This window comes from Leiobunum rupestre, chromosome 5 (assembly GCF_980474605.1).
Source record: "Leiobunum rupestre chromosome 5, qqLeiRupe1.1.hap1, whole genome shotgun sequence".
NCBI lineage: Eukaryota > Metazoa > Arthropoda > Arachnida > Opiliones > Sclerosomatidae > Leiobunum > Leiobunum rupestre.
The window spans coordinates 70,177,640-70,321,818 of record NC_143388.1 but is presented as its reverse complement, the minus strand read 5'-3'; the positions used below and the strand labels follow the sequence as shown (position 1 = coordinate 70,321,818).

At 36.4% G+C, this 144,179-nt stretch overlaps 6 protein-coding genes across 9 annotated transcripts; 4 read left to right on the top strand and 2 right to left on the bottom strand.

Annotated features, from left to right (window-relative positions):
• Positions 1-37,513: 37,513 nt before the first annotated feature.
• Positions 37,514-64,249, bottom strand: v (Tryptophan 2,3-dioxygenase vermilion). Its single transcript, XM_090174579.1, has 13 exons — positions 64,122-64,249; positions 59,959-60,055; positions 58,548-58,641; positions 55,766-55,833; positions 54,670-54,735; positions 54,536-54,597; positions 50,654-50,729; positions 49,427-49,540; positions 48,985-49,092; positions 41,255-41,366; positions 39,983-40,120; positions 39,110-39,200; positions 37,514-38,197 (listed from the first exon to the last, which is right to left on the bottom strand). The coding sequence occupies exons 1-13, from the start codon at positions 64,139-64,141 to the stop codon at positions 38,005-38,007; spliced, it is 1,239 nt and encodes a 412-aa protein (XP_090030705.1). The 5' UTR covers positions 64,142-64,249; the 3' UTR covers positions 37,514-38,004.
• Positions 41,406-42,138, top strand: LOC149945771 (uncharacterized). The gene is made up of 3 exons (XM_090175592.1): positions 41,406-41,815; positions 41,877-41,963; positions 42,023-42,138. Exons 1-3 carry the CDS (start codon positions 41,698-41,700, stop codon positions 42,136-42,138), a joined length of 321 nt encoding a protein of 106 aa, XP_090031718.1. The 5' UTR covers positions 41,406-41,697.
• On the top strand, positions 42,214-44,527 carry LOC149945770 (uncharacterized). Its single transcript, XM_090174580.1, has 3 exons — positions 42,214-42,279; positions 42,349-42,614; positions 42,679-44,527. Exons 1-3 carry the CDS (start codon positions 42,270-42,272, stop codon positions 43,198-43,200), a joined length of 798 nt encoding a protein of 265 aa, XP_090030706.1. The 5' UTR covers positions 42,214-42,269; the 3' UTR covers positions 43,201-44,527.
• Positions 64,250-67,325: 3,076 nt separating the features above from the next.
• Rad17 (Rad17 checkpoint clamp loader component) lies at positions 67,326-69,848 on the top strand. 3 transcript variants are annotated; one of them, XM_090174629.1, is made up of 2 exons: positions 67,326-67,347; positions 68,147-69,848. In XM_090174629.1, exon 2 carries the CDS (start codon positions 68,172-68,174, stop codon positions 69,828-69,830), a length of 1,659 nt encoding a protein of 552 aa, XP_090030755.1. In that variant the 5' UTR covers positions 67,326-67,347; positions 68,147-68,171; the 3' UTR covers positions 69,831-69,848. The 3 variants fall into 3 exon arrangements, with proteins under 3 accessions (XP_090030755.1, XP_090030753.1, XP_090030754.1); XM_090174627.1 differs by lacking the exon at positions 67,326-67,347 and adding an exon at positions 67,379-67,449; XM_090174628.1 differs by lacking the exon at positions 67,326-67,347 and adding an exon at positions 67,594-67,632.
• A 6,656-nt stretch (positions 69,849-76,504) lies between these two features.
• Positions 76,505-80,270, bottom strand: LOC149945767 (uncharacterized). Of its 2 annotated transcripts, XM_090174967.1 has the most exons (4): positions 80,192-80,270; positions 79,962-80,108; positions 78,149-78,391; positions 76,505-78,022 (listed from the first exon to the last, which is right to left on the bottom strand). In XM_090174967.1, the coding sequence occupies exons 3-4, from the start codon at positions 78,375-78,377 to the stop codon at positions 76,563-76,565; spliced, it is 1,689 nt and encodes a 562-aa protein (XP_090031093.1). In that variant the 5' UTR covers positions 78,378-78,391; positions 79,962-80,108; positions 80,192-80,270; the 3' UTR covers positions 76,505-76,562. The 2 variants fall into 2 exon arrangements, with proteins under 2 accessions (XP_090031093.1, XP_090031092.1); XM_090174966.1 differs by having other exon boundaries at positions 76,506-78,391; positions 80,192-80,268.
• A 2,016-nt stretch (positions 80,271-82,286) lies between these two features.
• LOC149945766 (N-acetylated-alpha-linked acidic dipeptidase 2-like) lies at positions 82,287-125,579 on the top strand. Its single transcript, XM_090174965.1, has 20 exons — positions 82,287-82,474; positions 83,883-84,176; positions 85,249-85,449; positions 86,774-87,068; positions 91,176-91,301; positions 91,379-91,568; positions 97,775-97,868; positions 100,036-100,214; positions 104,219-104,338; positions 105,735-105,817; positions 107,108-107,171; positions 109,515-109,582; positions 110,023-110,188; positions 111,571-111,688; positions 113,972-114,065; positions 114,119-114,202; positions 122,059-122,230; positions 122,676-122,757; positions 122,956-123,048; positions 123,133-125,579. Exons 2-20 carry the CDS (start codon positions 84,025-84,027, stop codon positions 123,332-123,334), a joined length of 2,583 nt encoding a protein of 860 aa, XP_090031091.1. The 5' UTR covers positions 82,287-82,474; positions 83,883-84,024; the 3' UTR covers positions 123,335-125,579.
• Positions 125,580-144,179: the final 18,600 nt, after the last annotated feature.

The following is a 144,179-nucleotide window of genomic DNA, read 5'->3' as shown; positions in this document are numbered from 1 at the left end:
TTGGTTCCCATATTGTCCAACTTGCACATGCACGATTTCTCTCATTTTGAAACAAAGTTCTGCAAATAAAAAACACCAAGAAAATGCTGTAATTAACGGTTCCTCAAGCGCTTCATTGAAAGTAGAATGTAACGAATCGATAACGCGAACACCTTTTATACCGTCCATAAAAAAAACTTAGGTGAACTCGATGAAATGGCGGGGTGTTATTTTTTGCTGATAGTCAAATAAAAAGTAGAGACTGGAAAGTTTCATTAGACATCATTGAGAGGCAAAAAAAAAAGGTTACAGTCGCCGTTGACCCATTGGTCAAATCAGTAAGGGTCAAATTTAACGAGATCCATTATTTATCATTTTTACGTGCGTCCTTGTTTAGTTTTCACACTTCAATCTCCATTAGCTGATTATTATAATTAATTTTAAAACGTAAAACTGACTCTCCGCTGAGGGTCGAAGGTCATGGTGGACGAACGAGAGCAAATAAAGGGCATAAAAAGATCGTTTTTCTTCGGCCATTTAATTTTTTTAAATATTTTTTTTTAATTTAACCCTTGAATTCGTTGTGAAAGTCATCTAAATGATCTAATCAAAATATTAGAATACTTTGGTAGCCTTTGCTCTTACAAGGGGAGAACCCGAGGTGTTTATTGCCGATATTTTTTCAAAGTCGGGCGTAGTTTAGACCTATATGAGATATGAAATTTCCCATTGAAGGGAGATGTTCCACTACCTATTCGATTTGCCATGGTAACCGAAAATGTTTTTGACCACTTTAAACAAAAAATCTAAATTTAAAAAAGCAAGGGATTTCACGGTTTCACCTATGAAAATGTTTTTGGACCACAATTATGTAAATTTCATCAAGTTTTGGTAAATTGGAACATTTTGGGGGTTAAATTGTATCACGTTTTGGGAAAAATAAGGAAAAAATCTTATTTTGATAAAAGGGGTAATTTAATTAAAATCTGATAAAGTAATGTTTTAAATTTTAGTAAAAGAGCAAAATTGGGTAAAACGAACGAAATAGGTGAAACTGAAAAAAAGGGTAAATGCGAGCAAAATTTGGTGAAAACTACCCCATCTCGCCTAAAATGATTAAAAGGCATAAAATAGATTGAAATTGGGTAAATTCGAACAAAATTGGATGAACCGTTCGAAATTATAAAACGCTTTTGAAATTGGGTAAAATCGGCTAAAATTGGGTAAATTCAACGAAAATTAAAACTGTTGAAATTGAGTATTGTTTTGTTGGTTAGATATTTCGCGTTTTTGTTTGAGATTTCGTAGCCAAATTAAATAAAACGACTCGATTAAATTTTTGTTTTTACGCGAAATATTTCAACCATTTCAATGAATTGGCTTTGTGATGTGACTATTTTTTAAAATAATTTTTGATTAAATCTAGAAAGCACATTTATAAACTGAAGAATATTTCAAATTTATTCAAAATCACCAAATGGTTTTTTTTTTCAGTTATACTCGAGTAGACATAAATTATAATATTATTTTTTTTGGTTGGGATTGGAAATACAATTAGCGAAAGATTGTATAATAATTTAAATGCAATTATTTATTTAATTATTTCTTATTGATAATTATATTTAAATAAAACTGATTCAACGACCAACGAACTAACAATTTTAAATATTCATATAAAAGATTACGTTTTTCAATTTTTATAATTTTTGGATGAAGTTCAAATGAAATTCGATATGAATTATTGTATTAGATTATTTAATAATTTATTCGTTATTCGTGGTTAAATGAGTAATTTATAATTTTTTCATCTTTCGTAGTTAAAAGCCTAATTTACTTTGTGGCAAACTAATATTTTATTAGATATCAGTCATATTACACTTTTTAAGCCATTTTAAAGAATAATTAATTTAATTCCCTTTGGAATCATGTCTTAGTGAAAATTTTGTTTATCGTGAGTTCCAAGTGACCCTTAATTCAATTAAGTACAGCAGGGTTTGTTATGTTGATATGAAATGAAATTAAAGTTGATATGAGATTAAAAGTTGAGTGTTTAATAACTGTAAACTTATTTTGCAACTTATACACTTTACACACGAGGCCTAAAAACCGCATTAACCAAGGTTTAGTTTAGATTTTTAAACCAGAGTTGGTACCTCTAGCTATTTAACGTTAAAATGTAAAACTAATAGATAAGCCTCTGGACCTTTCAATATCATCTCCTTTGATTCCATCTAATATAGAAATGCCGGGCCATCAAATGCAATACCATTGAAAAACAAATAAAACTTGTATTCCACCAAAAACTATAGTGGTAATGGTGAGGTGGTTCCCTAATAACGAATTATAATTATAAATCTGGGGCCTCTATATGTTGTATAGTAAACCTTAATTAAACACTAACAATTTTGAAGTTATTAAAAACCCAAATTTATAATTTCTATTTCAATGTAGAGTTATTACGAACTCACATGAAAGAGTTAATTGAAAGATCTTCAAAATGCATGGAAACATGTAAATTGGCTGAGCCAGGGGAAGATGTGCGGGAAGTAATTAAAGCAATTATCACTCAACCAAACGAAATAAGGATAAATATTTATGTAATAAACATTTTTACAGTTTTAAATAATCACGTACGTGAAAAATATTCTTTCATAGTTTGCTTACAAGAGCTACGTCAACGAATGGAATTAAATGATGCAACTTAAAACTCATTCGAACTAGTGAAGGGTTTCAGAAAAGTAGCCATTGAAAAACAATACCTTATACTCAACCTTGGGCTAAGAGGGTTTTTTGTTGTGTTACATGTTAAATGGGTTGAGCTTAAACCAGTCAAGGACCTTGAACCAGCACGTAACGAGCCAGAAAATCAGCGAGCCAAGGAGCCACAACTTCTATCCGATAAACAGGTGAAAGAAAAAAAGGAAAGAGTACTGCATCATATCGGGGGATACGTTTTTACAAAAAAATTCTTACAAATACGATGAAGCTCCTTTTTTTATAGCTGCATAAGTAATATTCCTAAAAAGGTATTTAATTATTCGAGCTGGAGTGAACGGTTAACTCGAGGTGGGTTAATCATATTAAAACCGAAAGCTTTTGGGTTTTGAAAAATTTTAAATGAATTAACACCCCCAATTTTTGAACAATCTATATTCCCCCGAGATCTTCCGTTTCCCCTTCCATAAATACTTGTTGCCTCGCGTGGCTTTAAGGGCTTGCCACCACCGTGCACCCTCCTACGCACTGTAACCCGGCCACCTGAAGTAATGGCTTCAAAAGTTGCTTGATGACTTAGGACTAAGGTGGTGCCTTGGGTATTAGCCTAGCTGATTATTATTATTATAACAAAAAGAGAAATAAAAAATAAAAAAAAGTTTTAAATACAAATTTAGTTAGAGATAGCTGGATTGTTTTATGGGGAGAAAGGAATTCGTCAGACAGAGACAAAAGTAGCAAACTAGTCATTGATACTTTTTGCAACTGTAGAGGAAAGCGATGAAGGACTTTTGTAAGAGGAAACTTAACAAATCCCACTCTGATATGCTTATTAAAAAGAAAGGTGTAAGACAAACGCTTAAAGAAAATGATCCGAAACAAAAGTGATTCTGTGATTTTCAAAATATTTTAAAATATTCTAAAACTGACTATGAAATAGTGATAATGGAACAACTAAAGTACAAAAGAATTTTTAATGAGCAAGTTAATTGCGGTTTTCTTACTTTTTCACAAGTTTAATTTTTTTCTTACGAACACTACTATTTCCGTTATTTGGTTTACTCACAACCACCCGCATAATTTTAAATTTTCTTTCACCATAACCAAAGGTCAATAAAGTAGGATTTTCTAGGCAGCCAACAGATCTGCGATGCTTTCCATAAGGACGCTCCAATGGATCTTGGTTGAATTTGTCTGTCAGAATAAACTTAGCTCCTTTTCGTAGCAAAATTTTTCATCTATAATAATTGAGTACCCTGAGTTGTGAATTCCATCAATAGTCTCGCTACTTATTTTAATCATGGCCTTTCCTTCCTCTCACGCACCAGATTTATTTCTTTCTTTTTCCCACTCATGAAGGTATGCCAAAAATGTCTCTTCAAGACACTATTTTAGAAAATAAATTTTTTTAGACTGCGGATTACAATAAAAATATTTGAAACAAGTTTACGGAAAACCTCCAATCATTAACATCTTTAAAATGCTCTAAATCAGGATTTGTGGATAATATTCCTTGGCTTATATTTCTCGAGTTGAGATAAATTTCAACGTTTCGGATGCTTCTTTACCGACTTCACGGTTTATATATTTACACAGGTTAGACTACTTCGGCTCAGAGATGGACGCTTATGAGCTACTCCCTCGTTTAGAGAATTTGAAAAATTCTACTTCACGCCTACAGCGCCGGCTTGTGTAAAGTTTCTGAACTATAATCAACCATTGTTAAAATAATATTTATATTTAAAAATGGAGTGCCACATATATTTTAAATTTAAATGTATCGTAGATAATTAATAAATTTTAAAATACATATCAAATTATAAATACGGTAGCTCATTATTGTATTTATAATTAAAATTTATAATAAATTAATTAGTACTGTTTATATAAATTAGAGGGCGTACCAGTAAAATAGTAGAAAACAGGGTTACCTGTCAGAAGAACTTAAGAGGCTCAAAACGCTAGCACGTATGAAGGTACAAGTAGTAGTTGGTTCTGATTTAAGGGTTGGGTTGGTTGTGGTTTAAGGGTAATTAGGTTTGTTTGGCTTGGTTATGATTGAAGAATTCAGTTGGTTCGGATTTAAAGTTTGGGTTGGTTCTGATTTGATTAGAGTAGGGATCGTTTTAGAGCTGTATTCATATGAGTTATACATTCCCCGAAGAGTTTCCAACTTTAAAAACATTTGGTTAACAGCCGTTCCAAATATAAAACGACTATATAATTAGTTTGTTAGTTTCAGTTTCGTTTTTAGCTCTCGATATGAATGTAGGACACCCCATAACGTAATCACAGCCCGAAATTTGAAAGCAGTCCGCGCTAGGCGTCTACCGGGAGATAAAAAAAATCTAGTGCCATCTGCTACGCTGTCGCAGCACAACACGACTACTATTAACTACATTTCAGACATATATTTATATAAATGTACATAAATATATATATATATCCATATAGATGTATATAATATATAACCTTCAAAATCGTTAACATTCGTAACTTGGATCATTTCCCCCGGTGTTTATTTTTTTGGGTAGAAACGTTTCCTTTTTAGGAGGTAAAACTATGAAATGTATTCTCAATTTTATCAGAGCATTTTTTGGTTTACCCTCTACAATAATATATTAATTTCTATTTAAGGAAAATGACTTTATTGAAAGACTTCCGTTTTAGGAAACCAATGAGATATCGGCCTGATTTGGTTTTTAAGGTTAAGGACCTTACTCTTAGAGAGTGAGAGGTATTAGGAGCCCTCTTAGAGCGAAGCCTATACAAAGCGATTCCTTTGAAGTCCTTACCCCATCCTTGTGGCAGAAAACGTTCTTAAACATTCACAACGTTTCCCGTTAAACCATAATTAGAGAAGTGAAAACATCAACCACCAACAGCATCATAATTAAGGGGTTATTGGGTGAAATGGGGAACCGAAACAGGTTCGTGAGATATTACCTTATGGAATATATCAAGATAAAAATTCCTAGGTTGAGGTATGGATTTCTGATAATAGAAATAAGTAAGTTTTACAAAAAATAATGATATTGGAAATGTACACTGGAGACACCACGACCGAGGGGGCTAGCATGGACACTGTATCTCTAACCGGACGGGAAAAGCTGTAGCTTCCACCATACAAAATCACCTGCCACCGCCACCGTCTCTCTGTAAAGGGGGGAGGTTCAAGAATTTTGAAAGATTCGGGCTGTCAAGGCCATATAATTCGTCACGTGGTTAACATTCTTTCGAATGACCTTGACGGCCCGGCTGACTATTTCAGCTAATACGAAGTAGGACGCAAACGGATAGTGAGGGGTACCTCTTTTAGGCTGCCTTTCCCGTCTGGTTAGAGATACAGTGTCCATGGGGCTAGTCACTTCACGTAATCGGTGTACAAGCCCGTACCTTGACTGTACTTATGAGAGTACTCTTTAAAGTCTGTACCTTTAACAGCATTGAGTACACGTAATCGGTGTACAGTCTATCTGACCTTGGTTAGCCCTTGACCACGACAGATATCTTGTGTAGCAGTAGCAAGAAAGACGGCTACCATCGTAGAATGCATAAAATGCGGTAGCTTTCGGATCGCTTTCTTAGAACACAAAAACATGGATGAAATAAATTGAATGCACCAGAACTACAAGTTTTCACTAATAAAATTTTGGTTTTAATTGTTTAAATATTATTTTTTGCATGATTTTATACTCATTATAGTTCTACATATAACTATTAGCTGCATACTCCATACAAGTGAGTTTATAGGGACGTTGTAAATCAATTCAAAATACGACATTCGGTCGGGACTCATTTGTAGTGTCAAAACTTAATAATTTTTTAAACATAATAAAGTTATTTAGTGTTAGAAAAACCATATTTTACACAATGTTTATGATGTAATAAACCGAAGAAACGGGACCTTCTTTGCTTATTTACACCCACAACAAAAAAGTGTAAAAACATTTTATTTGTAAATGTTATTTAAACAAATATAACATATTGCTTTTCTTTTTGATTGGTAAGCTTGGTTCCAATGACACGATCGAAGGCCGTACCCGTTTACAATAAATAATGGTACCGTGAGTTGTACATTTTTACTCATACATACTCATACATTAGTATGCCCATGTAGCTCTGTTCTTTACAAAACTTTCCACTAAAAGTGTTTTTCAGTACTAACTAGACATTATTTTTGCCAAAATGGTATAGAAATTGACAACGAAGCAAGAGATTAGTGGTAATGACGCTTAGAATAAATTTGTCCAAATAATAAAGGTAGATCTGTGCCTTTTTTGTGCCTCTTTCAGCTATTTAATCAAACTATTAGCTTCGCTATTACGTTTCAGAGTTTTGATAAAATATCGCGGTGGTTCTAATGAGATTCTTCTTTAACCCAACGACGGTTCGGTTCTGAGCCTTATCCTTTGGATCGCCACAGTGGAAAACCCAGATGAAAGTTGACACCAATTTGTATGCAAATCGGATAATTAGTTGTGGCTCTAGATAGGTTTGCAAGAAGAAGAAAGATGAAGAAGAAGGTGAAAGATTTTCTGGGTATTTGGGCTCTCTTTGTCTACTTCCCATTATAAGTAGAAGAGTGATAGTTCCCATTATAAGTCGGCCAAATGAGTTGCTCATTTGGCCTACCCGAATTTCGGCTAAAAGGGTAGTCGGCCATATGGTCTGCTCATTGGCCAACTGAAAAGTCGACCAAATGGGCATTCGGACATATGAGAAGTCGGTCAAATGAGGAATCGGCCAAATTCACCCCACCCGTCGTCATAGACGTAAGACTGGGGCGTCATAGTTTGTTTGAAAGTTGTCATTTCGCGCTTATCGTTTCTTGTAGGACATCAATCCTATGACACTCCACACATCAGTAAATATTACTATTACGCGATGCAGCTATGAAACATGAATATGGACTTATGGTATTTTTGATAAGGTCAGGCGAGGGTTATTAACATTTACATTTAGACAGGACGATTAATTGGAAGATTAGTTTATTTAAAATATAATCTTTATTCTTACATTCCTTTCTGAGAAAGCAATGTCTACCCGTTCCTGGCCCATACCGCAGTCGTTATTTTTTCGATCTTTCCGCGTGTTGTACGACATTAATTTCGATGAATAGTGTAGCGTAAGTCCTTGTAGGTCCTCTATAAGTTGTCTCATTGATCTATCTAGCGGTGTTTAGTATGTTCCTCTACCAGGCCAAAACAGATCTATCATAATGAAGCGCGCTAACAAGTTGTTACTCGTGTTTCCCACCAAGTTTACTTTACTGTACGTGTTGGATACATATTTAATATAAGATAATATGTTTTATCTCGAATGACACAATGCAGATAGCATCGTAAATGCCATAACCCGAAGAACCCGAAAACGCGGTATAGAGTGGCAATTCTACTTAAGCAAAAACGGCTTTGCCTTTTTTTAAATATAAGTGTACGGAAAATAAAAACTAACAGTAGTTCTACCCGAAGTAACATAATAACAATAACTATGACACTTCCTATTGTTTTAATGCCAATTTACCGACCGAACCTTTTTCGACACTGCCAAGCTCCCACTTGGACTTGCACTCGAACTGAGTAGCAATTATTGTCCTTAGTAGTAGCTTATTTTACTTTAGGCATATTTCGACGCTACGTGGTTCTGTGCTGAGAACTAATCCTAGATTGCGCAATAGCTCTGAAAATCAGATCTGTAATAATTTTTATAATTGACTAACTTATTGTTATTATGTTATTTATGGTTCTACCCAATTTTACTTTTTCTCATTTTAAAATTTCAGCAATCCGAGAGAAAACGCCAGCGCTCAATTACTGTCCTAAAATGGGAACGCTAACGCCATCTATCTATAAATATGCCGATTACAATTTGACGACTACATTAGGGCGTTCAGAAATTACGTAAACTATACTATTTTTTCAATTATAGTATAACCTTAAATTTAAAAATATATAATAACATTTAAAATTAAATATATTTTTATAATTTTACACTTAAAACAAGCCACTGGAAAAGCCACTTTAAGGGAAGAAACAACAATTATTACAGGGTTCGAATTTATAAAACCCACCCAAAAAAACCCACGGGTTATTTTGGGTTGGACCCACCTTAAAAAACCCACAATAAAGCCCACTTAAAAAAACCCACCTTAAATAGTTTCAAAAATGACGAAAAAAGTTTAAATTTATTGTTTAATAATTAAACTATATTAAACTATATTAAAGAATTTAAAAAATTAAACTTTAATTCTTTAAATTCTATAATAATACAAAAATATTGCTTTTTTATAAAACGTATTTACACAAAATACATTACCAGTGTTTTGGTAAACACTAATCTAACAGTAGCAAGTTAACAGTGTTAACTAAACAGTAAGTTGTAAACTTCTGCAACTTTCACATAGACATAATAAAGAAATAGACCCAAGATTCTACGGGGGTTAAATACGGGAGCGATAACGAGCAGACAACCGGTATTTGTTCCATATTCCTGTGGTACCACGTTTAAGCGACGCCTGTCGATTAGGCGAGAAAATACAAAATCATCACGTGACACGTCACACATGTTCGTGTTTGTAATCTTTTAGGTACTCTGACGTGATTCGCGAATATTTTGGCTGTGATAATTTAAAATATGGTAAAATTTTTTTATAATTTTTAAATAAGTCAATTAATTCTTTCAAAACCCAAATAAAAAGCAGCAGATGATCTTATAATTAAAAACAAAAAATTATATTTGCGAAATGATATTTTGTCAAAGGCTTAAATAACTATCCGGTTTGTTGTGGAACTTGTGGTTATGGCTTGTTATGGGAATATTCTGAGATTCTAAATTGTAAACAAAAGTAAATGGAATTTCGATGAAAAGGATGATTCTACTAAAGGTATGTAGCTATTGTCCTTGAAAAAAAAATTAGCTTTGATAATTTAAGTCTGATGGCTTGACCCTTCATTTCTAGATTTTTGTCCTTCGCTAATTTGTGGAGTCTGAGCGTGATGATTTTGTATTTTCTCGCCTAATCGACAGGCGTCGCTTAAACGTGGTACCACAGGAATACGGAACAAATACCGGTTGTCTGCTAGTTATCGCTCCCGTATATTTTTGGCAAATCAAACTCCGCGTAAGGTGTCTATTTCTTTATTATGTCTATGAACTTTCAATAAATATTTAGCAGAACATGGAGCAGACGATACTTTACGTCTACGAAAGATAAGAATAAGAGCGATAAATAAGTAGTGCTAAATTGAAAATAAAAAATAAAAATGAAGTAAATCATCGATTTAGGGTATCATTTTAGGAAAAAAACCCTAAAAAACCCAAAAAAACCCAATAAAACCCAAAAAAGCCCAATGGGCTGGGTGTTTTTAAAAAAACCCGGGTTTTTTTAAACCCTGAATTATTATGATATTTTTTGCTTAGAATCAGGGCCGTCTTTACCTAATTGGAGGCCCCTGGGTAAAGCTATGGGCGATCCCCTGTAACTCCACCCAAGTTTCGATGCGAGTGAGGATGAGTCATCTTCGTCTTCCCTAGCAGCGTTGGCCCAAAGCAACGAGAGAACTTTCTGAAGTAAAGGGAAAGGCTGCGAATGCAAATTCGGGCTTTACCCCCATTAGCTGGAGAAAGATAAAAGGCGTTATTATTCTTGGATAAATGACGCCCATCTCATATTCTCAGTAATTGTTAATTCATTCTTGGTTTCACCTTAGACCAAAGGTATAACAATGCAATGGCCCAAGAAGATGAGTCATCCCCCTCCATATTGTACCCCCGCAGACACCCTGGTACCCTGAAACCTCATAAAAACGTTTATATTGAAGACCTTTTAAGCTTTGCTACTGAGTTGCCCTATTGTTTATTAAATAGACTGACAACGGCAGATCTCCGAGGAAAGCTACAATTCTTACGCTGTACCGATGAGCCCCAAAAGAGTGAAACCGGTCTAGTGTTGGAATTTCGGGCTACAATTTTGACTTTGGTGTATCAAGTGCGGTGCTAAATTATTAAAATGTTATAGAGTAATATCGGCGTGACGTAGGTCGACGTCACCCATGCTTTTTCCTATGGATAAAAAACTGCCCTCAAAATGGCGGCCATAGCCCAAAGCTACAGAGCGATACTACTCTATAGTCAAATAATCGTAGCCCTACGTGTCACGAATTTTTAATTTAATTTATGAGTGTTTGTTGTTGTAATAATAATTAAATTATTTATTTCAGATTTTAGTTAATAAGCTTGGGAATAAAGTTAAGCTGGAAATTAATGAGATCATAAGTAATATAATACCTCTAAGTATAACATTAGAATTTTTTTTACTACATCTTTTGTTCACAGTGACTAAATTGCGGCCCTCGGTAACGCGCCATGAACGAATCTAACCTAACTTACGTCTTGGATTAATTAACGCACAGGGCTATTACGGTTTAGCAAAAACGTGGAAACCTGCGCAAAGGGCGCTCTAGCGGTGATAAAATGCAAAACCTTGTCAGCGCCATCGCGAAAAACGGGACACAGAATAGATTCAGAAAGGAGAGTCATCTGGTGTTAATTTTTCGAACTAATTTTCACGTTCAATTTGAAAGTAGGTTTTCGGTGGTCGGTGGCGTTTTCAGAAGATAATGCAGGTAATTTTTATCTCTCCGAGGGGACTTTGTACCCTAGGAGGGGTTATACAACCACCGTGTCTGTCTGTCTGTCTGTGGGTCTGTCTGTCAGGCCTGCGAACGCGTTCGCATTTTCGGGGCAAAGGGTAATCACTGCGTACCCAGTTTCTTAGAAGGTTTTTACAAAAGCGCCCTCTTTTTGTCATTGGGTGTAGTATAATTTTTTAATCGGCCGGGGTTCGAACCCGAGCCCTCTTGCACCGCAGAACCATGGATACAGTTACGCTTCACTGAAAATTAAAAACTCTTCCGAGGAGAGGTATATTTTGGCTTGCCAACTTGTTATATCTTAATTAAATTATTACAAAAATTAATTAGTAGAATAATTCAGATTTAGATTTGTGTTCAGTTGTAAATGATGAAATTTTCACTATACTAGTAGAAGTGAAACATTTGTGTTTTAATTAAGCGAACACTGAGATTGTATTATTATTTCTGAAGAATTAAATGACAATGCACCAACTAATTCCGCAGCATTGCCATCAACATCAGACCTCACTGAAAAAAGAAACACCGCGTTAATTGAACAGGGAAACCATAAAAGGGATAAATCAAAACAATGCCACAAGCATAATATTGTTGAAGGTTGCATAATTTTTGGTTTTTGTTAAATAATTACTTTCAGAATATGATTATCCAGCCATGTTCCATTTAATTTGGAAACTTTCATATCCAAGATATTAGATCTAAAAAGTTTCCCTCTAACTGAAAAGTCAATCTCCATTTAGACCTATGTAGAAAAGTTTAATTAAAATTCCGATTTTTTTGAAGAAGCTAAAGAAAGCATGAAAATATTATTTACGAAAACAACAGATAACTTTATTTATGGAAAAAAGTTGGATTGTGTCCAGCTTCACACACTTGCCTATGCTGGCTAAATAATTGCTCTAAATGGTCTTGATTTATATGCGAAGTTAATACAAAATTCGCTCCCTTTATTAAAAGGAATGGCATCATCTCCAACATAGCACTTGTGGTTTGGCGTTAGCCATGCAATGTTTCCTCTTTCTTATGAGACTTTTCACATATTCTTCCCAATTATCGAAATATATGAGGAAATCGTCTTTAAGCCATTAAAAAATTACATGATAATTTATATATTTAAAAATTTTATTCATTTTGTGTAACTACTTACAGTTAATCGGATGTCGTCAGGTTTACGGAAGGGTGCTATGTTTGCATTCGCTTTTTGAAAGCTGTTGAATGGATGGCCAACGTTTAGTATGTCGAACCATTTGTTGAATATTTCTAAAAAATTAACAGTTTCGGGAAAGCAGCCAGGGAACTCTGTCTTCAGAGCGTTTGCCACTGATTGACTAACTACTTGAGTGACGAACCGAGCGTTCATTCGGTTTTGCAAGTTTCCATTCATTGTTGCATCTTTCTTGTATAGCGCACGAATGGTGTTCCACACTAAGAATTCTCCGTTATTTTTTATGAGGCGATATTTACATGTGGATATTCTATTTCCCAACAGTTTTCAGTAAGTGCGGAACGTGAAAATTAGTTCGAAAAAAAAACACGGCAGATGTCTCTCCTTTCTGAATCTATTCTGTGTCCCGTTTTTTAGCGATGGCGCTGAAAAGGTTTTGCATTTTATCACCGCTAGAGCGCCCTTTGCACAGGTTTCCACGTTTTTGCTAAACCGTAATAGCCCTGTGCGTTAATTAATCCAAGACGGAAGTTAGGTTAGATTCGTTCATGGCGCGCTACCGAGAGCCGCAATTTAGAAAAATAATTGGCGTCACTGTGAACAAAAGATTTAGTAAAAGAATTCTAATGTTATACTTAGAGGTGAAACCAAGAATGAATTAACAATTACTGAGAATATGAGATGGGCGTCATTTATCCAAGAATAATAACGCCTTTTATCTTTCTGCAGCTAATGGGTGTAAAGCCCGAATTTGCAGCCTTTCCCTTTACTTCAGAAAGTTCTCTCGTTGTTTTGGGCCAACGCTGCTAGGGAAGACCAAAGATAATTTAAACTCGTACCCTAGATTCGAAATCACTCTCTCGCGCGTTGTCGATAGCGTTTACCCACTTTCCGCCGGAACTCAGAAAAAATTCGCTCCATGGTTTGCGCCTTACCGCAACCACGCGCTGCCACCCTATATCGCCTGATCGAAGTTGGCCGTGCCACAACCGATAGAGCCCGATTTTTCTTAGGTCACGTGCCGGAAACGGGTACACGCTTCGTAACAAAACCGTCAATGGGAAAGCTCTCAGTATTCGAATCTAGGGTACGAGTTTAAATTATCTTTGGGAAGACGAAATGACTCATCCTCTCTCCCTCTCTCTCTTTTCAACTTTCGGGTCGGTTTCGGTGCAGCCGAACTCCCGACGGTCCGAAATGTCAACAAACATTTCAGACGCAACTCAGGTTGATGACTTTCCGTCGCTTCCGAGTTTGATCTCAAACCAAAATGCCTCTACAATACCAACATGCACGCACAACGCTGCTTTATCCGCTCCTGGCACGCACAACGCTGTCATTTCTCAAACTGGCCAACATAACGCTGCCATCATCTCTTCTAACACGTACGCTACTTAAATGGCGGATCTACAAGATTCTCCAATCCCGCAACCGCTAATCGTCCGCCTTTAATTACCACTGGGCCCAACGGTAAGAAAAAGATTTCGTTGAGCTACACTGTCCCTCCGGATGCTGGGCTTGCTCAGATGGACTGTGGCGTTTCTATTTTGGCCCACGCTAAGAACGTCACGGTTCGCGACTACTTGAACGCCATCGTCGCTGCCTGTGTCCCTGCTGCTTCCATCACTGACGCCTCGCGCCTCGGAGAGGCGGTTCAAGTTTATTTCGCTTCCCCGGGATGGTCGCTCAGCCTTATCGCTGACGGTCTGATGTTCCGCGGCCAACGCCTCGACGTTCTACCTGTCGGTATAGCGCCAAAGAAGATTACCCTTTCCGAAGTCCCCACCTTTACGCCGGATTCCGTTGTTTCGGATATTTTCTCGACTTACTTTTGGGTCTATACATGGACGAGTCCACTCCCTACCCGCTACCGTCTCCAATATTGCACCTTTCGGCAAGGTGCGCAGTTGCCGTCGAGTAGCGTATGTCTCTTTCGCTGCTCCCGCCGAATACGACGTTCTTCCCGAAGAGGTAGATATTGAGATGAATGGCGTTCCCTACGTTTTCAAGGTGAACGCTCCTCTTCAATGCTTTAAATGTGAGGCTCCGGGCCATAGTGTCCAGGGTTGCCCCACCATCCAACGCTCTAAATCCACCGCTGCCAAGAAACAGTCGAAGCCTCCGCTCAAGGCTTCCGTGAATTTATCCTCCGCGCCTGCCCCAAGTAACAGCCAGCTAACACGCGCGCAATCTCTCTCCGCTTTGCCGACCATGGTCTCTCCACTACACCCGGAGTTGCAGCCTCCGGAGTCTTCCTGCCCAACCGATTCCGAGCAGCCCATGGAAGCTGACGGGACTGATGATGGTTTTCGAGTGCCCAGGTCTAAGCTAAGTCTCAAGAGACGTGGTGAAGCGCCGTCACAGCCGCAACGACGTGCTCTAAAGGCGGCCGCTAACTCATACGGTTTTAACTCCGACACTAACGAATGGGCCGATAAATTTGGCCCTTTCCAGCCAGCATTTGATGTTTGTACCGTCCAAGATTTCCTCGCTAAAGTGGACGGTGTCGACGCGCCCACCGCCGATCTCGCTTTTACGCTGACTCGTCAGATCATGGTTTTCGTTTATACGGATCCCTCTTATGAAGACACGCCCCCTGGTCAGGGGCGTACCGAAGAGAGTACGTTTGGGGGGGGGGAGGTAAGTGAAATCTGCCAAGTAAAAAACAAAGTTTGTCAAGTCGTCTAAGTTTGGATTGTTACGGTAGATTTCAATTTAAATGTTTCATTTAAATTATAATCGGTGGCGCCATCAGCTGTTAGCGGCAGGAACTATATACTATACAATTGATTTAATAGTACTAATGTACCTTGAAAGTTATAGATGGCGCCACCCATATAATGATAGAGTTGACGGCTGAGTGCACCGACTGGAAATTTCAGAATATATAATATCACTACCGAAAGCGCCTATGCCATTCTAGCGGTACTATTCCCAATTCAATGGCGAAAACGGCTCGGCGTCTAGAAATAGTGAGTCATGAGTGAGTGAAACATTTGCGTACTCTCTTTATATATAAAGCGAGATACACGAAGAAGAAAAAAGAGATTGAACGATGCTACAGCAATTTAAAAATCCCATCAAACCCGGTTACTATTTTCTCGTCGTGAATCCCGCTGTAGTAAAAAATAGATACATTTCATCCTGACGAATACTAGTTGTTGTTTAACTGAATTGCTTTGACCGAGCGGCTTTGACTAACTGGAATTATTCATACCCAAATATAACATAAACAATTCAAACACTTATTACTGAAATATTAACGTAAGAACAACCGACACTGTATCACACCATATGATGATCACACGTTATCTTTACACAACGTAACTTTAGGAATATTGGCTTGTGAAATTTTCACTTTTTTAAAGAATATCACTATATTATTCACGGCTTACATAATTTACTCTAAGTAAACAAAACTGTAACATCTCCTATAGAAATTAAAACTATTTTTATAAATTTTATACAGATTGCCAAATTTAACGTAGAAAATGAACACTGAAATAATAACGAACAACTGATATTCTCTATCACGCGTCTATCTGCCTTACAATTTTATAAGGTGCTGTAGGAAAAATGACTATTTAAAAAACTTTTACCACGAGGCTGAACTAAAGTTCCGACACACTAGCTGCCTAGCATAGAAATCAGGTCTTATAAGTTATACATAAGGAGAAGCAACTACATAGAAATCTCAAACATAGTTAATGATTTTAGGGAAGTAAATTGCTGGGAAATTCTAAATAATTTGTTGCAATATCGTTTACCATCGATTTAGTAGTTTTTTAATTAACTAACATGTTTCATAATTTCCATTTTGCCAAGTTCACCTCGATTTGTCAACTCTACAAAGCTTTTGGGGGGAGCCTCCCCCTGTCCCCCCCAAAGGTACGTCCCTGCCCCTGGTGACGCGAAACAGGCTGTCAGGCGTCGTTACTTTCACTTAACTTAATCTTTAATGAGAGCCCTCCCGGATTTTCAGTCTCCGATTCTCTCAAACTCCCAATCTTAGGTACTTATGGTTAATTTATTTCCCTTTACTTTAACTTATTTTATAATGTTTTCTGTTTTGTCCCTTAACGTACGTGGAATTGGAACCGGCGTCACGAACGCTCGTGCTCGGGATTTTGTCACCCGTTTTAATCCTACCTTACTATGTCTGCAAGAAACGAATCTTTCGCACTCTTTCTCGAAGTCTTTTTTGTGGACTACCTGGCCGTTTAAATTCTTTCACAGCTGCGCGGATTCCCATCGCGGCGCTGGCGTCTCTATGGGACTTTCTCCGTCCCTAGCCCAACATGTAGTTTTAAGTGATATTTTACCCGGCCATTGCGTGTACGTCCGTCTGTCTATGGGTACCCCTGACAACCCGCGTCACGATCACCTCCTTGGCATTTACGTGCCATCGTCCGACGACTCATTCGCTGTCGAAACTCTGTCGTTCGTCCGCTCTCACCTCGATGCGGTTGAAGACGCCGACAACGTTTACTTTGTCGGTGATTTCAACTGCACTCTTGAGCCGGCTATCGACCGGTCGCGTTGTAATGAAAGCCGAACTCACGTCGCTCAGACTCTGGGGGACCTGGTTCTTGAATTCGGTCTAACCGATGCTTTCAGGCGTTTACATCCCACAGTACGCTCCTACACGTGGCGTTCCCGGGCTGCTGGCGTTATCCGCTCCGCTCGTCTGGATCGTCTCTATTTTAATTCCGCGGCGGTCCTTACCTCTTGCACTCATGTGCCTTCCATCTTCTCCGACCATGACGCGGTCCTCTGCGTTTTTAAGGAAAATGCCGCTGTTCCTCGCCGTCCCCCGTTCTGGCGCTTACAACCTGAACTGCTACTCGTTACTTCTTTCGCGACTGCGGTGCGAACTGAAATTCTGTCTCTCATTCGAACGCGTCCCAAGCGCGTCACCTGGAGTTACTGGTGGTTCCGCATTTTTAAGCCCTCCATTAAGTCCTTCCTCATCAAGCTCGCTCACGAATCTAAGGTCCAAGAGAACGTTCTCCGAACTTCGCTCGAATCCGAGTTATCCGCCCACCCACCAGACTCGCTGGCTTACGTTCAATGTAAAGAGAGGCTAAAATCTCTCTTTCTCCGGAAGGCGCGAGACAGTTTAGTTCACTCCCGCACAGAATTCTATCATGCGATTGATACGCCTTCCAAGCAGTTCTACGGGTTGGAAAAGACGGTTCGCGCTTCTTCCGTGGTTCAAGGACTATACGATCCCTCGGGTGTCCTTATTCGTGACGCCGGTTCTATGCGCGACATTGTCGTGGATTTTTACTCGACTTTATACACCCCACCCAATTCCTCACCCACTGCCGAGAGCTCGGAGATTGATCTTTTCCGCGATCTTCCCACTCTCGACGCCACTGACATCGCCCGTCTTAACTTTCAAATTACGGCCTCTGAAATCGCCGATGCGGCATCATCCCTGCCGCGGAGCAAGGCTGCTGGCATCGATGACCTACCTGTAGAATTTTACAATCTATATCAAGACATTCTTGCACCGATACTACTGCACGTTTATAGTGACTTACAAGACAATCCAAATTTTGGCCCCGCCTTCGCGGAATCAGTTGTGTCGCTTCTCCCAAAAAAGGGCGACGTTTACAATCTCCTCAACTGGCGTCCCATTTCCATCTCGAACGCCGACTACAAGATTTATGCGAAAGTTTTAACTGTTCGTTTGAAGCCTGCCGCTACATCCGTCATTCACGCTTCCCAAACCTACGCGCTACCCAAGCGTTCAATATACGACACGTTATCTGTTCTTCGAGATCTCATCACTTTCGCCAATTGCCTAGATGAGCCGCTCGCCATCGTCAACATTGACTTCGAGAAGGCTTTTGATCGGGTCGGCCACGAATACCTTTTTCGTATGCTCTCTCGTTTCGGCTTTCCGGAGTCCTTCGTCGACTCTTTACGCGTGATCTACACCAACGCGGTTTTCCGCGTTCGTTTTAATAACGCTCTCACGGATTTAATCCCTTTTCGTCGAGGCATTCGCCAGGGATGTCCGCTCTCGGGAGTGCTTTTCGCTCTTGCACTCGAACCACTCATGTGCCTCCTTCGTCAACGAATCGGGCACCGCATCGGACCCGCGCACCATCGCATCACTAACGGTACCTTCGCCGACGATTTCAACTCATTTCTGCGTAATAACTCTGAATTCGACATTCTCCAACGGTGCCTTAACCAATACAGTGACGCTTCGGGAGCCGTCGTTAGCCCCACGAAGTCTTTCACACTTTGGTCTGGATCGAGGAAAGGCCGCGCCGACACGCCACTCGGCATCCCTTCTCGTTCGGACGGAGGTCTTTTTCTTGGCACTTTCTTGGGTAACTCCAAGACTTTTGACGCCCAGAACTGGCCCGACCTCCTTGTTCGCCTACGGAACGTCTTAGGACGCTGGATCAAACATCGCCACTTGTGTTCCCTTGAAGGGAGGACTCTAATCGCCAACTCTCTAGCTGCGAGCGTCTTGTGGCATAGACTCAAAGTGCTACAGCCACCCGCCGATTTCATCAATGCTGCTCAAAGGTTGCTGGTCAATTTCCTTTGGGACGGCACTCACTGGGTCCCCAACACTACGCTCTATCTTGGTAAACGTGACGGTGGCCTCGGCCTCGTTGACGTTGCTGCAAAGATTAAGGCTTTCCGCGTCGTCGAGGCGTTCTCTCTCGCTAACGGTCCGAATGCTACGATGCCGCTGGCGCTGACAGCCGCTGCCGTTCTCCGCGAGTGCATTCCGGCCTTTGGGTCCCTCAATGATCAACTACTTCGGCGTCCGGTTTTTTCGCTGGCGAACGGTTTTTATAACTCGGTTTACCTCGGCTGGCACTCCTCCGCTGCCATCTGAGGTCACTTGAGACACTCTCAAGTCCCTTCCGCTTTTCGACTCTCCATTCGTTAAATCGGTCCATGGAACGTCACTCTCTAGCGCATCCCATGGCTTTTTTTTCCGTGCGGGTCGTGTTCGTCTCTCGGATTTTCTGCACCAACGCGATGGTTCTTGGGTTACGCCCCACACCGTGTTTCTCGACTCTTGGCCCTCTCGCGGAACGCTGTTAGCCTTTCGGGGCATCCACGCTGCCGCCACTCGTTCGTTTCCGGGTGTGTTCGACTCAACCGGCTTGACTCGTACTTTCCAGTTCGGTACATCCCCGACTCACAAATTCTTTCTTGAAAGCTCCTCGTGTCGGGGTATCTCTCGATTTTCCCTCGACGACGACGTCACTACAAGGACAATCTACCAAGGTCTGGTGTCGAAAACCTACTCAGTTTTACGTCCCGTCACTGTCGGCCCCTTATCTACTCCGGAAGTGAGGGCTTCGTGGCGTGTCTCAAAACTATCGCCTTTCACGACAAAATTAGAGAACGGTGTGCAGTGGCGTGCGCTTCACGGTGCACTCGCCCACCCTTCACGCCTGTTTCATTTCGTATCGGAAGTCCTCACGCCGCACTGTCCTTTTTGCCCTGCCATCGGCAGTTTTATTCACATATACTTTGATTGCCCCATTGTCTCTCTAGTCCTCGCAGGTCTCTTTGACTGGATTCAGTGTCATAATGGTCACTCGCACACTCGCGTTGAAGCGTTTTACCTGGTCAGCACCCCTGGTAATCATTGCTTCTGTAACCTGGTTTTCGTCATCTTTAAATGTATTCTCCAAGATCGCTACTATAATCTAGCCAAAATAAACTTCTCCGCCCTAAACTGTAATTTTTTCACACGTTGGTTGCAGAATCGAGTAAAAATCCGGGTTCTTGCCAGGTATAATATATAATTTTTATATATTTCCGGTCCGTGAAAGTTCGATCGTCATTTTGGTATAGTTTCTTACCCTAATAAACCGATATTTGCGGTTTTACGACCGTTTTGGCCTTTTTAGGCTTATCGGCTTTTGACTTTTTAATTTCGGGGGCGCGCGAGCGCGCGCCGTATTTTCCTTTCAAATCTCGCGCTTTGGCTCTATGCCTAACATCGAGATGAATCATGCTAACTCGAATCAACGGAATCCTTCCCATACAACCAAGTCGAACCGTTTGACGTATTCTGGAGCAACCTCCAGATACGGAAACCATCAACCTAACTCGAATCATCAGGCCCAATACAAGAAAACCTCCTTCCGATCGAAACCATCCGAAGCTACCCAATCTGGCAAGAAAATAACATAATCAAATGGTATCTTAATTGATGCTTCAACTTTCCGGTTTTTCCGCCAAAAAGTCGATTTTCGGCTTTTTAGGCTTCGTAGCTTTTGAAAGTTTTTAATTTCGCTGGCGCACGCGGAATTTCTTATTTTCAAATCTCGCGCTTCGGCTCAAACCTAACGTTGAGATGTCTTCCAACTCGCAACTTTATAACCCTACTCGTCCAAATAAATCAACCAGACCATTGTATTCCGGTGTAACTACCACAAATTTCAACCAACAACCCAACTTGAACCACGCTCGCCAGACCCAATCCAAGAAATCCTACCGATCCAGACCACACGATCCCGGCCAACTCAATAAGAAAATCACCGCCTCGCACGGGATTCTTATTAACTCGTCGATATATCCGTACTCGAACAAAGAATTCATGGATGCTTTAAAAATCGCTACTAATCCGGCCCAAATCCATTCGATTGGAAGGGTACAAGGTACTTTTCAATTATTCTTCTCAAACCCGTCCTGGGCCACTGATCTGATCACCAATGGCCTTCCTATGCATGATAAAACACCTAATGTCGGCTTATGGTACCGTTGTAGGCCCAATAAAAACTCTCCGGGCCTCTTTCGCCGATCCGGATTTTCCCGCCTTGCAAAGTTTTCGCAGGCAGGTTATGATGAAATTTCCAACCTCTAAAGCCCGAGAAAATCTACCCGAAAGAGTTTTTACGGACCTTGATGACGTTCCCTATACGTTTTTGTTTCTACCAAAATAAAATGCCACAACTGCCAGGAACCGCGTCACACATGCGACCAGTATCCGTGACGCATCCGTAACCCGGAAACAGAAGGAACCGTTCCTAAAACTGTGGAAATCGTAAAAGAGTCATCGAAGGATGTTCCGATGACTGACCCAAGTGATTTGGAATCTCCCTTTCCTGAACTCGATATGACCCCTATCATACCGGTCTCCGAAAATAACGAAGATAACATGAGCGTCTTCAAAACTCCTATCAGCTCTCCAGCTAAAACACACCCTCCAGGTTTTACCGTGCTTAATAAGAATAAACGTCAATTGCCTCAACCGGAATTGACCGGTCCTCCGAACAAAGTTTCCGTAGTACAGCGCGATCCCCCGAAAGCGATGTCGCAAAAATCGGCGTCGTCTTACTCCAGCGTGGCCTCCCAGAATGACTTAGAAGACTTCCTCGACTCTGACTCCAATCAAATTAATCAAGACTCTGCTCCACTATCCGACTCATCCCTCGTTAGCCTGTTTGACAGCATGTACCGATCAAAAATTCCAATTCTTGAACACGTAAGACAGCATACCAACTCTCAAGCTGCTCTCCTAAAACAACTAAATGACATCAGGAAGAATCACGCAACCTTTCGAAAAAGTCCCCTATCCCGAATGTCAAAACAAGCTGTGTATCAGTGGGAAAGACGAATTCTCAGGGAGCTCCAGAACGAATCGGGATCGTCGAAGTAATTTCTTGGACTTTTTATGTCTTTTTGGTTAAATCTTTGTTTCCTTGCCCTCTCTAAATTTAATTTCGGTTCTCGATTTGTTACGTGCTTTTTATTTTCATTTTTATTATAATGTTTTCCATTTATTCTTTAAATGTGAGGGGTATAGGCACCCCCGAGACCAATACCCGCGCCCGCCTTTTTATACAAAATTCTTCCCCCGATATAGTCTGTTTCCAAGAAACTAACGTTACGAGCGGTTTTGGTGCGTCTTACCTCTGGAAACACTGGCCGTATTCTTTCGACCACGCTTTCGCTTCTAAATCTGGGTCAGGTGGTTCCATCGGTATTAAGCCTCATTATCGCTCTTTCGTTCGTGACGTCAAAATTTATTTGAGTAATTTAGTATATATTCGATTTGAATTTGCCCCTCAAAATTTTACTCATTTAGTTTCTGTATATATTCCGTCTAACGACGATCAAGCCGCGTTAGACGTTTTAAAACATTTATCCAATCTAATAGAATCTCTACCTGCCGGTGAATCCTTTATTTTGAACGGCGATTTTAATTGTACCCTCGATGAAGCCCTCGATCGTCGAGATTGCGTTAATCGTCGCGTAAACGTCTCGCAGTCCCTCCGTTCTCTAGTCAATGGCCAGGATTTGCAAGATGCCTTTCGAATTTTCCAACCTTATACCCGTTCTTATACTTGGTCTTCCGTCCCTCAGCGTGGTCGTATCTTTCGGGCACGCTTGGACCGTGTTAACGTTGATAGCGCTACTGTAGTCAAAGCCTGTACTCATGGGGTTTGTCCCTTTTCGGATCACTGACCGGTAGTTCTGCGTCTCGCGAGTCCCTTTGCGAAAGTCCGCCCAAAACCGGCTTATTGGAAATTAGACGTCAAAGCTCTTGACGACCCTGACTTCGTTAGCGACGTGAAACAGTTTATACGTTAATCTATCAGTGAACAAGTCTTGAACTCCACCGACCGCTCGTGGTCGTGTTGGTGGTTCAATGTATTTAAACCTTAAGCCCGTGCAATTTGCCGTGACTTCTGTAACTATCAATCTAACCTAGAACGCTGTCGCCTCCGCGACTTACAGCGTGAAGTTCACGCTTTAAATGACCCTGAAAGCCCTGACGCTCAAGAACTTAGATCCCAATTAAATGATAGTCTAAATAAACGCGCGAAGGATGCTCTTTTGAAGTCTTGTATGGCTTACGTAGCCAATGTTGATAGTCCCTCCGCCGAATTTTTCCGTTGGACGTCTCGCGTTTCTGCCGTGAAACCAATGGAAAACGTTTTTGATTCAAACGGTGACTTAATATCCGACCCTATGCGAGTTCGCGATACCGTTATTAACTTCTATTCTGACCTTTATTCTAATCCAAATTCTGAAACGACTCCTTCCGCTCTACCCCCTTTTCTTCAAAATTTGCCTCAGCTTTCTACAGACTCCTCCAACAAGCTTAAAAATTCTTACTTTTTTTCTGAATTTACCGCGGCGCTCAAATCCATGTCTCGGGGTCGCTCCCCGGGTCTGGATGGCCTTCCAGTTGAATTCTACATTACCTTCTGGGATGACTTAGGTCACGCTCTTTTCCAAGTTTACCGCGAGTTACTTCTTGACTTGAATAATTCTTCTTTCTCCTCCGCCTTCTCAAAGTCCGTCATGTGTCTGTTACCAAAGAAAGGTGACCCTCGAGATCTTCGAAACTGGCGCCCCCTTTCTTTGACTAACGTTGATTACAAATTTTTGCCAAAGTTCTCGCTCTTCGTCTTAATCCTGTTCTCTCCGATATCATTTCTCCATCTCAATCCTATTCGGTCCCTTCTCGTACTATTTTTGACAATTTAAGCGTTGGAAATTGCTGGGGGTACTTAAACGCTGTCCAAAAAACCTTACTTAGAATTAAAATTAAGCAACGAAATTGCAATTCTAGGTTATACGGAAACCACAGCTATTCAAAAATATAACTTTCATGAAAATCGGACTTAAATTAAGGAACGTTATGTCGACTTTCAGGCGGAAATATAAAACCACGAACATTGGGGTCCGGTAAATAACCCCGAAAACTATACTTAAATTTAATATTTATTGATATAACCGAAGTTGTAGTTCAACTTAATCCTAACCTATCCAATAATATTTTTTTAACGTTATCGGACTTAATTTTAAAGAAAATATCTACCACATAAAGGAAATCACCGAAAATAGTAAATTGGGCAAATGCCCAACTTCTCGGGCTCCGATTTGAAAACTTTATGAAAGGCTATCAATGGCGATGTTTGTACATTCGAACGAGATATCATTGACTCTTCTAGCCCTAACCGTTGAAGAGGTATGCGTGACACGGCGGCATCGGCGGCATCGGCAACGGCTACACTGTACGTGAGACTAATACACACAAATCCTTAGGATTGTGTGTAAAAAGGGATGATTACCGCGCATATCCCCCTTGATAGCCCTACAGAACAATTATACATTTTTATCAAGTTCACCATTTTCAATTGGTTTTAAGGGTTTCAAATATTTGACCTTTGTACTCCTCATTAGAAGAATTGTTTGTACTTTTTTTCGCATTCACTGCCCATTTTGTTTTGCAAAACCCAAAACATTTGACGATATAATGTTCAACTAATAAGAAATAATATTTATTCTTCAAACGTTCCAATTTTTTAGAAGTAACGCATTGTTAATCATATAATGAGGGTTTAGCTTTCTGTCTAAGGCATTAGTAGTTAGATCAATTATCTCTGAAGGTGACAAACATTTCAATAACCCGCGAAACAGGGGCAGAGTCAGGAGAGCTGATGGGGGGGGGGGCAGGATAGGGATAGTGGGTTAATAATAATAATAATCAGCTAGGCTAATACCCAAGGCACCACCTTAGGCCTAAGTCGTCAAGCGACTTTTGAAGCCATTAATTCAGGTGGCCGGGTTACAATGCGTAGGAGGGTGGTGGCAAGCCCTGCATGCCACGCGTTCGAGCCAACAGCTCCCTACACTAACTATTGCCGTTAACCTCAACAAGTTTTTGTGGAAGGGGAAACCGAAGATCTCGGGGGAAAACCCCTTAAACCAGTTAGAAATGTGAATACCGAAAAAAGAACCATAGCCAATGGTTCCGTATTCCCTTTCAATCGCCAGTCCAAATTTAAAGAACTGACTTCAAATTTCCCTTTTCTCAGTTCGAGATCGAATTGTTTACTTTTTTTTAAATAAATTTATCTATTTCTATAGAATGTGAATCAGACTTCGATTGTGATATCTTTGTAAGATTCTGTACTCCTGGAACAGTATGCCAAAATTACATAACTACAGAAGCTGGAGAGATTGGCAGTTGCGCTTGCCGAGAATTTTGTTTATGAATGATTATTAGTGATCATACAAAACCACGGCAAGAATTTCCATCCTCTAATTTAATTTTCGGGAATTTTATTCAAAATTGTATTTGTGGAAATCTGATTCAATACTGCATTAAATAAAACAAATATTTAAACAAAACAGAAGTGTATCCCCCTTTCAACGCCCCGAAATGTACCACTTTCGAATGTTTTTAATTCCTCAGTAAATAACTGTCGTGATTTCATTTCAATATTTATGTTTTTTTAAATAGATAAAACATCAGATTGTTAAAACACATTTACTCTGAAGCAAAGAATATATTAAGTCACGTTTTGAGACAAATATCTTAATTTGATATAACATAGAGTTATAGCAGTTTATATTGATATGACTCAACTTTATTAAATTTGGGAACAATGCATTTCCTTAATCGGTTTTGCAAATTAGTCTTTAATGTTCCGCGAACTGTAATAAAATATAACACTTATGAAAACTAACTCTAATGACTATTTTTATCTTTTTCATTTTAAAAACCGCACCCCAGAAAACATTTCGTCTTAGATAGCTTTAACCATAGCCTACTAGCAATAAGTAAGCCAATTAGGAAAAACTATCACCTACATTATTTTCCAAGCTATAACGCAATCTAGAATTAGTTCTCAGCACATAGCCCACTAAGGTGAAATCTACTACCAGAAGTTAATAAAACGAGTTATCGGATAGGTTTAAATTTAAGAGTCATTTTCCCTCACGCGGGGGGGGGGGTCCGGCTTTCGCTGCTGCAGCGATTGGCATCCCCTCTTTTACTCCTTCCCCCGGAAAGCGCCGAGAAGGTTTTACAGACCTTGCAAAGGGGCTTCCATTAAACGCTTTCAAAGTGGATAAAAGCTGTGAACCGTTATGATTGGCACCCAACCAACAATGACTTTGTTTGTAGTCATTTTTTGGACGAAAATATTCAGATTTTAAATGGCTAACACAAACTTTTGCAAGACATCATTGCAACACAAATCTTTCGTGTAGGGTGTAGCGACCAATTTTAGTAATGTTTTAATGTGAGTTAATTCAGCAACCCGATTTAATTTTGATTCTGTAATAATGTTTTCTTTCCCACGTTAGTCAGAATTTGACCTTGTCGTTTCCAGGAAAGTTTACGGGCTGGGGTAATTTTGGGCCACCTGATGGGGATGCTGGTCGTCACCACCAGGGGGACCCGTGAGAAGTTATCCTTAGCCTTGACTGTTCTCATTGAAGTGACCGCGCCGCGCTTCGGACGGTCACTATGTGAGGGGGGTTGTCAAAGGTGACCTTGTGGCCAGAGGTAGCCTAAATTCCCCCTTCGTTATTTTATCTCTTACCGTACATCTATCTTCGGGATTAGCGAGTCGCCCTATTATACGTACAATTCACCGCGAACCCCCTAAAACCCTTTCTCTTTTTCCCTGCAGTTTCCTTTACAACAAGTCCGAATTGAAGGTTGCCAATTATCTTATTCGGAGTATTTCTACTTTTTGTGTTATATTTTTTTTTAATAGCGTTAAGTGATGCGTGATACATGCCTGGCGTCATGATGGCGCCAGGCTTGACATAATTGCAAACCATGATTTATTGGGAACGCTACGGCTGACCCTTTGAGGTGTCCCGCTCGTGGGAACAGAAAAATTAAAAGTAGCGTGAAAATGCTTTTTTTGGCGATTGGTTGGGTCCGGCCACGGCTTAAGGTCCAGCTCCTCTGATTGGAGTGAAAGTGCGCGCCTCGTGAGACACGTGACTTTGGCCACGAACAAAACCAGGGTGTTCGCGCCCTTTTGATCAGAACTGGCTTGGGTCTCACCTTTATTCCATAAGTTGTTGCGGTGGCGGGAATCAGTGAAGCCGCGAGATTCTCGACCGCGAAGTGCGGGTAACGTTACGGTCTCGCGTAACTAGAGAAGTTCTCGGTCAGCAATGACAAAAAAAAATTCGATTAGTTGTTCCCAATTACGGGGAAGCTACCGCGTATGTGTGCGTGATCATGAACAGCAAGAGGTTCGGTTAAGGACTTCGACCAACATGGACCGTCAATCCGGACCGTAAAAATAAGTATTGTGAAATAAGGAGTGTGGCTGTGGCCATCAGGTGTTATGTTAATTGAATTCTTTCATAAGTGTCATATTGTTAAAAGTGTTTTATTTAGTTTGGTTACCTTGGTAACCTGTAGCGCTCAGTATGTGTTTAGTTATTGTTATTATTTTCTTGTTTTTATTTGGCTTACCTTCTTTAATTAAATGCTAATTATTGATTTTGAATTTCGTGTAATTGCAACTCTCAATTTAATGTTTAAGCAAAAATCCCCTAGACATCCCTTTTCAAACTCGCTAACCCCGAAAGTTACGCGGGAGGGAGGATCAAACTCAAAATTGTAGGCTTGATCGCTGGGTCTCCTTTAGGCTAGGAGGGCGACGCAAGGTTTAGAGTATAAATCCCCTACAGGGGTTAGGCGTGAAAACTAATTACTATGGAGCAGAAATAATAACATTGTTTTTCGCGTATCCTATAGTTAAAACATTATTTGTTGCAGAAATGTTACGGTAGAAGTGGTAGTGTAGTATAGAAAGACAAGTCGGGTTCAGAAGCGAGCGGTATTTATAAAGTCTGGTCTCCTGATGAACGCGAAGCAGCGGGTGTTAGTTTGAGCAACCAATCAGTTGAGGAAACTTTAGATTTTGACTAACAAGGAGACTACCCGAGGTGGTTATCACCGATTTTGTTGAAACTCGGGGGTTTAGTAGACCTTATGGTAGTATGAAAATATCCAAATCGAAAAGTTGCTATGGGCTTTTGCTTCCATATGGCAACCGAAAATATTTGGACCTCTCCATTTAAAAAAGCATGGGATTTTCTCGGTTACCCAAATTTTGTTAAAATTTAATCAAAATTGATCAATTTTACCCAAAATCCTTGATCAATTTTACCCACAATAGGTCCAATTTATCTTTTTGGGTAAGTTTTGAAAATACAATTTTTTTAATTTTTTTAATTAAGTACCCTGTGAAACCGAGAAAATACCCTGCTTTTTTAAATGGAGTTTTGGTTTGAGAGATCAAAAACATTTTCGGTTGCCATGGGAAAACTAAAGCCCATTGCAACTTTTCCCTTTGGCAATTTTCATACTACCATATGGTCTACCTAACCCCCGAGTTTCAACAAAATCGGTGATAACCACCTCGGGTAGTCTCCTTGTCAGTTGTTGAAAAGAATACAATACCGGTATATTTCGTATATATTGTTTATTTAAGCAAACAATCGAAGAAAACAATTTAACTTCTGTTATTTTCTGTCCAAAATGACAATATTTTCTTAAAATGAATTATTTGAAACCAAAGATATTAATATATATAATTAAACCTTTACATACCTTTTGTAGAAGTTTTCATTAAGTCAATCTAGAATCTACTTATTCATGACTTGAAATTAACATTTTAGAGTTGAAATATCTTTACGTAAGAACATATCATTCTCGACGCTGCCTGGCCATAAGCTACTAGTTGGGGGAAGACAATGGAATATTCCATATGCATGATGAAAAAGCTGGGCTCAGCCTCAATACACGCCGCTATCCACATCTAGGAGCTTCTCCAGGTGGTTTTGTGCCATGTAATTGTTGTGAAAAAGGAATAATAATCGCTAATACCCAAGGCACCACCTTAGGCCTAAGTCATCAAGCGACTTTTGAAGCCTTTTAATTCAGGTGGCCGGGTTACAATACGTAGGAGGGTGGTGGCAAGCCCTGCATACCACGCGATCGAGCCAACAGCTCCCTACACTAACTATTACCGTTAACCTCAACAAGTTTTTATGGAAGGGGAAACCGAAGAGCTCGGGTCGGGGGAAAACCCATTTAACCAATGGGGAGATAACTTGCAAACTCAACGCAGAAGGAGTTGTTCTGAGTTTTCACCCAGTGCCACAAGTTGGGATCGAACCCGGCTCCTCTTGCTGCGAGCCGAAAGTGCTAACCACTCCACAACCCCACCTTTTAACCTTAATCTTTCAAAGGAGGAGTGACCAGTCCACAATGTTGTTTGGAATATCATAATTTTGAATATACTTTGCAAAGAAATCATGTGTATTTACTGTTGCAAGTCGGAAATTTTTCGTATTTTTCCGAAAAAATTAAAAAAAAGTTTTCATTCCATCCCAGCAAACACAAAAGACCCTATAGATGTACCAAAAAGATCCAAAACTCCCAGGTTAATCCCGCCCAGAATGGTTATTCGAGAAGTATATCTGGAACATCCAAAAACCCTGATCAAATTCCCATATACCAAGGACATCAATAATACATCCAAAAATATCCCTGAGATATCCAAATAAACAATTTTAGTTCAACGCCCAATAAGGCGTTGCGGCAACGGCAAAAACGGTGAAACAAATTTATAATAATTATAAAAATATATTTTCATATGAAATAATTTTTATTAAGTTTCTTAAATTTAAAAAAAAATGTATTCCTTAAATATAAAAAATTATTAATTAAATATAAAGAACTATTAATATCTAATTTATATATTCCAAAGGATCCTCTTGGGAAATAAATCGCGTGTGTTCATGCACAAGAGTTTTATTTTTATTTCCGAAAGCACGAAGTCGTCTTCCCATTATTGGATGCCATTATTATCAGTATATTTTAGATATTCATTTAAACATTTTTATCTTACTGTTGTGTGTGGAATTCAACGCTCGTACACTTTATGACACTGTTTAAAGGATTTTAGTGCACATTTTCGTGAATTCTGAAAATACCTTGGAAAGAAATCACGTGTATTTAGTGTTGTAATTCTGAAAAGTGTCCGTATTTTTCCGAAAAAAATGAAAAAGTTTTCATTCCGTGATTAGACTAATATATTGTTTGCAAATTTAACTGATTAACAATGTAACACTATTAATGTTTTGTAGTATGTTTACTGTTATTAGACATTTTATATAGATAAAAAGATAAAAACATTTAAAACCCTTAAAAGTAATTTATGTTTCAATTTTTTATTTTTCCAATTTGCGGAAGATTTTATGTGATTTTTTTACAAAATAGCTTACTTAACTTCAGTATCGGTTAGCTAGAAGAGACAAGCTAGTTGTAGCAATTTGTACTTTCATTATAAATTCAGAATAATATTATAGAAACGGCTAAGCCTGTATTTGGATTTTGAAATAATTATACCTACTATAAATAACAAAACATTCACTTAAAGGGAATAGAACACAGGTATTTGGTGTGGAACACCAATCCTTCCAATATTGGCCGCTCCATTATATGGCTTTAGATATTTCTGGCGCTAGTTAGTGATTTCTTGGTCAAATTGTTAGGGATCTTCCATAAAGTATTCGTTGAGATTATATTCCCTTAAAATAAAAATATTTGGTGAGTGTAAATAGTGGAAAGTTAAATGATAAAACTTAAAGCCCCTTTTTTCGATTTGAGGCTTCGTTGATTGAAATTCCCTAAGCAATAAATCCAGAACATGTGCAAAACGTCTCAAATGACATAAGTTGGATCTGGACAATCAAAGCGTGGACGCAATGCTTGCTGCGTCCACACGTACCGAAGCAAGTGGAGTAAATCTAAAGACCGAATAGCGTACGCAGGTGGCTGGCCAGGCATTTCCAAAATTTCCTTATATCGGATTCTGACGCCCTTATTTTTGCGCCATAATTTTCTGGAATTTCGCGACCCTCAGAAGAATTTCAGAGCCTGGCCATGAAGCCTTAACAGCTCCAATGATCAGCTGTCAGTGAGTGAATGAACAAAGATAAATTTACAAATTATTTAGAATAACAATTAATGAGAGTAGAAGTACGCGCTAAAGAAGTGTTACAGTCCTATATGATCTTTTAGAGAGAAACAAAATGTACAGGAGATTTCTAATTTCCAAATATTTCCGACATTTCTTCTTAAATATTTCCGACATTTCTTAAATATTTCCGATAACTTTTTAATATTTTCGATATTTCTGAAATATTTCCAATATTTCTTAAATATTTTCGATATTTCTTAAATATTTCCGACATTTCTTAAATATTTCCGATAACTTTTTAATATTTCCGATATTTCTTAAATATTTCCTATATTTCTTAAATATTTCCTATATTTCTTTCGATTTCTCGAGATTTCCAATATTTATTTGGATTTCCCGATTTCCAGAAATATCGACACTATTTCCGTGTGTTTCTCTAGATTTCAACGGTAATAGTAAGTGTAGGGAGCTGTTGGCTCGCGTGGCATGAAGGGCTTGCCACCACCCTCCTACACATTGTAACCCGGCCACCTGAATTAATGGTTTTAAAAGTCGCTTTAAAAGGTGGTGCCTTGGGTATTAGCCTAGCTGATTATTATTATTTATAATAATTATTCGTTGGATTTCTCTAGATTTCTAATATTTGTAATGTTTTTCTAGATTTCCAGAAATATCGAAAATATTTCTGTTTATTTCTCTAGATTTTCAATATTTCTTTGGATTTCTCTAGATTTCTAATACTAATCCTCACTTTTTGTGCACCATATTTCTTAAGTGACTACCCCCTCGGAAAACTCTCCCAGGAAATGCATTTCAAAATGGAATGACCCTTCTACAACTTGACTCAAGCATAATGTTCAGCTTGAATTGATTAAGAAATAATTTTTAAAGCCAAAGGCCAGAGTGGCCAGAGCTGCAAAAGTTGGTGTTCCACACCAAATACCTTAGGTTATATTCCCTTTAAGATTGACCACGTTTACCGTTCTCATTAGTTGAAAATTGAAAATAATACGGTTTACTTTTTAGGACGTTGTCGTCCAGACCCTTTAAATTAATTGAACTTCTCTAGCAAACACGCAATTAACATAAAGACATTTCCAACGGAAATATAAATTTTCTACTGTTATCGGTGTGGTTGAACTTCAAACACCAGATTTATTTCAAGCTGTACAAACTTTACAAATTATTTTTAATACAAATCCTATTTATTTCAAATTCTAAGAGTTTGCAATCATTGATGCATGCGTGGGTTGGACAGGCTCTGTATATGATGTTAGGCTTTGAAGCATTACAAATATCAAGTACATTTTCGGAAAATGAGCTTATCCAAATATTACTTTTATTCTGTCACGTTATAAAAGGTCACCATATAACAGTCACACAAAATACTTGTTATATAACTCAAATCATAGCTCATCTACACACCTAAAAGTCAGATAAAGGCGCTTAAGAAGAATCTGTTCCATTGCGCCGAATCCCATTCGACCGAAAAAGCCGCACAGCCCACACTTTGGCGGATTTAGGATTCGGTTTATCCGTTTCAGCATCTGTCAGAACAGCATGCAGTGTTACCTAACCTAACCTAACCTAACCTAACCTAACCTAACCTAACCTAACCTAACCTAACCTAACCTAACCTAACCTAACCTAACCTAACCTAACCTAACCTAACCTACCCAGGCAATTTTTAATGTGGTCAACTCATTTGCCCACTACCACCATAATTTCCTTTCCTTTCCTAAGCCGAACTATTTCCACTAAATTTTTTAAAGCAGACGAAAACTAAAAATTGTTATTATTTAGACACCCAGTTTTTAGTTCCACATCGATATATATCGAAGTGGAACTATTGCTATGGACGGATTGTAGTTAAGTGTTGTTTGTTTGGTGTCGGCGTGGAAAGCGACTATATGGCAGATGGCGCTGCGAAAATAATTTATTATAAAAACGACATCGGGGTTCGAACTCACATACGGCCAATCTAAAACTCAAAATCACGACGCTTTTGTGCTCGCGGCCACTGGAACCTTACAACGGTTTGTTCGGAACTTCTACTGTATCCTCGTCAGTTTTAGCGACGCGGGGGGATTTGGCTAGTTAAGTTGTCGAAATCCTCGTCCCTTTTCCGCCTTATTTTAGGTATATTTTCGCCGTTTAAGGTCAAGTGAACCTCAAACTTCGCGTCGGGTGGTGAGCAGTGGTTAGTGGGCACACTCGCTTAAGATGCCTCGCTCGAAAGTGAGTACTCGAATAAACGAGCTCGAAAATTTTAAATGTTCAGGTGGTGAGCAGTGGTAGGTGGGCACACTCGCTTAAGATGCCTCGCTCGAAAGTGAGTACTCGAATAAACGAGCTCGAAAATTTTAAATGCCCTCTTCCCCATATGTACTTATAAATGCTCTAAATTTAAATAAATAAATAAATAAATAAATAAATAAACCATAAAGTTCTTTCAGTTTGTAGCTCACGACGTCGCCAATGTTATATGTCTATTGAAGGAAAACGATAAACTTAACAAATGAAAATCTATATTTTATTCATCGTAAACATTAAAAAGGTTATAAAAAATATCAGACAAGGGTAGCAATAACCGCAAACATCAGGTTTAATTATTTAAAAAATTTAACATTTGAAACATCAGGTTTGTTTTCGCCTTAGTGTCCTGGCTATGACAACCCCCGTCGTTATGATCTGGACGGTTGCGACCTTCTCCACAATTTAGGTTTGTCCTTGCACGCCCCCCATTGTACTGGGTTTGATGATGGTGACGCCTCTTAGCCTTTTTGTGATGAGCTTTCAATTTACCCTTTTCTAAATTGCAAACCTTAATTAAGTGGTTTGAACTCTTGCAATTAAAGCATTTTTTTCTTTGGAGAAAAATACGATAATTTTAAAGGTGAAGGTAATATCGATATTCGCGTGGCGCGAAAATAGGCTCGTTGTAATGCTACAGTTGTACATTCATGGGTTAACTCAGTTCATATTTACATGATAATACACAATAACCTATTGTTGCAAAGATCAAATAACTACGTGTAACCCTAGGTGTAAGTTTGACTGGTGTATTTAACCGCAACTTAATTCCAATTATACAAAACTCACCATTTTTGGCCTTTCCAGTATTTGTCGGTTTTTTATCTTCTTTCCTTACCCAGTGGATTTCCACGAAGGGTGACACGGACGTGGCGGGAAGTTTGAATTACAGTGTGGGGCTACACAACGTTTCCCGATGGCCAGTTTCAGGTCTGCCAGGTAAACAGGGGGCACAATTTAGACCCCCTTATCGAAACCGTGTATGGTCAGAAGTAATAAATAAGTGGGACACTTTCTTATCGAAACCGTGTATGGTCAGAAGTAATAAATAAGTGTGGCACTTTCTTATCGAAACCGTGTATGGTCAGAAGTAATAAATAAGTGTGGCACTTTCTTATCGAAGTCGTTTATGTGAGGCACAAAATAATATTATCGCCTTCTAAGCGAACTTGTATAGTTTGTATAGTTGGTCCAGAGATTTGGTCTCATTCGATAGAACTCTTTGACGCGCACGCAGTGCCGTTAATTTCCGCCCCCTCCGAACAACCCTTTTAACGGGAAAGTGACCGAAAAAAACAAGTTGATCTCATTCGATAGAGCTCTTTGATGCGCGTCTACTTGAAAGAGTGACACCAAAAAATCCAAAGCAGTCGATCTTAGGGCGTGTTGCAAAAGTCTACTTTGCCAGAATCAAACATGTTAAATTCAATGGGCTAGCACTTTGGCTAGCACTTTGGCAACAGGCCTTTAAGCTGATAAGTATGCGACCATGGGGACAGAATCTCCGTCTTGCCATATTTGTAGTACATAAATACATTCTTGCAATAATATGATTTATGCAGTTGTTAATAATCCATATTAAATATCTGCTCTAAGAAAATACCAATTTAATCACCGAGATAATATAAAATTCTAGAATGACATATTCTATTAATTTATGTTCTACAAAATTACATTCATGGGTATTTTTTTATGAATTTGTCATATTTCGCTTACCTATTATCCCTTTGATACTTTCCGTCTATCTAACGATAGGAAATCACATGGCCTCAACGGCTTTTGTATTGCTTTGCCCACCCGCGTATCCAGAGGGTGGGCGGTGCGCACTCTTTAACATAGATTGGTAAATTATATATCAAACAATAGGAAATCACATGGGCTCAACAGCTTTTATATCAGTTTTCCCACCCGGGTCTCCTGATATGGTGGGTGGCATTCACTCTTTAACTTAGGATGGCAATTCTTATATCAAACGATAAGAAATCACGTAGCCTCAACAGTTTTTGTATTAGTTTGCCTACCTATGTCTACTAAGGGTGTATGGGTTTCCCCACACGAATACACGGATGTGGAACTAATATTAAGGCCTGGGCCGGCTTGTTTTAAATGGTGCCTATAATAAAATGTTGATTGTCGGAGTGCAAACCAAGCACGTGGTGTCGCTGATATCGTTACTCGTCGGTTGTACGGCGATGCGAGCCTATATTTAAGCAGTTCTCTGATAACCTAACTACGAGTTATGCAATTACACCATTTACTCGAAGATCGCGGGGAGGCTGAATTAGAATTTGAAATTACAGACAAGTCAACTCAACCGAAATATTAAATAAATAAAGGCTTGTCCCATACAAAAATTACAACTTTTCAGAAATGGTTATTTAACTTATAAAAAAACCAGCTTAACCTTAGCAAAGAAAAAATGCAGGTCAGAAAAATAAGCAGGCAACTCACCTTATTTACAAAATCTCAATGCGATATCTGAAACCGGAATAGAAAAAGTTTGAAAATATATAAGCGTTTACAAAGCGTAAAAGTTTAATCTGAACTACAAATGCGTCTCAACCTATTTGCAACAATCAACGCGATATTTCAAATAAAAAAAAGTTGAAAATAAGCTAAATCTTTGCCATCATGGGGTGAAGGGTTAATCAGAACGACAGACATAAGCTTCTCAACCGAAAAAAAATGGTTTCGGAGATATTTAGTGGACAATTCTGTAAAACTCCAACAAGAACGTGCATTGAGGGTCTCCGGGGATAAACTCAATGGGACTTTTTGGGAAAGAGTCCATCACGGCGCCCTTCGCCAGCAATTGACCAAATTCATATTGTGATTGCGAAATATTTTCATTTTCTATTCGACATCTCAGGGGAAACACCGTACAAGCAAGAGCGTGACTAGCAGCAAACTTTGAATTTTCTTTTAATCAGAAAATATTTTGGAAATGATAGGTTGTTCTGACCACTAATTATTCAAGGTTTGCAAATTATGACAACAACAATATTTCGGTAAAACAATAGTTCCACTTGAAATGTATTTCCTTATGAATGATTTTTCAAATTTGGACGATAGGCAAAATTTTCATAAATTTTAATATTATTGATATTTTTTACCTACTTCCCCAAAGCTTCGAACTCTTAATAGATTAAAATTGGTTTTAGATTTCGGAATAATTTTGTACTTTAAATTAGCAAGTTCGATCGTTCTCGAATATGTTTGGCATATATTTAAACTTAAAATTCGTATGTTATAGCAAACAATTGTGTTGAACACCAATAAAAACCCCACCCCAAAATCTTTGCCATTTACTTCGAAGCTTTAATCGGCTCTAGTGTAGTACCACGATGGCTCACTAGATATCGCTATGAAATGTTCAATTAGACCAATACTTATTTTACAAGAGAGAAGATCCTTTCACAGGGGTAACAGCTGCATTCGAGGCCTAATTTTAATTACCCAAAGCCTTAATAGATGGCTCCAAGGTAGACATTTCAAATTGTCTAAAAACCGCAAGAAATTTATTTTTGGATTTCTTTTTATTCCGAAATTTATGCAAGTTGAACTTTTGTTAATAGTACGTGAAACATTGCTTAACAATGTGTTAGAAGTTGCTTTTTTGTAATAAGTCAAGCGAGTCTATATTCCCTTCCCGCCAAAACATTTTAATAAGCGCCATCTGATACAAATAAAAACAATAAAGTCGAACCTTTATATGTTTGTTTCCCTTTAAACAACTTTTAAATCGCTCTTTAAGTTCTACAATTAAAAAATAGTACTCCCCTTAACAATTATTTTATTGTTGATCTACGACCACGATACAATGATTCTTTGATTGGAAACAATCGTGGTATTACAATATTTTCATGGATATGATTCACTGGCCGACAACGATCGAGGCTACACCTTAAGTTTATAATTATTTTCCATAAGTGTGTCACTTATTCTTAAAAAATATTGATAGCTATGTGCCATATCCGAAAAGATAAGTGTCTCTAGGGAGAATATCGCGCGTCTTAACAGCTCCCCCGCACGCGCTCATGATGACCACGAGGTCAAGGGCGCGTATTAGGTCAAATGACTTAACACACAGATGATAGGGAACTGACACACTTATGTGGAGGTGCCAAAGAAGCCCTGCAACCGATTACGATATGTTCAAGTTTGACGAATAAGAATAATAATCAAAACCTTTCGGATAATTATAAAGATTTAAGGCAAACAGAGTCCAATTAAAATAATTTTATATGTAATCTTACTGTATATCAAAATCTTAATTAAACAATATTAAATTAATTCGGGCACCGAAATTGTTTTAGCACCTGTTCTGGTCGACCAACAACCCTGGAACGGCCTTGAAAATGAATATAAACTTATGCTAACACGGACAGTGAATGTAACCAGGAATCCCTCTGATTTCGCATTGTCATTCTTGCGAGTCCAACTGCAAACGGCTCAGGAAAGCTTCGTATTCGTCGGCTTCAGTTTGGCTCGGTTCATCCATATCGTCCATCGTCGACAGACGGCGCTTCATTTGCGGCGTCAGCGGAGGAATGTATTGTCGCGGAATCAAGAAGGTTGACAGATTAAACAGGTCGACGAAAACCTTGTAGCGATCGCTGCAATTTACAAAAACTCATTTCAATACGAAATCCCATATCGATTAATACTACAAGGTAAATATGCATTCTCACAGAAACAAAATATAACAATAGATCTGTAAAATGCCCGAAACACTGGAAGTAGTAATATTTGAAAAAATAATAAGCCTATTTCGATGTAATTTTCAGGATTGATAGCTTTTTCAACCTTGAATATTTTCAAGGAAATCGGTTTAGTAGTTTTGCAGATATTGAACCTTCCATTACCGCTGCTAGTACTTTTGCTAGGAGTCTAGGACAAATTTAGTGCCTTTCTTGGTTCAAAAATTGATGTGTTTAAATCATTAAGGAGAGATTTTCGTAGATTAAGGCAGAGTGTAACCTAAATTTTCTGACCAATAATTCGCGAAAGTGTTATGTTGCACAAGCCGATCAGGGCCGTGCTTAGGGGGTGGCGAGCCGGGCGGTCACCCAGGGCCTCTAAAATTTTACCATAGGGATGTATAAACCGGAGGGCCGCTACAATCAGTTTCGCCCATGCATTTCGCCCGGGGCCGCGAGACCTCTAAGCACGGCCCTGTAGCCGATCCTATTTAAACAGCGGATGACTGCAATTTAGACCAATCAGAATCATTCCTTTCTTAATTACACCCATTGCTCCGACTTTCGATTGGGAGCAAAATTTTACACTAAATAGCGCTAATGTACCGGTGTAGTTTGCTTTGTAGAGTAGGTATTGGGTTAATGTTTAAAGAAAATAACAAGAAAAAATAGGTAAAAGTTTACTCTTTCCGCTTATTGATAAAAAATAATTATAGCATAAATCAAAGTCCCTCGGCCAAAAGCAGAATTTCACTAAAATACATTTCGACTTCTATTGAGTATCGGTATTGAAAAACGTTTCGTGATATCATTGAAATGGCTTTTTACCTGAGCGTGGTACGCAGATATTGATAGCCAGACGAGCCTCCAGTTCCAGGATGAGATCCTATCATCCTTTGAACCATTTGAACGTGATTATCTGTAATTGAAGTAGTTATCTTACTAAGAAATTAGACACTTTATAATTTCTAATATGCCTATCGAAATATCTATAGGATATTCCAAAAGTCACGTAAAGTCTTTGTAGACTAAAATATTCTTTAGAATTTTTATAGAATATTTATCTACCATATACAGTATAGGTAGAAGTAATTTACTACAAATATGGAGCTATTAACAAAATGTTGTCAAGTAGAATCATTAGCTAAGACGAATGGTCAGTGGCGGCGCCAGGAATTTTCGCGAGGGTAGGCAAACCAATAAATGGGCCCCCGACCTGGGACCCCCCTTTTCTCAACGAAATGCTTCAATAAAGTAAAGTAGTGATGTACATGACGAACAAAAAAGTTCTAACAACAGTAAAACGAGTCCAAATATAACAGAACTGGTTTTATTTACTAGGAGATACCTTAAAAAATTATCGAAAATTTACCTCAAAAATACATTATCGACAATTGTTTCATTGTTATTTATAAATAATTTTATCTCTTGGGACAATTTTGAGACCCTTTCTAGATCAATTTGGGGCCCTTATAGGATGATTTTGGGGCTCCTCAAAATTTTAAGGTAGGCAGTGGCTTACCTGGCCTACCCCGTAGCGCCGCCACTGCGAATGGTATGAAGAAAAACCGTGCTAACGTGAGCTTAAAGTTGAGATGTCAAAACGATGATCACATTTCAGCGTTAATGAACCCAAACCCACCCGCGATCTGCGATTGTAAAATTATCTGGAAGCGATTGATGGTAAAAAACGTGACTTACATCTCCATTTGGTGATAAGCGAGTCTATGTCCATGAGCAATGTTAGTAAGTGATGTGGCTGGTTGAATCTCGGTTCGTCTCGGTAGAGCGAAATCATCAAAGCTCCCTGCATGGCTTTGCTCGAAAAACGACGTTCTCCTAATTCAGAAATGAGAAATATACACCTTCAATGATAAACAGTAGCGTAGCCCGGATTTTTTTTGGGGATACAAGATTGAAAAAAATAAACCAAACAATTGCACATACAACCATACGTTTCGGAGGTGGCCGCACTTATGAATATTTCTTAGCGTGGCGTCTGACCATGCTGGTAAACTTTTACACCAAAGTTGGTTTGTTATTCATTAGATACTTACATCGAGGGGGCAACCACTCTCTGAAAATCTGTACACCGATTACATAAATAAGAAAATGAGTACAGCCTTTGGTAGTGCTAAATCAGTACTCACTTACGTAATCATTTTAGTGCCGTCAAAGCTACAGGCTTGTACACCGATTACGTGGAGTGATCAGCCCCTCGACTTACATTGTTAGTTAATAGAGAGGGTAATCCAGCACTAGAAAAGCGTGTAAGAGGTGCAGGCTGCATACACAAAGGTATGTTTACCCTCTTACAAGTTGCGCTTACACGTTTTAGAGCGCTGGCTTAACCTGTCTATTATTAGTTTGTTTAGACGGATTTAAGCGTTATTTCTTCGACGCAACTCCGGCCAAGCGGGAACCTTCCATCGTTAACTACGAGCCCATATCTTACTTAAGGTCTTTTCACACGAGCCAACTTTTTGACCCAACTAGAGTTGAGTCAACTAGTTGGTTCGTGTGAATAAAAGTTCGATGAGTTGATCCACCAAAAAAGTACGCGAGAAAAAAATGGATCAGTGATCCATTTTTGCTGACTCAGAATTTTGATTTGAAAAGTTGGCTCGTGTGAAAAGGTCTTTAGAATGTATACTAGAGTTGTAAGTCGGAAAATGACCCAGGCCTTTTTCCGGAAACGTTTACGCATTTTTCCGAAAAATTTATAAAAAAAAAGTTTTAATTCCATGATTAGTCTAATATTGTTTGCAATTTTAATTAAAGCGGAATTTTCGCCTCATTTTTTCGAATCTAAAAGTAAAACTAAACCTCTAGACTAGTCTTATCATAAAAACATTAAAAACCCTTAAAAAGTAATTTATGTTTCAATTTTTTATTTTTCCGATTTGAGGAAAATTTTCTGGAAATTTTTCCGCATTTTTATTTTCCCGGAAAATTAAGAAGTCTAATGTATACCTCTGGAGACGAGCGACGCGTGTTTGCTTTCGTCGAATATGGTCTCGAAGGTTTCTTTCTTCGTGTTGCAGCTGGTCATCATTTGGCTCCGACGAGATTCATCCTTTTCAGTCTGCAAAATTCATTTCAAACGGTCAGATACATCTTGGATAAAGGAATATACTACTGGATATATTACTATAGAAATTTAGCGTCACTCAAAGTTCGCAGCGCGACCCCCGCGACATCTAGCGATAAAAATTTCAAAATTTCAGTTTACTGGGACAAGCTTTTACAGCTGACCGGTGTCGGTAGTCGGTACACGTGTTCCCGCAGGTTTTTTTTAGGCCTAAAAATTGCAAGTTGGTTAAGTTATCATTGTTTGGTTTTTGGTAAGTTAAACTAAAATTTTCATGAATATAATTTGTCTTAACTAACATATATTATCTAGTAATTATACCGTTATGAGTTTTTGGAATACTTATGAAGAATTGGGCATTCCAAGTAGAAAACATAAAGGTAATTTTTCAGACTCATCTTCTGAATTGACTGAGTCAAGTAGCGATGGTGTTTTTACTTCTGGTACAGTACCCACATTTTACTTATTTTTATTTTTGTCACTCAGTAACCTATCACTTTTTAGATGAGAATGAAGAGGCAGATAAATCATTCGACGAAACTAAAAAGAGTAATCACTCTAAAGAGATATGCTACAGTGACTTGTCAACAGGTCTGTAAGGTTATTTTATTTATGCAAAAATTAGTTTGACCTTTTCTGTATTGATTTAGATGAAAACAATAATACTTCGAGTGAAGATGAAGTTTTATTAAATGATGAGGAGATAGAGAGGATTTTTGGTGGTGCAAAAATAATTGCAAATCCTCTGAAGGATATCTCGAAGTAAGTTCAAATTTAATTTTTACTTGTTTTGAAATTGAGTGTTTAATATCGAATTTCATTTCCAGCATTAAAAAACTTCAAGGAAATAATGTAAAAGTGCCGAGGAAAAGAGCTAAAAACATTATACGAAGTCACATGATTGATTGTTAGTTTAGTTTAACAGTTTTGTACTGACATTCATTAAGATATTTATTAATTAAATTTATTGTTATAGGTAATGATTATGATGCAGCATTTGGTGGCATTATAATGGAAGTACAAAACTGTATGAAAAATTCAAAATTAAACTTCTGTCCAGAAGCTAAAAAGGGTTGTGAATGGCTCACGAAGCTTGACATTCAAGATCTCAATGAATTGAAACGGGTAATTCAGCCCATACTCACTGAAACTGCCGGTGATAAGGTTACAATCAAATTAAACACGCTTATTAAAAATAAGAAAAGGGTTCAAAAAGTTTTAAATTCCTTAAAGCACACTGCTGTAAGTGAAATATTGCAATACTATACAAATATTTTGGTCATTCATTCTGATATTCTTCACATAGGGTTTTCAAGATATGGAAATGCAGGGGAGTGTTTGGGCCATTAACTCATTAATAAGGAAGGCTGTTGAAGTTGGATCAGCACCCAAAACAAACCGACCAATTGATCTCAATGTTCCTGTTGAATATGCGAATGACATATTAATGTATGTCATAGGCGCAGTCTTAAGGTCAATTTCAAGGAAATCTGATTGTGGTTTGAAACTAGTCAAGAGTCTATGGACCTCTAAAGACAATACGCCTAAAGAATTGCGTTCATGGATAGAAGCTCAAGACAGGGGTGGGTTATTTTACCCAACTTCCGAAGCTTTTAATTTTTTTGGCATGATGTATAAAATTGTTGTAAAATATTTTGGAAAAATGGAGTTCAAAAACAGGATGGAATGTGCCAAATCTGACATTTTATCAGATGAAGTTCTACTACTGAAGTGGAGCGAATTTTTTGAAAACAATGTACCTGAGGAAGATAAACTAAAACTACTGAATCACTGTATGCAATATTTTATAAACACAATAGCAAACTGACATCTTAAAAAGTTGAAAGATGATTTTAAAACCAAAGGCAAAGCAAAAGCTTCACAAGCGAAAGCCAATTCAAAAGCTAGGCAACGTAAGCAGTTACAACAAATGTCTTCAGGAATTAATATCTAGTCAGTAAAAAAATGTTTCTAATAACTTGTGCATGAATAAATTTATTTGGTTTTTAAAGTGCATCCTCAGAGTCTTTTGATGTGTTTCCCAAATCACTGTGACATGGGATCTTGAAGTTTTTCAACATCCATAAGCTTTCGCGATTGTTACCAAATGTTTCTACAGTGGGGTTATCATTTGAACCATTTGCTGCCCGTTGCCTTGAAAACTCTAGCTCAAGAGGATCTTGGTTGAAATTAGCGGTTAAGACAAACTTTGCACCTTTACTAAGCAGTAATTTTATTATTCCTACCATTGCCTTAGCTGTGGAAAACAAAATATTATCAATCAAATTGTCTGTATGTATAAATTGGTAAAAATACATACTAGTTTGCCTTAATCCCGATAGAGTTTCTTGTGATAACAGCATTTTCTTTCTCTCCTCTTGGCTATAGTCTCCAGGGCGTTCGTCAACCTCCACCTCCCATTCGTCTAAATACCCTAAAAAGTCATTTTCAAGCCACTGGAAAGTAAAGTGGGTAAATATAACTATAAAAGTTAGAATAATTTATTATTCACACCTTGAGCCTGCAGTCATTAATTGTACAAAATGGCCTCTTATTGACTTTTCTCTTGTGATACGACTCGTTAAAGTTGGTAGTATTGAAAATGTCAAACCATTTATCAAATAAGCGTATAAATTTCACTGTTTCACTATGCTTTTCATCAGTTTCAAACACTGCGCTTATAGCATTGGCCACCGAGGAGCTCAAAACTTGAGTCGCAAATCGAACCTTCATCTTACTGTAGGAATTCAAATTAACATGTTCAAATGTCAACTTATGAGCTCTTCTCAACACTCCAGACTGTAACATTTCTGTTTTGTAAACTTCTCTTACTGGATACCAAGTGATATATTTGCCGTTTTTATACATCAAGCGAACCTTGGAGCCCTCGAAGCTTGAAAATAAACAGTTTATCGTAGTTTTTAATAGATGAGGTGGGTCGAATAAGAAAAATATTGGTCTATCCTCATCTAAGCTGTATGGATTTGAGCAGCAATGGGAAATTTCATCCTTGCAGTCAATGTTCATATTAAAAAACTTACGATTGGTGGCGGCTCCATCTCCAATTACAGAAATTATTTTAAAACCGAGAGACTCTAATTTCTCTACCGCTTCCCAGATAATTGAGTTAAGATCATCTGCCGTTAAACTGTTAGTAGCAAAATGCGCAAACGGATATTTAACGCGACTGGTTGCACCTCTTAAAATTAACATCAATATATGTGTTGCAACTTTTTTATCTGTATATGCAGAACTTTGCATATTGTTGATATTATTTCTTGCATCATTAAGGTGGATGTACCCTATGATATCTTTATTTGTTTTCTTGACAATCAGTTCTTCCTTTATTTTTATTTCGTCTAAAAGGATGCTGAAATATTCATATTTTGCTAGAGTTTCTGGTTTTAAATCTTCTTTCATTTGATTTAGTACTTCATCGGAAAAACCCAGAGTTCGCTTGTCTTTCGGAGTGTGTCGAAACAGAGTACTATATGAAGGAAGCTGAAGTATTTGTGAGTCAGCCAAACTTCTGTAAGCGCTAGGTGACTTATGATATTGGTAGAGACACCATTTTATGACAAGAGGGTGCCATCTCCTACCACGTTTGTCCAATTTCTTGCTTACTTTAAGTTGCGTTCGGAGGAAAAGTCCTGCAAAAGAATCTTCTTTATTTTTAGACAATGATTGCTCTAAAATTGATTGGATGCAGGAATCATCATCATCCTCTAGTCTTTTCCCTTCATTCGCTATATATTTTTTTATTTTTTTCCGAAGTCGTTTGGTCTTCCTCCTTGAAAGCATTTCTTTGGTTTTTGAAGCTTTTATTAATTCAATCAGTTCTTGTTTAGTTAAAGACTTGTACTTCTTATTTATTGCCTTCTCGGCCAATTTCTTTGTTTTTAAAGCATAGCTTCTTAGCTTTAGACAGAAAATGCATGTCTTTTTATTAGATAGCCCTGTACACATTACATCATGTACAGCTCCAGATTGCAAGCAGAATTTGCCACGAGATCTTTCTTTCAGCAAATGCACCAAATCTTCCTCCGAAACTCCTCCACACACCTTTAATTGGTTAAGATTTTTTAATACATTTAGAAGTTCAGTTTCATCGTATACCCACTGCGGCACACTAATCAAATTGTGATTGTTAACATTTTGCCCCCTTACTGATACCTCAATTTGAAAGTCTGTATTTATGGTCGCATCAATCTCAACTTTTTTTGTTTCTTTATTAATTTTGTAAAGTTGAAGTTTAGTGGTATCTATTGATGAAAACCAACAGTATTCTATTTGAATTTTGAACCATTCTTCAGAATTGAAAAACTGTCTGAAACTTCTGACAAGTGACGCATCTCCAATTGTTCTTCCTAAGTCAATGTTGCTTCCTCTTAACGTGTTTTCCTCATTATTGGTCTCGTTCATTGGAGTGTCTGACATTCCATCTTGAGTAGAAACTAAATCATAAACATAAGTTGACGTTGAAGGTAATTCGAAAAACGATGCTGAAGAGTTCATTCCAGGTTGAGGGGAAGTGTTAGACATATTTTCTATTTCTTCAGCACTGTCATGATGAGGAATACTAGATATGTTGAGATCTTCCTCAAGAAAACCAGCCGGCGTTGAATGTAATTCCGAGAATGATGACACTGCAGGGTTGATTTCAGTCTGAGAAGACAAAATAGAAACATTTCCCAGCTCTTCTGAAAATGATATATCCTGTTAAGGAAAAATATTTTAATTGGTTTTGATCATTATTGGCCAAAGAGATTTCGCTAAACTAACTTCAGTGGTATTTGAATTCTCTTTATCTGTGGATGCAGAACTGGTTTGAAATGGGAATTGCAATAACTCGCGTGAAGTTATCCCTTCATGAGAATTAACTTCTACATTTAGCTCTTTGAAATCATTAGACGCTGATGTAGTTTCCAACGTTGATAATAAACTCTAAGATAACCATCATTAGATAATAAACAAAGCATAATAGGAACTCTTTCATACTTACTGGACAATGAACGGGATTTGAAAAATGGGTAATTGAACCATTTTGCCCAACAAAATGTTTGGAGCACCGGTATGTGTCTATTGTTATGTTCTGCAGATTAAAGTCAGGTCTTACTTCTTTTAACCATGTTAACCATCTTTTACAAATGTCTGGTTTCCTCTTTGGTTTAGGAAATGGAACGAATGATATTCCTAACATATGCGATTTATGTGCATACCTGGAATCACTATTGCACTTAGGATATGTACAATGCTTTACTCTTCCCATTTTTGATAAATTATATATACTTAATAGCAAAATAACAATTAAAGTTGAATTTTCTATGAGTAACGAGCGAAAATCAAGATAAATTTGTAAACTTACAACTGTTTTCCCGTGATGTTTTTCAAATTCTCGCGACTGCGCAGTTGCGCTTCATCGCTTGAAAGCAAATACCACGTAACTGTGTATAGTTACAGTTACGTGGTTTTAGCTTTCAGGCGACAACTTGTCCCAGTAAAATTTCATCCCGCCCGCTATTTACCCACCGACATTTTTCGATTTCGGCCGACGCCTCCAATGCCTTGACGAAAGCTATAGTAATATATCCAGTAGTATATTCCTTTATCCAAGGATACATCAAGGATTCTATATTTTCAGAAGGACAGGAAGTGACGGCGCTTTCGCGCCGGGGAAAAAACGCGCGACTGCGCAGTAGCTCCTTCCAAAAATTACCCAGCCAAGGTCAAATATCGCTACCGTGAAGGCGCCAAAGCCCATTTCTTCGTTGAACGATTTGGCCTTGGGGGTGAGTAAAAGGGGTAAAAGTGACGTAACTCTTTTGTAAAACTCCACGCTCTTCCCGCCACGCCGTTTATACAGGGGAACCTAGTAACTTCCTATCCTTCTAAAAATATAGAATCCTTGGATACATTGTTAACTCATTGGTCTTAAGGTTAAATGTTTCATAGCACCCTCAAACGGTAATAGTGAGTGTAGAGAGCTTGATGGGTCTGACATTTGCAAATTTTGTGTACCGGATTTTGAATATGAAAGTTATTAAAAGGCTGATTTAAAGATTTGAACTGATTTTCGCCCAGATTTCGGGATATTCAAGTTGATTTCCAGATTTATAAAATCATTTTTCTCTAGAGTGTACGGAATTTTTCCGAATGTCGGCCCCCTCGAGGGAGCTGTTGTCTCGCGTAGCATGAAGGGCTTGCCACTACTCTAAAAATCGGGAATAATGGCATTAAAGGTCGCTTGATGACTTGTGTACTAGCCTAGCTGATTATTATTATAATTATTATTATTATTACAATAATGACTGGTTTTATATCAACGTTTAAGTAACGGTAATGTACAGTAAATATTGTGACCTAACATTTGATCTTTGTAAAGTGTAATTTTCTGTAAATTTTGATCAAATATTAGGCCACAATTTGATCTAAATTTTGATCAAATATTAGGCCATAATCTGATTAAAATTTTGATCAAATATTAGGCCCCAATCTGATTAAAATTTTGATCAAATATTAGCCCACAATCTGATTAAAATTTTTATCAAAGATTAGCCCACAATCTGATTAAAATCTTGATCAAATATTAGGCCCCAATGTGATACAAATTTGGATCAAATATTAATCATCAATGTGATACAAATTTGGATCAAATCTTGACTAAAAGTTTGAAAAAAAATTTATCGTACTTGGACAGATAAAATTTTTAGTTTCATCTGAATTTAATTAAATATTCGATTCAATTTTTAAAATATTTCTATCCAGTCATTTGATAACATTTTAGATCAAATTCATAATTTGATCTGTCCAATTTAGGATCAAATTTTTATATCAAGTTTTGATCCCCAAGGACTACGTGGGGTGGCAGAGTGGTTAGCACTTTCGCCTCGCAGCAAGAGGAGCCGGGTTCGATCCCAGCTTGTGGCACTGGGTGAAAACTCGGAACAACTCCTTCCGCGTTGAGTTTGCAAGTTCTCCCCCCACTGGTTTAAGGGGTTTTCCCCCGAGTGCTTCGGTTTCCCCTTCCATAAAAACTTGTTGAGGTTAACGGTAATAGTTAGTGTAGGGAGCTGTTGGCTCGATCGCGTGGCATGAAGGGCTTGCCACCACCCTCCTACGCATTGTAACCCGGCCACCTGAATTAAAGGCTTCAAAAGTCGCTTGACGACTTAGGCCTAAGGTGGTGCCTAGCTGATTATTATTATTATTATTATTATTATTATAAAGCCCTTGCACGGGTAATTTCTTGAATTAATTTCTCTCGACTGGGTTTTCTCTCATATTTGGGTCAAGACCAGCCAAAAAATTTACATTAAAAAGTGCAAACCATTGTATTATTTAAAATTTAAGATGTATTTTACTTTTTCAGCTTCTTTAAAGAAATTTGATTCCCAGAATTTATAAGAAAGAAAGTTGATGACACATATGTCATTAATTTAAATGGTTTGGATATAAATTGGAAACCCCTTATTAGATCCATATCGGAAGTTCGGAACTGAAGCAAAGAAACAAGTCGTTGTCCCATTAAAAGGTTTCACGCCTTATCTGGAGGTCGGCTCGAGCCTTTATAATCACGTACGCAACGATGTTACAAAACAGATGTAATGCTTACTTCGGCCGATTTCTGCATATTTCGCAACATAATCAAAACGACTTTCTTGTACTTGGTCCAAAAGTTGAATCCTTGTAGTTCAAGACCAGGTGTTCGCTCGAGCCAGTTCTTTAATGGAAACAATTTTACAGTATAGAAGCGAATGATTTTAAAATATTATCAGAAGTTTTCAATATAACTCTTTCCAGAGAACTATTTAACTATCCATTTAAGTCACTGAAATTATACTCAAACCATATTTTTCTCTATGTAATAGTTTCTATTGGGAGATGGACACTTTCTATCGTACCCACCACCCTCCTACGCATTGTAACCCGGCCACCTAAATTAATGGCTTAAAAAGTCGCTTGATGACTTAGGCCTAAGGTGGTGCCTTGGGTATTAGCCTAGCTGATTAAAAAAAATATATATACTTCTGATATCATTTAGGTGTAAAATTTACCTGTACTAAACTGCACAAAGATGGTTCATTTTGAGATTCCAAAACGACTTGTATGCTCTTAGGATCTTCAAATACATTTAAGTAATTGTTCTTGCCGTAGTTCACTCTGTTTTCCTGGAATAGATTTATTTAATAAGTTGTAACAACAATATGTTGTACTTACGTCCGTTATTCGATTATGGTTACAATTATTATCGATTTATAATGAACCTTTTTTTCTCAAACAGGGGTTTTTCGATGATTGAAAAAAGACTTAAGTACCTTATATAGTTTTAATTAGACCTGTAAGCGCGTTTGAAAACGGCGGCGCACTCGCGAAAAAGCCGAAACACGTAACGCGATTTCTAATTTTTAAAATTAAAAGCTGTACTTTTAATCGTTGAAGTCTTTTTTCTATCATCGAAAAACCCCTATTTAATAATTTTACACTAGTTTGGAGCATAGTTTGGAGTTTCATATTTCACATTTCAGGGGTTTTTAGGTTTGACCTTTACTCTCTTTATTGCCTCTAAAATCTAGTTTATCTAAGGAAAAACTTTGAATAACCTAAATATATTTAATAAAAATCTTTATAGACGAACTATACCTTCAGAGAAATTACACTCTGTAAAATTATCATAAGTAACATAATCACACATAAGTATGCCTCTATGCAACATTTATATAGAAAAATAATTGCATGGAAACCTTAATTGTTTCTAACGGAACATACAATAAACTGACCCCAAATTTGAAAATTGTTACAATCCTGCCGCTATAGAGTGTTGTCGTCTGATACGATTTTGAAAACTTGTAACGTCACAGCTGTAGTGTTAATAGTGGCCGCCATGACAGTTACCGTTTTTTATCAATAGGCAAATTACAATGGTGACGTCGCAGGGTTTCAGACGACAACACTCTATTGAAACGATTCTCATGGAGCTAGATTGTCGAAGTCCGAAACGCGAGAGGAATTCTGAGCAATTTCAAAACTAGTTTCACTAACCTTAATTACCTCTTTTATAAAGTTGATGACGCGTTTTTCGTCATGGAGTTCGACATATCCCTTGAACATGGTTTTATTAAAGAAAATGTTTTTATGGCATACTTTTGAGTGATTACGTTACATATGGTATTATTATATTATATTATATTTATTAAAACGTTTTAGGGCCCTATAAAGTCTCTTAAATATTCTATAAACATTTTTACCCGGGGCAGCTAACTTACAACTTAAGAAATACTCACATTTTTCACTCCCAATTTGTTTTCTATGACGCGAAACTGTAAGCTTTGGAAGCCTGACGCGGGACTCAAATATCCCCTGAAAAGAAAATCAAACGTCACTTATTAGATTCATACTTCTCTGCTAACCAAACCCAAACAGATATCTTGTAATTCGCCGATATAGAATGATACCAAAAGTAAATAGGGGGAGAAAGTCTATCACTGCCCTCAGATTTTACCTTCCACCATGCTTGACACCCTTTTTGAAGAGCTAGTGATCACGTGATATTTCTAACCAATAAGGATAGCACATTACGCGCGAAGTAGTGCATTTGTGGTATTCCGGTCCGCGCTCAAGATGAAAATTTTGAATTTTATTCCCTGGCAACCATGTCACCGCCTCGCGATTTCAAATAGTCTCTCTGTCAAATGCTGACCATTATTTCCTTCGATAACGGTTGATTTTAATTAAAAATTACTATTTAAATTGTAAAATAAACAAAAAAAGCTCGTAGCTATAGCTATTATTTCAGTTAAACTTGCAAATTGTTAGGCCTTAACATCGTAGATTTACCAATTAGTCCCGATCTCTGCTCTTAGATGGCGCCACGCTCTCCACGATTTGAGTGAGCGTTATTCTAGCAGGGAGTACAGAACGGGAGATGAAAAGAGGGGTTTTTTTTGGTTCTGCTGCAATGAGCTACATTTCAGCCGGCGCCTCTGCAAAATACGGGACACCTCGACTATTTAACGCCATCTATTATCAGCGGCCATGCGGTTTTGGTTGAGAAATTCAAATTTTACACACGTGGTGAAAATAAGCATGGACCATTGTTACATAAATCGACTTTCAAAAGTCAAAAGAAAAAAAATTGTAATTATTTTAACAGATCTTATAATTATTTTATATCATTTTATACAATTTATTTTTCTATTTTAGGGAATGTGTTTAAAAAGGCCATGTTAAAGGCAAAAATGGGAAATATATTAGCCAATCATTGCAAAGGCTTAAGGTTTGAAATATGATACAAAATTATATTTACGTTGATTTAGTACTATGATTTCAGTTGTATTATATCCTAAAAATGATACGCTTTACTCAAGAAACTTGGAATATTGCCGGTCGTAAGATAATTTAAATATTTACAATTAGGATCTACGTTATCTAATGAAAGACGGCAGCATCCACTTAATCCATAAACAACAAAGCCACACAAATTAGGTAGATGGCGCAAAAAGCCGTATCTTGTCCCGTATTTTGCCAACCTTTCCACCCACTTTCAACCCACCCCACCTCGATTCTCTGGCTTCTTGGTTAAGGACACTAAAAGATCTATCAAAACGACTCCCGTTTAGTACTCCCTGATCCTAGTTACGGTTTATTACTTTTCAAAAGTCATGTTATTATTTTTTAAATGTCACATTTTAGTTTCTATCATATATCTACTTTATTTAGGAACTAAATTAACCAAATTATCGAAAGCAAAAGTTTAATATTCACGTATTTTATAGAGAACTATTTTTCATCGTGGCGGAGTATAGATAGATTTTCAGTCCAAATTAAAGTACCCAAACTTCAATCCCAAAACACAGCGTAAGCCACGCTGTGCGTTATAATTACAGATTCTGTGAGTCACGTGACCTTACGTCAAGTTAACTAGTGTGACGAGATGACGTTGAAGTATCTGCATGTTTGCCGGAAATTCTAACAAAGAAATTCCGAATGTAGTCCCTTGCCACATTTTTTAAATAAATGAACGTTTAAAATATTTAAATCAGCCCTTCAGCCACCAAATTATTGATAGTATAGTACGCCAATAACGAATTATCGAAAAGTCCTACGGTGAAGCAATTAACACAATAACAAATGCCAAAAGTGCATTATTGAACTACCATAAGTGCTAAATCCTACAATAATTTTTTAATGGCAAGTTCCATTATTTCAAAGAATCGAGGTTAATCGACTATAGGCCAAAACTATTCGCTCGCTTTGGGACGAAAACAGTACACCTTTTACCCCAAACTACCAACTTCTTCCATACTATAACAGCCAAACTGAATTTTGAAGCTGCTCGCTATTTCCTAAAAAATTACTCCAAAACTAGCGAATAGTTTTCTCCTACTGTTAAACAGGGTAAAGAAATTGGGAAATAAGCAATTTGTACGAGGTGAAGTCCAATTCAAAGAATTTTCTACAATTTATGCTGGGATAGTGAAAAAAATAACACTAACATTACCACACCGAACGGTATTTCCTAAGCTGTACTTACTGAGACCTAACACTAGTTGTAAAGGCGTTATCTAACTTTATCTATCCCAGCATCCATTGGGTTAAATACTTTAATTAGCTCAATTGCCATTAACCTCGTACAAGTTGCTGATTTACAAAAATTTTACTTTGTTAAACACTGTCGATTAAACTCAATTCTGTGAAATAATATAACTTGGAATTAATAAAATCATTGTAGGATTTAGCACACTTCTGCAAGTTCAATAAGTTCTTCAGCGTAAATAAAATGAATGATAAATAGGAAACAATTAAGCCAGAATACCGAACTATTTCGTTGTTTTGGGGCCTGGTTGTGGTGGGCCTAAAACTCTGAAACAAAGCATTTTAGGACCAATGTTCATAGGACATTTTAAGAACACGCCCTAAAATTTATGACATCCGTAGCACCCTGTGTACGTTATATTAAAAACGTATCTCTTAAGGTATATTTTACTTAAGTTAAAATTCCTTACACGTTTTATTGTTCATATTAGGCTCCGTACAGATTGTATAACTGTAATTTGAACGGTTGCCACCATCCTAAGCAATTTAACCCGGCCACCGGTAATTTGCTTCGCAAGTCACTAGTGGACTTAGGCCTGTGTGGTTCTTTTGGTATTAGCTTAGTTGATTATTATTATAGAGACTTGGCACTCCATAGCTTTGGCCATGGCCGCCATTGTGGTATCATTTTTCTCCCCACGATAAAAACTATTGGAAAAAAAACTGTGACGTAGTACTGCCAAGTCACTATTATATAGTACTAACTGCCTTATTTATTTAAATTTAATTTTTTCTATAGGGGAAAATAATATAAAATACATTAATCATCTAATCTTTTACTTTAAATTAAGAGAAAAGCCGACGAAATTCATGATTTCGGATCAGTTTGCAGCTGCCATTTGGTATTTGGTAGAAATGGTCGAATGGTCGGATACTTGCTAATTTTTCCTACAGTATTTCAGAAATAAGAAACTGATTTTGAAAACTCAGAATACGACTTTCGTGTTGATTTCTGATTTTATAGACTAATTTTGAGATTTTTTAACTGATTTTCGTTCAGATTTTGGAAATTTGAAGCTGATTTGAAAGTTTCTAAAATAATTTTCCTCTAGAGTATGGTATTTTTTCATTCGTCGAACCCTTCGAGAATTTGGTAAGAGCAATTTTTTATTATCTCTTTAGTTACCTTTCTTAAAAAATTTACGAAAACAACTGAAAATCATACATTTAGCCGTTTTTAAATACATTATTATGAGAATTTGGCGTGTTTTATTTTGTTAAATATGTAATAATTTACTATTTATTCGGAGCCCCTTTGCAATTTAGATCCTTAATTATTTTATAAAATTGACTTTTTAAGTAAAAATTTAGTAACCGTTCTCGATATTCATAACGCCTTTTAGATTCTGTTTTAATATTATTTATTAGTTTCAACACTTCTAAACACGTAACAGGCATTTATTTTTAATTTGCTTATTAATAAAAATACGATATTTCGAAGTGTGCCTCTGTTTGGATACAATTTATTCTAACAATATAGCGTAATGCTAAGATAATCTCTACCCCATCTGATTACAGAAAACGATACTAAAAATTTCACAGGTTTCCTCTTAAAGCAACATTGTTCTTACCTAAAATCCATGAAATCTAACGGTGTCATTGTTTCTAATATTGATACTTGATCGACTAACAACTAAAAAAAAACAATTACGATACAGTTAATTAAATTAAGATAATTAAGAAAACTGACTTTTAAATATCTTACCTTTAGAATTAGTACTATTCTATTCAACCTTGACGTTATTAGAAGCATTTTTGTTTCATTAACTTCCTACAAAAGAGTAAAAAATTATTTACATTTCGCGGAGGAACAATAATCAAGTAATATTTATAACATTTAACAACGCCGAAAAGGTAAAAAAAGAACCTACAATGTTTGGGGAAACTAAAATATATTTATTCATTTATTTAATGTTATTATTTCTATGTTGACAAGATCTGCGATAATCCTGGTCGAATTTTCCGCTGCCACGAAAGGGGGGTTTGGGAAAAAAACGTCACCGGCTTAACTTGGTTTCCACTAATGGTCTAAGGTTTAATAATAATAATAATAATAATAATAATAATCAGCTAGGCTAATACCCAAGGCACCACCCTAGGCCTAAGTCATCGAGCGACTTTTAAAGCCTTTAATTCAGGTGGCCGGGTTACAATGCGTAGGAGGGTGGTGGCAAGCCCTGCAAGCCACGCGAGCCAACAGTTCCCTACACTAGCGTCACTCAACTTTCGGGCGTACAAACGTTTTGACGCGCGTAAAGAAAAATGCATTATGACGCGCGCTAGTGGAAACCAATTGATTACGTTTCAATCGCGACGGAAGACGTAAAGAATTAAGGATCCCGAGATTATTCGATTTTTTTGGGGCAGGAGCTTATTTTGCGATCATGAAGGGATTGGAAGCAGCCCTAAAAATCGTCTCAACAACGTAATTAAGTATAAAAACGTTCTCAGTAGAAAATATAAATATTTTTCTGCAACCATTTTAAAAGTAAGCAGATTTAAGCATTTTCGAACGAAAATTGTGGAAGCATATTAACAGGCTTTTCGCAAATGAATAGGCCTGTCTATAAATAAACATAGGCCTTCTTGTTTTGATGTTGCTGCTGCGTCACGTATCGATGACGTTTTACTCCGAAAAGCCCTGGCTAGGCACCCGGTTTTTAAACATAAACTGAACTGAACTTCTACGTATTTCGTGACGAATGAGCAAAATAAAAACAAGTTCAGTAAACGTAGCTTATTTTATTGAAAGGCCTATTACATCTCTCATGTCTTTGATTTTGTAATAAAAAAATTCTTACTTTTGAGCAAAATAGGGATCGAACAGAATCTAGCTCCACTATAATTTGACGGAACCATAACTCGTACACTGAAAAAAGAAAGGGTTTGTGAAGCAGTTTTATTTTGAATGTGTCGGTTTAGTTTCAAAAGAATACTTTCAATGTTTTGACAAATTGTTGCAGAGTTGGAGGAATAAAAAATATCGCAAAACAATCAAATCTGGTAAAGCGCCTTTATTGGAAACATGAATCATCTAAGATGGCAAGGGGTTGTTCACAAATTACGTAAAATACGCGAATAGTCCATATTGAAAAGGGACAAAAAAGATAATGTTTAGGCTTAATTTATCTTTTTGATGTAATAGGGACTTAGCGGCATTACGTCACACCGTACCTTTGGCTATGGCCGCCATGCTGGTATGCTTTTTTTCAATTGTAAAAAGCATGGGTGACGTATAACCTACGTCATGCTAATAAAGTTCCTATAGTAGCCCACCAGATTTCAGCACGGTCCTGATGATTTAGTTTTATTAAGTATTTTACTCGAAGATCTATTTGGTCCGAGATTCGCGTCTTTGTGTTTGCTCGAAGTATTTTAATTTCTTAAATTTTAAAAGGGTTATCCCTTTTCACTATGGACTATTACCACTCTTTACAAATTACGTAACGCACAAAAAATATTTTTTGGACTCCTGCCTTCCTCTCGTCATTATACACGAAGTCACTGTTACCTTTGATCACTACCAATATAGTCCGCTAAATAAATTGATTTACCTAGGTTAGTTTGGTAAAATTTATTGACTGCCACTAATACCAAGTAAGAGCTTGAAATGGCTTATTCAAAATTCATATTTTATAAAATATATTGCCCACTTAAAAATTGAATTTTTAAGTAACACCCGAACCCACACCCTTCGTAAAATTTTACATCCACTTTTACATTGAAAGGATCATGGCAGCCCTGTTTTAAAAAAAATCAACTAAGGACTAATCATTGGACTAATTTTTCTAAGTAAATTAACAAGATAATTTTACTGCGCGAGCTTGAGTACGTATGTTGTGAGATAGTTTTTTTATTCGTGGGTGCTCTTATTTGAAAATTGCGCTTTAAAAAACGCCATAACATAACATTACGTCATAGATCACGAGGAAAAACACGTAAGATCGCCAAGATGGACGACTTAATATCATGGCAACACAAACTTGTTATTTTGAGAACAAAAATAGGCCTTCGAATTGAGTTATCATGGTTATAAAAAGGCAAATTCAGGATCTTTATGCCTTACTGTTACCGAAAACAAAACTCTTATTATTATTATAGTGTACAGTGTCAATATTCAAACTCATTTAGGTATGTGTTCTGAGCAGTGGCGCCGCCAGGCGTAATCGAGGTAAGCGGTCGCTTACTGGAAATTTCAAGGGGGCCCAATTTTGTCGAGAAGGGCCTAATTTAAAAAATGAATATTTCATAAAAATTATTTAGTTTTAGCCCTTTACCGACATCATAAATTCGCAAATTTTTTAAACGTTGAAGATGTAACTTCATTTTGCAAAGTTTTCCAAAGAATTGAATTTGATATGACTTCTTTAAAATCGCAACTTATTTTGGCTAAAACTCTTGTTATGAAACTTGAAGATATTTGCTTGAAACAAAAGAGCAATTTCTATATCTTCTGAGATACTTCGATATAGTGCTATGCATTCCGGTTTCACCGTATCAAGCGCTTCTTGCGAACGAATTTTTAGTGCACTAAATCCAATTAAATGTTACTCCCGAACGACAATGACGGAAAATAGATTATCAAACCTAGCCGTACTGCCAATAAATAGAGAATTCTGTAATATTTAAAAAAAAATACAATTACCGTTGTAGAAGAATTTGCAAAAACCAAGAATCCTATATTTATGTCCTAAATTTGACTAAAAACAAATAAAGGGCATACATTTTAATAAAGTTAAATATGTTCAGAATTTCTTTTAAAATTAATGGCTTTTAAATTCTTATTAATGGGGGTAGACTCCTGAATCCCCTTGTAAAGGGCCCATTTCTAAACTTCCGCTTACCCACCAAATGTTTCTGACGTCGCCACTGGTTCTGAGCATCACTCCACCGAAGTAGGTTTATTTTTACCAACAAAAACATCACCATGGCTACGCACAGCTTGAATTAAACTCCGACTCGTCCCAGCGTTGCCATGGTGATAGAAGTGGCGAAATGTGGAAGAAATAAGTAACGCGAACGCTGTCTACAAATTTACCTGTTGGAGCATATCTTTCAGCTAATAGTTCTTTTTAAAAAGTAACGTGGCCTTCTTGTTTAAATGTTGCTCTTACGTCACAGTCTCCTACTTTTACAAGCCTACGAGCACGAGCTGCAGTCGCAACGAATATAGCTTTTTCAAGCGCGCATGCAAATAGCTCGTACAAAGAATATTCTATTAAAGCTGGGTCTTGTGACGTAAGAGCAACATTTTAACAAGTTGGCCAAGACCACTTTTTATTTTATAAAATCAACTATTAAAGGGAGTATGAACTAAATCGAAAAATCACCTGCTAACACGCGCCAAGGCTTGTTTTTAACGTAACTTACGCCAATCTTCTCTATCTTTTGTTTAACTTGGTTGAAGAAATGCGAAATTCGTACATCCACAATAAATATGAAAGTTCATACTCCCCTTAATTAATGTTCTAACCCCCATATAGAGATTCACGAGCTCATCGCAATCTGTCTAAGCATAGTTGAAACCGTCAACGCAAGGGAAGCAGCGATACCAACGTGGGATCGGTCTATTAAAAACCTTACCTTGATGCGTTATTATAAATAAATGTTCGTCGTGTACCGGTTCATTGCTCACTAGTGACGACACAGCAGTTTGACATGACAGCAGTTGAGACAGCTGAAATTATAAAATGTTATTGGTTCACATTTAATTATAGCGAGAAGAAACCACCAACGGTCCTGGTATAGACGGTTAAATAAACCCCTCTCTGACTGTCTTGCCCCCCCTGTTGAAAAATGCAGCCAGATCAATGCATAGAAAATTCTCAGCTTTGGCAGTATATAGATAAACTATAGACAAATCAGTTATTTGTCCAGTCGCAGCAGTACAAACTCTATAATCAGCTATGAATGATCTTTTATTTAAAGGACTATTATGAATAAAGTAAAACAATGGTAATTAGAGCGTTAATTTTAATAATAAAAACGCAGTACTTCGACAGAATATTCGTCTGAGGCGGTTACAAAATTAAAACTAATAAATTGGATAATTAATTAATTAATTATACTATTTAAAAAGATTAAATAAGGATCGCGTAAAAAATTCATATTTTAACTTTTGAAACAACTAATTTTGGAAACAGGTGTCGCTACATCTTTGGGCAAAGGTTTTCAAAACCGTTTGACCTAGGCGCTACAAACACAAGGAGAACGCAGCTAGCCTTTAAACATGCTAAGGCAGTGTTGTGGACGAGCCTTTACACTGAACGTTTTACTTTTTCGCTAATTTTATCAGCCTTTACATTGCAGTCCATAGGTGGTTCCTTTTAACGCTAAAGCGTAACATGTGGCCGCATGTAAGTATGCTGACCGCTATATTTCGAAAATAAAGGCTCGACAAAATGCTCGTTTAACTATATATGTAACCCCTTAAATAAAAATAACGAATATAATGAATCATCATATACGTGAAAACGGCAGAGATGAACTCATTCAAGGTTCGTCGAGAAAAATACACTTATTTTCCTATCCCAAATTCAAAAACATTTCCGAATCCGGGAAGCCGTTGCAAAAGACGCTTCGATAAATCATCATCAAGGAAATCGCCAAGAAGTAATATTTACGAGAGCCAGAAACTGCAAGATACGGTTGTAATAATGGAAACTTTTCACTTGTACGGTATGCAACAAGTGTTTCATTTTAATCATGTAGCTTTTTTGTCATATTAAGGCTTACCAAAAACACGACGTTCTGTTTACAGGTGAAAATTGCCATTATATCAAATAGGAATATAAACAGTAACTTGCAGGTCCTGTCTCTCGGAAATATTAATTATAGGCGAATTCCTTGAATATGTTTTATTTTAAGCACCCATTTATCTGACCGTTATTACCGTTAATCATTGAATTTTGGCTGTTGATAATGTTAATACCTTCCCACTTTGTGATATTCTCTAGCCCCATCTTCAAAATGTAAACGATTTAAGTAACATTACCTTCAGATAATCCCCATAGAGCATGCCTCCTTCGGGCACTCTGAAAAGTTTGTCGTCCAAATTTGGACTCTCCTCCGCTGACTCTTCGTGGCCATTCCTGAAATTAACAACGCGAAAGAGCTATTATACAAAAACAGCTACAACACATCAATTAAATAATTATTAATCACAATCACTCAGTCTATTGGGTTTTGTTTTAATAACCAATGAGGGAAGCATAAAGTGTAGAAAGTGAATAACAAAACTCCGTTTCACACTCATGTGGCTGATTAACCAATAAGTTGAGTAGGCTTTTGTCCGGGGAGAGGTTATAGCAAGGTCAGATGGGCCATAATAAAGCTCGATTCTAAGGGACTAGAACTTTTAACAAAAGGTCGGTGCCCGGGGCGAGTTTATAGCAAGGTCAGAGGGGCCATAATTAAGCTCGAGCCTAAGGCCCAGAACGTTTAACAAAATGTAGGGGTTCGGGGCAAGGTTATAGCCAAGTCAGAGGGGCCATAATTAAGCTCGAGCTTAAGGGTGCATTACTTTTGACAAAATTAGGGGTCCGGGGGCGAGGTTATAGCAACCTCAGTCTTGTAGTCTTTTCTAATCTTATTTATTTTTTATTTATTTATTAAGAATAGTTTTTGGCTTAAAAATATGCAAATTAACCTTAAATTTGGATTTTCGTACGGTAATTTCATTAAGTATTTGCGAGGGGCTAACCACTCTTAGAAAGTCTGTACACCGGAGTACGCTTAGATTAGCACTGCCAAAGGCAGGGACTTCAAAGATTACGATTAATCCCATTAGTACAGTCAAAGTACGGCTCTGTACACCGATTACGCGGAGTGATCAGCCCCTCGAATATTGCAATTTTTAAATTTTATTTCGTGTCCCTACAAACATTTTACCATAAAAACCAACAGCGCTCCTAACGCCTAAAAACAATATTGGGTTACTGTTCTTAATTACGCGTAGTGGCTGATAAACAATTGGGGAGTATTGGAAAAGTCTTGCCACTTCTTCGTAATAAGACCTTGGATTAATAATCTAAGATAGAACCACAGTGACTTTCGGTAGACCCCAAATACATAATAAGATAATCTAGCCTTTCAAGATTGCTGATGTAATTATCACTTATAATATTTGATAAATTCAGACGCAAAATCTGACTTTAAAACATTAAAATTTCAACCTTAAAGGTTCCGTACAAAAAGGTTAGAGAAAACAATGTTCGTGTGAATTAAATACTGCTTATCAAAGGGGTGACAGCCTTAAGGGCTGTTAGTAAATTACGTGAGCTTCATTGAATGACGCCAAATATTTTTTATTACCACCGCGAGGTGGCGGAGTGGTTAGCACTTTCGCCTCACAGCAAGAAGAGGTAGATTCGATCATGGACACTGTATCTCTAACCGGACGGGAGAAGCTGTCGCTTCCACCATACAAAATCACCTGCCGCCGCCACCGTCTCTCTGTAAAGGGGGAGTTTCAAGAATTTTGAAAGTTTCGGGCTGTCAAGGCCATATAATTCGTCACGTGGTCGACAAAACGTTCCGTTTGAAATGGGGGTTTATATTCTTTCGAATGACCTTGACGGCCCAGTGAATCGAGTACGGCCGACTAATTCAGCTAATACGAAGTAGGACGCAAACGGACAGTGAGGGGGTACCTCTTTTACGCTGCTTTTCCCGCCCGGTTAGAGATACAGTGTCCTTGGTTCGATCTCAACTTGTGGCACTAGGTGAGAACTCGGAACCACTCCTTCGGCGTAGAGTTTGCAAGCTCTCTCCCCACTAAAGGGGTTTCCCCTTTCCATAATAACTTGTACAGGTTAACGGTAATAGTGTAGGGAGCTGTTGACTCGCGTGGCATGAAGGGCTTACCACCATCCTCCTACGCATTGTAACCCGGCCACCTGAATTAAAGGCATTAAAAGTCACTAGATGATTTGTGCCTAAGGTAGAGCCTTGGGTAAAGCCTAGCTGATTACATCATTATATATTAAAAGGTATGAAAATAATAGACAATTTAATTTTTTCATTTTTTCATAAAAAATATATTTGGGAAAGAGTTAAAGGGAGTATGGACTTAATCGAAAGATCGTCCGCTCAACGTAAATAGCTCCAATTTCCCCTGGCTGTTGGTAATCCTGCAGCCAGAAACGTGAAATTCGCTAATCCACCATAAATATGGAAGTTTATACTCCCTTTAATGATTTCTATGATTAAAAAACCTTATTGATTTCAAGAATGTATTTTTTATACTTAGAGGGAGTGATTACGTTGAGTATCGTGGTCGAATTTACTAATCGAGTCGGAAGACGAATGTTTGGGGGAACCAGAAGGGCTTTAGGGAATCAATGAGATACGGGACTGGTTTGATTTTTTTAGGGGGAAGAAGCTTACTTTTCGATCAAGAAGGGGATTGGGAGAGACGTATAAAATCCTTCTCAATATAACCATTATATCCTTCTTGAGTAAGAATAAATAAATTCTTGTTCATTTATCGCAGTGAAAATCCAGTACCTTAGCATGGAGAAAAGGTAAGGAGTCGTGCTGGAAAACAAATTTATAGCGACAACATTTTGCCAGCGTGAGATTGATAAATCCGGCATTGTAAACATTTGCAGCAGTTACAATGCCTTTGAGAACCGCGAAATTAGAATTTCCAGCTGACCAACGCTATCAATAGGGGGATAACGAAGAGGAAGGCAAGAGATATTTCGACCCTTTTTACACCGAATCCCTGTGAGATCTGTTCCCCGGAAGTGGGTCATTTTCCCATTTTAGTGATTTTTGCCTTAAAATCTACTTACCTTTTTTTAAATTAAGAGTTACTTTGTTAAAAATTATATTTTTAGTTAGTACTGATCATTTCTGAATTACGTTTTCGGTTGAATTAAGAAAGTTTAATTTTAAGTGAGATTTCTGGCCAGTAGGCCCTTCAATAAAACATCGTCAAGGAAATCGCCAATAAGTAATATTTCCGAAAGCAAGGACCTGCAAGTTACTGTTTATTTTGTGCTTGTTGAAATAATTGAAACTTTTCACCTGTAAACAGAACGTCCTCTTTTTGCGAAGCTTTAATATGTCAAAAAAAGTTACAAGGTTAAAAGGATGCACTTGTTGCATACCGTACAGGTGAAATGTTTTCCCCAGCACCAACTAACTTGCGGGTCCTGGCTCTGGGATATATTACTTCTGCGAGATTTCTTTGAAGATGTTTTATTGAAGGGCCTATTCGCGGGACCCCACAACCCACGTACGCAATATTGTCATATTTGAATTTCATGAAAATTGATACAGGCGCCATCTAGCTCGTTCACGTTTCGCTACCTTATTTCCAAAACCAGGTAACTCGAAAAATCATTTTTCGATAAAATTCCTCGTGGGTTTATTAAGATAATGTACAAGATGATTGGAAATTTGATCAAATTTAAATTTAATATTTAAAATATAGTTAATACATCGGGGGGATTGTGTGTACTTAAATGTCCGTGACATCTTGTTCGATACTGCGGTATGAAATATTCTGAAAGTAGGCCTTTAAAATGGTTTTGCAACGCAACCTTTTTTTCCAAGACATTAGCCAGTGTCACACTGTCATTGGAAAGTCGAAAACCCATCTTTATGACAAGTTTCACCACTAAACCTCCATATTTTAATAAGAAATTTTGAAATTTTATAATAGTAAAAATGATTTCACTATAGTAGACTTGAAATCTACTAGTAAACCTGCCTGAAATCTTTTGTGTGTTTGTTGTTTTGCCTAACGACATAACGATTGATGACGCCAAATAGGTTGAAATTTCAGCAATAGGATAATTGATGTACCTATTTCTTTTCTGTATAATATTTGGGGAAATTCTGTAACATACGTTTGAAAAATTTAAAACATTTATGTGCGGTAAAATATTTTGTTTTGTACAAAATAGATAACTTAGCGTTAAATATTGCTGTAGAAAAATAATAACCTTTTTCATCGTTGGGTTATGATCAAAGTGTAGTATATATTTAGCTTACATATACTACATCCACAATCGTATATGCTATAAAAACAGCCCAATTAATTGAATACCCGGAACTAATCAAACACTGTCAACGTCCAACTAATTATTTATATTTTGTTTTTATTGCTTCAGCAACACGCGTGCGCTAAAGGAAGGAAAAACTTACCTTGATCCATCTCGATTCATTTGATGTTATTCACAGTAGTAAGTCACTCTTAGAACAAACGCGTCAGCAACTTTAATGCCCTCTGAATGATGGTTTTAAAAAGACACGCCAGCGTTAGAAGATGTTGCAGCCTTTCACGACAATGTTTCACTCGAATTGATTCTCAACCCTATAACGAATATTTTTCCCAAGATAAAATAAAATAGTAGGGTAGCCTGAAGCGATTGATAAAAAAAATATAAATTGAAACAGAGCGGTAAACGAGTACTGAATACTAAATAGGGGGAGCTTTAAAAAACGTTAAGACCTTGTATTACACACACATTTCCCTGGTTGATATTTTTTCTGTTAAAAGAATTTTTGTGGGAAATGCCTTATCACGGGTATTGCATCTCTGGCTTCAATATCGTCAATTATCGGTTATAGACCGACGCTGTCAACTCGCTCCTCTTAAAGTTTGGGCCTAATTTCTAAGGCTATCATGTTACCTATACGTCAGAGAGGAGTGTTTCGGCACTCGTAAGGTTTCGAGAACAGGCGTCACCGGGTCGCGAAAAGAAGCCGATTTTTTGGTCTTATAATCTCTTACGTCAGAAAGATTTTCCACGAACCATTTGCTGAATGGAAAATGGCTGTCCTCTATCGATGTATGTGTCGGTAATAATTATTAACAGGTTTTCAAGTTTGCTCTCATATCCGAAAAGAAATATCTGATGTACAAACTACTTCTACTTGCGGTCTAAATCCTTTCCTCTCAGCTAGAATGTCTCCATCGGGGAGTACACATTTCAAACGATTGACCAACTGGTGTATTTCACAATTCAATGAGCACTGGTCTTCTGGTAGTGACCAGTATACCAGTGCGGAGTGCTCAGCAGACAGCAATCCCCCTCGACCTAAATGATTTAGCACGGTAAACAACAGCAATGTTCAAATTGGGATTCAACTGAAATAATAAGATATCCAGTCTGAAATATTAACTAATTTTGATCAAAATCAGAAAAAAATTGAATTACATACATTGTAATTGGTTCAAATAAAGTATTTTCTACGTTTAATGCGGCAAACCAAAACGCCTGAAAGAAACCTTCTCGTTGTGTTTTCCATGAGCCTGCAATGAAATTCACTTACAATTTGTCAAACTAGCTCGATTCAGTGGCGTAGCCAGGAGGGGGCACAGTGGGCACATGCCCCCCCCCGAAACGTATGGTCGTACGTACAAATATTTTTATTTTTTTACTTTTTTTTCAATGGTGTGCCCCCCCCCCTCCCTGAAACAAAATCCTGGCTACGCCACTGCCTCGATCACGCCAATAGCGGCACAAGTTACTTCTTAGATTATGGGGCCACAGAATTTGAAAACTTTGAACCGGATTTCCATTGGCCAATGCTCGTGATAGCAGATCCGACCAATCAAATTCTGGCGACTAGCAAGGAAAACTTCTGAAATTCAAGGAAACGTTTTCAATATTCGGGATGAATTTCAGGTTGCTCCTTCCTTATCTGTATCAAATTAGGGTTGATCTGACGTCTTCAAATATATTCAAATGGCGGCCATAAGCCAAAAAGGTTTTTTTACGACCGAAATGTCCTATGGGTAAAGAAGTCAGCTGACGGTCTCCTGACCTTCTCTTACTCTAGTTACAGTGGCGTAACTAGGAACTCCGGAGCCCCCGCGATAAATGACTTGGGCCCCTTGGGCTCTATTTACGCCACTGCTCTCTGCCGACTACAATGGACCTGTGATCCAACTCTATAAGCGTCGTTGGGTCGACTTCCCATAACTATGACAGCTTTTAATTATAGACATAAAAATGAAAGAAATGACAAAAAAAATTTTCGTTTTATATTTGTCGACACAAGTCGCTATTAAAAATAAAACATATCGAAATTTCTGATAGATTGACTCTGAAATCAGCAGCAGGTAACAGTGTTAGAACAAACACCACATTTGAAACTTCATTACTATAGTAGTGAAACGCAAATTAGACTCTTCATATATCTTTTCCTAACTTATTTAAGACATAAATGTGACTAGGAGGTGATTTTCTCCAACTATAGTATTTTAGTCGTAGTATAGGTCCCTGTACCATTCTGAAGAAATCCGTTGGGCCGGTGGGGAGGGTAGGAACCCAAAAAAAATCCCCCAATTTTGTTGCAAAGCATGTGCTTCTGTAGTCGCACCCTCAAAATTCAAACTATTCCATGGGCCCTTAAATTTAGTATGAAGTTATAAACTTCCATATTTATGGTCGATCAACGAATTGATCATTACCGCCACAGTTTTAACAAAGGATGGATGTAATCGGCGCTATAGTTACGTTAAAAATGTATTGCGTGTGAGCAGACGATTTTTCGATTTAGTTCATACTCCCTTTAATAACTTAACGAACTCAGTCGGTTAAGGATAAAATAACAATTTCTTAAATGCGATTGTAGTTGGAATTTTATAATAACATTTTGTTATATACATTTTTCTTTTCAATTATTGGGTAGGTACAACCATAAGTGTATAATATAGAGACATAAGTGTGACACTTCCTATTCTTCACATGCATAAGATTTACTGAGAGCTATTCACAAGACATTACGGACTTCGTCGCCGTTTTGCGACCGCTTGCCTTTGACAGCGCCTCGCTAGGGGTTTTTTTTACTAGCTCTCAGTAAAATATTCCCCAAAGTAACAAACTTATGAAATAATATTATATACTTATGCTACAACTACACACTTTTAACCACCCCTAACACAATGAAAATCCAATGTACCCCGGTAAACCCCCTTTATTCTGCCGCCACCTTTAATACGAATAAAATTTTACTAGCTGTGGTACCAGCCACCTGATTTTGATCTCCTTATTTCCTGCAATCAAACAAAAGAACGGGTCAAAAGTATACTGCTAAAATCCTTCCAATAATGATCTTTTAAAAACTATGGAGGAGCTGACTAAAATTTTTCAATGTTTTTGCGCAAACCTCTATCATTGCTCACTTGGAACTTTTTACACATTATGTATATTAAGATATTTATTTTCTTACTCCTTTATTTTATTATTTTCATACCTGACAGCAACGACATTTCACAGAAGCTTATGCTTAGCAAACTATTTGATATCGAAAATAAATAAATAAGTAAACAAACGTTTTGTGCTTATGCTTATATGCAGCGCAACGCGTCAATAATACTTCTGCTGCGGTGCGGTACAGTCGTCTGCTACAATGTCTAAGGGTATTGCATTACTATGGAATTTCCGTTTTCTATTATTTCTGGTTCTGGACGATCCTAATTTACATATTTTAATTTTGTGAGCAGCATTCTTCAAATTTTAAGGTATTATTACTTTGAAAATAGAATTGCCACACTCTAATAACTTTTATACCAGAATATCAGCCGTATAGGAAGCACTTAACATATTTAGTATATTTATTTAGACTTTTTACGCTCTTAGATAGTTTCCTCAACTAGTCTAGTATCAATGTTTCTAGGCTTCCTTGAACGTCAATGACAATTTTGGTTGGACATTTGTTTTTATTTTATTTGTATTTCCTATAATATCTGAACATCACAGATCATCTGAGCCGTAATATAGCCAATGGAAGGTGTAACAGACAGGCTTCTAAACACTTATATCACATATTTAAAGGATAATGCAATCCATTTTCTTATTTAGGCGGGAACACTAAGATTCTATTGAAATGCCTCATTGACATTTGGCCAAACTATTTGATGTTTGTCCAACATTTCCTACACTCATTCTCAAATACTGGATTATTAGGGCGGAAACCCAAATATTTTGAAGCTGTATACGATTCGACAGAACCGAGTATTTGATTTGATATCAACAAATATTATGACATTGAAATTAATAGTCTAATATTTAAGCAAATTGTCTTTAAACTCATACATGTTTCCAATGAGACAGTAATTTTTTCCTGCAAAATTTCATTTTTAAAATAAATTGCCATGCAAATGGATTTTACAATAAACAAAAATTGATGTACGAAGGTTTTTGCACTTTTTCTTATAGGTTACGAATCATCAATTTGTTTGATATGGCTGGAAAGAAATGGGTTGCGCCCTCATTTGGTGGGGACTTTAAGAGTTCATCACAAGAAATACCACCTTTGAATAAAAGACGACGCATTACTAAGGAGGAAACTAAATCGTTCAAATCTTCTGGAAGTAAATTATCCAGCTCAAAGAAAAATTCAGGTTTACCATGGCTTGATGAATTTGCTCCTCGTAAGAAAAATGACTTGGTGGTTCATAAAAAGAAAATAGAACAAGTGGAGATGTGGCTTCTTGAAAAACTTGAAACAATAACGAAGGAATCAAATACAGGGTGTCCAATACTTTTGTTAACTGGTCCAAGTGGATGTGGAAAAACAGCAACGATAAAAGTTCTTGCTGGAGAACATAATATTGAAATTCGAGAATGGGAAGACTCTAATAAGCTTGTGGATGAGTGGAAGTACGATGGCCCAGAAGTGCTTAATCAGAGTACCGTTTTCTCAAATTTCTTACTACGATCAAGCCGTTACAACTCCCTGTTCACTGAAAAAAACAATAGCAAAAGGATTTTGTTAATTGAAGATATTCCAAACTCTTTTTATAAAGATAAATCTAGCTTCCATGATATTTTAAGAAAATATCAAAAGAACAGCCTGTGTCCAGTTGTTTTCATTATTAGTGATACAGGAAGTGAAGATTCTCATGAATTAAATACCTTTCCAAAGGACTTTCAAGTTGAACTTAATATAACTGTTATTAACTTCAACCCTGCGACTACTTTAGCAATTTGCAAAGCTTTATTTTACATTTTAAGTGAAGCTAATAAACAACAAGGAGTGGTAGTTCCTAACAAAAATGAATTGGAATTACTAGCAGAGTCATCGAAAGGGGACATAAGAAGTGCCATAAATTCTCTACAAATTTTTAAATCAAATCCAACAAGCACTAGTAATAATAAAGACTCTTTGACGCATAAAAAGAATGATAATATTTTAGGGAAAAATCCATCGCTCGATTTGTTTCATTCAATTGGTAAAATTCTTTATTGTAAACGAGATCATAACCGAAGTGAGCCCAAACTTCCTAAACACTTGAAAGAACAACAGAGATTTCCTTTACTTGAAATTCCTGAAGATGTTTTCCAAAGAACTGCCATCTCATCCGAAAGATTTAATTTATTTCTTAATGAAAATTACTTGGATTTTGTGGTAGGCTTAGAAAGGATGGCCAGCTGCGCTCATGGGTTCAGTGACAGTGATATCTTACTCCACGAATGGTCAACGCGAGATTACTTGTATCCTTACTCCTCCTCTACAGCAATTAGATCAGTTATGTTCAATCTGAATTTACCCAATGATAAGAGAGTTAACAAATTACGCCCTTTTAAGAAACCCCAATGGTTTGATAATAAAAAGTTAAGCAATTCTCATCAGAAATACACACATTCAGAGTTTGAAAATAGTCATTTAGCTTTAGGTAAAGATCTTGAAACTCTTCTGATTCCCTATCTAGCATTGATAAAGCCGCCGGGCTTAAGTAGTAATCAGATGTCACTGGCCATTGACCTGAGTAATTTCAAAAACCGAGAAAAACATTTCAAGTCCTCATCGCGACCATTTATGCAAAGAACTGAGTTAATGTCTCTTAGGAAAGATGCTGTAGATGATGATGAAGAATTCACTATTGAAGAGTTTGAATAAACCTAAACTTCTTTTTCATTTTGCCATGTCCATTTTTAACTAATGTAATTATATTAATAGCATGGATAAAATAAAATTAACTGTTTAACATTTCAAGCCATAGTTTGCATTAGCAAAGTGTACTTTTCTTAGTTCCTAACCAATGGCGTAGCCAGAAATTCGCCAAGGGGGGTCGAAGTATGTGAATGTTAAGAGGGGGTTGAGAATGGGGTGGAAATTTAGTACGGAAACCCCCCTTGTCTACGCCACTGTTTCCAACAAACAGAAAAGCTTCTCAGATTGCATCATGCTATAACCATTAATATTTTGATTAAAAAAGATTATTTATAGAAATTTGTGACTTTTTGTTAAAAACTATACATTAAAACCAACAGTGATAAGTAATAATATTGCTTAAAGGTGAACCAACCGAATTCATTGCGAGTAGCTAGTAACAGTTAGCAGTGGCGTAGCCAGAAGTCCTTCAAGGGAGGGTATTCAAACTATGTAAAATACCTCAGAGGGGTCGTGAAGGGGGTGATATTTTAGTAGAACCAAAATTGCACCCAAGGGAAACCCCCATCCCTTGCTCGCATGGCATGAAGAGCTTGCCACCACCCTCCTATACAATTAACCCAGACACAAAATAAGGCATTGAAAGTCGCAAGATGACTTGAGACTAGGGTGGTGCCAAATTAATTAATTATTAAGATGCTAATTGTAGTTTATGAAAATTAAAAACTGCAAAATTTGCATAAATGCATTTAATATACCAAGTATAAATAGACCCCTAGTTTCATTAGGTATATTATACTCATATATGGAAATTTAACAAAAAAAATTTATTTTCATGACCTAAAAAATTAGTACATTTTTGTTAGAATTCAGCAGTTTTACTATTAAAAAGCATATGAAGTGACATGCTTTTGGTAAATAAGTTCCAGTTGATGTTATAGTAAGTATCCTAGTAGCAAAGCCAGGATTTTGGTTCACGGGGCACATAATTTAAAAAAAAAAACAATTGTACATACGTGCCTACGTCACTGCAACAAATACTTTTACCAAGGATGATTTCTACCAAAAAAAATTAAATGTTGATAAAATATTAAACTCAATTTATATAGGTTAATTAAACATTTGTATAATATAATTCTACAAGAGTACAAAACCTACATAAAGCTCTTGAACAACAAGGAACAAAAAAAAAGCTCACATGCGAAGTTTCAAAAACCAAGTTCGGGCACTAGTTTTTTTTCTAATTTTGAATCTCATTGCTCGCTTTGCGTCTCATGTGTGTAGCCGGCTAAAAAAAGAATTTGCAAGCAATATGAGTTCTTTGCATTTCAGATGACTGGAGGATCACAGTATTAAACCAGTAATATTTATTTATAGTTGGCTTAAGATGGGAGGAAGCTTAGCAAACAGATTCCAGGCTGAAATAGGGTGTTTTTAGGGGTAAGGTGCTTACTTTTCGAACACAAGGGGGATTAGGAGCAATGCTAAAAATCTTTAAGTATAAATAAATACAATGTTTAATTTATTATGAAAATGGCAAAGAATAGACTATGGCTTCTTAGACCACTACAAAATCATATCACCAGTGACTCACTAAGATTGATCTTCAGAACTTTCATAAAGCCCATCCTGGACTATGGCATTCGGCCGTATTCTGCATGACCCCGCAAGTAAGAAGGGAAACGCCTATCTTGCTTCGGCCCTACCATTCGACGAGAGCTCACTGATTTCCCTTTTATTTCCCCTCTTGCTTGGCCAATTGAAGGGCTGCTTTAGTGTGACGTATTACTTGTTTTGAATTCCAAACTTCCGGTTAAAATTTTCCGACATTTTTAATATCATTTGTAAAGTGAATTTTGCCGAAACTGCAATGGGAGTTATTGCTGCTGTCTTGGGAATTGAAGCGATAGGCTTAGCGGAAGAAGTAGAAATTTTCAACGAAGGTAGCATGGAATTGAGAATGTTGAGCTAAGCGCATGATTGGAGAAGCAGGTATTTAATATGTACGTTACAATCGTTGAACATAAGGTTTTAATTTGCGTTTTTTTTTTACAGAGAAGGCTCTTTTCAACGTGTTTTGTCTAGTAACCACGAAACTGGGCTACGTTCAGTAACGCTTATCAACACATGCCAAGAATGTATTGAAGTTACTAAGAATATTGGACTACAGGATTCTGATTCCCATCCTCGCAGCATTTGTAGCTTAAATTCGTCTGCTTTCCCATTCAAGTTTGCTCTATGGATGACCTTGAATGCGCTTTAAATACAGACGAACTCTCTCCACAAAAGCTGTGAGGATGGTACCAGGGGTTAATGCTATGCTCAAATATTCTTAGTAACTTCAATACATTCTTGCACATGCGGCTTTCCGGTACAAAATTATAAAATTGAAGAGCCAATGGTACAATACTCTTTGTAAATTATGATTACATTATTAATTTGGAAATACAAATATTTTTATTTGCAGATGCGTACTACCGAATGAACTCTGCGCACATCAATAATACACATTCGCATGTATATTTGGGTGATATCTTTGCACGTTGGCTTAGTGTCCTAACCCGCTGGGGCTTAAAAATACGTCAATACGAATGATATTTACCGAAATGTTTTTTATTTACTGTTAGGGCCGATGTGTCGATGGAATATAATTTTATCCTGCTGTCTCTTGCATAATTTTTCGAACTTTGAAAAATTTCGCCCGTCCTGTTACAATTGGCAAGAATATTTTTCAATCAAGAGCACTAAACTCAGTCAATTCATTAGCATTATCACAATTGCTTTTTACTTAAATTTTTTTCCCTTCTCCAGAAGCTTCATTAATCTTCCGAACGTCTCACTTTCTCTGGATCCAGTCAGATTGAAAAGGCTGATTATTATTAACAATTATCTCCTCGCATCATTACCACTATTTATATATTGCCGATTTTTCACAGAAAGCCCCTATTCAGATGTAAATACTACAAGGCACGACACTTATGCAATAATATGTACAAGTGTTTTCTTTTAAGTGGTTCATTTTTAAGCATGTCTGGATATTATCCGCCACCAGTATTGTTATTTCTTGCATCAGGTTTTAGGTTGTTCCATTATTTTAAATTCAGATGAGAAAATTTTGTGAGCTAGCAAAGCAGATTAACCACGAGTGCAACTGTTTCCCATCGATTATTCTGCTTAAAGTTATGAGCACAGCTTTTATGCCGCTGAAGCTCTTCATATTTGGGTTCCTTAAGATGGGGAATAGAGGCTTCCACTTCCTCCACAGTATTTGAAGGGTCTTCATCACCCATTTTTAAACAATTGCTTAGTGCTTACGAAAATATTTCACAAAACCGAATTGAGTCAAATATTTATTTCACAAATTTCTACACATTTTCCAAACAATACAAAAACTTTTATTATTTATTTTTGTGATTGGGAGAAAAAAACCTGTAGGGATGGCAAATGGGTGAGCAGTTATTTCCATAAGTGGATTTAAGAGCCATCCCTATTTGAAAACAGCCAATTATAGCAACATTAAAGGTGTTATTATCAACACCGCCTACATTTGGCTGTTGGAATTAAGCTCCAGCCGCTTAGTAGCTACTGATAATACAATCACTAGTTCGCTACTCCTACATGTTCCTATTTCGATATGGCTTATAGGTGCATAATTTTATATGACCTACAGGTTCATATTTCTTGCTAGAATTCACGAAGCTCTTCTTCCGTTTTTTCCGCGTAACTGAGTGGTCAAAGTTGGCAGTACTTTTATGTTAATTTTATTCAATAAATTGTACACTAAAGCTGAATATGTAATAAAAATGTTGTAAAAAAATAATTATATTTTTAGTCTGTTTTAATTTCAAACAAGATTCAGATTACTATGGAAGGCTATTTTTAATTATTGTTATTATCCTAAAAGATGTTGTTCTAAAGTTAATGAAATTTAAAGTAGATGGCATAGTTTTAGGGCTATTACTTTTTGGTTTGTAAGAAGATGGCATTACAAAAGTTTGGAATAAAAAATGAAAAATAGATGGCATTGCAAATTATCTTCCCTAAAATAACACTAGATGACACTGTACGCTTAATTTTGGAGTAGAGGGCGTTTTAACGTTATTTCCGGAACATGGGTCATCAAGAGTCACGTCACAATATTGACGTCGCTGCAGCCCTTCAATTGGCCAAGCAAGAGGCGAGAAAGAGGGAAATCAGTGAGCTCTCGTCGAATGGTACGGCCGAAGCAAGTAGGCGTTTCCCTTCTTACTTGCGGGGTCATGCAGAATACGGCCGCTCATCTTCTACGGCTACAAGGTACAAAAAGTTATAAATGCTGCCTCAATATTAATCTTATAAATGACTGAATACTCATCTCTAACAAGGACCAAGAAAATTGCCTTAATAAATTGTGTCTATTTTACATACAGGCACCATCTATTAATCTTTATGCACAAAATTAAAAACAATGTTCCTCAATATTTTCAAGACTGGTTCCCAAAGATTACACACAAGCTCTCCACCAGAGGTGTAAAAACCAACTTTTACCTAAATAATTCAAACTCTAACTTTGTATTTAAAAGTGACAAAAAAAACCCAGTGGTGCCTAGTTTTGGAATGCTGCCCCTAAGAACCTTTAATCTAAATTCAAAAATGAACCAACTTATAACGACCACCCACATTTATTGAATATTTTAATCTACATTTCTTTTACATGACGATAATCTTAAAATTGCAAAATATTACACTTTCTTCCCTAATTTTAATGTTTATTTAATAGGCAACTCGAGCCCCACACCCTTGTGTAAATAAAACCTATTATAATAATGGTCAAATCAAGAAACTGATCTGTTACTTGCAGCATAAGTAACATCCTAACAATAAGTATGACACTTCCTATCGTTTTAATGCTAACTTCCTGACTGAACCTTTTTCGACCCGGACATACTGAAAAGCTCCAACTTCTACTTGCACTAAAAAATTAATAGCATACATTATCATCCTTGGTAGTAGTATATTTCGCCTTTGGAATATTTAGACACTAGGGTGCTCTGTGCTGAGAACTAAACTTTGATTGCATAATAGCTCTGAAAATCAGTTCAGAGATAATTTTTCCTAATTGACATACTTATTGTACTATTATGTAAGTATATTTAAGAAATGCTTTTCAACCAATCTGATACTTGCATCAAAATTGGACTATGAATGCTGACCAAATTGAGGGGATCTACAAATAAGTTATTTATTAAAACATTATCTTGATTTCCCAATCTGTCCTGCTCTGATAAAGAATATTTAAGTTAAAATTTTACTGAAATTACACTATGTAGTTCAAATCTGCTTTTTAACTGATAATGGAATAAAATTTTAATTAGTATTCTATCTCCTAATATTAGATTAAACCACAGAAAGTCAAAAGCAAAATTTATCTAATTCAACTATAGATTTGAAGATTTTTATTCATTTCGCAGTAAAAATTAATTTTTTTCCATTGGAATGACTTATTATTAGAAGTATATTTTTTTCTAAGAAATGATTTTTGAAAAATCAATGGGAGCCTGCGATGGTAAATATAGTTGTTTACATCAATAAAAAATTAATTTTTAAGACAACCAATGTCTAACTTAGTTTGTGAAACAAACACAAGGAGAACGACGCTAGCCTTTAAACACGCTAACACAGTGTTGTGTACAAATTTTATTGGTATAAAGCCTCTAACCAATAATAATTGTACGCAAGATAATGCACGACTTTGGACTGGTTGCGTTCTCCTTGTGAGGGGTGCTGTGTTTGTTGCCAGTGGCGTAGCTGAGAACTCAGAGCCCCCCGCCCCGCAAAAATCTCTATGAGGCCCCCTTTTATATTTTTATATGGTTACCCCCCCGGGAAGGTCGAGGGCCCCCCCCGCACCGCGGGTACTGCGGACCATCAGCTACGCCACTGTTTGTTGCTCATAGGTTACTGTAGGTGAAAACTATTTGCCAGTCCAGAACCGTTCGCAAAAAAAATTATTGAACCATTCTAACACTTAACTATTTGCTCGTGGGAACCAGTTCTTGAACCTTTCGGAACTGTGCAAACAGTACTTTTTCGAGAGCAGGTTTATCTGAAATAGATTTTAAGACTTGTCAATACATGCTTTTACGATTTAATTTCAAACTATTTGTACAACAGGTTCTGAACTGTCCAGTATGTTTTGGTGACTTCATAGCTCAGTCCGAATAAGTTCTTTGAACGGTTCCGGATTTACGAATAGTTTTCACATTTCTGTTAATCAAGGTTGCCACAAAATTTTCAGATTCAAATTCCCTGACTATTCCGTTTTCCCTGATCATGTTAAGAGATTTTCCATGACTTTACTTTTATTAGAAGTTAATAAATTTAAATGGACTTATATTTAAGTAAAAGGGCTATTGTAATGTTGAAAAAATTTGCCAAACTTTCAAGGAAATAAATGATAAATATAGAATTTGCCATAGATCTAGAGTAAAATTACTTTCAAAAAGTGTCAAGAGAAACTTAAATTCCCTGACATTTAACAAACTCTTTAAATTCCCTCCTGTCTTTTTAGGCACATTTTAAAATTCCCTGACGTTTAACAAATTCTTTTAATTCCCTGACTTTTAAGGCCCATTATTAATTTCCCTGACATGTGGCAATCCTGTTAATGGTTAAAACACATGATTTACATAGTGTTTTTATTATGAAAATACAAAAACAGTTCATTTATGTTCAAGTACAAGTTTTCAATACAGTCATTTAGAGGAAATTGAACTTTGAAGAGACAGTTAGATCTATAGGAATTTCATTGCTTTCATTATTAAAATCATTTTTTTCAACTACTAAGCTCATAGCTTCAGTTACATTTTTACTTAGTTCAAAATTGTCAGAACTTTCACTATTAAAAGAATCGATGCACGTTTCTCGTGTATTCTCTGGACTATCATAAGTGAAACCAAATAAATTTTTAGGTTCACACTGATAGTCTGCACGCACTTCGTGGAGATTAGATTTTAGAACATTTATATTATCATTTAACACTTCCAATTCTGATTTTGGCTGGTCAGAAATGTTATTAACAGAATTAACATTAAAAACGGTTTCATCAATAGTAATATTTCTGTCAATTTCATTGCATGCTAGCACATTTGGGTCATTTTCATTACAATACACGTTTTTCGAAGTTTTGGAAATCTGCATATCACACATTGGTATATCTTTAACCTCAAGCCCTAACATACCAGTAACTTCATTAGTCTCTGTAAAATCTTGAAGAAAATTGTTGGAGCTTTTAACGCAATTTAATTTACTTGAATCATAATGATGTAATAATGGTGGTATGCACTTATCAGAGCCCAATGAAGAAAGAACTGCGCAACGCTTGTTCAAAGTAATTTCATCTGATAAAAATGGTATACTTCCATCACTAGAAATATCACTATTGGAACTTTCGTCTAGAGTACCTTGTTTTGAAGTGACGGGAATTTCATCCAAAGTACTTTTAATTCCATATTCATGAAGAACATCGAATATGCACTGGAAATTTTCTTTCTTTTTAATATAAGCTTGGTGTCTTGGACCTTTAGCGTGTCTTTCGTAGGAAGAGAAATTGGTATTGCAGCATTGACAGTAATAGCGATGTTTACCCAATGATCGTTTCTTACTGAATCCGTTATTTGTCACTTTGTTTGAAATAGGAAATTTACTACTTGATAACTCGGTTGATTTATGATTCAATTTATTATTTTTAACCAAATTTAAGTTCTTTATAAAGGCATTTTGATTGTCATTGAATGGACTACCATTTCGAGCAGTCTGTGTAATTTCTATATTAGGGTATTGAGAAAGGTTTTTGTAGATTGGGCATTTATTTATTTTACAATTTTCAACTTTTATAAAATACTTCTGAAGAAACACCACTTTACTCTTTTCATTCAGAATTCTATTTTTTTGACTCGAAGTTTTGAGTTTGGATTTGACTTTTGTTCGCTTTTTAACGAAAGAGACAGCTTGCTTAAGAAAATTTTGAAAGTGTTCAATGTTCCAAATTGCTTGACCCCAAAGTTTGGCATTTGAAAACATATTCAGAGTTGAGCTTTTGGGACTTGTTTTTCTACCTTTGGGCATTGCCATCACCATATTTCTCGCTCTTGCTTTTGTAAATAAAGAATTGCAAGGACCTACACTCATTATGGAAGTCTTATCCTTCGATGATTCACCTAAATTAACATCGGACTCGATATTACTAGCAGTACCAATAGATGACTTTTTAACAACTGAAAAACTTGTTTCATCCGTAATAATGCATGTAATTTCTTGACTGAAGAAAGATTCAAGATTCCCACCTAATAATTCAATGTTGTCTTTTAGTTGCTTTTCATTGATAGCTCTTTTTTGCGAACACAGAAAAAACACTTCTTCACGGAAACAATTTGATATCTGCGGCAGTACATTTGTAATGGGGTTATCCAGAAGTCTAAATATTCCATTTATGAAAATCTCGTTTAATCTAGAAGATTCATTCAGAAACATAGCAGCTTGTGTACTCCGAAGATTCTTTTTTTCTGAAGTCATAATTTTACATGTACCTGCAAAGAAAAAGTAAACACATGAATTTTGGCTTGTCTTAAACTACTACTAACATAAGTACATTTTACATGGCTAAAAACTTTCGTGCCTACTTCAATTTAAAACAAGTCAGTGAATTTCCCTGACTCTTTTGGGTTTTTCTTCAACAATTTTACAAATTTTAAAATATTGCGAATAATTAATATATATTTATAACACATTAAAAGGAAGGAAAATTCCCTGATTTTTGGGGACCATTTCTAAATTCCCAGACTTTTTGAGACCATTTTCAAAATTTCCTGACTTTTCCAGGTCGTGTAATGACCATAATAGTGAATACCCTTTAATGGTTCCATGAGCTTCGCAACACAACCTGTCCAAGGAGGAGAACCATAAAAGAATAGAGGAATACACAATAATTTAAAGTGTCATTCTCCGTTGGTGAGAAATACTTAAACTAACATCTAAATTGGTTGAGCCAAGATACATGATTATCCCCTATCATGGCTGTTTAGTACCTTTTATTTTATTCAATGCAGTCAATTTAACAAAAGTTGTGGAGGAATATGCAATCAATTTCAATTTCTTAAAATTTGTTTAGGGTTTAGCTTTTTAGTTAAGGTTTTATTGAGGGCGGCTCACCAAGAGCACAGCAAAAACAAATGAAAATATCCAACACAAATATAGAGAGAGAAAAAATACATGAAAAAGTACCATTAAAATAACCGATTTGGTAAGAAAATATAAAAGTCAACGAGATTAAGTGCAATGAGATGGAAAAGCAGTTAGGCCTTATATCCGCTAAATTATATAGTAGGGAAATACAATGCAATTTAATAATTAATTATAATAATGAAATGAAATACAATGCAATAGTTGTAGGCGAGGAGATATTGTGTACAAAACTAGTGAAATACTGAAGTGCAACCAAGTTAATCTCAATATCACAGAGTTAATCACAGTATCACATAATTAATCGCAGAATCACATAAATAATCGCGGTATCACAGATATTCTTTATAACAAGTTTGTATAGCCCTTATAACAAGGTCATTTATAATAAGAGGGATTACTTTTGTAGTCGAAACTCTCTTTTTGGATTGCCAGAAGGTAAGAATTTCTATTATCACACCAGGTTCCCAAGCGACCATTGAATTTACCCCTAATAAGTCCTGCAATGGCATACAGATGTTCTTTAGTCGTCTTTATATGTGTATCTAACACTCTTTGAAATGCACTCCATAGGTGGTTCTTATTAATTATGCAATCAATACAACTAGCTGAGGCCTAGACAAAGGAGAGGCTACTCAACTAAATTTCTAACAGATCTCCACCACATGACATTGAGGATCGAGAGAAAAATTTTAATTTTACAAAAATATCATGGTATTTCTGCCATGTGTTGCTCTCTTAGAATCTCAACAATGTTATTTCTATTTAAATATGTATTCTGTTTCCAAATTGGAATCCATTATGAGAGGAATTTGAGAGGGATTTTGATGCACACCTCTAGTGTGAAAGGGAATATCAGTTCTAGGCAGATAAGGGATTTCGTATATATTGCGTTTATATTATTGAAGTAATAATTACCTGCTCTTCCTTATCATTTGGTCATAATCACTGAATCGCAACCATCACCATTTTAGCCTTTCCCGCCGTAATTAATAGACCGTCACCGCGTGCTACTTCCAAAAGTACAAAATACCTTTACGGCTGTTAGTGTTTAAAGATCGTCTGCTATTATGAGATGATGCAAGAGTTAACAGGCTCAGAAATAAGGGTGTTTTAGTAATAAAAACTATTATTGGTTAAATAGGTACTTATTTAAAATGTTTGCCCGTGAGGTCCTGTAAGCTGCGGAGCTTCGCTGACGCAAAGATAATTTAAACTCGTGCCCTAGATTCGAAATCTCGGCGTTTCTCGATAGCCCGTTTTCTCGTGAGGCTTTTACTGAGTTCGCGCCTGAAGTCGGAAAAATCGGGCTCCATAGCAGGGTGAGAAATAAGGAATTTCAATAGATAACCCAAAATTATATTACTCACCTTTAGTTTTCCTTCGTTTAGAAACATTTTTAGAGCTACAGGCATGATCCATTGTTGTTTTAAAACAATATAACGCAAAAATATCTGCTATCTTGAAAACCGCAAGTCAAAAACCACGGCGAAATTTTCACTAAACCTTTTTAACTAGATGTCGGTAGCCCTGCCAGCAGCGGCTCTATGGAGGCAGTTTTTTCCGACTTCCGCCGGGAACTCAGTAAGAGCCTGCATTACGCGCAAGGAGCTTGATTTCCAATCTAGGGTACGTAGTTATATTATCTTTGTTCGGAGCATAGAAATAGAAATTGGACTAGAAGCACGGCCCTATCCGCCAATCCCAAGGGAAACAGGCGAGCTAGAAGGCTGACATTAGGGTGGAATCGCGATGTACGCGCCATCTGACAAACGCATTAAACATTGTCGCCATGGCTACGACGCGAATTTCGAAGAGGGAAAAAAAGGCGATCCACTGCGCATCACGTCGTGCGCAGTGGTGGTATTTTCGTGTTTAAATTTTTGCGTCTAAAAGCATATCCGCAAAAATGGTTAAAAACTGCGCTTTTTCACATTGTAAAGAGAGATCTGGGAAATAAATTAAATTCTCATTTCCTAAGTATGTAATATTATAGTAAATATTTTATAATAATCTCAGAATAAGAGATTTTTTTACACTAAGATTTCCTCTGAGAAATGCTGAATTACTAGGAAAATGGGTTTTAGCGGTAAATCGCCAAAATTGGACTCCATCTTCAATTACTTCATATGACTGTGTGTAGTAAACATTTTCTGCCGGATGAAATTTACTTTCAAAATGGAAGGCACCATTTGAAAGCAAATGCGGTACCTACACAAGTAAAAATTACCCTATACATTCTGAAATAAAAAACTAACTGAAATCTGGAAATATGAATAATTTCTTTATTAAAACAAGAATTTGAAAGAGCTCCCAAAAATATCTATTCCAGAACAAAGCATATTTACATCTTCTAGAGTATGCCAATTTATTGATTTTAGTAATTGTTATTTAGTTTCCCTATTTATCAGAGTTTATTTCAGAAAACTTACGGAAAAAGTGAACTACCGGAAACCACACAATTTGACTTGACAAATACTGATGATAGTTTAAAAGACACTGAAACCAAGATTTTGGAATCCCATGTAGGCATATTTTAAACCACACTGAAATAATTAAAATTTAGTTAAACTGTGATGATTTGTGGTATTTCAGACTTACAATGATTGCGCAAAGTTAACGTGTGACTTTAAGGTTGACACGGTAGATATAGTAGATTCTTGAGATTTTTATGATTTTCCTAAAGCTGTTTAAATAACTTAATATAATGTCAAATAAATAAAAAAAAGTTTTTAATACAATGCCTACGATCGGTTTTATTTTATTCCACGTGGCCATATTGACTTATTTAGTTTAAATTGTTTCTATGAGATGGCGCAACTATCGCGATTCCACTCTGATGGCAGCCTTCTAGCTGGTACGTCCCCGCCCAATCCAATCGTGCTTCTAGTCTAATTTCTATTTCTATGGTTCGGAGCGTGGTAAGTAGTTAACTTAACCTAGCGGCGAAAATATTAGATCAGGGCCGGAAAAAGGTACCCAATGACTCTGCTATCCACTTTTAATACTTTTAATTTAATAAAAAAAAGGCACTTGTTTTTCAAGAGTGTGATATGATGGAAGAAATTTTAAAATTCCCTTTTTATATTATATCGCTCGAACAAAACAAAAATAAAATTATTTATACGTTACTATCCGCAACATGGTATTGGCGCTAGTGCTCAAGTGCTCAACGGCTGGTAAATTATTTAATGTAATTACTCCCACCCCAAGATTTATTCTGATAGCTATGGCCCGCGTTGTTTAATAATTAAGGTTTAAGTATTTTGGATTGTCTCTAGTTACTGACAGCTGGGCTTAGTCTTAACATACGCAGTAGGTTGTGATTTAAATTCTTACCCTTATCAAAAACTGTAGATTAAAGAAAAAAATACTTTTCATTTCTTGCTTAAAAGCTTTGTAGAGGGTAGAGTAATCTACATGTACATAATGTAAGTAGTTGTCCAATCTCTTAATTGTTTTAGTAATTTAATTTGATCTATATCTTACTTTGCTTTGATTCACTAGCTGTAGGCTACAGGCATGGGCTGTAGCACTGATAATAGCAAACCCCCTAGAGAATTGGTTTAAATGCAATTGTTGTATTATTAATTTCCATCATTTCATTTGGATTTTTGATTATGTAAACAGCAGACAATAAGTGAAATTACTCTTTATTTTAACGGATCCTAATTGTACACTTTTAATGATATTTATGTCTTGTAACTGCAATTTTAAACATGTTGGATTGTAGTTGATTAGAGCTGCTGTCTGGCCTGTATATACACAAGGTCATAATATATTAAACACCAACAATATGAGCACAAACATGCATCCACAATTAGCTAGTATGAATTTTAGTTTTGGAGAATGACAATGCAGATTAACTATAATGATTACATATTGGGAAGCAGGTGTATATTCTCGCTTTATGAAGCTGGTAGAATCCTTATAAAGGTACAGATCTTCGATCATTTTCTGGTAAATGCTACAGGCTACATGTAATTCCTTGCCAACACATAAGAAAAGGGGGGAAACGTTTGGAATTTGACTTAGTATCTGTGAGGGAAAATTTCTGAGCGGGAAAGTGGCATAGTCGCTTCTATTTATTTATTTATTATGTATGGCATGAGATATGTTGTTCTGAAGTTTTATTTAACAGGTGGTTAAATGATTTGGTAACTTAATGATAGGGACTCATAAATATTTGGCATTTTTTCATACTCCCTAAACCTTAGTTTTTGTGGAAAGATGAAACTAAAGTACTCAAGAAATAGGGATACTGATGAATGCCTCAGTTATCAATTTCTAAATAAGAAATAATTACAAAAACTATACTTTAATTTTTTTTATTAAACTCAATTTTCAATTAATTTTTACTTTTGCGCAAAACATTTTTTCATCTAAACTGTTTCTTGGAGCTTTTGTCGTTTAGCAAATACACACCTATTTTAGCATAATAAAATTTACCTTTTTACATTAATATATGAATAACTGTAATACTGTGAATAATTATTTCTTAAGAAATAAAACAGTATTTTTAATAGAAAAAGGAGTGTTAATTTTTAACAATATAGATAACTTTAGTTTATCGTTTAAAATAAATTATGCACAGAATTACAATTATTCATGTTTTAAAGTGAAAAATAAATTTTTTATAAAGAAATATTTTCCTTTCTAACCAGGATAGAGTGGCGTTTTGCTCATGATATGTCATGAAATAATGTCATGGCAGCTGATACAAGGCTAGGCTTAGCTTCGACATATGCCTATGACGCAACGAGCAATCACCCAATACTAGCCACTCAGTCATCCTGGGTTTTAGATATGTTCATTTTTATCTTTTTTTCCTCAATTTAGGTTTGGTAAGATGAATTAGTCTGCAAAAGCTGACATTGATAATCTTAACTGCTACAAAAAGTATAAGATATTCCCATAGAAGTGCTGTAGGAGCTAAATATACTCAAAAACGGATAGGTTATGGTCTGGTTGTGCAAAGGCTATGAAAATGACTGCCCAATACACTCCGTATCGAGATATGGTCAGTGTCGAAAATGATAATGATCATGGCAGTGAATGGGATACTGGAAATGATAGAGGATATGTACAGATATATGAAAAGACTGTAGAAGATAGACAAGTAGTTCCACAAAGGTAATATATTTTAATTAATGCTCAATTCACTAATGGCAGCACTTTAATAATGAAAGAAAAAATTTAAGTAACATCTGAATTTCATAACTCTTTCACCTCTTTATTCTTGTCAAGTTGATAATTCACATTCATTGGAAATGTAAATTAATGTTTCAATTTAAACCCTACGTAATATGGTTGTAAATTGATTTGGTTTGAATTATCATTTTGCTGAACTAGCCAACTTGTGAATCCTGCTCCTCTCTTTCACTCTTGTTTGAGAGACGAAACTGGCATTTCGCTATTAAAGATTTAGGTGGAATTAATGCAAATATGTGGTAGAATTAATGCTAAGATATTTGACTGTGTAAGTCAGTAATCTGAAAGTTAAATTACTTCCCATTGTATGCTTTCGCAGTTTGGTGTAGTAATTGAGGATTTTGATTTTGACAGGGTTAAGCTATACATTCATCGGCGTTTGTACAAACCTGTAGATTAATATCTATATGCTATGTTAGTAGTAAACCTTAATTGCTACTTCTATTGAAATGCTAGGTGATCGTTGTATAATTAAGCTTTAAATTTCATCTAAATTTTGTGTTATGCATAACATATAGGTCTTTGGGGGAGGAATTTTAAACTGTCACTGCTACTTTAAAACTGGACTCTAGCTAGGGAGGGAACACCTGATTGGTTGGGTTGGTATTTGATCATGCAGAGAGACTGATTTTTACCTGTCACTGAAATACAAATAACTAAATCATGTTTCCTCATGGAGCAAGTGGCACAATCCAAGTAAACTGACCGTTATATTTTGGAAATAAAAGCTTGACGAAATGTTCGTTTAACCAGAAATTTAGGTACAACTTAGAATTCGTTAATTTAAATCGTAAATTATTTTTTGAAATAAATCATTATAGACGTGAAAAACTGTAGAAATTACCTCAGTGACCATAGAAGTTGCTAAGCGCGGAGACTGGAAGTCATGTTGACACGAAATGTTTCCCTTTTTTCCTACCCCAGGCTACCCCCAACTTAAAAAAACCTTCAGAGCAGAGGATGGAATTTATTTTACTGTCTTATTTTTTTCTAGGAATTTAGTTGTTGGAGGAATAGCATTGGCTCTGTTTTCCTCTCTACTTGGTTTACTCATTGGCTTTTTCGCCCATTCAAATCATAGTGAATGTATACCTAACCTTTCTATTTCATTAAACGCTGTGAGGGATGAAAATCCATTTGTACGTGATAAATTGCTCATTATGATAGATGGGTCGCAAATTAAAGAATATATAAGGTATGTAAAAAATTAATATTTTGTTTGAAATAAATACCAAAAGTTCGTGAGTGTAATTTTTGATGTAAAAGTTATGAAATAATAACGTAAATTTGAAATAGTGCCTCATAGTGAGAATTCACTATGCAGCATTTGGTAAGGCTTAGAGCTTATTGATTGATCTACTTGGTGGAATTGCTACTGTAAAAAAGTATTTAAAAGACCAGAAACGGAGATCGTCCATTCCACTCTAGCGCTCGATGTTCTCTTTCTCGATGAGAACATGTGCTTTACATTTTTATTATTGGAAAGAAGCAACTGACACACTTTTATAAAAGTGTGCCATAGACCACTGAAGTATCTCAAATGTTGATACTATTTTGTATTGATGTGAAAAAATTAGGGATGAACCGCTGAAGACGATATTGGTAAATACTGGTATTAGAGAAATATTTCCAGGAAAAACTTAAAAATAAGAAAATTCTCGATTAACGGGATCCATCACTCACAACAGGGGGAGGCATAGGGGTAACATAAAATCCAGAGTTGCAGTGTGCTTAAAAACCAGTTTTTTTGTGACCCCTATGCCTTCCCCTGTTGTGAGAGAGGGATCCCTTTAACTAATGAACTTTTTTTAATGAAAAATTTGAATAAAATGGTATGACAGTGCACTGAACTGTCTTTTATAATGATTTTATCATATGCACTACTGTTATGATAGATAACTTTGTTAATATCAGCAGATATTATGGCCATAAATAGCCGATATCGGTGCATCCCTAGCAATAATAGGTGTGTATATATCAATACATTCTTTAAAGAATTAAGACGAATAAGAAATATTGGTTTTCTAGCCACGTCATATAAAAAGTGGAATGTTTGGGAATGAGAAAATACCAATCACTAATAAGTAGGCCATAAAAGGATTTTCTTTAATGAAACCTTGTACATGGGGTATGACGTAAATTGTCACTTTCTACTCCGTGATGAATAACGCATCATAAGCTTACCTGATGAGAAATGGAAGTTAGTGAAGAATCCCTTGCTCTTCAACAATCTATAGTTTATCTCTTGCCTCGCGATCACTTGATTTTGTTTCCACAGTAACCTTTTCAATAGAACAATAATTATAAGAATTTTTGAAATTTTTGTCGTTGTATTGTATGTTCCGTGTTAAACAAGGTCTCATTGAAATTTTCCAGAGGCATACTTATGGTGAATTTTGTTACTTATGGTATTATTTTAGCAATAACAGACCTTACTCGGTGGGACATTGTTTGCAAAACTACAACAGTGGCATGTATTTAATCACATTTTGATAGTATGGCTTTCTTTTTTTGTGCAGAAAGTTCAGTCAAGAGCCTCATCCAGCTGGCAGTGAAGCTGATGAAAGGATGGCAAAGGAAATTGAAGAACTTTGGAATGCAAATGGCCTTGATAAAGTGGAAATGAAATCGTACAACGTTCTACTCCCAGAACCGCCTACTGCTAGTAAACCTAATAGGTTAAAAATTGTAGATGAAAACGGAAACACAAACTTTGAAATGCATGATTATCTTAATGAGAAAGACACAAATAAGCATGAAGATGAGAAAAAAAAACTGTTTTACAGCCCATATTCACCAAGTGGAATGGTCACAGTAAGTTTCTAGTTATTAATTTATATAATTTGTGTATTCTTTTTTTTCTGAAATGGTTGGACTTGTTAGTGATAACAAAACACATTTTGGGGAAGAGCTAAATTTCAACATAAGAGCTAAATTTCCTCTAATGAGAAGATTATACGGAGATAATTTAATCTTCCTTGGACAAAATTAATCCTCCATACTGTAATGACTGGGGTATCGGGATACAGGGCTGCCGGAGTATTGTTGGTTTTGGTGAATAAATAGTGCAGACCAGTGGCGTAAATAGCGCCCCCGCAGACCCCACGGCACGGGGGGCCCACGAGAACTAGGGGCCCCCAAACGTTTATGAATAAAATCGGTGCTATTTAAAAGGGCCCAAGTTGTATTTCGCGGGGGGGGGGGGGGGCGGAGTTCCTAGTTACGCCACTGGTGCAGACATATTCAAAATTAAACTTAGCTTCTTTATTATTACCAAAAATATATATAAAGACATAAAGTGAAGCACTGAAGCCCTTCGTTACCTTTAACTGTTGTAGCCATGTCGAATGAGGAACTAGAGGAGAAGAGAAACCCCCCCCCTTTACCAACTACCAATCACCTTAGAGCTAGAATACCTCATAAGAAAGCTACGCTACGTCATTCCGCAACTGAAAAGCAGGTTCGCAACACTAGCAGCCCTAGTGGAGAAATTCTTAAAATGGTCTGCGTTTTAAAAGTGTCTGCAGTTTTATTGAGCAGGAGTGAGCAGAGGCCCAGCTAGTCTATGTCAATTTCGTTAAATCATCAATACGTTTTTAGCAAAAATATATATAAATAATTAAGTTATTTCAATTCAGTCTTGGTTTTCTGTAGTTTTTAAAATGCCCCGGGGAAAAACCGGAAGAGCAGAAGCCATTCTTGACTCTAAAGCCTAAAAATAAAAGCACCCAGATTAATTTCTATATTAAAGAAACTGATTCTGTGGGTTTCCAAACAACGATGGATGAACTGCCAAAACTTGAGCACGATATAATAATAATAATCAGCTAGGCTACTACCCTAATCCAAAGTCATCTGTCAACTTTCAATGCCTTTAATTCAGGTGCCCTTACAGAAAAAACTATAGGAATCCAATAGGAAATCTATTGGAAAAAATCAAAATTTATTGGTTCCAATTTGAAAGGTACTGGTGAAATATCGCCAATACATTTCCCATTGGAAATCTATTGGTTTCCAATTGGCACATATCACAATCCTATTGGGAATATATTGGAAACTTGCCCAAAATAATTGCAATTGGAAATCTATTGGATTGGTATCACAATTATTAATGGATATTTATTGGAGTAATTTCCAGTACCAATCCAATTGGTTTCCCATTGCTGCATATACAAAAATCCTATTGGAAATTTATTGGAAACTTTTCCAATATAAATTCAATTGGAAATCCATTGGATTGGCGTCACAATTCCTACCAGATATTTATTGGAATAATTTCCAATATGGTTCGTATTAGTTTCCAAATAGCGTTTATACCAAAATTCTATTGGAAATGTATTGGAAACTTTTTCAATATAAATCCAATTGGGAATCTATTGGATTGGTGTCACAATTACTACCAGATATTTATTGGAATAATTTTCAATATGATTCCTATTAGTTACCAATTAGCATATATACCAAAATCCTATTGGAAATGTATTGGAAACTTTTCCAATATAAATCCAATTGGGAAGCTATTGGATTGGTGTCACAATTCCTACCAGATATTTATAGGAATAATTTCATTCCAATACAAATCCAATTGCTTTCCAATTGGTGCATATATCACAGTCCTATTGGAGATTTATTGGTAATCCCTTACCAAAATATAAGTTGGCTAAAAACCACTTACAACAACTTGTATTTCAACTTGGTTTTCAGTTTGTATTTGGGACAAATGCCTACTAAAAATAACTTAAATCGTCTTTATTAATCAACTTATTTCCAACTAAACCAGAATCAACATTTACATTTAACTACTTAAAAGCAACTTAAAAATTATATGTAACTTCCTGACTAATTAAAACCAACATAAAAATAATATGAAACTTCCTGACTACTAAAAACCAACTAATTACAAACTTAGAAAAAGAAGTATTTTCCTACCAACTGAATAACAACTTATTAACCCTTCAACTAGTAACTTGAAATATGCTGACAACTTGAGCCTACTTAATACCAAGTTAATATCAACTAATAATGTGTATACAAACTAAATATAAACTGAAATCCAACTTATTTTTTGGTAAGGGATATTTATAATATAAATGCAATTGGTAATCTATTGGGTTAGTGTCACAATTCCTACTGGTTATTTATTAGATTAATTTCCAATATGATTCCAATTGGCATAAATAAAGAATTTCTATTGGGAATTTATTGGAAACTTTTCCAATATAAATCCAATTGTTAATATATTGGGTTGATATCCCAATTCCCGCTGGATATTTATTGAAATAATTTCCAATACAAATCCAATTCGCGCAACAATCCTAGTGGAGGTTTATTGGTAAACTCTCCATTTTTAAATTAAATTGGTAATCCCTTGGTTTGGTGTCGCAATTCCCATTGAACATGTGCTTTGGCCTCGTGGTTCGACCGATACAAAACCTACATAACCTGTATTAAAACCAATAAATATTTGAATTGCGTATAAATTTATATTTTTGAGTTATTGGAGTATTATAAACTGAATTTTAAACGCTTATCGGACTATAAAATGCCGATTAAACATCAATAGAAATAATGGCAACCGTCAATAAATGAACTAACTACATAATATAAAATTTAGTAAAAAGTTAAAAGCTAAATGAATTGATACAATATTGACAACGGAATACAAAATCTATTAAAAGACGTTGGTAAATCATTCCTATAGAAAACCAATAGGAATTTCGCTACCAAAACAGTCAAAAATTTGTAATAATTTGGAATCTAATTAACCTGCACAGAATAATTTTTAAATCGATGTTTGTATTAGTCAGAATCGTGTTGTGGTGTTAGTTACATAACACATGCAGGAAACAGTATACTTAAGAATTCAAAAACCAATGTGTTGTATTGCTTTCCTTGGTTTTCCCAACGTTCAATAAGTAAATTGGTTTAAATATAAATATTTTAGGCAAATAAATTTTGTATATTTTGTGGTAGCCATTTTGATGGCTCTGGCTTTATAAAAATCTCTTTTCGTAAGAACTTAGCTTATTTTAATAAATAATTATTCATTGAGAAGGTATAGCTAACCCTATGCATTAAAATACAGAAAGAAAATAAAAACCACATTTGCATAGTATTTTACTATGCAAATGTGGTTTTTATTTTCTTTCTGAATAATTATTCATGCCTTTTATGGAAATCAAAGCAAAATGTTAATAGAAATGATTTACCTCACAATTGGATTCCAATTGGGAAATATAAATTACATTTCTTATAGGAATCCAATTGGGAAGTGGTTCTTATAGGAATCCAATTGGAATATAATTGTTAGTTCCTATAGGAGTCTAATTGGGAAGTGGTTCCTCTAGGAATCAAATTGGAATATAATTGTTGGTTCCTATTGGAATCCAATTGGGATGTGGTTTCTATGGGAATCAATTGGAATATAATTGTTGGTTCCTATTAGAATCCAATTGGAATGTAATTGTTCGTACCTTTAGGAATCCAATTGGAATTCTTATTGGGAATTGTCCCAAAACATAATAGGTTTCTTATTGGAAAATTTGCCAATTGGATTCCAATAGTTTTTTCCGTTAGGGTGGCTGGGTTATGTGTAGGAGGGTGGCGGCAATTAAGCCCTTCATGCCACGCGAGCCAACAGCCCCCTATACTAAATATTACCATCATATTATGGAAAGGGGAAACCGAAGAACTTGAGGTAAATACTCCTTTAACCAGTGGGGAGAGCTTTTGCAAACTCAACGCAGAAGGAGCTGTTCTGAGTTTTCACTCAGTGCTACAAGCTGAGATAGAGCGAGGTGAAAGTGCTAAGCACTAACTTATTTATATGTACTTTACAGGCCTACTGTATTAATTTGCCATATTACAAGAGCTTTAATTATCTGAAATACCTTCTAAAGTCTGATTTATTTTTTCTTCTAGGGTGGACTTGTTTATGTTAATCGTGCGAGTGAGGCTGATCTAAAATTTATCAGTGAGGACATGAAAATTGACCTTGCAAAAAAAATTGTGATAGCCAGACAAGTTGACATTCCACCTATTCAACAGGTAATTTGATGTTTTTAAACATAAAATTGAAAAATAAATAAACAACTCTTATAATGGTACTTAAATTATATTTGCAGGTTCAAAACCTACGTAAATATAATGTGTCAGGCTTGGTGCTCTACCCAGATCCTGGAGAATACGCTCCCACTATAGCTCACGCTCGACCCTTTCCGCAATCACTTTGGCTTCCTGAAGATGGTGTCATTCAAGATGCTGTTTGGTGGGAAGGACTTGGTGATCCTACGACTATTGGCTACCCTTCTACTGGTAAATTTAACTTTGTAAATTATTTCAAGTATCATAAGTATTATTGCATCTATTCCAAGTTTGCGTACTTTGCAGCTGAGCAGTACCAAATTTTTATCATACACGATTTATTATTGCCTTCATAGTTTTTAGGCAATTAAAGTACTGATGAACGTATATAGAGAATCCCAAATTGCCCAGTAACTAGTGATAATTAATAAGTTTAATAATTATTATGGCAATAGATTTCTCATGACTGTTTATGAAGGAGGTTTTTAGATATTTTTTGCGGTCATTATATAAATCAAAAATATTAATCTATTAAGCTCTCAGACAGATAAAGGAAGATAGTGTCACTCAATAGATTTCGTGTATTAAAATGAAAGAACTACCATTTCTATTCAAAAACAAAGATAGATCAAGATTTATATTAATAAATTTAATTCGGTGCTTTTAATATGTGAAATTGTATTAGCATAAGAATTATGTCAGTCCATAAGTGGAACTTAAATTAGACTACAGTAGTTTTTCGTGCCATGTAAGAGCTGGAGCTTTTAGACTGGGATTAGGGTCTTGAAAAAATTGACCTTGCGAGTGAATTCAATTACAGACTGTTCCCCATTCATTCCACGATAGACAGAAGGCCACATGTTTCAAATAATTGATCCAAAACATAGTAAATGTTCAATATTTCCCTCCTACCCTGGGAAACGGGGGGAGGCTAATGAGCTCCCAACAATTTGGTCTGATCAATAACGTTTTGTGCCTCACTGTGCTCAGCAACTTGCATTGCCCTTAAAAGGGAATGTAACTTCCGGTATTTGGTTGAGGAGGATTGTGAAATCTAGAAAGCCACGCTATTCTTCTTTCTGACTAGAATTATGGAAAAGTTCATTTTTAGCATACTGGACGAGATAAAAACTATTTTTAGACTAAATGATTCATGGGGTAGTGGAGTGGTTAGCTATGTCACCTTGCGGTATGAGGAGTTAGTGGTATTGGGTGAAATCTAGGAAAAACTATTACTACGTTAGGTTTGCAAGTTTATCTCCATGATGCTTAAAGGGATTTTCCCTTGGGTTCATTTGTTTCTCCTTTACATAAATGCTTATTGAGGTTAATGGCTGAGTGTAGGGAGTTATTACCATGTGGGAAATGAAGAGCTTGCCACAACCTTCTTACATAATATAACCTGCCACTTGAAATAATGACATTGAAAGTCGCTAGCAGACTTTGACCTATATATTATTATAGAGATATTACTATCAGACTTTCATCTTTAGAAAACACTGCCCTTGGCCGACTAGGTCTGTGATGCGTTCACCTCCTATAGGCATAAATCTAGGGCCACCAGCACTGTACTGCTTCCACTGCTTGTCAGGACATCTGTTGGCGTAAAGACCTTCGGTCGAACACCACAAACAAATACGTTTTCCTTCGCTTTATTTAAAGCAAGGGCAACCACATTCTTAACTAACTCATTTCTCTTTTGAAATAATTATGGCCAGTCTTTATTTTAGCTCTTTTTTTATACAAACTCGTGATTTTATTTTGTATTTTCTATGTGGTTTCCATGATAAGGTTTCGTCTAATGTAAAGCCCAAATATTTTACTTCTTTTACTCATTTAATCATGGAAGTTGGCAATTTAATTATTTTCAACTGAGGCTAGTTTGTTTTTGAACCAAAGAGGATAAATTTGGATTAATTTACAGTGTCTTCAAACCATTTTACACAGTTTATATATTCATTGTCAAGTTCTTGAATGACTATATAGGGAGTTTCATTTGCTGTAAGCATTGCTGTGTCGTTTGCATATTGATATGGCTTAGTATGCTTTAAGGCTAAAGAAAAATCATTTACGTGTATTGAGGATAAAAGTAGACCCAGTATACTGCCCTGAGGTACTCCAAGTTTGACATTTTTTTTTCGAGGAAGTAATACTCTTAACCGAGACATATTGCTTTCGATTAGAAAGATATGAATAAAACCATTATACAGTTTTCCAAGAATAGCCGATTTCCAATAGCTTTGTAACAGTTTGAATCAACCTTATCGTATCCTATGGAGGATGCAACACGATTAGGCTAAACTGTCACAAGTTAGAGTTCGGGCCAGGCAAGTTTTATATGTATAAATTATGTCACGAATCTAATGTGGTAAAAACAATGACCTTTATTGTTTCTTAATATAACAATTTAAACGAGGAGTTAAAAACTTACAAGATGTGACAACCCTCCTTGATGCGCTACTCCTCTTGGGAATCAGAGCTAAAAATTATATTATCGCCACTGGGCTTCGAGAGGGGTCAAGATTAACTAACCAAACACTGTCAGCTTGACAGTCTCTTTTCTTCTGATCAGCAGCCGGGACGCGGTGCTTCGTCCTTAGCGCCTTTTTATCGGCGACGAAGCGCCGCGGATCGTCCTGGTGGCGAATGAGAGAACAAAGACTAAATAATAAATTAATATGGCGATGATAGCCGATCTGGTCGCCATCTGTGACCGGATCGGTTACAGCTTGATAAGTAGTTTTTCAGGATTGACAGTGTCGAAAGCTTTGGAGAGGTCTATCAACGAAACACCAGACACAAGTCCCAAGTTATTATTCGTTAAAATAGTTTAGACAAGATGGGTAGTTAAAATAATTGTAGAATGTCCCCTTCGGAAACCAGCTTGAAATAAGGTAATAATGGAATTACTTTCCAATTATCGTATAGTTGATCATAAGCAGAAAGCTCCAGTGGTTTTGAGATAACAGGTAAAACTGATATTTGACGGTAGTTGTTGGGATTTTTTACATCCCCCTTTTTATAGAGGGGAACCCCTTTTGCGACTTTAAGGGAGTCTGGGAAAGTAGATGTATTGAAAGAATGGTTGATGACATTACATAATGGTTGCACAATTTCAATTTTTAAAAATTTAAAAATAAAGGGAGGGATCCCATTCATTCCAGTAGCTTTAGTAAGGTGAACTTTGTCAATGTATTTTTTGACTTTTAGAACATTCACTCTGGAAAGGTTAAATTTTTTTATACAGCAGTTGGTATCTTTGTATTTGATCCCAAAATCATTCCAAGGCATGCAATTGATATTTTAACTAGATTTGGTGAAGTGATCATTGAATAGATTTGTAACAACTTCTGGCTCATCGTATAACTGCCCTTCGGATTCAAGTACAATAGTTTTTGGTTTTCTTGCTTTTGCCTTTAATTTATCCTGCTTCTGATTGGACAATGTGTATGAAGTTAAAGCCATTTGACCTTAAAATGTATAGCGCACACTTTTCTAAACTCCGGTTCTCGAGGTAATTTTTTAATGACCTTGAAGACATGGTTCAAGGTCATTGGAATTAACGTTTCACGAGCTATGTGACGAGAAAATTTAAAACCGTACTTAAGATCGTTTTTTGTTTACACCCTGTACAATAATAATGTAATTAGACCACAAAATTTTTTTAGGTGACCTAGCTCCTATGGAAGCTAGGTGTGGAGTGCTTAACATTGGCAAAGGGTCTCCTATATAAACCCCTCTTATCTTATCTTGGCCTACTGCCTATTATTATTATTAGTAAGTGTTGGGGTGGTTGGGTTAGACCCAACCTAGCACTTCGACCAGAGGTCCATTGTGCAGCCCCAGCCATTTAAACATGGAAAAGGCCAGTCTCTGAAATGAAACACAAGATTTGCTTTGCCGGGATGTTGGAAAGATCGCTAGTTTCCAGCTTATGCATACCAAGGCCCTTACCAAAAAATAAGTTGGCTAAAAACCACTTAGGACAACTTGTATATCAACCAGAGTTGTTTGATTAAAATCAAGTTGATTTAAATCAGCGATTTAAATCGCGATTTTAATCAAATGATTTTTTTTTAAAAATCGTTGATTTAAATCTGTTCCTATAAAAGATTGTTTTAAAGGTATTAACTTTCCATAAATGAGAGATTTACTATTGAATTATTATATTTTAGACCTGTTTGTCATTATATTACACTATTACCTATCACTACCACGATCCCTTCCCAACCTCATTTTTGGTTTTTTGAAAATAATAAACTCTCGGAGGCTGAGAAATAAGGAATTGTTTTAAACTGGACCTGTGGCCAGTAGAGCCTAGGTAGTTTAATTAAAAACTGGCCACTGGCCACTTACCATTTTTAACCTTCAAAATCAGACTTCCATAATTTATGGTCAAATTATCTACTCTTGACAATATGTGCTAGGGCATAGGCTTAATAGGTTAGTTATTATGGGTTTTTCAAAATTTTGGAGTGTTAAATAAAGAACTATAAATCTTGAAGGGAAAAACTTTGAATTAATTAAGTTTTCACCAGGGCCACTAACACCCCAGGCATTTAATTTTTTCTCACACTGTTTAGTTTTACTTCAAGGTTACTCCTGTGATACAAATATACTTATTTCTTGGAATAAATATTTTTTGACATGATAAAACTGTCTACTATTGAATATTATTTATACAAAAATAATAATTATATCAATAAGCTTATATATTGCTTTTAATAAGTGACAAAAACCAAAAATTAATAAAAAAATAAAAAAATCGATTAAAATAAAAAAAATCGATGTTTTTGATTTTTTTTAAAAAATCAAAAAAATCAACAACCCTGATATCAACTTGGTTTTCAGTTTGTATTTGGGACAAATGCCTACTTAAAAATAACTTAAATCCTCTTTATTAATCAACTTATTTCCAACTAAACCAGAATCAACATTTACATTTAACTACTTAAAAGCAACTTAAATCCTACTAGGGAAACATCTTAAATTTCCTGACTACTAAAAACCAACTAATTATAAACTTAGCTAAAGCAGTATTTTCCTACCAACTGAATAACTAACTTATTACCCCTTTAATAGTAACTTGAAATATGCTGACAACTTGAGCCTACTTAATACCAACTCAATATCAGCTAATAATGTGTTAACAAACTAAATACAAACTGAAATCCAACTTATTTTTTGGTAAGGGGGTACTCAAACCTTTGAGCCGCATAAGAGTCACAGACACAAAGGACATGAGAGGAAGGTTCCTCCTCTGCAAGGCATGCCCTGCTCATAGAACTCTCACGGATACCAATCAGATGCAGATGTCTATTAAGCTGGCAGTGACCTAAAAGTAGGCCCGTAACCACCCTTATACTACTCTTAGAGAGCGAGAGCAACTCAGTTGCTCTTTTCTTAGAAGGCCCAGGAATAAACTCCTTGGCCTGCCTCTGACCATCCGTCTCAAGCCAAAGCCTGACCTGCCTCTCAGCTGTAGCGCTATGCACATGGCTGCGAACCAGGCCATTGGGTATTGGAATAGCAGGCTCAGCACCTAAGAACCTAGACTCCTTGGCCAGAGTGTCGGCCATCTCATTACCTAGATGCCCCTTATGACCCTATTATGGGTGCCCAGTTCCGGAAGAAGATCCAGACAGCTAAAAATGAGCTTAGAAGTAATACTAAAATGATTAAGAGCCTTGGCCGACTGCCTAAGATGAGATCCCTCACGCCATCTAGTGGTGTATCTAAAGGGACTTTCAAGAGACCCTCTAGTCAATTTAAAATTCGTCATTCGGTCGCCGTTCATTGTGAAGCCAAAGTTATGACCGAATGACGTATTTCATATTAACTAGTTCTTTCTTGAAAGTCCCTTTAACAAGTATATAACCCTAGGATTTATGTCAGTTACATTTGTGTTGACGAAACTTGTCTTAAATCCGTTTTTAAGAAATTCCTATTTTATGGTAATTGTTTTGGCAAATTTGCTCCTTTAGGTCTAATATAATTGCAGCCTCCACTGGGAGGTAACAAGTTATTAAGATTGAGTGAGATTAGGTGGATTTTTGTCAATAGACCATTTATAAAATCTGAATTAAACTTCCCAAACCATTGGCGAAGGCTTTAAAGCTATTGCTGTACTAGGACTGACAACTTTCATTATTCTTTGGTTTCAAGAATTTGGCTTATGTTCAGTCCTTATTCGTGCTAGACGTATTACAGTGTTGCATGTTGGCCAGATGAAAGATAATAATGAGCCGTCCTGGTTCATGAAAAATTGTGTTAAACCTTCAGCCTCTCTATATACAATTAAGTAACCACTTAGGTATTATTTTATAGAATGGTCTATTGCCATTTACATTTAAATATAGGCTTATCAAATATGACAGGCATACCTAAAAATTTTAGAACTACTAAATTACGATAACCTGTTTCTATCTGAAATGAAGATCATGCCTATAGGCTTCCTCATGAAAGAGATGAGCTTCTGGCCCCTTTTCCTGTTCAGCCCATCAGTTTCCATGAAGCGTCACATTACTTAAGGTTGGTATGTGTGTGTGTGTTAATTTTATTTTTCCATAAAATCCTGACTGTCTTGTCAGTGAAAAGGCTACCCCAAAATTTACTAGAAAATAAAAATTGGGTTTTGGAAATAAAATTTGTTTCCCAAAAGTTAAAAAAAAATTTCCTTTACTATTTTCATTCCAATTAAACTGTAAGAAATGTATTATAAAAATGTAATTGTTGTAAACAATTTCAACCCATTACATTGCAAAGCCACAAAACACAATAATTATTGCATGTGCACTGCATGAAGTGGTTAATTTATTACATATTCAAAGTTCAATGAATTAATAATCTGAAATTTTTAATTATGAGTTTACTAAAATTTCACCCTGTTTGATCCCTATTGAAGATAACTAGTTGCTGTAGGGAAAAGCCTTTATATGAACAGAATTTTATGGAAATATTTATTTTGCAATGAGTTGGTTTTTATTCAGTGATTGACTGTGACAATAGTTGATTTAGAGTGCTACAGAATTGTTTGAGAAATATGTGTCATGTGATAACAGATCTGACAAATGATAATTTGGCATTTTTTAAACCATATTTCCGAAATTCAAAATATTCTGTAACCCTTTATTTCTAATTCCTGTTTTTTAATATTAGTATATGAGTGTAATCATTTCTACCATAAATTCAGAATCGCATCAGTGCATTTTCAACCATCTGTTTCTTGGATTGGTACGGGCTGTTTTTTTTTTTCCAATAATCAAGGTTTATACAGAAGCAAAATCAGTCGGGTATTCCAGATTAGGAAAAAATCTGCGATAAGAGTGCAGTGATTTAAATAGTATCGTAAAAAGTAATGGAACTAAGTCTTTTCTTGCACGCTCATGGCTTACCACTTTTTCCGAGAGAGGGGAGAGACGTCTCTGTATGCGGTTATAAAATATTATAATGTTTGTGATGTTTAAGAAAATTGTTTCACTTTGTTCTTTTACCTATTAAAATTAATATTTAAACTAATTTTTATTTCATTAAAAGATTTATTCTAAATTTACAAAATTACGTTAGGCACTTAAATTAGCCAATTCAAATCATCTATATAATAAAAAGCTGTTGGTTGGGTGGTAGGTTGGTAGGTCCGTCAAAAAATTTTCGAGATTTATTTCTCGATTTTCTGACACACTTCGCGTTACGGGCGCGAGCGTCGTGTGGCATTTTTTTGTGTACGCTACGATTCGCGTTGTCGCATCGAGTCGGCTTCGATTTGCGATTTGGTTTTTAGTTTTTTAATTACAAATTTTAAAAAGTGACGCAAATGTCAGTTTCTATAAATGCTCAAAATCTGTCGCCCCTGAGAGTTCGCCGCAATACACCCGAAATTTTTTCTCTTTCCGCCGCGGATTTCGGAGGGGGGGATTCGTGCGGGGTAGTCTCAGAAGGCCTGTGAGTTTCGGAAACAGGGAGGGGGGGTTTCGGGGTCGTTCCGATTTGAAATCCCATGGCTCTCTCGGCGTACGTTAGTCCCGTGGCCTTTATGTATCAGCCATTGGATACAGGGGGTTTAAAGGGGTACAGGGAGGTTTGAGTTATTTTTGCGGGGAAAAGGGTACTACGGAAATTCTCGGGTTGGAAAGGGGGAGGGGGTACCACGGTAATTATCACATATGAAAAGCGGAGAGGGGGTACGACGGTAATTATCACATTTGAAAAATGGGGGGGGTACCCCGGTAATTATCACATGGGGAAAAGGGGAGGAAGGGCCTTACTGGGGTGGTTTTACTATGGGAAAAAGAGTACCACGGTAATTATAACATGGGAAAAAAGGGGAGGAACGGAAATTATCCCATGGGAAAAAGAGGTTGGGGTGGGCTTCTCGGTTAGTGTATATATATAAGTATAATATTATTTTATAAGTTTGTTTCTTTTGGGAATATTTTACCGAGAGCTAGCATGCAAAACGAAGACCGTAATGCAGTCTGTCTTGTGAATAGCTCTCAGTAAAACTGTTGTATGTAAAGAATAGGAAGTCACAGTTATGTAACAATATTATACACTTATGCTACTACCTAATACAGTTTGATTTTCATGGTTACATGTTATAGTTATGCATGATAAAATAAAATTTATTTCCTCCTTTGAATAAATGTAAAATATAAGACAAATTTTGTGTTCATGGATTAAAGCTTGTTTTATTTCATAGGCTTCTGTCTGGTGAAAAAGTTCCTACCAGCTGGTTGGCTCCAGGAGGGAATTTTTCTTTCCATCTTGGACCAAATTTTACCCATCCTGGGTGGCAATTTCATATGGAAATTCACAGCTCTTATGTATCGAAGCACATTAACAATGTTCTTGGTTTTATAAAGGGCAAAGTTGAACCAGGTAAATTTTGGTAATCCTTTCCCCAACTGCCTTCAAAACCCATCAATTTTATTAATTGAGAAAATTATCACGTTTCAGAGAAAGAATGAATGAAATTGCTATAGAGTTTGAGCGATTGACGTGCAGCGGCTCTAGGGTTGAGCACACGCGTAACTTGGTTTAAAATAAACTAATTCCCATTGATGCTAATGTAAAATGTAGGGATGATTTTAAGTAAATCAACAAACCGTTTTAAAAAATATTTGATTAACATTTTTCGAAATTAAATGAGTTTAAAAGAAACACAAAAAAAGCTTTTAAGATATATTTTATCGTTTTATTTTTGAAATTGGTGGGCTCAAAGCTCATGCGTATTAATATTGATAGACATCTAGGAAGAGAGCGGTGTTTCAAAATACTTATTGTACAACCTAGAGTAATTTTTTATAGAAATTATATGAAAATTAAATGGAATTACATTAATTGCTATATCGTAGACCTTTTTAGTCATCGACGTCTCTTGTATGCATTGCCCTTTGTTGATAACTGACTTTAACATAAGGGACTGTTTACAGTGTAGCCCACAGTGGTTAGATGGCGCTAGGATCTAAGGCATGAACTCTGTAGAGGTACAAGTATAGTTATTTGTCTATGTACGTAGAGGAGATCAAAAATTATAGTCTCTATAAAATAGACATTGAGTAATAATCAGTATTAAATTATAACATTGATATTTTATTGGCGTGTTAATTCATCTTCAAGGCCCAAATTTCCAGACTTGTAGGTCAAGGTATTTTTTTTATGTGAAATTCAAAATGGTGGTAGGAGGTGTTATGCTACTGGCTTTTCAGCAAATTAGTAAGCTCAATTCCAATAATTATAAATCCTGGCAATGGGAAACGAAATTGCTATTGAAGCAACATATATTATTGGGAATTGTAAATGGCATGGAAAGAGTGCCTGTGTCTACTACTGCTACACCAGTAAGTCAAGATGTCATAGACAAGTTTTCTGCAATCATTAAAGGGGCCCCAAAGTTCGGTGGCAAAATGTGTGTTAAGTCAATAAAGTGCGAAATTTACGGCTGACTCTGCCCGCCTCTGCCAAGGCCGAGTGAGGGGTTGGGGGGAATGAAAAGCATGCTCAATTTTCTTTTTTTTGCCACCGAACTTTGGAGCCCCTTTAAGTATTATTGAAGATTTAAGAAACCTTATAGAAGAGGCCAATACCTCAGTAGAGGTCAAGAATAGCAGTATTACGTAAAGAATTCTATGCTACCGTTTATGAACTGGGTGAAAGTATGCCTGCTTTCATTGGTTGGGTTTATAATATAAAGAATTGCTTTGTAAATGCAGGCAAGGCTATTGATGATGATGAGCTGTCATATCAATTAATAGGCTCACTACCCGAATATTATAATGCACTAGTCCTACAGATATATCAATACAATGATGCGGATTTTCAACCGGAAATTATAAAGAAAGCGATACTGGCAGAATATGGTAGACAAGCTGCAGGCATTCAACCCCCTGATAAATCGGATGCATTTATGGTAAAATCCCAAAACTTAAAACCCAGAGAAGAGAAAAAGAATGAGGGGAAGCTAGAGCTAATTCAAAGAGAATTATCATATCTGTACACACAAGAATCATATAAACAGCTGAACAATATTAGAAGCAGTGATGTACTGTTACAATTAGTGCACTCAGACGTATGGGGACCATCGTCTATTGGTTCTTTAAGTGGAGGCAAATACTATTTCTCTTTAGTTGATGATTACAGTCGACATATTAAGATCTATGTAATGAAAAAGAAGAGTGATGTCTTTACTTATTTCCAAGAATATAGGGCAAAAGTAGAAAAGCAGATGGGAAAAAGGTTGAAAATAACATGAATATTATTGTAAGCAAGAAGGGATAATTCACAAGAGGACCAACATGTATTCAGCACCAATGAACGGTGTCGCCAAAAGAGTAAACTCAACCCTTATGGATATAGTAAGGACGTACTTACAAGATGCTAAACTGCCAAGTACATTGTGGGCCAAGTTAGTCACCACAGCTGCCTATATAAAAAATCGAATAAAACAGCAAACTCAAAGACTCCACAATATTAGAGATGGTATGATTGTAAACCATGCGCAAGACCTAAAAAGATTTGGATGTCTTGCATTCGTTAATTTAATATTCCAAAGCAGAGATTGTAAAAACAACTGCAACCAAGAGCCATGCAAGGTATCCTAGTAGGTTACGCCTTAAAAACTAAAGGATACAGGATCAGGTTCCCTAATGATAAAATCGTTGATGAAACAAAGCCATGTCTCCTTTGATGAGAGCAAGCTTGGTAGCCAATCACTAATAGCAACAGACACAGAAGTGTTCCAATGGTCAATGAGTCCTAATGAGGAGATAATCATAGAAGAAAAACTAGAAGGGAGTAAGATAATATATCAGATGAAGTACATCAAGTAGAAGACATCATAACATAGCCCTCACAGACTACTGTGGAGAGAACCTTACTGGAGGGGTGGAGTCATGAAGTTGGGGTGAAGTGACTACAGCGGCCTCATTGAATTTTATATTAATTTTGGTTGCGCCTGATAGACCTTGTCACGTAGATGCCGAGGGTATTTTTTATTTTGGCCGCAAATGATTATTTAATTTTTTAATTTAATTTTAAAAATTTCTCATTTTTGGGCATTTTCACGTGTTTCGTTGTACTTATTTCCGTGGTGTGTTCGCCGACACCACAGTTTCGGTGCCTTAATAATTTCCACGTGATATTCCCGTTTTTAATTAAATCAATTACAGTTTTTGTTCATTTTCTAGGTGTTTTGTTTTTTTTTTTGGGCCACAAACGCTTTTTTCTGGTTGATATTAAAAGTATATACTTGATGCGTAAGGCTTGGTACTGTCCTCTAGGTCGCGTTATAGATGGCCCATCACTTTTTTTTAGTATGGGGTTGGGAAGGCGCCGCACGCCCCCAGCGCTTGAGCGAAGTGAGTGCGCGGTGCCGTCAGGCGCCAATACGGGGAATTTAGTAACGTCTTTTACATGGTTTGGAAGCAAACCTGTTCTCATTTTTGTTACTATTTAAGTTGATACGATTTCACTAATTACGATGCCACTAGGTATGATTACAGAAGGGCCACTGTCAATGCTCGGAATGGGGCTGGGGCGCGTCAAAAAAGTGGTGTCGACGGATACACGACGGAACTATTTTTTAGAAAAACTTTACTAATCCCCTCTAATGACTACTTTTTTAAAAATTAACTTAATTAAAAAAATTATAATTTGCGGCCAAAAAAAATATAACTTCGTAATCTACACGTCGAGCACTACATTCTCCGCCAAAAAAAAACAAAAAACGGTAATCCCCTAAAATTGGAGTAAGTAGGGAGTAGTTAAAGGTTAAAGGTTATTTACAAAAAGCTTGCCTCATGTGAAGAGGTCTAAAAGAGTCATGTTTTCGTTTAAGCAGACGACAAATCTAGATTACTCCCTCTACACCTCCTTTTGAGGAGGAGTAAAAAGTGTAACCTTAGAGCTCTGGAACAAGTGAACAAAATTCGGGACATGGTAAATCTTACTCAGAGAACAGGCGAATAAAACTTTTTAGGGGCAAAAGTTTACACTTTTTGTCCTCGGACAAGCAAAAAAAAACCACCTAGTATCGCCAACCTCAATGGGACGGGAACAAACTTTTAAACCAAGTTACGCGAGAAGCCCTGCACTTCATTTTCGTTTGAAACTGACAAAGCCTATAATGGTAATTTTTTTATTGTAGAAATTTTTCTATTAATTTATTAAAATTAATGTAAATCTTAAGTTTTAAATCAAATAATTAATTATATGCCAAAACAAATCTAGTTATTATTTTCTGAAAATAAGTTATATTTTAACAGTTTATGGTGGATAATATTTATCAGACCGCTAAGATTATTTGACTACTCAAACACTATGAAAACACATTTGTAACTCACCAAGGCATTAAGAGGTAACAATTTTATGATTTTTGATTTCAGATCGGTATATAATAGTAGGAAGTCAGAGAGACTCATCGTCATTTGGAGCTGTTGATAGTGCAGCTGGTAGTGCAGTACTTATGGAGTTGGTTAGAGTTTTTGGAGCACTTGTCAAAGAAGGTATCTTAGTGTAGTACTTTTTTACTCAGATCTCAAAACCCTTCACAAAAATTAGCTTGTTTTTAGCTTTTGTTGCCTACCAAAGCAATACAGATTAAAATGCAAAATGTTAATACCTATTTTTAACTTTGTTTCAAATAACATGTTAAGATAATGGTAATACCACCTTTCATAACCAGATTCATATGCCATTTTAATATTTGCCAATGATCTAATCTGCAAGGGTTTGGTACTAGACCATTAATAAACTAGGTCTTAATACTAGACGATTTTAAAGGGCAATGCAAGTCTTGATGCAACGGGATGAATGTACCATATCTTATAGATAAAAACAGCATCTGCGCCTCTGGGGGGGACTGAGAACAAGAAAACGCCTGGATTTGAACATCCGCAGATCCATGCTTCCACTGGGGCAATCACATTTATCCCTCTCTTGGTTCTAATAACTCCCTTTTTATCTCTTTCACAAAGAAATCAATTTTTGTCTCGCACTTAAAAAAAATTTTTGGCCTTCTATAAAGAAAAACCTTTTTCTTAAAATAATTTAAAAATCTGTGACACACTGACACTGGCAGAATGGTGTGCCTCACCCTGGAATTCCGAATCCCAATTAATTTCATTCTTGGGTTCCAATAAAGTCTGAGCACTGGCGCAGATACAGTTTTTATCTACAAGATACGATTAGCACCTGCATCATGACTTCCGTTTCCGTTTAAGTTGTAAACCTGAAATCAGGTCATTATTTCCCAAATTCTAGGTCATATTCCGGTATCTACTAAAATATCAGGTCACTACCCATTTAATACCCTGTCTGTGTCCTTTGGAAACCAGGTCACAACCCATTTAATACCAGGTCTATTGACATTGGGAAGATAACATGAGGGTGACCTGGTACATTAGGTTTGAAAATTACCAGGTGTAAACTACCATGATATAAGTTTAAATTACCCTAAACCAGTTAAAAACCATGTTATTATCATGTTAAAATAAGTAAAGCAAATTTTAAGTTGATGATATAGTGGAAATCCTGGTTGATGTTATTTAGATTCTAGGTATAAATTTAATGCTTAATTTTGAGCATAAATCAGAAGTCAGATTAGCATAAATTTATTGAGCCAGATGAAAACTATTCAGAAATTTTATTTAAAGAAAACCAGGTAAAATCCACAAAGAAAAACAACTTTTTTTTGGTATAGAATGCATACCAAGCCATCCTAGAAAATAGGAAAAAGTTTTCTTCAGAATTAGGAAGTATCCAATAATGGTGATTTGTTAACTTCTGACAATATCGAACAGTAATATATTTCAGTTTGCAGTACTTTTATTAATAGTCCAAAATGAAATGTTCTTTCTATCACACTATCCCAGAAATTTTATTTTTATAAATTTTGTTTAGGCTGGAGACCACGGCGAACAATTATATTTTGCAGCTGGGGAGCTGAAGAATATGGGTGGATAGGTTCAACAGAATGGATGGAGGTAGTTTCTATTTCTAGCATGTAATTTAGAACAGTTTTAACTACACTATTTCCAATACGCTTTAATTCAAAGTGAGTGAGTGACTTGGTGTAAGCCACTTGTATCACTCACAATTTTTTAATTGTGTGCTTGTGTTCAGTTAACTCTTGGTATCTTATATTATAAAAAATAAACCAGTTTTAATTCTTATGAACTTTTCTTGATATTTTTTTTGTCCAAGTTCATAATAATTCAAACTGGTTTTTATTTTATTATTATATAAGTTACACTAACAAGTAAGATAACAAGCATAGAGTGGGAGCGCATGGAACGTAAATCCTAACGGGCCAACTTGTTTTAGAGGCGTGAATAAATATAGTCTAAAGAGCGATGGTGTGGTTTTAAGTATTTTAGAGCATAAATTTCCTTTTTTATCCATATATTGTGCATTAACTTAGGCCAACTTGTTTATTTCACGCCTTGAAAACAAAATGTCGCGTACGTAAAGTTTCGCTGATAGCCTTCCACTCTGAGTGGTTTACTCTATGATACCAAGAGTTAACTGAACACAAGCACACACTGAATTATACACAACAGTTGAAAAACTAAATATTTATATAACATAAAAAATTTAATTTTTTTTTCATCAGTTGCTACTAGTGAATTTGAATAAGTGTACTTACAAAGACTAGCTAGCTCTATTTCAAATTCTGGGGCAATGTTGGCCTAACTTGAAAATTACTAATGGGAAAAGTAGCTAGTGATAGGAATTAGTTTTCTGGGGTCAACAAAAATGTTTTTGACAAATTATTTACTTACTAGCAGCATATATATAGGAATGAAATTATAGAATCGACAATTAAAGGTTTAATAGCCTCAGAAACCTAGCATAAAATGACTTCATTTCAAGCCACTCCTTGTAATACATATATAAAACTAGAAGCTGTATATAGAAACAGGATTATTATCCAAAAAGGTAATTTTGTCATTTTTAACCCATTTTTTACCAATGGAAACTCTTCAAAAATCTTATTGGAGATTCCATGAATTGTAAAGAGAGTAAGCAAAGTAGTAACTATTTCTTTGCCCTTATGCAAGAGTTTTTGCATACTAAGTGCCCCAAAATTATACATACACATTTGTGGGCAGTATCCTCGCTTTAGGTGAGAAAGGGCTTTTTCTTTTAAGCTCTTTCAAATTTACCTTTATTTTAATTAGCAGCAGTAGAGTAAGACACTAATACAAGATTATGAACACTTTTTTCCCATGTGGTTTTGGTTTAAAAAGTGAATTTATCCCTATTGTTTTTAGGAAAACTTTAAAATGTTGAGGGAGCAAGCAGTTGCGTATATAAATGCCGATGACTTGGTATTCGGTATGTACATTTTTATTTCATTTTTATATGTGGCTAAAAACGTCTTTGGTCACTTGTGTCATAGTATTTTAGATTAGGGTTATTTGAGTGCAATTGGTTAACCAGTTCCGTTGTTGAATAACTGGGCCTTTTCAGTTGGGTTTTTTAGCCACTACTAGATGATCTGGTAAACATCATCTATTTATTTATGTATATTTCCTTAAGGCTGGGCGAATAACCGGCAAAATTGAACTACAGCGGCCTCATGTAATTTTGCTTTTTTTGTGGAGAATGTAGCACTTGACGCGTAGATTACGAAACTATTTTTTTTTTGGGCCGCAAATGATAATTTTTTTAATAAACTTAATTTTAAAAAAGTAGTAATTTTAGGGATTAGTAACGTTTTTCTAAAAAAGTTCCGTCGTGTATCCGTCGACACCACTTTTTTGACGCGCCCTAGCCCCATCCCTAGTGTCATCGTAATTAGTGAAATCGTATCAACTTAAATAGTAACACAAATGAGAACAGGTTTGCTTCCAAAACGCGTAAAAGACGTTACTAAATTCCCCGTATTGGTGCCTGACGGCGCCGCGCACTCACTTCGCTCAAGCGCTGGGGGGCGCGGCGCCTCCCCAACCCCATACTAAAAAAAGCGATGGGCCATCTATATCGCGACCTAGAGGACAGTACCAACTACCAAGCCTTACGCATCAAGTATATACTTTTAATATCAACCAGAAAAAAGCGTTTGTGGCCCAAAAATGCAAAACACCTAGAAAATTAACAAAAACTGTAATTGATTTTATAAAGTACGGGAATATCACATTGTGGCCCAAAAATACAAAACACCTAGAAAATGAACAAAAACTGTAATTGATTTTATAAAGTACGGGAATATCACGGAAATTATTAGGACACCGAAACTGTGGTGTTGGCGAACACACGACGGAAATAAGTACAACGAAACATGTGAAAATGCCCAAAAATTAGACATTTTTAAAATTACATAAAAAATTAAATAATCATTTGCGGTCAAAATAAAAAATACCCTCGGCATCTACGTGACAAGGTCTATCAGGCGCAACAAAATGAATATAAAATTCAATGAAAATGAGATTTTTAAAATTAAATAAAAAAATTAAATAATCATTTGCGGCCAAAATAAAAATACCCTCGGCATCTACGTGACAAGGTCTATCAGGCGCAACAAAAATGAATATAAAATTCAATGAAAATGAGAAATTTTTAAAATTAAAAAAATTAAATTAAAAAATTAAATAATCATTTGCGGCCAAAATAAAAATACCCTCGGCATCTACGTGACAAGGTCTATCAGGAGCAACCAAAATTAATATAAAATTCAATGAGGCCGCTGTAGTTCACTTCACCCGAATAACCTAATAACTCGGTCAAATATCGAGATGAATAAGTCTCGATATTCATTTCACACCTCTTATGGTATTTGATTGAATATCGAATAATATTTCTATTATTCAGTCTCCATTATTCCTGCCTCTCATGTGGAGGGTGAAGCCAGAACTGGTTTTGGAGGGAAGAAATTTCTATGGTGGTTAACAGCTAGTATGGTGGCTCGAATCCCAGTAAAATTCAAATAAAAGAATATATATATATATATTCTGTTCACCCAAAAAAGTATCTGATCAATGACATACGTTCTTTCATATAGAATGGCGCCATTCTATATGAAAGAACGTATGTCATTGATCAGATACTTTTTTGGGTGAACAGATAGTTTTAGTTTTCAGTTCTACCATTTATTAAAATTTCTAATATTTTTACTGTTAGACCTAGCTGTTATTCGACTAATATTTGAGCCTATATTTGACGAGTAATTGGGCCTATTATTTGACGAGTAATTGGGCCTATTATTTGACGAGTAATTGGGCCTATTATTTGACGAGTAATTGGGCCTATTATTTGACGAGTAATTGGGCCTATTATTTGACGAGTAATTGGGCCTATTATTTGACGAGTAATTGGGCCTATTATTTGACGAGTAATTGGGCCTATTATTTGACGAGTAATTGGGCCTATTATTCAACGAATATTTGATAAGGTATTTGGTATTTTGTTCGAAAACTACTATTCGTCTTGGTATTTTTTCAGTAGGCTAAAAGTTTCATTCGCCCAGTCTTACATTTCTTCCTTCCCCTTGCTCCCTCTTGTGCTGGGGAAAATCCGTCAATGAATCTTCTCAACATGGTGATCTTCCTAAGTATCTTTTGAAAAATGATAGTGTTTTCCGACTATTTTGAAACTGCCAAAAACGCTTCGCAATCGTAATAGTTGCAAGATTATGTTGGGAATCGTAATTGAATGAAGTTAATTTTATTTATTTTTCAGAAAACCAGTCAATTACTGCGACGGCTTCACCTCTTTTGTTTCATGCTATTTTTAATGCCACCAAAATTGTAAGTTTCTTCTGGTAGATAAATAGTTTAATATTATTTACATTAGGTAATACTATTTTGGTCTTATGACTTTTGAGTAATAAGTGAAATATAGATAAAAAAAAGGCAGAAACAAAGCCTTTTTTTAAAGTCTTTTTCTTATGGTTCCGTGTTTAACTTCTTTAAAAGTTTCCATTGCGATGGTGGAAAAAAATTGTTCATCTCTTATTACAACTTGGTAAAAGATATATTATAGTATAAGGAAATTCTATAACTTTATACACGGTATAGTTAAAAAAATGGGGTTTGCCTTTATTTAGTCGATAATGGCTATTTCTATTTGGTAATCAGTAAGTGTGAGTTAGTTTAAATTTCAGTGACTGTTTTGACACTGTTTTGCCAGTACTATTCTCTAAATACAATTGCTCTGGTGTAAATAAAAATGGTTTTTCTAATTCTAGGTTCCTAACCCTTATGAACTTGATGTTAGTAGAACTGATAATCCAGATGATGATTTCTTAGAGAATGATGATAGAGCTCAAACCGTCTATGACGTGTGGAAACATACTTTCCCTGATGTAAGGAATAAGTCTACACTACTTTTTCCAGAATATTCGGAAAATAATGGTAAGTTCATTATAATCTTAAATTTTAACTAACTTAAGCACTATATAATTATTATGCTAGGTAACGTTTTTCAAAAATCATGCAATGTTGGATATGATTGAGAGGTTATTTACAATTACAATACCAGAGATGGTTACCAAGCCCCAAAACACCATGCAGTAACAGATTTTCTGGCAGTACTTTAAAAACTGCAGGCGAAGCTTGATAATCGCTTCAGCAAGTAGGAGTACTCATAAACATTGGCCTTTCTGCTAAGAATGAGCCAAAAATTTAGCCAATAGCCAGACAAGTGTTATAATGTTAGCAATTTTATTTCTTAATTTTGTCTTGCTTTTTGCATTTGCAATAAGATGGATATTACTCTAGTGGTGGTTGTTTTTGTTATATTTAGTATTTAAAGCAGAGCGTGGCTACAGAAATAATAGGAAGAAAAAAACATGTGAACTAAAACTTCAGTTGTAAAATCAAACTATAATTTATTAATTGAATTTGCGGGGTTACATTTTTCAATACTATTTACACCATAGCAGCGTCTACAATATTCAACTTCTCTACCAATGAACATCGCGTTTTATAGTAAATATGACGTCATTAATCATCAACGTCTCTCCACAGTTTTGAGGTGCATTTTCCTGAACATTTATTGAAGTTTCTTTTCGTTTCCCTGAAATTGGGATAACACTAATTTTTTTAATCTGAGCTAGCACTGAGCTAACATCTAGTTTGAGCCAAATTTCATATTCAGGTAGAAAATAAATGTATGTATAAAATACATTAGCTGAAAGATAGATGTATTTTCATGGGATGAATCATGACAACCATACTCAAACATTTAACTATACTTGGTATAACCAGAAATTTATAAAATATCATTTAACACAAATTCTGTTGGGAGGGAATTCATCAACTTTTACGGCTATTACTTCACTAAATAATGTATAATGTAAAAATCAAAGTAGGAATGTTTACCTTTTGAGAAACCATATTTTACCAGTAATATAGTATTAGAAAATCCATGTATAAAGTTTTTGCTCTGTGCTTCCAAAACGTTTTTTTTTAATTAACTAGCCTCAACAGGTACATATTTCAAGTGAATTATATTAGCAAGATTATTATTATTAATGAAAGGGGAGAAGGGCTAAAGACCTGCCTTTTCGCGCACTTCGCCCAGTGGTCCATTGTGCAAATATTAGCAAGATAAGTAGGTGGATACTTCTCACGTAAGAGATATTATATACCTCTGGTTTAACTGCAGAGCATTAATTCACAAAACTGGGTGGGGCTTATGCACAGCCCTTTTTCAAGGGTTTTTCCAGGTGGTGCTGGTCAAGTGTATAGCCTAGTTTCGCATTTATTAATTGAATTTTCTTTTATATATTTAGACCAAGGTGATGATTTTATTATTTCAATGGAAGATTCTCCAATTGACAAAGATACTGGTAAAAAAATGGAGCTGCATGAAGTTTATATGCATAGTGCGATGTTGAAGAAGAGACCCAAGTATATAATGTTTTTCACTTTCAATCTTGATCCTTTATCTGTTCGGAATTAGGGCCCCAGATTTGTTTAAGTAGGGTTAGATTTACTTAGTCGTTAAAATAGCAAATCAGTTAAAGTACTGCAAAAATTCAATTTCTAGCCTATTTATTAAAGTTTACATTATCAGTGACTGAAGTTAATTAACTTATCAAGATATTGCTGCATTTGAACTCTTATACAGGGTCTTTTTTTTTGCTCGGAAAAGTGTTTTTTTTTCAAAAACTATTTATAGTACCGATTTCAAATTTGGAAGGTCAATTCTCTATACCGGGGGACATCAGTTTGAGAAATTTGAGCGTTTTCGGTAATGTTTTTCACCAATTTTGAAAAATTATTTTTCGACCACTAGGTGCGAGATAAAAAATTTCTATTATAAAGTTGTAGGCCGTCATCGAAAACCCTTAAAAATTGTTCACTCGACGAAAAACAATTTATTTATCAGTGAAAATTCGAGCTTCAAAAATTTACAAGTTGGTGAAGCCAAATTACGATTGTTTGAAACGATAATTGAAACCAAATTACCTAATCCAGTTGAAACTTTGGTTAAAAAAACGACCGGATTTAAAACACACGAGGCTATAGGTCAATCCTAAACATGCATTGGGTATTTAAAGGAAAACTTTGGGAGATTATTATCAGTGTTTGATAATATTTCGAACAATGCCTCGTTATTCAGTAGCTGAGCGTACCGAGATAGTTGCCATTTACTATGGAGAAGCAGTGCAAAACCTTAGAAGAGTGACTGAAATCTTCGCAGAAAGACATCCAAATGGAGCACCATCTGTAAATACAGTAAGACGAGCAATTCACGATTTCAATCAATTTGGTCACTTGCAACCTAGGTTTCGCGGATTGGGTCAACCGGATTTAGACTTCGAGAACAATGTACTCGCGTACTTTGTGGCATATCCTCGTCACAGTTGCGCTAACGCCGCTGCTGATTTGGGTTGTTCTGCAAATCGTGTGTGGAAAATTCTTCGTAAGATTCGCTATCACCCATACAGAGCTACGCTCCACCAAGGACTAATTGACGGAGACCATCAAAGACGTTATGAATTTAGCAACTGGTTACTAAATGCTGTCCAAGAAGATAGACAATTTTTGCGCCATGTTTTGTTCTCCGACGAAGCGTCATTTTCTAGAGATGGGCCCTTTAATCATCAAAACAGCCATCTTTGGTCTGACATCAACCCACATTGGGGTTTTGAATATCATCACCAGGTTCAATTTGAACGGGTCAATGTTTGGGTTGGACTTGTTGGAAACAGTTTGATTGGTCCCTTTTTCCTGCCGACGAACCTCAACGGCCAAAGGTATTTACATTTTCTACAGAACGAACTGAGTGACGCAATCGACGACCTTCCATTGGCTGAAAGACGTCATTTTTCCCGGCAAGTAACTGAGCACCTCAACAACGAGTTTCCTGAAAGGTGGATAGGGAGAAATGGTCCAGTGCATTGGCCAGCAAGGTCACCTGACCTAACACCGCTGGATTATTTTCTCTGGGGATTCGTTAAAGCAAAGGTATACGCCACGCCCATTGAAACTAGGGAGGAACTCATTAGACGAATAATCAGTGCTTGCCGAGACGTCACACCAGAAATGGTAGAGAAAGCGTTTGAGAACTTAATTGTACAAACCTGTGTTGCAGCCAATGGTGATATTATTGAAAATGTTTTGTAAAAATTTATGTGAATAAAATATCTGCATTTAAAAACCAAACGTGTACATTTTTTCAAATGTGAAAACTCTACTACGTTTGTATTAGACTTGTTCCCTTTTCAATTATCGTTTCAAACAATCGTAATTTGGCTTCACCAACTTGTAAATTTTTCAAGCTCGAATTTTCACTGATAAATAAGTTGTTTTTCGTCGAGTGAACAATTTTTAAGGGTTTTCGATGACGGCCTACAACTTTATAATAGAAATTTTTTATCTCGCACCTAGTGGTCGAAAAATAATTTTTCAAAATTGGTGAAAAACATTACCGAAAACGCTCAAATTTCTCAAACTGATGTCCCCCGGTATAGAGAATTGACCTTCCAAATTTGAAATCGGTACTATAAATAGTTTTTGAAAAAAAAACACTTTTCCGAGCAAAAAAAAAGACCCTGTATATTGTAATTGACAAAATTTATATCCATTAAAAATTAATTCTAATTTTATATTTATTCACTTACTATTCTTTTTGAGAACCTGCGCTGCTGAAATTTCCTAATTATTAATCAAATATTTTTTGTTTAGAGTCAATGTTTTTCCAAAGAAAAATCGTAATGTCCGATATATGAAACAAATTGGTGTACCAACTGTTGATATTGCATATGTGAATGACTATCAGGTAGATGTTGATTTTAATGTTATTCTTGCTTTTTACTAAATTATTTCTTTTAGATATCGAAAGCCTTTTATCCTCTGTATCATTCTCAGTATGATACATTTGAAGCTATTGCGAAGTTTGTAGATCCAACATTTAAAGTAAGTATTCTTCAATTATTGAAAATTTAATCTAAACATCCTTCATATCATGTACTTCATTTGTCATCTCATTTTTTATCATTCAGGGTTGCCACAGTTTTTTCACTATCAAATTCCTGTTTTCCCTGACCATCTGAGATTTTCCCTGATTTATTTTGTGCCAAATTTTATATTTTTTAACCTATATTTTAGAAAAGGTTTCCTATTTGCAACCGAAATTATATTCTCGACTTCTCCCTGATTTTTATACCCATATTCCAATTCCCTGACTTTTCCAGGTACCGGGCAACCCTGTCATTGTTCATGATATGTTTGACTTTTTATTTTCATATAAAGAAAATTCCCTTTTACATTTGTTATTTCAAAAACTATTTTTCCAAATGAGGTGCAATAAGAGAGTTAAGCAAACTAATATTGACGCTTATGTTCAAAATTTTTAATTGCGAGTTAGGTTGGGTGAGGTAGCTTTGAAAAGGCTGCTCCATTTCAATAAGAAAAATGGTGTGGTCCTAATGGTATTTCTGTTTACCATTGTATTGTATTTCTGGCTTACATTGAGTGTTCCACTACAATCTTCTCAACAATACCTCACTTGATAAAGTTTGAAATTGAAAGTTTTAATGGGGAAGAGTACTCAATAATATAGTTTTTATTTCGTCTTACAGCTATAGTTTTATTTTTACATCTTTAACCCTATTTTTCTCTGAAAAAGCCACCGTTTGCCTAGAACCTAAAATATTTTTCATTAATTCAGCTCAAAATTGACCAAACGCATGAAGTTACTTCTTTTGTAACACAGGGCGTAAACAAATCTAGAACTTTAATTATTTTTCATTTCAAAATTTCATTTGTGAATGATAAACAAAAAGGTCTAGACCTTTTTGTTTATCATTCACAAATGCTTCGATGGATACATACTTTTATTTTTGGCCAGCCTTACCTACGAAACTTTAGTCGGTATACACGTGGATAAATACGGTCTTTCTTCATGTAACTAGTGAAATGTGTTTCCAAAGATTCGCCCAAAAATTTACTTACTACAAATTTTGGGCAAAATTGAGCTACAGCGTAAATGGATTATGAATACGTTTTTTTTTGTCTATAACCTAAATATACTGTAGAGCAATTATGTTTTTAAAGTAAATGTAAAGTTAGCTATTTCTATCGAATCAATACTAACCAAAGGACATCTTGGAAGTTAGTTCCGCGAAATCTAATATCGTTATAGTTAGTTGATTTAGTTTCTAAAAAACGACATAAATCAAACAAATAAATTTTTATTTACTGTAAAAATGACCCCAGCTCACTCTGTTTTTTAAAAAAATCTTAGGATTTCAAACAAACCAAAATTTATGAAATTTAAACCAAATGGGAAATTATTAATATATGGATCAAATATTTCGATAAAAATTAATAAATTTACATATAAATGGGAATAACCTTAATTCGCTTGACTTTATTTACTTGGGTTGTTCCAGTGTCATTGGTCAATTTTAGTTTCTCAGAATTGGCCAATTTTCATGTTTGTTTGATTTTATTTACTGACACTGTTATAAACGGGGCGTTTTCTCTAATTTATGATTTCTTATTGTTCCATGTGGACAGTTGATCCCTAAGTTGATTCATCATTTTTCGTTCCTTTGATTGAGTTCCCCTTTCTGACTCCTCTCTTTGAAATATTTTAAATTATTCATCCGGTTCTTGTTTTAAATTCTTGGTTGCCCAGTTTGGGTGAAGTGAACTACAGCGGCCTCATTGAATTTTATATTCATTTTGCTTGCGTCTGATAGACCTTGTCACGTAGATGCCGAGGGTATTTTTTATTTTGGCCGCAAATGATTAATTTTTTAATTTAATTTAAAAAAAATCACATTTTTGGGCATTTTCACGTGTTTTGTTGTACTTATTTCCGTCATGTGTTCGCCAACAACACAGTTTCGGTGTCCTAATCATTTTCGCGTGTTTCATTGTACTTATTTCCGTCAAGTGTTCGCCGACAACACAGTTACGGTGTCCTAATAATTTCCACGTGATATTCCGGTAGTTTATATGATCAATTAAAGTTCGAGGTGTTTTGTATTTTTGGGCCACACGCTTATTTCAGGTTTTAATTTTATTTAAAAGCTTGCACTTTTTTGGGCCTTTTCATGTTTTTGGTTGTTGTTTATAATTTAAAATTATATACTTGATGCGTAAGGCTTGGTACTGTCCTCTAGGTCGCGTTATAGATGGCCCATCGCTTTTTTTTAGTATGGGGTTGAGGAGGCGTTTTTGGTTGTTGTTTATAATTTAAAATTATATACTTGATGCGTAAGGCTTGGTACTGTCCTCTAGGTCGCGTTATAGATGGCCCACTTGAGCGAAGTGAGTGCGTGGCGCCGTTAGGCGCCAATACGGGGAATTTTAAAGTTTTGGAAATTGTTCGAATTTAGTAACGTCTTTTACATGTTTTGGATGTAATTATCTTCGTCGGGTTGTCGCCTACAGCGTGGCTTGTTACTAACCGTTTGTTTCGGTTTTCACTCTTTGTTTCAGTTATCGCACGTGTTAGTGTTACTCGACTTAGTTTTGAGGCTTTGATACTTTCCTGTATATTAAATGCTTCAAACCTGTTCTCATTTTTGTTACTATTTAAGTTTATACGATTTACTAATTTCGATGCCACTAGGTCTAGGTACGATTACAGAAGGCCTACCGTCAATGCTAAAAAGTGGTGTCGGCGGATATACGACGGAGCTATTTTCAAGAAAAACGTTACTAATCCCCTAAAATTAGTACTTTTTTAAAATTTAGTCAATTAAAAAAATTATCATTTGCGGCCCAAAAAAAATTACTTCGTAATCTACCCGTCAAGTGCTACATTCTCCGCAAAAAAAATACATGAGGCCGCTGTAGTTAATTTTTGCCCTAAGTTTAGTTGTTCCTTTGTGGTTAAATTGTTTGACTTCACTTTCTTATGGGATTTTTCCAGCTTTTGATTTTCAATTGCATTATAAATTTCGGCTCTCTATATTCCATGTTTCTCATTTGACGAGGGTCAATGATTTGCGGTAGAAGGCATTCCATATAAAACCTTTCTAGCATCCATATAAAACCTTTATAGCAAAATCTTATCTTTCCAAAACGTATCATCTCATTCGACATTCCCCTTGGGCTCCAAACGATAGTCGCAATATTTCTTTTGCGTTATGTGTAATTGTCCAAGAGCTTGGTAATAATAAATATGCGTTCTTTTAAACTTTAATTCGTTGTTTACTTTTGTGCACATAAAATTTTAATGAAATCTGGCGCTTCCAATGGTTGCATTTTCTCAACGGTTTTTGGTCATTTAACTTCAATTAATCCGTCATCTTCAGTAATTCCGTCTGGAGAAGCAGCCAAGAATCCAGTCTGTAAGTAAACTAATATTCCACATTCTTTATCACTTTACCCTGTTTCAACTTCGTATTGCGCAATTGCAATTGCTTCGTTGGTCGTAATTGTTTTCCAGGGGTGTCTCATCTAAAACCTGCTGTAATGTTAGCTCCAAGCAGCTCCGTAACACCTACCACGAAAGCCGTTCTTCTTACCATGGTCAATTTGTTTCCCACCGTTGAATTTTGCCAACAGTGACATGTAATTTTCTGCCCGATTGCTTGTGTTGTCGAAATAAGACTGTCAGATTATGCTTCCAAGGTACTTGCTGAAGAAATGACCTTCAAATAAAGATTTCGTGGCACTTTCTGCAAAACGTCTTTATCTTGATTGCCGTTGCCTTTGCAGAAATAACTTAGACACTGAGCATGGCTCCCAAAACAGTGTTTAGGAATATTGAGAAGATCAGCTTTTAAGTCTATGGGTGACTCCTTATTCTTGGCCGTGTGGAAAATAGTGCCTTTGGCAGCTCCGGTCAATCTTCTTATCCTTGCATGATTCAACCACCTTGTGAAATCTACAGATAAAGCTGAGTGTCTGTAGAGGTTGTAATAAACTCTCCTTCAATAATATTCTAATTACGAATCACTAGAGTAAGTTTACACGTCTTATATTTAATTTTAGGGAAGACGCCTTGATAATAATATAAATTGTTTATTCACTCATACCATTCCTCTTTCCACTGAGCTATCCTTCGTCTCTATTACTCGTAAGGCTTCGTTTCTGCTAGTCCTCTTGATCTAGCTAGGGGGCTTTATATATACCTTAATAGTATGGCACTAAGCCAAGTACCTCATACGTCACTTTTAATAGCGCCCCCTACAAGGTTTTTTGTAAAACACCTTACCGCATGATTGATACATTCAATCTCGGATACCAAAGTACCATACCAAACGCCCTCCATAATATTTTTGTATACCGAGGAGTCTCCAATCACTAACGAATTTTCTATAGTGCAATCCATGCATTTCTTCACTTGGGCCTCCATACTTGCTGAAGGACCACTCCAATTTTTGTAGTAAACATGCTTAGAGGGGTCCTTATTCTGTCTTTTGGCAAACTCACAAGCCTCGCAGTATTTATTTCTGACGCCAATGTAGAGAAGTTTGCCAGTTCTTTTGCTAATAATTACTGTTATGCCAGAGTTAGCTTTATACCTGTGACCGTGGCTCCGATGTGACCATCCACCATCAACTATAACATTAATATAATGATAATTAAACTTATTCCTAATAACTAATCCAATAATAATTTGAACAATTTAAACAGAAATCAAAAGGGAATCAGTTTGAAAATATTCAAATATCAGGCATTTATTTAAAAAAAATAAAACCAATTAGGGTAACCCAATGATTATTTGGTATAACAATACTATAGCACTTGTTAATTATGCGTCAAAATATTTCAAATTCAATCAATCAAAGTTAAAATTATGCTTACTTCTTATCCAAATTGTTCTTCCTAATATTTTGGTAACGCCTTTTCCTAGAATGCGATTTACTTGGAGGACGCAGTTTTGCTTATCTACTCATATTGTTCATAACATTCGATTATGCAAATTCAGATTTCCTTTGATGAAAATAAAGTTAAAACGCGTTATCTATTTCTAACTTGGAAAGTCGATTATAGAAAATGTATGCAAGAGCGAAAAACTGGACAACCATAAGTTAGCTGAAACACCATGAGAAGCACTATGCTTATTTGTAGGTATGTATAGGCCTCAGCATCTCCCACTTCTAGCTGGGCATATATATCTTAGAAAAGGATTATCTCTCCAGGGGTCCCCCTTCGCTCAGATTGAAGGGACTTTCACCGACCCATCTACATTCCGACCCTCCCTTTATAAAATAAGTAGGCTTCAACATCTGAATAAATAAATAAATAAATAAATAAATGCTTTATTAGGGATAACCTATTAAGTCAGAAGACTTATTTACAAGAGGGTCCACACATTAAATAATTAAATTAAAATACTTAGAGATACAGAAGATACATCATGTCAAATAATAAGTGTAGAAAGTCATAGGCTGAGTTCGGTTAAGTGTTGCGTTATGAGCTTTTTGAAAGAAGTTAACGTCCTAGTTTCTTTGATATCAGTTCTGAGATTATTCCAGAGGCTAATTCCGTTGAATTTGGTACTGAGATCCCGATACCTAGAATTACAGGTTTCCACTATGAAGTCATTTTTCTTACTCCTAGTTGTAGATTGTACGGGGGGAACTTGGAACCACTTTAAGATGTATTCTGGGAGAATCTTATTTTTTATTTTATACATAAAAATGAGTAAATTCATGCAATATGTGTAATTTAGGGTATGGAAATTTACTGCTTTCCTAGCAGCCGTTGATGAAGAGCGTTTCTTTTGTCCAGTGATTAATTTCGCACCATAGTTATGTATAATTTCCAGTTTGTCGAGATTGCCTTTTGCTGCTTTATTATAAAAGATGTTCCCGTAGTCAAAAACAGGCTTCACTATGGAAATATAGAGAAGTTTTAATGTTTCGAAGTCCAGTGATGGCTGCAGGGATCTGATTAGCCATAAGCGTGACTTAACCTTTTTTTGAACTTCATTTGACTGGGTGTTCCATTTGAGGTTTTCATCTATCCATACCCCAAGGTATTTAAACGCGTCAACTCTACCAATGGTGCCCGAAGGGAACCTTTCAATTGTGCTTGCCTTGTTGCGAGCTCTGTTAGGACTAAATATCATGAACTTGGTTTTTTTCATATTTACTACCAGGCCTTTTTGCTTAAGTCTTCTTGATATATGTGAGAGGTCTTCATCCGCCTCTTGAATAGCCTGTATCAGGTCACTACCTGCAGTCACGAGAGCGTTATCATCTGCATATTCGTTAGCTGTGGAGTACTGTAGGACTTTATGAACGTCACTAGTGTACAGATTAAACAATAGGGGGCCTAGCACGCTTCCTTGAGGGACACCGTAAGTGGTCAACTGCGTGTGAGAGTACCGTCCTTTGATGACCACTTGTTGTTCTCTATCGGTGAGGTATGATTTGAACCACATTAATGCGATACCACTAACTCCTGTGTTTTCCATGGTCATAAAGAGGTGGTCATGGTTCACCGTATCAAATGCTTTTGACAAGTCGATAAATGTAACTATAACATTGTAACCGCCGTATTAGTCCTAAGCAGGTAACACTCTGACTTACCTAACGCGTTTGTTTTTTTTCTCTTTCTTATTATTAAAAATACTAACGTCTAATTGAGCGTCCGCCGACAACGGAGAGAGCCTACTCCTGGCAGACCTGTTCTTCAACTGTTCAAAGGGCTCGAAGCAGACAGCTTTTCGTTTTAGTTTTTTACAAGCCGGTATAAGAGAGTGCGCCGGGGTGGAAAGAGGAGGAGGTGGAGGTTCTCGAAGAGAGGGGTTAGATTAGCTGAGCTACTCGATTAGAGAAGTTACGTTGTATTGGCCTCCAGGAATATGGCTCTGTCTGTACTGGTAAATATATGTGGCAATTGCGAAATGATCTCTGCCTTATAAGGGGTAAATGGATATTATCTTGAAAACCAAATAAAATATTGTTGAGACTGAATTCCCTTATGGGCCTGTGTTTCTTTTCTATAATCTTACGTTCGTCTGGCCTAACGTTTCCCTTTAGGGAAAAAATCGGTTACAACATATAGGCCCTCATCCAGTTTTTTGAGAATTGTCTCGTAAAGATTAAAGATGCAGGTTATAGTAGAATAACCTGGGCGAAAACCCGATTGGAGCTGATATAAGTGATCATTAGAGTTTAGGTAATGATAAGTTTGTGCGTTCACAGCTTTTTCACACATCAATGATAGAGCCTGTAAGACAGTTAAGGGTCTATAATTGTTTGGGTCTGTAGGGTAGTAGTAGTAATAGACTTTAATTTCTTTACGCCTTTGGTGATTATACCAGCTGGCTTCTTGAATTTATATCATCTTGGAAAAATTTAGAGTAAGTATTTAGAATAATTGCCCTAAAAAAATCTAACACGTTTTCAAGAAAGGGGAGAAAAGAAGTTGATACTAACGCCATCTAGCGTCGGAGAATATAAACATATCATAGTACTCTTCCTCCTTAAATGGTAGTGACTCTGCGACGAAACTTTCGTTTGTTCAGAAAGCAATGGAGAAATATATTTTATTTGAAGTATATAGTTTAAACGAAACAAGACTAATAAAAGTTGCCAAATTAATAGGTTTTTTAGAGAAATCCTAATTAATGTAACAATGAAGAAAATATTAAAAGTGAACAATGTGAAATATGTATAAAGCTGAAATAAGCAATACAGTATGGGGAAATATGGCTCTTAAAAATTTAATCCATATAAATTCATTGAAATCCAGGTTTTTACCATCAAAACGTATCAATTTTACAAACACTGGTGTCATTCATTAATTGAATCCTATTTTTAAGCATTGTGATTGACGTAAGAAAAATTTTATAGGTTCATGCAGCTATCGCTAAAGTTTTAGCTGAGCTGATAAGAGATCTTTCAGACTCACTTTTTATACCTTTTAACCTGATTGATTATGCTCAGCATTTTAAAGATCTCTCTGTTGCCGTCCAAAGTAATATGACTTCATTTTTGAAAAAGGAAGCCTTGGATGCAGATATCAGTAAGTTGTTACAAATTTAACACATTTTGAATATTAGCCATTCAAACTGTGTGGCCTAAATGTTTCGAAAGTTGACTGGGTGTTGCGTAGGACCATTTTTACTGAGGCCTAGAAAAGATATTATTGACCTTGACTTTTGATGTACAAATACTAAAGGTCTAATTCAGTTAACAATTTTTATCAATTAAACTATATTTTAAATTAATTTTGCTTAAACATTGTCTTACCAATTCTTCAAAGTATTGACCTTTAAAAATCCAAGAATCGTTAACCATTATAATTATTAGAATATATACTTAGACACTTTTCAAAAATACATTTTATTATCTCAATTAGCTATATTAGGATAAAGAAGTTCTATACATTTTCTGTTTAATGCTTTATTCCATATGTGCAGTAATTTTATATATTGTAACTCTAATAAAATGTAATTTTACTTGTACAGCTGTTTTGGACTCCGCAGTCCAGGCATTCACTGCAGCTGCAGTTAACTTTCATGAAAAACAAGAATCTCTGGATCTCTCAGAGTAAGTATAGTTAAATTATTTGCATTGAAATCTGTTTAATCTTTTACGTACTGTGACATGACAAAACATTTAAGCTTAACATTAATAACAATATTTCTTCAGAAGGAGAATAAGTTTTAAAACAAAAGGAAGTGTCATACCAAATATGACATTTAACAATTAAGTTTTGTCATTAACACCTATGATATGTATTTTTAGTCCTATGACAATCCGCCGCATTAATGATCAGCTGCTGATATTGGAGCGAATTTTTGTGGATCCAATTAATATTAGGCGGCAAGTACCAAATCAGTGAGTTATTAAAATTAGAATTAGAACATAATTGCAAATAATTTCCAGTATTAAAAATTAATACTTTTACGTTTACTATTTTAGCAAATCCAAGGTTGAAGAGGAAGTATCCAGCTCTCTGCTACATGACTTCCTCTTTACATCAGCGACGTCTAATAGTTGGGGTATATTACCTAATGAACATGTCACTGAACATTCTGAGGCAGAGAAGTTATTTGAAAGGGTGTATTATCATTTAGTTTTTGCCTGTCAAAGTGCCACCAAAGTTTTGGAAGGATTGGTTTAAAAATGTTTTTTCGTCCATTTTGAATTACTTTATTACTAAAAGCTGCTAATTTTACACATCTTTGTAGAGTCAATAATTGTTAGTAAAATAACATTATGTGTATTTATATAATGAAGTATTTGGTATTTTTCCGAGCCATTATTTGTTGGGCCACAATAAGAGTAGCGGTTACTCAACATGTGTATTCAATGTGTTATTCAAAGAAGTTTTAGAATCGTTAATGTAATTAATTTTTAACCCAGATATGTTTTGTATAGTTCTAGAAATCTCATTTTTACTTACTCTTAGTGGTAAACGTTCTTTACTCACTAGTGATATTTTTTAAACTATTTTACTTTAAATAAATCAAAAACATTATAGGCTGACTACTTTCGTTACCAACTCAATGGGAATGTATGCGACTGCAACTTTTTTTAGTGAATTCTTTAGCTGCACATTATAATATCACAAGTCAATTATGTTAGGTCCCCATTAATATGAAAACTATAAGCCACCATGTTATGTGCACTGGACATAAATTAAGCCTTTGTTTTGCAGCTTTGCCATAAATATTAATGCAGTTGTTTCTTTTGTAAATTTAGTTTTTTATCAATGTTCTTCATAAACATTCCCCTGAGGGGCTGATCACTCAACTTTGTTGGTGTACAAGCCTGTAGCTTTGACGGTGCTAAAGTGATTACGTAACTGATTACTGATTTAGCATTACCAAAGGTTGTACTTAGGTGCCTGTAATAGGTACAGATTTTAAGAAAGTTTTTAGCTCCTCGCATTCCTTTTAGTTTCCTTGTCTCAACAAATGTGTTTAGAGGTCAAACTTAGGAAGCTAATATTTAATAACGAGAACATTGATACTCATTTTTCTTCAATAAGGTGATTTAATTGATAGTGTATAGTAATTTATCTATTGAATTACCAGTCAATTTGTGATTTTACATAGAGCTATTGCGGAATTCAATAAGTTACATTTTGCTTATTAAAGGTAAAGTAAGTGTTACCACTTAACTTTCAATAGGTGGAACTATAAAGTTCTTTTGGTCTTGCCCAACCTGTTAAAATGGGAAAGAAAAACCATCTGAGATAGCTACTCTACGTCATAAAGAACTCTCCCTGAAAGAAAAAATGTGCACCCAATGAAACTAATAAAATCAGCGTGTTTTTAAAAAAACCTATTCAAGAGTTAATGACATCGATTAATCACGTGAGTCCCAGTTTTTCGTTCCCCATCGACTTTATAGTCTTACCTATTTGTCCTGGTTTATAGGAATAAAAAATGTTGTTCACTGTCCCAATAGTTGAGTTTCTCCCCAAACTGTGTTTCAAGTTGATTGGTTTTTCCAATTTTCATTGATACAATGGTAAATTGTTCAGCACAAAATCTGCCCTAGACTCTGACCCAGGGCCCTATTGGCAAAATGTTACATTGTAACAATACCTGTTAAGTCTCGGAAGGGGGTGCAAAACAGGTCCCAAAATCACACTATACCGGGTAGTGTAGTGCATGGGTATTTCCCTACATATATTTTTTGATTATGTAAAAACTTTACCTAAGCAGATCAGGACTGACAAATTAGATGCAAATAACAAAGTATGCAGTTGCAAAGTTCCTATTTGATTTTATATTTTGTTAGGTAATATCATTTAATAGTAGTGCAGTGATGACAAAAACAACTGATTACATGTGGCCTTGAGCTTTTTTCACTGAAACAGTATCAATTTTACTTGTAGCATTATGGTATATTTTACTGTGCCAATTTTTAAAACTTACAACATTTTACAAAATACTTAGCAGCTCAAATGTAAACAGAATCAAAGTATAAAATATTGCATATTGTTACTGGTTTTGTTTTAAAAGAATTCAACCTTTGTGTTTCTATATTGTAAACATTTTTGATGACTTTGTATATTTTAATTGCTCATTATGTTGCTAAGGCCCAGGCCAATATTATTGAGTTTCTTACAGCTATTGAAAATAAATTCCATTCTATGGAAATTACGTAATAATATACTTGAATTATTCCACCTTGCTATAAATTTTAGCATTAAAAATATGGGATGAAATTACTAATGGTAATAAATAGAAATGAAAAATAACTTGTTAAATTTAGTTTCTATATAGTTATGAAGCATAACTACATTGACCTGAGCCACATGAATGTAACACGTATTGTGAAAAACTGCTTCACAATTTTGATGACATTTTGTACACAAATATTACTTGAGTTATGTAAATTCATGGTGTAAATAATTAAACACATCAGCTAAAGTTAAAGCCTTTTTATTCAAAGTTATGATCACAAGTGTGTCCCATGTTTCTTTTTACAATTTGATGTATCAAATATGAATGTTCAGGTTATGTTGTAATTGTCCAATCTCTTATGTCTTTCCACATAGCAAATACCTGTACATATTTGGGGATTTTCAGACCCCAAAATGGAATGCCCCCAAATTTTTTTGTTATCACTCAAAAGATGGAACTACTAGGTCTCACATAACCACAGAAACAAGGTTTAAAAAACTGTAGATCTGATGCTAATCCTATTTTTAAACATGGCGGTTCCTTGTGATACATTCACACGCGCACATAATGAGTTACGCATTTACTAATTGGAAAGCGATTGGAAGAATTGTTTTAAGGGACCCGTAAGAGTGCTACGAATGTTACCCCCAAATATATTTTTTTCCAATTTATGGGTCATTTAAATGGAAACTACGTTCTAAAAAAATTTGGCATTACCACTAGGTTCTGTACCCTAATTTACCTAAAGACCAAATTTTCATCTGACTGTAATGGTTAGGTAGAATTTTAATAATGATAATCAGCTAGGCTAATACCCAAGGCACCACCTTAGGTCCAAGTCATCTAGCGACTTTTAATGCCTTTAAACATAGTCGGAGGGAGCACTATGTTCCGAAACGCCCAAAAAAAAAGCTAAAATTCCCCATAGAATATTTAAAAAAACTTTTTGCATATTATGAATCAGTGTAAAATCAGATTTCACCCACAGAAATTTCTATTCTCTGCGACCCCTGGCGGCGAAACTAGCCCCCCTGGCGGAATATCGCAACAACTCATCACAATCTGTAGTTTGCCATCGGGCTAGTCATTTTTAAAATTTTCAGAATTTTTCCACTACCCAATTTGTTGCCGCCACCGTAAGAAAAGTGAAAAACCCCATTTTCGTCCATGTTGGCAGAGGTTTTTCTCAAAAACCCGCAGGTACCTTTTCAAAAGTTTAACGACGTCTCCTAGTACAATACCCCAACATTACGTTGTAATTACTTTCACGCGTTGATCTCCGCGCATTTTAAAGAAAAATTCGTTTGAAATTTAAAAAGAATATTTCTAAAATAGCCTAAAAACCGCCAAAGTTTTTGGCTAGCTTTGGCTGAAAACAAATATTCTTAATTATCGAGTTCCATTTCATCTTCTATTTTTAATAGAATATTATTAAATGTGTTTCTAGTGAAGTCTAGAATATATATGCAAATAAGGCGTTAGTCTTACTCTTTACATTGTAACATGGAAAAATAAAACTGAATAAAGCCAGGTACACGAATGAAACATTTTGTTTCAAAAAACTAACTTATTTGTTTTCAGCCAAAGCTAGCCAAAAACTTTGGCGGTTTTTGGGCTATTTTAGAAATATTCTTTTTAAATTTCAAACGAATTTTTTTTTTAAATTCGCGGAGATCAACGCGTGAAAGTAATTACAACGTAATGTTGGGGTATTGTACTAGGAGACGTCGTTAAACTTTTGAAAAGGTACCTGCGGGTTTTTGAGAAAAACCTCTACCAACATGGACGAAAATGGGGTTTTTCACTTTTCTTACGGTGGCGGCAACAAATTGGGCAGTGGAAAAATTCTGAAAATTTTAAAAATTACTAGCCCGATGGCAAACTACAGATTGTGATAAGTGTTGTTGCGATATTCCGCCAGGGGGGCTAGTTTCGCCGCCAGGGGTCGCAGAGAATAGAAATTTCTGTGGGTGAAATCTGATTTTACACTGATTCATAATATGCAAAAAGTTTTTTTAAATATTCTATGGGGAATTTTAGCCATTTTTTGGGCGTTTCGGAACATAGTGGGGAGGCGGCAAGCTCTTCATGCCACCGTTTTGCCACGTGAGACAACAGCAAGTTTTTCTGGAAAGGGGAAACCAATGAACCAGTGGTGGCGACAGTGTACGGTTAATATTAAAGTTGTAATGAACTCTCTTCTACGTAGCGAGTATTACAATAAATTACTTAGATCTTTAAATATAAGAGACGCCTGAGTTTGGTTAAACAACATAAATTACTATTTATTAGAACTCACTAGTTTACTCAACGATCCTTTCTTACGCTTAATTGTTCCGCCGCTTGTCTCATACCTTCCCCTCTCTAGTCTCGTCTTCATCTATCTCTATTTCTCCTGCACCTCTGGTATTTAACCACTAGAGGTGTTGGAGTATGCCCCCTCCTGGGGCGCCCTCTATGGCGGTCCTTACACCTCCCCCCGCTTACTTAAGAAAGGATCGTCTGTGATTACAAAATTGATAATGATAAATATAAACATTTCTAGTATTTGAAATGATACAAAATAATAAAAAGTTCAATTAATTTGGGCTTTGGTTTTCACTTTATCGTTGTAAATGTCTTATATCTTGATACGGTCGTGGCATCTCCCTTTCAGTTAAGTATGGTAACTGGTGGCTGTGGCGTTGTTGTTGTGATCTTGCTACTCGCCTCTCAGCTCGACAGTCCTTTACGAGATGGTTGTGACCACACCTATAGCATTGGACCACTGGGTGTCTTCTTCTAGTAGCTGGTTGGCTAGGTGCTCGCAATGGGACTTCACGTCGTGGGGCTGGTTGGTTGACAGAATAGCGTTTCATCTGTTGGGCAGCTGGCTTCTTTACGTAGCTGATATGACGATTATAGCCTGCGGGCTTAATGTCAAAATTCCCATTAAAACGTACCACTGGTTCGTTGGACACGGTACAAACTGTTTTCAGACTCGTAGACTCATTATTAGAGGAATATTCTGCTGGCTCCACCTGGTAATCTAACGAAAACATTAGTTCATACTCGGTTGCTGGGTCAATTAATATCTCATTGTCCCTTAGGACTGTTGAAACTCCCATCTTCTTAAATAATTTATGTTCTCCATACCGGACCGCTACTCTAGTGGTGGCAATTACTCCGGTTACCCCATATTGCTTTTGGAAACGTTCCTCGTCTACTTCTTCTTCATCCTGAGGACTCCTTTTCATCATATGGTAGGTTTCTTTTGAAATAATGGGAAACGGCAGATCCTTTCGGTATTCTCCGACCACAGTACATTCCTCTTCTCCTATGAAGAAGGTAGGGGAGTCCATCTGAAATATTTTGACTATTAATAATTAGCGGGCACTTCTCAACCATTCCTGATCAGGTGTTGCTCCAGGAACTGGTTCGGGACTAAAGTTAAACATCCCTATATTCAAACCTTGGACTGACCCTAAATCGACTAGGGGGTCCCACATTCTCTCCAATTCTTTGCTGGATCTTATTTGTTTTCGGCCTTTCTTACCGCCTTGTGGCTGCTTCTTCCGAATCACTATTTCTCATATCCAGCCTTGGTTTAGAGGTTCTAAATATGGTGACGGTTGCTCGATTTCCTCTATCAATGGCTCAGTTTCGTTAGGTTCATCTATGTTATCCAGTGATTCTTCCGAGTTGATCAACTCTGCGTTACATATGATTATGTTACCAGGACTAATACTGTCTTCTCCGTCAGGCTCTGGCTCTATCAAGCTAGTCTCAGCCTCGGGTTCTGCTACCTGTTCACTACTCGTACTAGGCGTTGATATCACAGTTTCAGTGGGCGGAGTGTCAACTTCAGGTTCTTCATTGATATCAGCATTTTGAACTTCATCAAACTGACTCCCATCATCCTGTTCCATGTAAAACTTGAATTGGTTAATATGCCATTTCCCAGTTAGTTTACCAGTTTTGAGGTCCTTGAGCTCATAAGTTACAGGACTGATCTTTTGTAGTACCTGTAACGGTCCTTCCCATTTTGGCATCAGTTTGGCCATAATACCTTTGGCTGCGTTGGACAACTTATGGTTTCTCTTCCATACTAGCTGTCCCTCTTCTAACTCAGCTGCACTGTTCCGTTGGTCGTAATAGTACTTCGTTTTTCCTGTGCTATACGAGAGTACCTGTGTGCTTCTTCTAAGGCGTTCTGTAGCTCTGTGAGTGGCCGTTTCTCATAATCTTGTAACACAGAAAGGTCAACTTCGTCAGCTACTTCTCGAATATTTTCTACGTCCCAAGGTAGACGTACTTCTCGACCATAAGTGAGGAAAAACGGAGAATTATTAGTGGTTGCATGGTGGACTGAATTGATTGCTAGCTGATGTAATTCTAAACCAAGATCCCATTTATTGTGGGCGTTGCCAACATAAATACTTAGTTGCTCTCCCAACACTCGGTTTACTCTTTCGCTGAGGTTGGTCTGTGGATGGTACGGAGTAGTAAAGGTGGGATTGATTTTCATCATACGGCACATTTCTTTCCATACTGCAGAGGTGAACTGCGTGCCATTGTCTGAAAGTACCCGCTCAGGACAGCCATGTCGCGAGACATATTTTAAAAATGCATTGGCCACTGTATGGGCTGTTATGTTGCGAATAGCAAAAAGCTCTACATACTTGGTGAAGTCAGTGGCGGCGCTAGGGGGTAGGCCAGGTAGGCCACTGCCTACCTTAAAATTTTGAGGGGCCCCAAAATCACCCTATAAGGGGCCCCAAATTGATCTAGAATGGATCTCAAAATTGTCCCAAGAGATAAAATTATTTATAAATAACAATGAAACAATTGTCGATAATGTATTTAGAAATTTTTGAGGTATCTCCTAGTAAATAAAACCAGTTCTGTTATATTTGAACTCGTTTTACTGTTGTTAGAACTTTTTTGTTCGTCATGTACATCACTACTTTAGTTTATTGAAGCATTTCGTTGAGAAAAAGGGGGCCCATTTATTTGGTTTGCCTACCCTCGCGAAGAATCCTGGCGCCGCCACTGGGTGAAGTAGTCAAGAATTACGTGTATGTATCTGTTCTGGCGTTGAGTTGGTAACAATGGTCCCATCATGTCTATACCGACCAATTGTCCAGGTCCATCTGTAGAGGTGTTAGTAATCATTTTACCAATAGGCTTAGTATTACTTGCCTTGTATTGATGACATATAACGCAATTCTTGAGGAGTTGATATATAATCTTCCGAAAGCCAGGGTAGAAATATTTCTTAGTGACTTTTTACTACGTAACCCTTCTTCCTCGATGTCCAGAGGTGGGATGACTCGAGCGGGTCTGAAAGTAGTAGCTTTCCTGAAGATTATACCATTTCGCAACTCGTATAGGTCATGTTCTGTGCCCTTCAACAGAAGGTCCAGAATTCCGGTCCACTCTTCGTCAGCTTCTTGTGTCTGTTTGACATCTTGAAGTGTTACAGGATCAAGCATTTGATCACTAGCAGCTAAATAAATTGTCATTAAACTTTTCAACGGAATGGCCGTGTCTACACCTAGGTCTTCAACAGAGCGAGATAGCGCGTCCGCTACTCGGTTACTTTTACCCGGTTTGTAAATGACATTAAAGCTATATTCTTGAAGTTGAATAGCCCATCGGACTAACTTACTTTTTGGCTTTTTCTGGTTAAACAGCCATGTTAAGGCTTGGTGGTCTGTGACCACAGTGAAATGTTGACCATGCAGATGATAGCGGAACTTTTCAATGGCATATACGATTGCTAGGCATTCTTTCTCTGGGATTGCATAGTTCCTCTCAGCTCCTCTAAAAGCTCGGCTGGTATAGGCTAGTGGCACCTCGACCCCATCTTGTATCTGTGAGAGCATAGCACCGATGGCGTGGTCGCTTGCATCTGTAGTGACGATGAACGGGTACTCTGGGTTGGGTATATGTAAGATAACCGCTTTTGCAATGAGCTCTTTGATCTTTTCGAATGCCGTATTTTCTATCTCAGTCCACCTCCACTTTGCCCCTTTCTTCTTCAGTCGCTGCAGTGGTGCTACAACTTCTGCAAAATCTGGTACGACACGTATATGATAAGTTACCATACCCAGGAATGTAGCTAATTCCACTTGAGTCTTAGGGATTTTGTACTCCCGAATGGCTTGAACTTTAGCGTGATCAATGCTGAGTCCTTCGGTGTTGACAACATGTCCCAAGACCTTGACTTCTGAACAGGCAAAGGCACACTTTGATATTTTCAAAGTTAAGCCGGCTTGCTGCAACTGTGAAAGTACGTATCGAAGTGCTTTTATATGATCGGCCCAAGTGCGGCTGGCGATTATGATGTCATCTAAATACCAGGCCACCCTCAGATGCTTGCCATCTTTAAGTACTCGGTCCATCAACCGCTGGAAGGTTGACGGGCTCGTTTTTAAACTAAAGGGCATATACTTAAAATGGTACTTGCCACTTTCCACTATAAATCCGGTATACTTTTCGCTGTCCGGGTCCATGGCGACCTCGCAGAATCCAGCTCTTAAGTCCAGCTTCGTGATGTATTTTGGCTGTTGGATAGAATCTAGTATATCATTAATTCGTGGATAGGGGTAAGGATCGTCTTCGATTTCATCATTGAGTCTTCTATAATCAACAATAAACCTTCTTCCTCCATCCTTCTTTCCAATAACTCTGACGGGACAGGTATACGGAGTATCAGATGGTACTATGACTCCGTCCCTTAAGATCGACTGAACTTCCTCCTCTACAACAGCATTTTCTTGTCTTGTAAATCGTCTTGGCTTACTCTGGACCACCTTGGCTCCAGGTTTGAGTTTAATTTTATGGTACACCCAATCAGTTTGGCCAACACGATCTGTTACCACTGTAGGAAATTCTTTAATTAATTCAACCAATTCTGCTTGCTGTTTCTTAGTGGTGTTTTCTCCACTTATGGCTTTATCCACATCGGCCATAACATGGTCTGGAATAACTTATTCTTTGGCCCTTTGTTCACTGTTCATGCGATGTAACTGCGTTGAATAATTGCCCCACGTGAGCTTGCACTGATTGAAATTAATGACGGCACCTATACGAGTCAGATAGTCTGTTCCCAAGACTACGGGACAAGGCAACGACCCTACAACATTAAAGTGCAGACAACCTGTAGAGTGACCGTTAATAGATGTCTGTAGTGGTACTGTTCCAAATATCGGTATAGTTTCTCCACTTGCTTGAAAATATATCTGGTTAGACTTTTTTAATAATTTGATTAGTCCTAAAGATGTTAAAAACGTTTTAGTTAAAAAGCTTGCTTCGGCACCAGTATCCACACATGCCAGTTGGGTAGTGTTATTCATAGTAAAATAGATGCCGTAGGCTTGGCGTTAGTTAATATTTAAAACTGCAGGTTTATTTACATTCTGAGACTGAGTCCCTGCCTTGTTCAGTCTCGACTTTCGTTTTCCTTCTTCGAGGTGTCTTCGTGGGTTATGTTGTTTTGGTTGGTGTTGTAGCGAGGCTGGCCCCGACGCTGTCCTCCTCGAGATCTTCCATAATTCGAACTGGTTTGCTGGACTGGACTATAATTTAATCGAGGTTGATTAAATTGAACTGGGGTTTGGGTAGCATTCGGTCCGAACATCTGCTCCATCTCGGTAACCTTTACTCGAAAACTTTCAAGATCGTGGCAGTTGTATCTACTTAAGTGTGGAGTGTAAATCGGCAGAACGTTTTTAATCTTATACTTCACCAGTTTTTCTTTTGACAACGGCTGTAGCAACGACAGGTTCTGTTGTTGTATCCGAGTTATGTAAGCTCCCACAGACTCCTGGTCTCCTTGTTTAGACAACTCAATCTCGGCCTTGATCCGATGTTCTCGCTCTGCGGTCAGATAGTGTCGTTCGAATGCCTGCACAAAGCCTGACCAGCTCCAACCCAGTGGTTCTGTCTCCAGTTCATAACCTTCATACCAGACACGGGCTTCACCTCTGAAAACACTGCGGGATATAGCAGCTATGCCTTGCATATTTAGTTGATTAGCTTCAGCATACAGTTTTAATTCTGGTAAGAAACTACGTAGGTTTTCCTTACCACCAGAAAATGTAGGAATATTTAGTTTTACCTTACCCAAATTAGGGAAATGCACGCTATTGTTGTTACTCGGGTCAGGTCCCATACTCGACCCAAAGGATAAACGGTGCGGATCGTCAATATTACCCATATCCGGAAAATGTACTGTCCGTCGTGGCGTTGGAAGTTCGGTTGAGTTCAATCCATTCATTGGTCTCGTACCATTGTTAGGTGGGAGTCCAACTCCAGAAGAAACATGGTTCAGTAACTCAGTCATACTGGTTTGTAATGCAACGGTTGCAACCATCTGTTGTCGTAGTTGTGATAGTTCTCTGCTTTCCGGCGATCTATTTGCATCGTCCACAGTAGTAGTTGTTGTCTCTGCAGAGCTCTGGTCCTGTGTGCTAGTGGTCTGAATTGGTGGTGGTTGTGGTTGCTCAGGCTCAATAGTATTACCCCTATCTAGGAGATTTGTTCCCAACTTATATTCAAAGTCTTCTGCTTGTTGGCCATACTTTAGACCTATTCTACTTAAAAAGGTTAAGATTCTCCACACTCCTATTAACACGCAGGAGACAAAAATCGGTATTAACATCCACAGCGACTTTGCCCCTCTTATTATATAAGAACTAGGCCACTTCCATAGCCATAGCCAAAAGAATGCGTAGATTAATCCCCAACAAATCAAAAGGTAAAGGCCAAGGGCCAAATAAAGTCCCCATGCTACACTACGGTACAGCCAGCAAATCAATTCCCAGCTATCAGTAACATAGTTTTTTAGTTGAACCAGCACGATGTATATTATATTATCAGAAGAAAATAGGGGGAAGTACGCTTCTAGTCAGCTTTGGAAAGGCGTCACTTTTCACGAATTTTCGCGCCCAAACGGTTTGGCGGGAAATCGCGGATGAATACATCGTTTAAAAAATCAATTTTTCTTAAATTGAACAATTGTAACATATTGTCCTTCTCATTCTCTGCAAATTGAGCTAAGGCGTATTTGCTTTCGTCGTTTATAGCCGTGTTGAATCAAAACAAAAGTGGAACTACTTTTTCAGTTTGGTTTATTATGCGTAAAAAGGCGTTTTCGTGGGTCACACGACGACTTCTACGGCTCTAAGCTACAGATACGTACTTCCCCTATTTGCTTCTGATATTATTCAACTGCTCCACAGATTCCATATCGTCCCAGATATATTTTATATCCGAATTATTATTAATATAAACAATAGTTAAAGTATTAAAAGTTATTAAGATTAATTTAATTAGTTAAAATAAATGCAAGACGAGCTTACGATTTGGTTAACCGTTCTTCAAAATGAGAGGGAAAGTCGTAGCGTGATATACGGGACTGAATGCTTCTACCAAAATGGCGACGCGGCTGTTGTTTTGTACAAAGGAGCTTCTTCCCCACTGGATTGGTGCAGGAAAGTCACGTGCTCGTATTTTGGCGCGAAACACGGCAGCGTAAAAACAACATGGCGCTTAAAGATACGGACCGTATTTTACGTTGTTTAATTCTTTTTTCGAAACTCTGAGTGGTAAGTTTTCTACTCCGCAAAATAATACTGATTTTTTATTTTACAAAGGCATCCCCCCATGGGCCACCATTATGTAATGAACTCTCTTCTACGTAGCGAGTATTACAATAAATGACTTAGATTTTTAAATATAAGAGACGCCTGAGTTTGGTTAAACAACATAAATTACTATTTATTAGAACTCACTAGTTTACTCAACGATCCTTTCTTACGCTTAATTGTTCCGCCGCTTGTCTCATACCTTCCCCTCTCTAGTCTCGTCTTCATCTATCTCTATTTCTCCTGCACCTCTGGTATTTAACCACTAGAGGTGTTGGAGTTTGCCCCCTCCTGGGGCGCCCTCTATGGCGGTCCTTACAAAGTCATAGAGAGATTGCGGGCACCGGGCAGGACATCATAGTGAGATGAGAAACAGTGGTTAGTAGAAGTCGGGAGTTAGTAGGGGAGTTGTTAACTCCCAGCTAGCCTGCTAATTAGTTATAGTATATATTTCCCCCAGTGGCTGCATGGTTGCATTCCCTTCCCTTCGTGGGAATAACTAACAGTTATTAGACTCTTATTATGCTAGTAGAGCTATTGAGTAGTACGTTGACAATTCTGGCCACCAGGGTACGTCTGGAGCAAATATTGTACCCCAGCGAACTATCCCTGTAAGGTATCCATGCTTTATAATACTTTGGCAATTTTCAAGAATAGCGTCCCCTCCTATATATTTGTTTTGATTGTGCTATATTATAGCATTTTTTGCAAGGAATCTATTGCCGTTAAAATAATATTTCGGAAATTAATACTTAAAGAAATATATTTAATTAAAATTGTCCAAAGACTATTGCAACCTTTTAATAGGAAATTCTGAATCGTTATGTGATTGACAGAAATATTCCTCCCTTGCTCAAAGATATAAATTCACTAAGGCGGGGAAAGATGGCAACACAATGCGAGTCTAGGCGTTAATTAAATCTGAGAGAGGGGGTTACATACAGGGGAAAAGAAAAAAAAAGGAAAAATGGGGGAGATTCGAATTCAGAATGGAAACCCTTTGTCTTTGGTCAATCACAAAATCTTTATTTAACACTCATAAATAAAACACTACACAAAAGTAATAAAATTGGGGGAAAATCATGCAGTTATTATTGTTCTTTTGATATTGAGGGAATAGTTCTTTTCGTTAGCAGGAGGGTTAGGCTATCACTAGTATTATTTATTACTTTTAAGCGGGGAATAACATGTACAATAAAAACAAGGAAAACACTGACTAATTAAAAGATTTCCTTACGATTCTCGATAGGATCAGTCCCAACTACTTTTCGTTCTGACATTCTGACTTAAATCAGCGGGGGTAAATAAAATAAACAATATACACTAAACTCTGATAACTACAATTAAAATAAAACACTACAAATACGGCTGACTACAATTAATTCTAAAACTCCAAATACTTCACAAAATAATAAGGTGAGGGGAAGAAAAACGAACGGCAAAGATTTACTCCTATTAGTATATAGATACAAAACTGATATGAGCTCTCGACCTCGAGGGGGCTTATTTTAACCTTTCCTCGGACAATAGCGAAGGATTGCACCTTTCTTAGAAACTTTCTTCTCTGCGTTTAGACAGTTATTTCAGACTTTGACCCTGGATATTCTACGGAGGAGGAGGGGAATGATAAATTTATACTTATCACTTGATAATCTTCGTGGCTGCTCTTCGATTTACGGGATTCCGAATTACGCAAGACACACGCACACGCGTTTTCTTGGAGGGGCTCGACGGGGGACTTCTTGTTTCGCGGTGACAGTTCCAAACTGTCCGTTCGTCTCGCTTACGGCACGGATTCCCAAATTACGATAACTAACGAGCCGGATTACGGTACGGATTTTCGGATGACGACGACTAACTTCTTACAAGCGGCGTAGGTATTTCAGGTTTCGGTCTAAAACATCTGGCTAGGCGAGGGGTCGCATCTCATGCTTATTCTCGGGATCATCGGAGGATCGGTGGTCAGCTGCGAGTTGACTCGTTCGAGGGGGCTCATGAAACGGCTCGGGATGATTGTCCGAAGCTTCAGTTTCATCGGAATCAACTTTGGGTATAGCATTTCCGTCTTGAGAAATCAGAATTCTCCTCCCGAGTCTCTCTTGAGGATCCGAATTCTGTCTTTTTGGGGCTCTGTCTCTTGATTTTGTTCCGGGGATTTGTGGGGCGGAGCGGAAAAACGAAAGTAATTGGTGACCTCCCATTTTACTTGGGACATAATCCCCCCCAATATGCTTTTCTAAGATAAAATCCCCGCAAGTAAGAGAAAAAATCCCCCAAGTAAGAGACAAAATCCCCCCAAGTAAGAGAAAATCCCCCAAGGGACAAAATTTCTATTAAAGATTTGGCCTATTTTTTATATTTAAATTAGATAAATATTTTAATGCAATAATTTTATTTCCAAGCCACCACAACAAAGTGCATTTACAACACTTGGTGATGAAAGGTATTACCAATACAAACCAAAAAACGTGACAAATCGATTTCTTTCGAATTGTACTTTTCACACAATAGATTCAATTTATTTTGTTTATCACGTGATTTTTTCAATACTTTTCCACCAACATTTTTGCCATAAGTGAAATTTGCTGAACTAACCTAATACAAGTTGTTCCCCGTATTGGCGACGCGCACTCACTCCGCTCGAGCGCTGGGGGGCGCTAACGCTCCCCCACACCCCCTGTCCACAAAAACGCGCCTGCGTTTTTAGTTCTTATAATGGGTTCTCGGGAGGTATTAACTTCCTTTGGTATCGTCCCTGGGGTATTAACTACCCGGGATATAACTACAAAATCACCTCCATAACTGAAAAAACAACTTACGAAAATTTTGTCTTTGTAGGGATAAAAACCAGGGTACGATTGAAATTCGAACAAATGTACCTACCCCTCTCTGAAATATCAAATTTAATTTGTCCAAAAAGTCAATTTTAATGGGGGGATTTTGTCCGAAACGTCAATTTCAATGGGGGGATTTTGGCCGCAAAACGCAAATTAGGGGGATTTTGTCCAGCGGGATTATGTCCCAGTGGGATTATGTCCGTATTCCCATTGGTGCACCCCATACTTGGTCCTATCATGGTATGGACGATGTCGCCCCGTTGGGAAGGGTCACTTGTGGTTGGTTCCACGTTGTGGTATTTATAGGTCTGTAGGTTGATTCAATATAACTCTTAACTTAAAAGAAACATTTATTTACAAGAGCTACATTAACATCGCTCACTGTTCTCCCGCGCTCCCTTACATAACCCCGTTATCTCGTTTCTTATCGATAGATGGCGGGACTGTATCAGATAGACTATAGTGGCGGTAAAATTTAAATATTCGATTATAGTTTATTTTATGAATATAGATCTAGAATATCACATCTCCCTTCTCTTTAGAGAAAAGTGTACTGCTTATGATAACACATTAATTAAATCACATTTCAGTAATGAGTCTTTTAGGAACTATTATGTTAGATCGTAAAGCATAACGCCTTTGAGGCTGGGGTGATTCTGGAGGTTGATTATATGGTTGAGGAAATGAATGAGATCTTGAAGTCTGAGATGTTGGATTCGGAGGTGTTGAAGTTTGAGATCTTGGAGTCTGAGACGTTGAAGGTTGAGATCTTGGAGTCTGAGATGTTCTGAGTAACTGTTGACCGTCACCGGGGTCCATTAGTTCGTTCTGTTCCCTGAAAAGGGTTGTAGTAGAAGACGGTGTCAGGGCCTTATAAAATGAAGTGATTGCGGGGGGAGGTGCCAGGGAGTCTCGAGGTTACCTTTATTTTGGTCTTTAAGCGGAAATGTCCAGGCGCCCTTTCGACTTGATGGTGACAGCCTTGAAAAACGTGCGCTTTTTCTTGGGTTCTATGGAATCGCTGTGAGCTGAGGGGATATTATTGAGCCAGGTTCACACTTACCCCTAAATCGCTTCGTTTTAGATAACTAGTTTTCAAAACCGCCGTGAGAAATCGCTTCGTGTTGGTTCTGGAAGCAATTCGTCCAAGTCGGTTCCCTTAGAATCGCTTTCAAAACGACCAGGCGGGGAAGTAAAATTACTTATATTTTCCAAAATAATGGGAATAAAATTCTAAATAATGTCAAATAATATGTATGGTAAACATGATTAACTAATTGTTTTGGTATACATTATAGTATTTTCAAAAACTGGTCATAATTTGAAATGGCTTTAAGCCTTGGCTTTAAGCGAACCGGGGTGAAGCGATTTCGCACGTGTGAACCAATAATTATCGCCGGCGGTCAAAACTGGCATTCAAACCGACCTAAACTTGGCTGCTCTAGTGTGACCGTGGCTTTTGGTCTAGTTTGGAAAGATTTTGGGAACACCTGGGTCGGGACGGCTCGGAATGTCTTGCACCATGGTCTTGTGGCAGAGGGAAAATACGCCAATTAGCTCTATAATGCGAGGGCTCTAATTTTAGTATTGCTGAAGGCAGGGATTTAGTTAATAATTTATTTTAAGAGAACGATTTCATTGATTAACTTAATTTTTATATTTAAGGGTAGGTTAGACCAAAGAATTTAGACCCCAGGAATGGAAACTGCAGCTCTATCGAGTATAATTAGCTTGTCTCTAGCCTCCAAAGGCAAACCTAGGTTGACAGGCTTATTTCCGGTTCTATTGATTCGCCTAGCCGGAAGCTCTCCCGTCAACTCGAGAGCCGAGACATTAACGGTTTTTCTTTCGATTCCTGGGGTCTATATTCTTTGGTTAGACCAGATCTTATGAGCTATGTAAATTATACGGGATTCCTATGTCATAAATTATTTAAGTTCTTAAGTTTAAGTTAATTTTAATTATTTATAACTTGCGGGGGTTATTATTATGTATTAGATCTTAAAATTATAAGACATTTGGTGTATGGTACGTTATGAGGGGTTAATAATATCTATCAAAACTGATTAAATTAATACAAAAACAATATGTTCAAGACCAGATGGGTCTGACGCGGGGGCTTTGAGAATCGGTAGTCAGAGTACGTGGGGGACGTAATTATATATAAAAGAAAATAAAACAAAAAATAAGTAGGTAGGGGATGGTGAACCTCCTTTTTCTGGTCGAAATGTCCTAGGCGCATCGGGAGCGGCCTAAAAATAATGTACGACTCTCAAATATTAATATTTTAGTCGAAATAGGATAGGCCGACCTTGACTATTTGACCCTAAACCGACACCAAAAGGCACTGGATCGACTGCCTAACAGCGTCGGGCCGACTTCCTTTTTGATATTTTATCTGACTGAAAAAATAACAATAATATTAATAATAATAAAAAGCTTTTTTTGGATATTCCAGTTCAGAACATATAGAGATCTGGTTTACAATGGAGTCCGGTATTAATTTAAAATTAAAACAATAGTCAAAATAGTCGTATTACATGTCATTAGTTCTAAGTCAAATTTTGAATGTGATACTTTATTGCCTTTTTGAATTGCGGCAGATAATTAATTTGTTTAATTACGCTTGGTAAAGAGTTCCATAAGCGGAGGCCACGGACTTTTTCACTTTTATCCATAATAGTGGATTCCTTGTGATTTAATACAAGGTTATATTAACATGAGCGTGTAGTATATGTACATGTATGCGAAATATTTTCAAACATTTTAAGAACATAGTCAGGCATAGAATTTTTATGTATTTTAAACATTAAAATACTTAAATTATGAAAATATTTTTGTTTTATCGTTAGCCAACCTAGTTCATTTCTAGCTTGCGCAGTTATTTTGAATTATTTGTAGTTTATCAAGGTTTTTTTTTGGTAGCAAAGTTATAAAATAGTAATCCATAGTCAATTAAGGGTTGAACAAGAGAGTTATGTAAGATCGCTCTAATTTTGACATTTAAACAATTATAAAGTGGATAAAGTATCCATAGTCGTTGCCGCGTTTTATTGAGAGTATATTCTGTGGTCTTTCCATGAGAGATTCTCATCAATATTGACGCCCAGATATTTTAAAGTTTTAACTCTTTGGATGTTTGTTGCACCCAGAGTAGCAATGTTACCAGTGCTATTCTTTAATGACCACGTAAAGTCGTAAATATAGCTTTATAAATTAGCCACATATATATAGTTGGTGTAGTTCCATGAACGGGAGTGAAACAATGAATAACTGATGGAGGCCGATTTTTCGTAGTCCACGGAAGTGGGTAAACACTTCACTACATAACCGTCAATCGAAAAGCTCTCGAATCTAGGGTACGGAGTTCTATATTTTCCTGGGGTTTAAAAAAAGTAACAAATAAATCTTCACCTTACATATTTAATTATATGAATGTAACGAACTCGAGTTGAGAGATTTTTAAAAAAGCAAACATTTGCAGATTGCATATATGATCTTTTTTGGAGTACAGAAATGAAGATATATAAAAAAAATCAATTTGGTTCACAGTTTTGCGCGATTAATAGGTGGTTCCATAAAATCCTCGTCAAAGTCCAATATAGAGTTCGTGCTACCGCAACTGGACTTATAACATGTTTTTCGTTATACTGCCTAAGTTGTAATCAAAGTTCTGGCAGCAGTGTTCGGCGGGGGTGCAAGGCAGTTGAATATGATTTTACATAAAGATCTATTGGCCAATAAAATGTTGGATATAAGTCGGCCGTTGGTCGGGCAAAAAATGTGTCGTCTTTTTCAAGTCACGGCAGCTATTACAATTTAAGCTCGGCGTTCGGACTCTAAATAGTTCCAATGATAAGATTTATTGAGTCGGCAAGTGGTCCAAAATGTTTTGTCGCCATACCGACTTTAAAAACGACCAAAAACATACTTAAGCGGAATTATCTCAAAAACATTTAGGATTTTTAGAGTCGGTATTTGGACCAGGACCCAAAGGCGACTTTTCGACCAAAGCCAGACCCTAAATAGACTCTTTGTGCTACAGGGGGGGGGAGGCAAAACGTCACCGGAGTGTGCTTCATTCGCATTAGTTTTAGGGAACCAGTGAGATTCCGGGGCGGTTTTGATTTTTTAGAGGGAAGGCTCTTACTGTAAGAGCGAAGGGGATTTGGAATCTAATAATCGTCTCTAAATATAATATAGTCATTCTGGCTGAGTTATTTTCTTGGTTGAGCAAACTATAAAAATATGTGAAGATTTCCTTTTTTCCACCAACAGACGGGCCGCCATTATATAATTTGTATTACAACACTAGATAATCAATTCTAGTGTTAAGCGCCAATCTTTTGTAATATTGTACACTGGCTGAAAGTGTACCACTAGATAGTGCCCAAAAAATTTGAACGCACTATTTTTCTCATCAAAATCGTTATCGATTTCTTTTCCACGGAAACTCGCGTAAATGATTCAAACAAACAACGTTAAGATGCATCTTGTATATTTTTGATAATACTAGGACTCTAAATAAAACCTTTCTATCATAACGTCAAAAAAACATTTTAATATTTAACTTCCTTAATGGTACCATCAATGTCAGGAAGTACAATTTACCCCGATGAGAACAAACTTGAATTAATGTAAAAAGTACATCTTCTCAGTGGATCATCTCGGGCTAAAATAATTGTTGTTTTTCGCGGCAAAACCGGCTTCGTAGCGAGAGAGACTCGATCCTTTGGCCCAAGATTCGACGAGCCAGCGAGGGTGGAGTTCGCGCGATAAAGAGTGGACCAGCTTGGCGGAGGATCTCCGCATTATTATCTGGAGTTATTTTGGTCGGCAGGCTCAACTTATCTTCCGGTATTAAGCGAAAAAGAAAACTAGGAGAAAGTAATTGAAGACCAGTTTTTTGTTGAAGCTCGATGAGGGACTGTGATTGTTGTTTCAAAATAGGAATTTTACACAGGATTGTAAAACAAGTTGGCGCAGTTCGAAGGAAATAGTTTCACCGTATACTTGCCGTCTAGAACCTAATGTTGTCTTCGTTTTTTGGAGATTAGGGCCTGAAAATTTGTAAAATTCAAGCGATTCTGTTGCCATTGGACGCCATGGACAAATGTTTGTGTTCTTATCATAAATATATACTAACATAAAATGTATATATAAATATAAACACTGTAGCTGATTTAGCACGTATGGGAGGGAAACCTTATCACTATATCTCTCTCGCAAAATTTGGGCACCCATTTTCGTAAGGGATATATTTCTAATGAAATTTTGATATCAGTAAAAGTAAAATTAATCAAATTCTGATATGTTATTTTAGCAAATGATATTTTGATATCAGTAAAAGTAAAATTAATCAAATTCTGATATGTTATTTTAGCAAATGATATTTTGATATCAGTAAAAGTAAAATTAATCAAATTCTGATATGTTATTTTAGCAAATGATATTTCATCAAATAAAAATTAATCAAATTCTGATCAAATGTTATTTGGGCAAGAAAACGTTAATCAAATTCTGATCAAATACAATTTTATCAAATTCTGATCAAATAGAATTTTATCAAATACAATTTTATCAAATTCTGATCAAATAGAATTTTATCAAATACAATTTTATCAAATTCTGATCAAATAGAATTTTATCAAATACCATTTTATCAAATTCTGACCAAATAGAATTTTATCAAATACCATTTTATCAAATACCATTTTATCAAATTCTGATCAAATGGCAATTGATTAAGATCGAAGTTTGATCAAATGGCAATTGATTAAGATCGAAGTTTGATCAAATGGCAATTGATTAAGATCGAAGTTTGATCAAATGCCATTTGATTAAGATCAAAGTTTGATCAAATGACATTTGATTAAGATCAAAGTTTGATCAAATGACATTTGATTAAGATCAAAGTTTGATCAAATGACATTTGATTAAGATCAAAGTTTCATCAAATGACATTTGATTAAGATCAAAGTTTGATCAAATGCCATTTGAATAAGATCAAAGTTTGATCAAAATATTTGTTTAAATTGTTTTTCAATCAAATACCACTTCTTTTAACCAAATTTGACCAAGCAGAGATCCAACTTCCAATGATTTTAGTCATCGATATCTAACTTTGATTTTCATTTGAAATAATTTCAAATCGTCGACGTCCAACTTTCAAATTCGTTTTACCATCGTTTAATTAAGTTAAGTTAATGTTATTTTTATTTTTAAACCATTTTATCCGTTTACATGAATTTATTATAATAATAGAGATGCAAAACGTTGGCTATTTTAAATCTTTGCAGATAGCTCGCGCATATTTTCTAATCGTAATTAGAAATATAAGTACATTAAAAATATTAATA

What these genes read in the sequence shown, in the direction of transcription:
- LOC149945771 (XM_090175592.1), top strand. Translation starts at nt 41,698, where the DNA reads ATGAGTTTTTGGAATACTTATGAAGAATTGGGCATTCCAAGTAGAAAA. An exon ending in CGATGGTGTTTTTACTTCTG is followed by an intron (nt 41,816 to 41,876) that starts GTACAGTACCCA and finishes ATCACTTTTTAG; the next exon opens with ATGAGAATGAAGAGGCAGAT. An exon ending in CTACAGTGACTTGTCAACAG is followed by an intron (nt 41,964 to 42,022) that starts GTCTGTAAGGTT and finishes GTATTGATTTAG; the next exon opens with ATGAAAACAATAATACTTCG.
- LOC149945770 (XM_090174580.1), top strand. An exon ending in ATTCCTTAAAGCACACTGCT is followed by an intron (nt 42,615 to 42,678) that starts GTAAGTGAAATA and finishes TTCTTCACATAG; the next exon opens with GGTTTTCAAGATATGGAAAT.
- v (XM_090174579.1), bottom strand. Translation starts at nt 64,141, where the DNA reads ATGAATCGAGATGGATCAAG. An exon ending in CTTTGTGCAGTTTAGTACAG is followed by an intron (nt 49,093 to 49,426) that starts GTAAATTTTACA and finishes TTTCCATTAAAG; the next exon opens with AACTGGCTCGAGCGAACACC. An exon ending in ATATGCAGAAATCGGCCGAA is followed by an intron (nt 41,367 to 48,984) that starts GTAAGCATTACA and finishes TGAATTTTGCAG; the next exon opens with ACTGAAAAGGATGAATCTCG.
- Rad17 (XM_090174629.1), top strand. Translation starts at nt 68,172, where the DNA reads ATGGCTGGAAAGAAATGGGTTGCGCCCTCATTTGGTGGGGACTTTAAG.
- LOC149945767 (XM_090174966.1), bottom strand. Translation starts at nt 78,377, where the DNA reads ATGACTTCAGAAAAAAAGAATCTTCGGAGTACACAAGCTGCTATGTTT.
- LOC149945766 (XM_090174965.1), top strand. Translation starts at nt 84,025, where the DNA reads ATGAAAATGACTGCCCAATACACTCCGTATCGAGATATGGTCAGTGTC. An exon ending in GAAGCGTCACATTACTTAAG is followed by an intron (nt 97,869 to 100,035) that starts GTTGGTATGTGT and finishes TTTATTTCATAG; the next exon opens with GCTTCTGTCTGGTGAAAAAG. An exon ending in AGCCTTGGATGCAGATATCA is followed by an intron (nt 122,231 to 122,675) that starts GTAAGTTGTTAC and finishes TTACTTGTACAG; the next exon opens with CTGTTTTGGACTCCGCAGTC.